Consider the following 144,179-nt stretch of genomic DNA (forward strand, 5'->3'; position numbering starts at 1 on the left):
AACTTGTTCGTTCATTTCATGAAGCATACTTACCAGGTTTTTCACGTACATTTCCTGTTGGGAATAAATGTCAATATCAGTGTCTTGGTCTAATGGGGGTAATTCTATGTTTGCGGGGACTCCCATCAAAATTTCAAAAGGTGAAAGTTTCGTTCTGGCGTGGGGTGCCGTTCTAATCTGGAATAGCACAGAAGGGAGGTGATCAAGCCATCCCTTCATTGTGCCCCCTGTGGCCTTTTTCAATTTATCCTTTATATTTCTATTCATTCTTTCCACTACCCCTGCGCTTTGAGGGTGATAGGGGATGTGTAGTTTCCATTGCAGCCCTAACAATTTAGCCACAGCCTGGGTAACTGAGGAGCTGAATGCAGGTCCCCTATCTGACCAAATAGATGTTGGTATGCCAAACCTACAAATCCAGTTATTCAGCAAGCATTTTGCTGCTATATTGGCTGTCTCACCTGCACAGGGAGTGGCTTCAACCCAGCCTGAAAATTTATCTACGACAACGCACAGGAATTTTAGGCTCCCCTTTTGTTTTGGCATGTGTGTGAAGTCTACTTGTAAATCTGTAAGGGGACCTATTGGTGGGGGTAGATGACCATGTAGGCCATGCCGTTTGCCCTGCACATTGTTTTGAGCACAGATAAGGCAACTTGTGGTCAGGAGTTTAACTTGTTTGTTCAAGGCGTTTGTGCAGAAAGATTTGGTGTACATAGTGGCTAAAGGGACGGCACCTATGTGTCCTGGACCATGAAGGTAGGAGAGAATTAGAATACTGCTTGCCTTAGGTATTCCCAATATCTTCCCCTCTTTTGACCACAGACCCTCTGGGTCTTTGGTCAAGCCAGCCTTCACCCAATACAAGACATCTTCCTCAGTGGCTAATGATTGCATTTGTGCCACTACAGATTTAAAGTTAGGACAGGTGAAATGATCCTTAAAGTACATGGACGTGGGGGTGGGCTCCTGGGTGGAGGACTGGGCTGCCTTTTTCGCTTCTCGGTCAGCTAAAGCATTTCCCTTGGAAAGTTTGCTATTATCTGAAGAATGTGCTTTTACTTTAATTATTGCCACCTCTTTTGGGAGCAAAATAGCCCGAAGAAGTGCCTCAATCTGGGTAGCATTGGAAATAGGTTTATTATCCGCTGTTTTAAAACCTCTTTTAGCCCATATTACTCCGAAGTCATGCACCACCCCAAATGCATATCTACTGTCTGTGTAAATGTTCACCTTCTTATCTGTAAATAAAATGCAGGCCCTGGTGAGGGCTTCTAGTTCAGCCACCTGAGATGAAGAGGGGGGCAGTGGTTTGGCTTCTAATACCTTGTTTGGCAACTGGACTATTGCATATCCTGTTTGGAAGGTGGAATCAGAGGGACGGGAGCAACTACCGTCCACAAAAACATCGTCTGCATTGGTAATCGGTACGTCGGTGAGGTCTGGTCTTGGTGATGTGATAGACTCCACTCGTGTTATACAGTCATGAAACTGGTCTGGGTCTTGTGGTAGGCGTAACATGGAGTGCAAGAGACGGACGGCAGGGTTGTTGGCGGGAACATATTTGAGAGACAGATTGTCTGTGTTCATGAGGGAAATCTCATATCCACTGAGTCTTTGTGAGGTCATGTGTTGGGTGTTCATGTTCTGTATGAGGTGGGTGACAGAATGTGTGGTGTAAAGCGTCATCGGGTGTCCCAAGACCATCTTGTTGGCATCTTGTACGGCCATAGCACAGGCGGCTAAATTCTGAAGGCATGATGGCATGCCTTGAACCTGAAGGGGGAGTTTTTTAGATAGGTAGGAGACAGGGCGGTAGCCTGTTCCATGCTGTTGTGTCAAAACCGCGGCAAAAGAGGTCCCCGAGACTACACAGTATAGTTGAAAAGCTTTACCATAGTCTACCAACCCCAGGGCGGGTGCACATGACAAACTGTTCAATAGGGCCTGGAAGGCCTTAAGCCGTTCCTCTGTCCAATCAACCTGCCTAGGGGCTGTTGAGGCGGTGGCCTCTCTTAGTATGCCATCATAATGAGAACAGTCAGGGATCCACTGGCGGCAATATACCACAGCGCCCAAGAATGAGAGCAGGGCTGCCTTGTCTTTTGGGGGGCTCAGAGCTTGTAGGGCTGCAGCGCGTTTGGGGGAGACCATCCTTGTCCCCCTTTTTAGTATGCACCCCAAGTATTCCACTTGTGGCATACACCACTGTATCTTCTTTCTGGATGCTAAATTCCCGATGTGGGCTAGATGGTTCAACAGAGATGTGGAATCGACCGCACAATCTTCAGCAGTGCGACTGCACAAGAGCAAATCGTCCACATACTGTATTAGCACCGACCCTCGCTCAGGCGTCCAAGATTTGACAGTCTCATTGAGTACCATAGAGAAGGCAGCAGGACTATCAACATACTCCTGAGGTAGGCGTGTCCAGGTTAACTGACCCGTCAACTGACCCGTCAACTGACCCTCCGTCCAGGAGAAGGCAAACATAGGCTGGGCCTCTTCCGCAATGGGAATGCTAAAGAAGGCATTTGCTAAATCAATCACTGTGTAGCATAGAGAATGTGCCGGTATACATGAGAAGATAAAAGTGATGTCTGAGACTAGGGGTGGAAGTGGAATCACTTGTTTGTTAACTGCCCTTAGGTCTTGTACAAGTCTCCACTCCCCACTGGCCTTTTTTACGGGGTAAATGGGCGTGTTCCAGGGACTGATGATTGGTTTCAGGATACCTTTTGATATGTAATCATTAATTTGAGGGGAGATGCCTTTGACTTTCTCTGGGGGTAGGGGATACTGTTTTTGATATTGTATCCCTGCATCTGATCGCATTTGGGGTGCATATGGTGTGCAATTAATAAAGCCCACACTACCTTTGTTTTCTGCCCAAATTGTGTGATGGTCAAGGGAGGAAGGTATCATTAGAAAGAAACTCCTGTGTGCATGTCTTTTTGGGCTGTGTAAGTCACAAAGAGGGGAACTCGCAGTGAGGGAGCCGTCTTTGTCAAACTTAATGGTAATGTTCAACTGGGATAGTAAATCTCTGCCCATTAGGGACACTGGACAGGAAGTCAGGACAGCGAAACTCTGCATACATAGCTCTAGTCCATCCGGGGTAGAGACTGGTAAAGGCGGGGTGACGGAATGAGTGACCGATGTCCCATTTATTCCAATAGAGTGTCCCTCAGTACACAGTGGTGTGTCATACCTCTCATCATTTAATGAGCTAAAAGTGGCACCTGAATCAAGCAGGAAACACACTATGTGGTTGTCTACGCGTAATATAACTTGTGGTAGACTCTTCCATGATAGGTTGTGGCACACCAGACTGAGGGAAGGAACATACTCTAGGCATCCCTATTGGGGGTGTGTTTGTCGGGTAGACGGCCACTGCATGGGGATTCGAGGGGGAGGTCTATTAGAGGTTGGGGTGTAGGGTGGCTGTGCAAGCGCATGGTTTTGAGATGGTGTTTGGGGAGGTGGCGGATATTGGGGGTACCTTGTAGTGTGAGGGGGGGGCGATTAGCAGCATTGTACCCCCTTCCCCTGCCCCTTGGATAGCTCGCCCTCTGTCTATATGGGCACTGTGATTTCTAATGTCCCTGTTCCCCACAATTAAAACATCCTTGGTCAGGTGGGTAGGGCTGCATGGTCATGAGGTGCGGTGGTGAGGATGAGGTTTCAGGTGTGACTAGGGTTTGTGTTTGTGTCAAGGAGGGGAAAATTCCCCCTTTTTGTTCAAAGACTCCTGAAGTCTCTCTGGACCTAGCATCCTTCATGAATTCATCTGGTGCTTGCTCTGCCCATTTGGGGTTTGTGAATTTGAGCAAGTGCGTCACTTTGGGATCGCCTCCCGACATGATGGTAGTAGTAAATAATTGTGGTGTGGCCCCATCTACAGCTTTCCATAGGGAGTATACTCTGGTACAGTAATCATAGAATTTCTCTTTAGGTCCCTGCTTGGCTAGGATCAGTTCTTGGAGTGCAGATGATCCTTTGTATAATTTGGACCAATGACTTCCCATGCCTTTCCAAAAGGATATCCAATCCTTATCGGTCTGGATATGGGTTGTCCATAGGTTGTCTACAGGGGCTACTTCTGGGCTGTCTGGGTCTACAATGCTAAGAATACTTTTTATGTCATCTTTGTCAAGCCCTGTGCCTGCACTATATTTTGCCAGAAAGGTACCTGCATCTCGTGGATACTTCTTGGGATTGGGACATAGTTCTTTTATTTTGGAAAGTGTACCCAAAGGTAATGGTATATGCACCTCGGTGTTCCCCATGGTCATCAAAGGTGCTTTGAGTGAAGCCCCTACTGCTTCTCTCTCAGTTTCCTCTTCTATGGATAATGTCCCTGTTTTACTAATTGGACCTGACTCCTCAGTTTTGGGAATAGGTGTCTCTTTTGTATGGCTTCTTGTAGTGGTGGGGGGCAGCGCTATAATCCTATCCTGCGCTTCTTTCAACATTTCCTCCTTCTTCCCTAATTGCCTTCTTAACTTTTCTAGTTCCTTTTGTAAGTCCTCCATCCTATGTTCCTCTCTCTCTTTTCCCTCCTGAAATTCCTTCTCCCTTTCTTCCAAGTTTTTCTGATACATTTCTAACTCTATTTTCCTATCCACTTGTACCTTTTCTGCCTCATTGAGGACTATTTCTTTTTGTTTTAGGTCTTCCATAAGTGTTTCTAACTCAGTTCTCCTCTTCCCTATTCTCTCTTCTTCCTCCGTTTTCCTCTCTTCAAACTCTTTTATTTTTGCCTCTAATTCCTGCATTTCGGGACTACCCACTTCTTCTTGTCCTGTAACTTCTTCCTGTCTCCCCTCTTCCTCTCTGCCCCTACTTATTTGTTCCCATTGGGCCACTTGTTGTGGTGTTGCTATGGTGTGTGCTATGGCGGCTAGGACTACAGGATCCAGTGAAGGATATAATTGAAGGTATGGACCTGGCGTCCCATCCTCGTTTTTTACCATAACATAAGGTGGGGGTGGACATTGAGGCGGGGGAGGGGGAGGTGAAGGGGGTGCAGGGGCTTCAGCCATAGCACTGGGTCCTATATTTGGAGTAAGCTTTGTAGTTTTATTAATATGCTTCTTTTTATATTTGTGTAGACATTTATCCCATGCATGGTAACAATCCTTTATATATTGAATATTTTCCCACTTCCCTGGAGGGTACGAATTTTTGTGGATTTGGCATATTTTACTTACTTCCTGCCAGTCTTCCTCAGTACAAGGACCATATGGCCCTGGGTCATGTATCCCCAATTGCTGACACCTTTCTCGGACTTGTGTCCAAAATGGTTCTACCTGGGGGCCAGGGATCATATTACTGACAAATTCATAGGGTGATGGGGTGGCCATGGCTTGGGTTGCTGCAGAATTCCCCATCTAGTAGTCTGGGCAGTGTGTGTCTAGTGGCAGGACACAGGTGATAACACCCGGTTTGTCCAACAATCCTGTCTCTGGTCTGGGAGTAGGATCCCTGATCTTTTTTGGGGCAGATGGACTTATATAAAACTATGAAGATTTACCCTTAATATACGATGAAGGGTAAATCTTTCCTGGTGGCGGGATATACCCCTCTTACACCAAGTCTGCAAGAGAAGCCTGTAGGTCTAGTGGTCAAAAGAATCTACCTTTCATAAATGCTAAGGAAAAAATAAAAAATAAACCTAGCGTGCAGTGTGAACAGGCGGGTGCTACCTCACTACAATCTGGTTCTTAATACTCTGTATTCATTTAACAACATTTGGGTTTATTCAAACAGATATCCACTCTATATAATTATATCTTATACAACGTTAATACTCTATATACTTACGCTTGCACCTAAAGAGAAACAGACATATTTTTATGGTTTAAGATTTCAGCTTTAAAATTTTTCATGTACATTATCAAGTAATCACATCATGATGCATTTCATTATTTATAGTGCACTTTAAAAGTTCTCAAGTGGGCGTCCGCTCGACCAATCCCTTTGTCACGGGCGTATTCTTTTACTTCCCGTGTTAATAAAACTATCACCAATAGTTTATAGTCAGACCAACCTAGTCGGACTTTTTCCTAAACCTATAAATTCCTTGCGAGCCCTTTTAACCTTCCGAGGGACCAGCCTAGTCCGCCGCGAAGGCACAGTTACCTCTTTTAAATTAAACTAAGTTCGTGGCGGCCATCTGGACAGAGTAAGCATTCACACCATTCACCATTTAGGTAAAAAGGAGTAAAATGACTTACCTGTTACAAGATGCCACACCCCACTTTCTGGTACCAAAACTGTTAGGTGCTCGTCTTCTTAATAATACCCCTGGTAGCCTAGGCTAGGATGGAAGAGCGGAGGTCCTGATCACCGGTGGACAGACACCACACATACACGATTGTACGTGAATAATGACTGTGGGTTTATTGGAGCACACACAGTAGTTTTATGCAGTTTGAGCTAAAGCACAACCCTGTGGTTGAGCCAATCAGGGACTGCCACATAAAATATGCAAGATAGTATATTTTACTACGTCATCATGGTTCTTTGCACAAACAATATTTCTGCCTAGCAGCAAAAGCTAAATATATATATATATACAGTTTAGAATGTTTCTTAGGTGTGATGCAAGATAGGCCTGTGGTCTAACGCCATGAAGTTACTTCTGCTCTTAGAAAGGGAAGTAGCTTAACCGCATCCATCTGTTCTGAACAGATAACTAACCTTGTGATAATTCTAAATACCTTGTACAAGCAAAAACACATATGACCTTAAGCAATAGGTTTCTATGTCATGCTAACAGTAATTTTTCATTACCCAAAATGGATGTCTCTAACAAGATGGTTCCCTCATTACCTTATAGTCACACTGGTAGGTACATGGCAAATGAGTTTGGCACCGGGCTGGGCAGAGCATTTTGGGGAAATGAGAGACTAGTTCCCCATTAGGTCTGGTTTACTTTTGAATGATAGCACATTTCAGTGGGTGGATCCATAGCTGCTATTCAGTCCAATAGCTGCTTTTGAATCCATTCACTGGCTTACACATCAATTAAAAGTAAAGCAGACCTGAAAAGGAACTGGTTACCCATCAGGTTCCCCGTCAGACTCTAAATACCCAGCAACAGATCATTTCCCAGATATAACTTAAAAAAACCAATCACCTGGCTGTCATGGTTATGCAATAGAGTTTGTCTGCTTACCTGTTCCAGCCGACCCTCACCTGACTGCTTTTGTAATCCATCCTCTGGCATGACTCCACCCTAGCTCCTATCAGAGAACTCTATATTAACCTGTGCACTGCAGGCCAACCCTGATGATCAACCATTGTGTATTCTTTTGTGTGTTTAGCTTCCTGTTACCTGCCGCGTGCTCTTCTGTTGTTCTGTTACCGACTTTGGCGTGTCCTTGACTAGCCCTGTTTGCCTGTGATCCTGACCTATTGGCGTGTCCCTGACTATTCCTGTCTGCTTGTGGCCCCAACCTTTGCTTTATCCCTCACTATCCCTATCCTCCTGTTGCCTACTGTGGGTGCGAGCTGGGGGACCCTGGGGGTCACGACCTGGAGCCAGTCCATCCTCACCACTAGAGGCTCTGGTGAACACCTGCTGGCTCTTAGACTCCACGCCCCAGGGAATCTTACGCTCTAACCTCGGTGGGATCTGTCTCCATCCGCAGCAGTCAGCCTTAAGCCTCATACACACGGTCGGACTTTGTACAAACTTTTCCGTGGACTTTTGTACAAAGGGCGTGGTCCACAAGTTTGTATTGCATACACACGGTCGGACTTTTTGACAACAAACACGAACGTAATGACGTCACAACGTACTGACGCCGCTTCAAAAGAGGACGTTCAATGACTCCAGCGCCACCTTTGGTGAACTTCTGTATTGTAGTCTGATCTTTTGCATTGGTTCTGAGCATGCGTGTTTGTACCTTGTACAAAAGTCCGATGCTTTTGCATACACACGGTCGGACTTTGCTCCATCGGACTTTTGTTGCCAGAAAGTTTGTCCGTTCGCACAGCCAACAAAAGTCCGATGAAAACAGAAAAAGTTTGTCCGATGGAGCGTTCACACAGTCGGATGTTGCTCCAAAAGAGCTAATTTGCATGTTTGTTGTCAAAAAGTCCGACCGTGTGTATGGGCCTTTAGGGTCCACAACCTTGCAGTGCACTCCTGATCCCTACAGTGTGCATCTGTCACCTCGCCTCAAGGTGACCTGACAGTGGCACTGAGTTCTAAAATATGGGTTTGGTGTTTATCCAATAATTGTTTGCCTTAGGGTCCGTTCACACAGGGGTAACTCCGATCCGACTTCAGGTCGCCCCTAGTCGCCTCAGGTCGGACAACATTTAAAAAGCAATGTAAGTGAATGAGAGCTGTCTTAATGCACACTACTGAAGTCGCTCCGACTTCAGAAAAGGTTCCTGTACTACTTCTATCCGACTTGTAGGCGACGGGTACCCATTGATTTCAATGGAGATCGCCTCCAAGTTGGATCTCCGTCTATACAGAGGCGACTCTGACAGAATTATCAGCTCTCAAGAGGGCACTCCACGCCAAATTTTTATTCATAATAAGGGGTTCCCCCTCCGAGAGCATACCAGGCCCTTAGGTCTGGTATGAATATTAAGGGGAACCCCCTACGCCGAAAAAAAAACGGCGTGGGGGTCCCCCCCAGATCCATACCAAACCCTTATCCGAGTACACTACCCGGCCGACCAGGAAAGGGGGTGGGGACGAGCGGGCGGCCCCCCCCTCCTGAGCCGTACCAGGCTGCGTGCCCTCAACATGGGGGGGTGCCACGCGGCCCCCCCACCCCAAAGCACCTTGTCCCCATGTTGATGAGGACAAGGGCCTCTTCCCGACAACCCTGGCCATTGGTTGTCGGGGTCTGCGGGCGGGGGGCTTATCGGAATCCGCGAGCCCCCTTTAACCACTTGCTTACTGGGCACTTAAACACCATTCTGCCCAGACCAATTTTCAGCTTTCGGTGCTCTCACACTTTGAATGACAATTACTCAGTCATGCAACACTGTACCCAAATGAATTTTGTGTCCTTTTTTTCCCACAAATAGAGCTTTCTTTTGGTGGTATTTGATCACCTCTGGGGTTTTTATTTTTTGCGCTATAAATGAAAAAAGACCGAAAATTTTGAAAAAAAACGCATATTTCTGTGTTTCTGTGACAGAATTATGCAAATTATTAATTTTTCTTCATAAATTTTGGCCACAATTTATACTGCTACATATCTTTGGTAAAAATAACCCAAATTAGTGGATATTATTTGGTCTTTGTGAAAGTTAGAGAGTCTACAAGGTGTGGTGCGAATCGCACAAAATTGATCACATCTGATGTACTGGTGGCCTATCTCGCTTCTTGTGACCCGAACAAGTCAGGAAAGTACAAATGCCCCCCAAATGACCCCTTTTTGGAAAGTAGACATTCCAAGGTATTTAGTAAGAGGCATAGTGAGCTTTTTGATGTTGTAATTTTTTTCCCACAATTCTTTGCAAAATTAAGATTTTTCATTTTTTTTTTTCTCCACAAAATTGTCATTGTAATAGGTTATTTCTCTCACGTGGCATGTGTATACCACAAATGACACCCCCCAAAAAATTCTGCTACTCCTCCTGAGTATTACAATACCACATGTGTGTGACTTTTTCACAGCCTGGCCACATAGAGAGGCCCAACATGCAGGTAGCGCCATCATGTGTTCTAGGAACATAAATTACACATCTAACTTGTTGACTATTTATTACACTTTTGAAGCACCAGGACAATGACACGTGACACTGATGACAGATGGCACTGATACGTGGCAATGATGACACTTATACGTGGCACTGATGACAGACGGCACTAATATGTGGCACTGATGACAGATGGCACTAATATATGGCACTGATGACACGTGGCACTTATACGTGGCACTGATGACACGTGGCACTTATACATGGCACTGAAGACACGTGGCACTAATACGTGGCCCTGATGACAGATGGCACTAATACGTGGCACTAATACGTGCCACCGATGACAGATGCCACTAATACATGGCACCGATGACTAGTGACACTGATGACAGATGGCACTGATAAGTGGCATTGATGACACGTGACACTGACAACAGATGGCACGTGACACTGATGACAAATGGCACTGATACGTGGCACTGATGACAGATGGCACTATGTGGCACTGATGACACATGGCACTGATGACACGTGGCACTGACGACAGGTGGCACTGACGACAGGTGGCACTGGGGGCAGGTAGCACTGGGGTGGATGGCACTGGGGGCAGGTAGCACTGGGATGGATGGCACTGGGGGCAGGTAGCACTGGGGTGGATGGCACTGGGGGCAGGTAGCACTGGGGTGGATGGCACTGGGGGCAGGTAGCACTGGGGTGGATGGCACTGGGGTGGATGGCACTGGGGTGGATGGCACTGGGGCGGATGGCACTGGGGCAGATGGCACTGGGGCAGATGGCACTGCTGGGGCGGATGGCACTGCTGGGGGAGGATGGCACTGCTGAGGGAGGATGGCACTTTTTATTTTATTTTTTTACTTTTTTTTTTTTTTCCTTACTACAGGCAGAACGGCTGCCGCTGCAGCTGTTCATCTCTCCCCTCTCACACTGTCTGTGCGAGGAGGGAGAGCGGCGCTGAGAGATGATCTCATATGATCTCATATGATCTCATAGATCATCTCCCATTGGACACGCCAATCACGCTGTAAACGGCCGCTGTGATTGGCCGTTTACAGCGATCTGTGTTTGCCTGTCCCCGGGGGACACGGCGAACACAGAACTTCCGCGATGCGCGCCCGCGGCAGCGCGCATTGCGGAAGTAAACATCAGGCCGTCCAGGGACGACCACCCGGACGAACGAGCCTGCTCTACGGCCGTCATTCGGCTATAGGGCGGGCGCGAGGTGGTTAATAAGGGGGCCCCCGGATCCCGGCCCCCCACCCTATGTGAATGAGTATGGGGTACAATGTACCCCTACCCATTCACCTGTGAAATAAAGTACAAAAAAAACACAACACAGGGTTAAAATATTTTATTGCACAGCTCCGGGGGTCTTCCGTCTTCGGGGGTCTTCTCGCCGGACTCCTCCGCTATCTTCTTGTAGCTCTTCTTGTAGCCGCCGGCCTCTTCTTCCAACTTCGGGGGTCTTGTCCCCCTCTTCGGTTCTTCTGCCAGGCCACCGCGCCTTCTTATAGCTCTTTTACAGGCGGTGGCCCGGTCTTCTGTCCCCGCCGCCGCTGCCGCCGCCTTCCGTTCTTCTTCTTCTTCTTCTTCTCCAGGAGATGTTGACACGACGCTCTCTCCGGCCACAATGCCAGGGACGCGCTCCGCTGCCACTTATATAGGGACAAGGGGCGGTGTCACATGGCTTTATGTCACATGGGTTGGTGTCACATGGTGACCCCGCCCCCTTTCGATGTCATAGTCCCCATGTGACATCAACCCATGTGACCAACCCATGTGACATAAAGCCATGTGACACCGCCCCTTGTCCCTATATAAGTGGCAGCGGAGCGCGTCCCTGGCATTGTGGCCGGAGAGAGCGTCGTGTCAACATCTCCTGGAGAAGAAGAAGAAGAAGAACGGAAGGCGGCGACAGAAGACTGGGCCACCGCCTGTAAAAGAGCTATAAGAAGGCGCGGTGGCCTGGCAGAAGAAAAGAACCGAAGAGGGGGACAAGACCCCCCGAAGTCGGAAGAAGAGGCCGGCGGCGAGGAAGAAAGCCGGACTCCTCCGCTAGCAAAAGAGCTACAAGAAGATAGCGGAGGAGTCCGGCGAGAAGACCCCCGAAGACGGAAGACCCCCGGAGCTGTGCAATAAAATATTTTAACCCTGTGTTGTGTTTTTTTTGTACTTTATTTCACAGGTGAATGGGTAGGGGTACATTGTACCCCATACTCATTCACATAGGGTGGGGGGCCGGGATCCGGGGGCCCCCTTATTAAAGGGGGCTCGCGGATTCCGATAAGCCCCCCGCCCGCAGACCCCGACAACCAACGGCCAGGGTTGTCGGGAAGAGGCCCTTGTCCTCATCAACATGGGGACAAGGTGCTTTGGGGTGGGGGGGCCGCGCGGCCCCCCCTTCCCCAAGGCACCCTCCCATGTTGAGGGCACGCAGCCTGGTACGGCTCAGGAAGGGGGGGCCGCCCGCTCGTCCCCACCCCCTTTCCTGGCCGGCCGGGTAGCGTGCTCGGATAAGGGTCTGGTATGGATCTGGGGGGGACCCCCACGCCGTTTTTTTTTCGGCGTAGGGGGTTTCCCTTAATATTCATACCAGACCTAAGGGCCTGGTATGCTCTCGGAGGGGGAACCCACGCCAAATTTTTATTCATAAATTTGGAGTGGAGTGCCCTCTTGAGAGCTCATTCTCTGATTGGCCTCTGCAAAAGTCGCCTGGCCTGGGGCGACTTAAAGTCGTGTTGTAAGTCGCCCCAAGTCGTGTTCAGGTCGTGTCCAAGTTGCGTCCAAGTTGCCTCCAAAAGTTGTGTTGAAAGTCGTGTTGCCCCTGTGTGAACGGACCCTTAGTGGTAGTCCACAGCTGCTGTAGGTATAATCACCTAGTGAGATGGATCAAACAAACCATAACTGATGTACAAAACCAAAAAGCTCTCGGGACCCATGAGAACCAATCCATTATGGGTCAAAGAAAGGTTTTGTAAAATAAAAATCAGTCACTCCTATACAACACCATATAAAAGATAAACAGTGCTATTAAGTATACATCAAAATAGCATAGAATAAAAAATAAAAAGGAACCAAAATACCAACAAATACAAAAAGCATGGGGCATGGCCTGACGTACATGGCAGCGGACGTGTCTGAGGCTGGCTCCTGAGACCCACGGAGCAATCCGCCGCCATCCGCACCTCCGCTGCATATTTTTCACCCGAGACCCACACCATCGGGTCCGGGACTTTGTCCTGCTTCCCCCCAGGTGGCTATTGTGGGGATTCTTGGTCGGCAACCTCCTGCGGATCCTCGGTGAGAATCGGCACCGGCCGCCCATCATCTTGCCTCCCGGCCAGCGCTACATCGAGCCGCTCGGGCAGGTAAGAGGCTGCCATCCACCCCCCTCTGCCACACATCCATTGCCAGGAGACACTCCGGGGGTGGTTCTGGGCCCGTACATCGCTCGGAGAAGAGGCGGCAGGCTCCGGCCCAGTGCGGCCTTGTAAGGCCTGAGGATCCCCGGCCTCTTACAGTGAACTTTGCCCTGCTACGTAGCCGTCCTGGGGGACGTGGCATAAAGATGGACATGTGAGGACACACTGTTTGGAGCTCTGCAGGAGCTAGCCAGAGAACCGGCCGCAGACTCGCCAGACACAGTGAAAAATACATGCCAGGAGCGCGCAGACACCAGCGGGGCTCGGGGACACCGTCAGGACACGGCATTACCTATTACTTTCTTCGCCAGCACGGGGACCTGGCACTGGTACCCTAGTGTGCCCAATCGAAGGGCTACAAGTTTGAGTAGCAATCACCGCTGATTCTCCTTCCTCCTTTCCCCCCCTCCTCTCCGGTCCCTCTCTCTCTTGCCCCTTCCTCCCCCACTCTTTTTCTTCCCCTCTCCCGGTGATCCCTTTCTCCTCTCTTCCCCCCTTTTTTCTTTTCTTCTCCTCCCTCTCCCCCTGTAGTTTCCGCCCACTCTCTTCCAGTGCTTCTGTGGGTTGATCCCGTGTCGTGGGGGGAGGCCTGTGGGTCGGGGATCTGTGAGCTCCCTTGCCGTTGGTCTCCAGTGCGGTGAGATGGGTCTCCTTAAGGTCACCTCTCTTAATGTGCGGGGCCTCAACACCCCGGAGAAGCGGTCACAGCTGTTGACGAATCTGCGTAAAGGTGGGACGCAGGTGGCATTTTTACAAGAGACGCATTTTTGCGTGGGTTGCACACTCCGACTTACCAATAAGGCCTTCCCCCGGGCTTACCACAGTGTTTCTCCAATCTCCAAATCAAAGGGGGTGAGTATTTTAGTGGCTAAATCTGTTCCATGGTCGTTCGAGGCGCAGCGGAGGGACGCACAGGGCCGTTTTATCTTTCTCAAGGGGACGGTTTTTTGGTAGGCAGGTCACCTTTGCCAACGTGTACTTCCCGAACACTGATCATGTGCAGTTCTTGCAGAGTCTTATCCCTGAGTTGCTGGAGTTTGCAGAAGGGCTGCTGGTCTTTAGCGGGGACCTTAACTTTGCCATGGACCCTGCTCTCGATGTCTCTAGGGGGGGCCTCCCACTTGTCCTACGCACGCTTCAGGTGGCTGAAAATGGATCTCCAGGCGCTGCGCCTGGTTGATCCATGGCGGTTGCTCCACACGCAAACCAGAGACTATACTTTTTTCTCGCAGGTGCATCATACGTACATCGATGTTATCTCGTTTTCTGATTATGCGCCGGTCCACCTAACCCTTCAGTTGGGAGCGATGTCGCGTCCCCCGCCGTCATGGAAACTCAATGAGGCCTTGCTCCAGTCAGAGGATACTCGCTTGGAGATCCAGACTGCATTGCGAGAGTACTTCTCTATTAATGGGGCCTCGGTGGCTAACCCCCTTACTGTATGGGAGGCACATAAGGTGGTGATTAGGGGCGTGCTGATGAAGGTAGGGGCCCGTCGTAAGCGGGAGAGGATGCAGCGCACGGAAGAACTCCTGGAGGCTGGAGACTCAGCACAAGGCACACTTGGCACGGGCTGTTCTTCAGGACCTTCTGAAGGCCCGTGAAGTACTGCGCTCTCTTCTCTTTCAGAAGACTAAACAAAAGCTGGCTTGGGCCCGGCGGACTATGTTAGAGTACTCAAACAAACCTGGGTCCTTGCTGGGCCCGCGCGCCCAGACCTACATTCCCCATATTAAGTTGGTGTCTGGTCAGAAACTGAGCACGTCAGAGGACATAGCGGCCAAGTTCCAGGCCTATTATGAAGGCCTCTACAACCTTGGCCACTCGGTCGTATTTAGCTGCTTCGGGTATGCCCTCCCTCCCTGGGGAGGTGCGGGATGAGTTGGAGGGACCCATTTCGGTCGAGGAGCTGGGGGCGGCACTGGCGGCGTCGAAGCCTAGGAAGGCTCCAGGCCCCGATGGCTTCACGCCGACATACTATAAGACCTTCTTTGGGATACTGGGGAAGCCCCTGGTTACTGCCCTCAACTCCCTCACTGAAGGCTATTCCTTTCCGGTGGACTCCCTCAGGGCTCATATCTCCCTCATCCCGAAGGAAGGGAAGGATTCACTGTGCTGTGGAAACTACCAACCGATCGCACTGTTAAATACGGACCTGAAGCCCTTTGCCAGAATTTTAGCGAACAGGTTGCTCCCACACATCCCTAGCCTTATTCACAGGGACCAGGCTAAGTTTGTCCCAGGGCGTGAACCCCGGGATAACACCATTAGAGTCCTCAACTTGATCCACGCGGCCAGAACCTCTAAGCGAGCCCTTCTCTTGCTGTCAACTGACGCGGAGAAGGCTTTTGACCGCGTGGACTGGTCGTTTATCTGAGCGACCCTGGAACATATCGGACTGCGCCACTCCATGCTCCACTGGGTTTTGTCCCTCTATTCAAGCCCCACTGCGGCGGTTAAGGTCAACGAAAACAAGGTCTCCCTACTTCTCTATTAAGAATGGTACCCGACAGGGTTGTCCCCTGTCCCCACTGATTTTTATTTTGTCTCTTGAACCCCTTCTGTGCCATATTCGGTCAAATACGGACATTGCTGGATATGCTAAGGCGTCAGGCACTCACAAGGTGGCCGCATTTGCGGACGACTTGATTTTCTTTTTAATGGAACCTCTTACGTCACTGCCTACCCTGCTATCCTCTCTGGCGGAGTATGGTTCCCTCTCTTTATTCCAAATCAATTTAACTAAATCCTCCATCACCGTGGGGGGAGAGGTGGTTCGGCGTCTACGGGGGGCATACCCGCTGAATTGGGCTACGAATCATATTCACTACCTCGGTGTAGATGTTACCCCCGACCCGGCGACCCTCTACTCAGCCAATTTTGTGCCTTTGGTGGATCGCATGAGGGCAGATCTCCTGCACTGGCATTCACTAACGCTGACGTGGTTTGGCCGGTGCAGTGCTCTTAAGATGACTCTGTTGCCGAAAATTCTGTATCTGTTACAGGCGTTGCCCATTTACCTCCCTCCCACCTTTTTCCCTGTTCCGTGCTTTTATCTGGTCACACCGGAAACCACGTCTTAGATTACAACTTCTGCACCTGCCTAAGCACAGGGGTGGAGTTGGTCTTCCAGACGTGAAAGCATATTACAGGGCAGTTCACCTGACCAGGTTGGTGGACTGGCACTGTCATGCGGGGGCGAAGCATTGGGTGACCATGGAGGGAGAGGACTCCGGGGACACGATCGAGAGCAGGCCATGCTATCAACACCCCTACCAAGGGCTATACTAGATCACCCCACATTGGGTGGTACCCTGCGGGTGGCAAGGGAGGTCTTTCGGAGCTCGTCTGTGTCCCCCCGGTGCCCTCCCCTATGGTGCCGGTCCTGGGCAACCCAGATTTTTACCGGGCTTCCAGAGTCCCTGCTTCCAACGTCTGCAGACGGGCGACAGGCGGCGGTTATGTGACTTTATTGGCCCGGATGGTCGACTTACTCCAGAGGCGGGGACACGGGCAGTGGACCCGCCCCTGGACTTCTGGAGCGGCCTGCAATTGCGGAATTTCTTGCGTAACTGCGGAAGCCGAGCATCTCCCGCCCCCTCATGGAGTTGGAGCGGATCTGCCATGGGGGGAACCGGTGCGGCACTGCCTCTCGCTTCTTTACTCTGCACTGATCCATCCAGCTGAGGGGTAAGTCCCCCCATTCATGGCTAAGTGGGAGGCGGAGCTCTGCACTCACTTTACTCCAGATCAACAGCTGAAAATTCTCCATTTTGCGCAGAAATCCTCTATGGCCACACGAGTCCAGGAGACGTGCTACAAAATCACAACCAGGTGGTATAGGGTCCCATCCGTTCTTCACCGCATCTTCCCTCAGGTGCCTGATTGTTGCTGGCGTTGTGGGGAGGCGGAGGGAACCATGTTGCATGTCTTTTGGGCCTGTCCCAAGCTGGTCCCCTTCTGGCGTGAGGTGACCGACATGATCGGTCATCTGACGGGTGTCTTCCTGGAGGGGAACCCTGCGGCCTGCCTGCTGCACCTGTCGGAGCAATCCATTAAAAAGTATAGGAATTCTTTGCCTATTCAATTGCTGAATGCGGCGAAGGCCTGCATCCCTTTGTGCTGGAGATCGGAGAACCCACCGGCTAAGTCTCTATGGTTCTCTAAAGTGAACGAATTAAGAGATATGGCAGACCTCACAGCGACGCTTCATAACAGGGAGGAGGCCTTTCGCGAGACCTGGAGACCATGGCAACATTTCACCTACACTGAGGCTTACCTCCGGGAGGTGACTATGGACGCCCGTTGAGAGAGGGTCTCTTTGCTTTGGCTCTTGGACCCGCCCCCCCTACGGCCGGGTGACGCCCACGGTCACTATTCTGCTCTTTTTTTTTTTTTGTGTCAGGTTCTTTTGCTTCAGCCTGCCTGGGGTCTCCTTTTGCTTCCTATACTTGTTCTGTCTCTCTGTTCTGGTCCCTCTCCCTTTCTTAGGCGAGGGAGTGTTATGCCATATACACACGATCGGACTATCCGGCGGACCAGAGTGTGTGGGCTCCGGCGGACTTTTTCTTCCCAAAAGTCCGGCGGCTTTGAAAGAAGACTTGACTCAAAATTGTCCACCAGACTCGGCTTTCCGGCGGACAATCCGCTCGTCTGTGTGCTAGTCCGCCAGACTTTCCAAATGAATGGACTTGCCCACACACGGACTAAAGTCCGTTCATTTTGAATGTGACTTCAGGTACGACGGGACTAGAGAAGGAAGTCAATGTCGCCTCCATCGTCAAGATTGGCACCTTAGCCCCGTAGTCTGGTATGGCTTTTAAGGGGAAGCCCCTATGCCGAAAAAACTGTGTGAGGGTCACCCCACAGTCCATACCAGACACTTATCTGAGCATGCAGCCAGGCTGGTCAGGAAAGGGGGTGGGGACGAGCGAGTGCCCCCCTCCTGAGCCGTACCAGGCCGCATGCCCTCAACATGAAAGAGTGGGTGCTTTGGGGAAGGGGGCGCCCCCTTCAAGGTGCTTTGGGATGGAGGGGCCCCGCGAAGGGGGCGCCACCCTTCGCGGGGCCCCTCCATCCCAAAGCACCTTGACCCCATGTAGATGAGGACAAGGGCCTCATCAAGAGGGCAACCCTGGCTGTTGGTTGTCGGGGTCTGCGGGCAGGGGGCTTATCGGAATCCGGGAGCCCCCTTTAATAAAGGGGGCCCCAAGATCCCAGCCCCCCACCCTATGTGAATGAATATGGGGTACCTTCTTCTTCTTTTGACAGGACACTCTCCCGGGGGATGCTGGGACTGTGACATCACCCGTGACCCCGCCCCTTATGCCTATATAAGTCGCCGCGCAACGTGTCCCGGTATTACAGAGAGAGGAGAGGAGAGAGCGTCATGTCAACATTGGAAGAAGAAGACGGTGGCAGTGACGACAAACGAGAAGACAGGGCCAACGCTAGTAAAAGAGCTGGAAGAACATAGCGGAGAAGCCCGGCAGAAGAACCGGAGAGTGGGAGAAGAGGCCGGAAAGTCGGAAGAAGACCCCCGAAGTCGGAAGAAGACCCCCAGACGGCAACGATGACGAAGGAGAAAGCCGGGCTCCTCTGCTAGCAAAAGAGCGGCAAAAGAGCAGAAGATAGCGGAGGAGCCCGGCGAGAAGGCCCCCTGAGCTGCCTAATCTACTTTAAAAACCTGTGTTGTGTGTTTTTTATTGACACTTTTTTCCCCCAGGTGAATGGGTAGGGGTACGATGTAAAATTAAAAAATGGGCTATGGCGCTAAACCCAATTTGTGTGCAACTTGTGCTTATAGGTGTATGCGCATCAGATATGCCAGTGTTATCAAACTTACACGTAAAGTGCTAATGTTGTGGTAACCCACGCCTATGAAAATACTAACAACTGGAACAAGTGCAAAAAATACATATATCAAAGTAAATGTAAAAATAAAAAAATTATAATAGAAATATGAAAATCCAAATAAAAATAATTCACAGTGCAATTAAACCTATCTCGGCAATCATGCAAAGTTCATGCAGCAAGGTAGTGGTAAAGTCCTTAAAAAAGTCCTTTGAAGAAATTTTTCCCAAAAACACTTTCTGAAATTGCTAAAAATCGCATGCTGCAGTACTTTGAAGGATGATATTAAAGTGAGGTAACTTAGTGCAAACTGATCAATCTAGAGAGGAACCATTCATCCCCGGTGCGCCACTCAGTAGTGTGGAAATGTGATTGCTCTTACCAGATCCGATGATACGATGTACCCCATACTCATTCACATAGGGTGGGGGGCCGGGATCTGGGGCCCCCTTATTAAAAGGGGCTCCTGGATTCCGATAAGCCCCCGACCCGCAGACCCTGACAACCAATGGCCAGGGTTGTCGGGAAGAGGCCACTGTCCTCATCAACATTGGGACAAGGTGCTTTGTGGTGGAGGACCCGCGAGGCGCCCCCTTCCCCAAAGCACCCACCCCCGTAGTCCCTGTGTGGGCAAGTCTGTTCATTTGGAAAGTCTGGCGGAACTCCACCAAAAGTCCGGCAGATTGTCCGCCGGAAAAGTCCGTTCATTTGTGGGCAAGTCCGCTTGTTCGGAAAGTCCGGCAGATTGTCCACCGGACTAAGTCTGCCGGATAGTTTGATCGTGTGTATGGGGCATTAGATGTACTAGCAGATTTAAATACTCTAACAAACTGAAGCCAAACTCCAACTCACACATTTTAAACCGTTACAGCAAACAGCCTTTTTCTTTTCGGATAAAGGTTTTACATGAATAAATAAAAGCTGATCATTTTAATCACCCCTGCCAGTGTTAAATGGTCCCTTTCATCCATGTAAATGGATACATCCTGATGGAGAGCTTGTGCTTTTGAAAAACAACAGACTTACTGGCAGGATTACCAGATGAAAATAAAGGAAAGGTAGCCTTAAAAAGAAAATGATGGCAGACATCACATTTAAGAATTTGTAAGCTGCAATATTATAAATGTTTTATTTTTGGTTTGATATAATTTTAAAGTGTAACTAAACCCAATTAATTGGATGTGGTGGCTGCATTTTTCTTTATTTCAATCTTTTACTCCTTTAACCACTTCCCACCCGGCCAATGCACATATACGGCCGGGTGGGAGCCGTCTACTTCTGATAGGACGTTCAGGATCGCGCACCCGGACACGGAGCATCTCAGATCGGCAGGAGGGCTCTGTGATCGGCCCTCCTGATCACATGACGGCCGTGTCCAATCACGGCCGTCATGTGATGTAAACAAACAGCCGGTTGCTAGGCAATCGGCTCCTCCTCTCCTCACACAGAAGTCATCGCTGAGGAGAGGAGAGCAGATCGCTGCAGCCGGCTGATGATCAGTGAGTATGAGCTGCTTTTTACTCACTGATCACCAGTCTAGTGTAAACACACAACACACCACACAGTGTAAACACAGTCCCCACATATGTCCCCAAAACACACATGTCCCTAATAATAAAAACATGTCCCCCACATATGTCCCACTAAAATCACATGTCCCAATGATTATCTGCACACATATGTACGTGATCACCTGCACACATATGTACATGATCATTTGCGTACATATGTCCATGATCACACAAACCAATTATTATACACTTAACAGAATTTTTTTTACCAAAAACATGTAGCAGAATACATTTTGGCTTAAATTTATGACTAAATTTGATTTTATTGGATTTCTTTTAAAATAGAAAAAAGAAAATATTGTTTTTTTTCCAAATTTCCACTTTTTTGCGCTTATATCGCAAAAAAAAAAAAACGGAGTCGTGAATAAATACCACCAAAATAAAGCTCTATTTGTGCGAACATAATGATAAAAATTTCATTTGGGTACAGTGTAGCATGACCGCGCAATTGTCACTGAAAGCGCTAGAGCGATGAAAGCTGAAAATTGGGCTGGGAAGGAAGGGGGCGAAAGTGCCCTGTATTGAAGTGGTTAACCACTTGCTTACTGGGCACTTAAACACCCTTCCTGCTCAGACCAATTTTCAGCTTTCGGTGCTCTCACACTTTGAATGACAATTACTCAGCCATGCAACACTGTACCCAAATAAATTTTTTGTCCTTTTTTTCCCACAAATAGAGCTTTCTTTTGGTGGTATTTGATCACCTCTGGGGTTTTTATTTTTTGCGCTATAAATGATAAAAGACTGAAAATGTTGAAAAAAAACGCATATTTCTTTGTTTCTGTGACAAAATTATGTAAATTATACATTTTTCGTCATAAATTTCTGCCACTATTTATACTGCTACATGTCTTTGGTAAAAATAACCCAAATTAGTGGATATTATTTGGTCTTTGAGAAAGTTAGAGAGTCTACAAGCTGTGGTGCGAATCGCACAAAATTGATCACATCTGATGTACTGGTGGACTATCTCACTTCTTGTGACCCGAACAAGTCAGGAAAGTACAAATACCCCCCAAATGACCCCTTTTTGGAAAGTAGACATTCCAAGGTATTTAGTAAGAGGCATGGTGAGCTTTTTGATGTTGTCATTTTTTCCCACAATTCTTTGCAAAATTAAGATTTTTTTTTTTTCCACAAAATTGTCATTGTAATAGGTTATTTCTTTCACGTGGCATGTGTATACCACAAATGACACCCCCCAAAAAATTCTGCTACTCCTCCTGAGTATTACAATACCACATGTGAGGGACTTTTTCACCGCCTGGCCACATAGAGAGGCCCAACATGCAGGGAGCGCCGTCACATGCTCTAGGAGCAGAAATTACACATCTAACTTGTTGACTACCTATTATGCCGCTTACAACACGATCAAACAAGCGGGTGGAAAAGTCCGGCAAACTCAAGTCCGCCAAACAATCCCCCCGTGTGTAGCCTCCGGCATACTTTTTTGACCCGAAAGTACGGCGGACTTAGAATGTAGTTTTGCACTCCAATCTTCCCGCCGGACTCGCATTTCGGCGGACAATCCGGCCGTACTTTTGAAATGAACGGACTTTTCCTGCCCGGAGAAAAGTCTGCTCATTTCGAGCGGGTCTGCAGGTAGGCGGGGCCAGCGAAGGAGACGACGCTGGCCCCGCCACCTGGTATGGACTTAAAGGGGAACCCCAACGCCGAAAAAAAATCGGCGTGGGGGTCCCCCCAAAGTCCACAACAGACCCTTGTCCGAGCACGCTACCCGGCCGGCCAGGAAAGGAGGGGCGAGCGAGTGCCCCCCCCTCCTGAGCCGTACCAGGCCGTGTGCCCTCAACATGGGGGGTGCCTTGGGGAAGGGGGGCCACGCGGCCCCCCCACCCCAAAGCACCTTGTCCCCATGTTGATGAGGACAAGGGCCTCTTCCCGACAACCCTGGCCGTTGGTTGTCGGGGTCTGCGGGCGGGGGGGCTTATCGGAATCCAGGAGCCTCCTTCAATAAGGGGGCCCCCGGATACCGGCCCCCCACCCTATGTGAATGAGTATGGGGTACAATGTACCCCTACCCATTCACCTGTGAAAAAAAGTACAAAAAAAACACAACACACAAGATAAAATAATTTATTGCACAGCTCCGTGGGTCTTCCGTCTTCGGGGGTCTTCTCGTAGCTCTTTTACTAGTGGAGGAGCCCGGCATTCTTCTTCGTCGCCGCGGCCTCTTCTTCCGACTTCGGGGGTCTTGTCCCCCTCTTCGGTTCTTCTGCCGGGCCACCGCGCCTTCTTATAGCTCTTTTACAGGCGGTGGCCCGGTCTTCTGTCGCCGCCTTCCGTTCTTCTTCTTCTTCTTCTCCTGGAGATGTTGACTCGACGTTCTCTCCGGCCGCAATGCAAGGGACGCGCTGCGACTTATATAGGGACAAGGGGTGGTGTCACATGGGTTGGTCACATGGGTTGATGTCACATGGCGACAGTCCCAGCATCCTCCGGGACTGTGACATCGTAAGGGGGTGGGGTCACCATGTGACATCAACCCATGTGACACCGCCCCTTGTCCCTATATAAGTCGCAGCGCGTCCCTGGCATTGCAGCCGAGGAGAAGGGAGAAAGGAGAAGAAGAAGAAGGGAAGTTGGCGGCAGCGGCGACAGAAGACCGGGCCACCGCCTGTAAAAGAGCTATAAGAAGGCGTGGTGGCCCGGCAGAAGAACCGAAGAGGGGGACAAGACCCCCGAAGTCGGAAGAAGAGGCCGCGGCGACGAAGAAGAATGCCGGGCTCCTCCGCTAGTAAAAGAGCTACAAGAAGATAGCGGAGGAGCCCGGCGAGAAGACCCCCGAAGATGGAAGACCCCCGGAGCTGTGCAATAAATTATTTTATCTTGTGTGTTGTGTTTTTTTTGTACTTTATTTTACAGGTGAATGGGTAGGGGTACATTGTACCCCATACTCATTCACATAGGGTGGGGGGCCGGTTTCCGGGGGCCTCCTTATTAAAGGGGGCTCCCGGATTCCGATAAGCCCCTCGCCCGCAGACCCCGACAACCAACGGCCAGGGTTGTCGGGAAGAGGCCCTTGTCCTCATCAATATGGGGACAAGATTTTTTTGGGGGGAAAAAGGCCAAAGGAATTCATACATGGAACATCATAACCATGGTTCGCCTTAAAGTCACCCAATAGAATGATATGATATGGGGACAAGGTGCTTTGGGGTGGGGGGGCCGCGTGGCAACCCCCTTCCCCAAGGCACCCCTCATGTTGAGGGCACGCGGCCTGGTACGGCTCAGGAGGGGGGGGGCGCTCGCTCGCCCCTCCTTTCCTGGACAGCCGGGTAGCGTGCTCGGACAAGGGTCTGTTGTGGACTTTGGGGGACCCCCACGCCGATTTTTTTCAGCGATGGGGTTCCCCTTTAAGTCCATACCAGGTGGTGGGGCCAGCGACGTCTCCTTCGCGGGCCCCGCCTACCTAGAGACGCGCTCGAAATGAGCGGACTTTCCTCCGCGTGCGTGGGCGAGTCCGTTCAGTAGGGGGGATAGTACGGCGGACTTAGTCGCCGTATTAGTCCGCTGAAAAAGTGCCATGTGTGGGCAAGTAGCCCGTTCGGAAAGTCCGAGGGACAGTCTGGGGGGAAGTCCGCCAGACTAAGTACGTTGGATAGACGGCTCTAAGTACGTCGGACAAACGGCTAAGTGTGTACGCGGCTTTACACTTTTGAAGGCCCTGGAGCACCAGGACAATGACACGGGGCACTGATGACAGATGGCACTGATACATGGCACTGATGACACTTATACGTGGCCCTGATGACAGATGGCACTAATATGTAGCACTGATGACAGATGGCACTAATACGTGGTACTGATGACAGATGGCACTAATACGTGGCACCGATGACAGATGGCACTAATACGTGGCACCAATGACAGATGGCACTAATACGTGGCACCGATGACAGATGGCACTAATACGTGGCACCGATGACGCATGACACTGATGAGAGATATCACTGATAAGTGGCATTGATGACACGTGACACTGACAGGTGGCACTGATGACAAATGTCACTGATACGTGGCACTGATGACAGATGGCACTAATATGTGGCACTGATGACAGATGGCACTGATGACAAATGGCACTGGGGACAAATGGCACTGGGGACAGATAGCACTAACAGGTGGCAGGTGGCTCTGGGGAGGATGGCACTGGGCAGGATGGCACATTTTTTCCTTTTTTTAAACTTACGGGTGCTGCAGCCGTTGATCTCTCCCTTCTCACGCGCTGTCTGTGTGAGGAGGGAGAGCGGCGCTGAGAGATGATCTCATATCTTTACATATGAGATCATCTCACATTGGACACGCCGATCGCGCTGTAAATGGCCGCTGTGATTGGCTGTTTACAGCGATCTGACTGGCTGTGTCCGAGGGACACGGCCAGCACAGAACTTCCCCGATGCGCGCTCGCGGGAGCGCGCATTGCGGAAGTAAACAGGAGGCCGTTCAGGAACGGCCTCCCGGCAGTTAGCGTCCGCTCTGCAGCCGTATTTCGGCTATAGGGCGGGCGCGAATCGGTTAACACAGCTCCTTGGTGACTATGAACACTCCTCCACTGTATCTGTGAAGGAGCAACTTAGCCACTCTTGGACAGCAGCATTAGCAATCAATGGAGTTGCTAGTGTTAGATGCATTAGTAGATATGGATGGACTTTACATAAGCGAGCAACAAATGAAAGCTACATTTTTGCTGGACAGCTTGGTTTGTTAAAGGAAACTGGAAGACAACATATCTAGAGCTAATTTACACTAGTATTGCTCACACGGCTCTGATACAAACCGAAGCCCGTGTGAAACAGGCCTTAGACTACGTTCACCCTTGCAAAACACTCACACTAACGCAAACCATCAGCCCTATAGCATAATTTCTTGTCAAAGGCACTGTAAATGCTACAGGCTCATTAGCATAGACTTAAATAGAAGGAGTTGACAAGCTCCAACTTCTCCTAGACTCGGTAGGCAGCTTAATTTTTGCTGTACAGCAACGCAAAGTCATGTGAATGCTGCATTTTTTTCAAGTGTGAACAGCTCTGTCCATCCTCCATATCATCCATTGTAGCCTGCTTTGCTAGGAGTTTGCGGAGCAGCAAAAACGTGCCCTAGCTGCATGTTTCTAATGCCAGTGTGAACAGGGCCTTACAGTATAAGAAAAATCCAGCATGGGATCCAAGGACGGCTCACTGTTACCGCAGTATAGAGGACTGGCTCTCCTCATTGAAAACTCTATCCTTTGACCAGGAGGAGTTCATATACTGCTGTTTTCTAAAGATTCTTACTCTAAGTCTTTATCTGGCAGTGAGGTCTCTCCACTTCACCAAAAATGTATTTGCCTTCTCACTCCTGTACACTCATTTGGACAGCGCAGAACAAAAAACGTGCACAAAAAGGAAAACTCTAGCATTGGTTGCAATCAGCAACACTGGAACCACAAGCCCTGGCTGTCATCTGCAAACTAGGACACACTGATGCTGACTGTGCTCAGTATGTTAGTTTTCCTCTTACACAACGGTTATGTGTGTGCCAGGATTGGGAGAGCTAGCTGCTCATTGCAACCAGTGTTTATACTTATACTGTGATCACAAAGTACAAAGCCCTCTCATCAGTTCTGTACTTAACGCCTGTGATCTCATTCACAAATGGGGCATGGTTTACATTTTGTTATTGGCCAAAGTGATCACGTGGTACAGAGCCAATTTCATTGTCTGTGTACCTTCGTTCTGTGATCCGCCCTGCCCTGATTACTGTCTACTTATTTCTTATTTTGACAGCCCTTGTGTTCTGTGACTCTGATTATGTTGTTCTAAGGATTCTATCTTTACAACCTCTTCCCAGTCCTAATCTTAAATCTTTAGCAGAAAAGTATTAGCGAGCCAAAGAAACATAGAAAAGTGACAGTAGAAAACAAGTCCAAAGTGATCAATTGAGTCTGTCTGCTTTTTTTTTTTTTATACATTTTTTTTGTTTTTAACTTTCCTGTCTAGGTATAGATCTGTGTTTGTCCCAAGCATGTTTGAAACCACTTACTGTTGACTGACTCACTACACTTTTAGTAAAATAATACTTTTTAAGATTAGTTTTGAACTTTCCTCCAGTTAGTTGAAGGTAATGTCCCAGTGCTCTTCATTTTGGTTTCATATTGAAAATACCACCCTTATTCACCCCCTTGCTGTATTTAAAGGTTTCAATCATGTCTTCCTTTTCCCTTGCTTCTCCAGACTGTACAAATTGAGTTCCTAAAGTCGCTCTTGATCTGTTTTATCCCTCAGACCACAAAGAGGCCAAGCAAGGTCACAGTACAACAGCGTCTGATTGAAAAACATCAGTTTTTGAGTAACAGTGGTCTAAAAGGAACAAGGAATCCACTGTTGAAGAATAAACATAAAAAAGCCTATGCTAAAATGCATACTGACAAGCCACAAATGCTTTTGGGAGAATGTCCTTTGAACAGATTAGACACTACTGGAGCTTTTTTTTTCTAAAACCATATCAGCTCTTTGTTTACAGATGAAAAAATTAAGCAAAGAACACAGTACCTACTGTGAAACATGGAGGAGGCTTAATTGTTTTTGGGGCTGGTCTGCTGCATCTGGCACATGGAGTCCTAAATCTGTGCAGAGCACAATGAAATCTTAGGCCTGTCAAGGAATTCTGGAGGGAAACATTTCACAGTGTAAGAAAGCATTGTCTAAGAATAAAATATTGTACTATTCTGAATTGTCCATCTATGATCCTGAACCTCTATGGAAAGAGCTAAAACACAGTCTGTAAAATGCACCCGTTGAACCCGAGAGAGCTTGAGGTGTTTGCTCAATAAGTGTAGTCCAAGCAACTTTTGCAGAAGTCTCACTGAAAGCTACAGAAATCACTTGTTGGTGGGGGTTGCCTCTAATGGTTTTTCAACAAGATATTAGGTTCCATCTGCCAGCTAGAGTCCTTAGCAGCTCGAATCCCAGAGCCATTTTTTTATGCAAAAATGAACCATCAGTTCACATATGTTTTTCTGTCCGATCCGTTTTTTAATGGAAGAAAAATAGGGCTGTTCCAAAAAACATATGTTGACAGAAGGGGATGTAAATGGATGATCATCCATTTTGGATGCATCAACAGATGGATGACAAATGGTCCGCATGTGTGAAAGAGCCCTAAGGGTTCCATCATTTTTGTCCATGCCAATTCATTTATTCTGATGTTTTAAATATTATGCAAAAGCAAAGTCTGATTTATATTAACCATTTGGTGCCAGCGCCTGCCAGCCCTTTAAGTGGTTTTAGATGCCAGGAGGCGGGGTGGCATTTATGGTCACGTGACCGATATGATTGGCGGTCACTGCAATCACACGATTGGAAAAAGCTCCCGATCTAAACCAGCTTTCCGTTAGGCGCTGGTAACTGTGCCAGGAGCATGCAGGGTGCATGCTCTTGGCACAACTGATTTTGCACACAAATATGTGACCGGTTGCCGCCAAGGCTCGTCGGCTGAGGGGCCACATATTTGCGTGCTGTTGGCGCCAAGAGGTTAAATATAGAACAAAGAAGGATGCCTATTACTATTTACTGTCGGTTTCAACTTTTTTCAGAGAAAATGGTTGATTATTTTATTATGGAAGGGTACCAAGAAATTTTTCTATGGTTGTATGCACAATATATGAAAAATACTGCATGAACTTCTAGCTTAGTTTTGCTAACTTGGTTTTCAAGCTTTTAAAAGGTCACACATATGGGCAGGGTATGAAACATACAGTATATACACAGTAATTGAAAAACACTGCATGGACCTTCAGTTTTGCTACAACAGCTTATCAAAGTTAAGTTGGGGTGCAGCAACATAATTTATGTACATATCAGAGACAGAAACATAGATTTGTCAGTGCTTGCACTGAATTCAGGAGTGTTCATACTGGATACATCTAATTAGTGAACTCCTGCTCTCCCTTCCTGGCCACTGTGCCCATCACACTGACAGACACATAGCTGAAGAGTTTGTACTGGGGTAGGCAGAGCCCGATGGGGAAATGAGAGATCAGTTACCCATCAGGTCCGCTTTACTTCTGATTGACAGCATACAGCAGCAGGCACAATCATCGTGCTATTCAGTCCAATAGCAGCTTTAGAATACGCCCACTGCTATGCATTGTCAATCAAATGTAAAGTGAACTTGATGGGGAACTAGTCACTCTGCTCCCCATCAGGTTCTGCCCACCCAGTCATTTTCCAGAAATGGGCATTGCAATATTTGGGTAATGACATGACCACTATTTCTTTGTTTACATTCAGCTAAAAGCGGACAGATGAATGTGTGTGGAAGCGGTCACAGAGTACGTGATGGCAAAGAGCCTTCCCCTGCTAAAGATTGCGTGTCGAATATTCCAATGGGCACAAAGGAATGTTAAGTCTTGAACAGCAACTCACCTTCCAGATACAGAGAATGTCTTCGCAGATCGCCACCGATTTTTGGGCCACAAGGAGTGCAGACTCAATACCAGCTATCTGCACAGAATCTTCGAAATATGGGGAACTCTATCCATAGACCTGATGGCTTCAGGAGTAAACTCTCAGCTCCCACTTTACTTCTTCCAGTCCTAGGACCCACAACCCCTAGCCCAGGGTGCCCTGATCAAACTTTGGAACTTTCATCTAGTATATGCGTTCTCCTTCTACTTCACCTACTACTCAAAGTTCTCATCCAGAGAGAGCGAGAGAAGGTGTCAGCCACAGTGATTTTTCAATTTTGGCCCAGGAGGCCCTGGTTCACGCTAGCCTGGAAAACAAAGCTGGAGAAACCTGTGTGGCTGTTTGTCAAGACCTTCTGCACCAAAATGGGGTTTATCACCCAAACCCCCACTGGTTGAAGCTAGCGGCATGGAGATTAAAAGGAAGTCTCTGAGCGGTCTAGAACTGCCCGAAAGTGTGGTAGGAACACTATTAAGCCTAGACTCACACTGACCACAGGAATGAAATTGTGCAAATTCAGCTAAACTCGATTTCATTCCCGCATGTCAGTCCTGATTTCGGGGACGATTTCAGAGACATCTGTGTGGGATTCCGCACCGATGTCAATAGAAATTGCATCCCAAAATCATCAAAATTAGTACAGAAAAGTAATTTTTGGGAATCGGTGCACCGATTTGGTCACTGCCATTGTTTCCGATTTGGCATGCGATTTGACATGTCAAATCGCATCAATGTGAACTAGGACTTAAAGCCAAAAAGGTTCAATGAACTCTGCATACCATTGAACTTATAAAGCACTCTGTGGATGGCAGCAGAGAGGAAATGGAATCCACTAGCTCCATCAGCCTTCCTTCAAAACAGCCTGGAAAAAGGCTTAGCCTATAATTCCTTAAGGGTGTGTGTTTCAGCCATCTTGGCAATGTGTAATCATAGATGGGCCTTTAATACTTTGGTCATCCAATGCCTAAAGAGGCCAGCGAAGAGTCATCCTACGGTAAAATCGTACTTTCCCAAATGGGAATTCATCCTGGTACTGAGAGCTCTACTCTTACCACCATTTGAGTCGTTCTCATCTTGCGCTCAGTTTCACTTGACTTTACAGTGAAGGAGCCTTGGAACTATTCTGTCCAGCAGAAGCAAGCAGTAAGACCAGTGATACATGTTTTTTCCAAAAGGATATACCTCCTTTCATTTAAATTGGTAAACAATTCTTCCAGCCTTCCCAGAAGATGGTATAGAAGATGATTGAAAGAAGTTGGACCTAGTTAAGTCACTCTCAATGGATATGGAGCAAACTAGTGTGTTTCGTAAAGCAAGTAAGTTATTAATTTTGCCCAACAGTTCAAAGAAGGGGTGTGCCATTCCACCCAGAATTATATCAGCTTGGATTATTAAAACAATTCAAATTGCTTACAGATTACAGGGGCTTCCTCCACCAGAAGAGTTGAAGGCAGATTCTACTAGGGGCATGGCAGCATATGCAAAGGTCTCGGCAGAGGTCGTATGCAGGGCAGAGAGTTGGAGCTTGTCTATGTTTATTCATCACTACATTAATGGATATTACCCTTTCACCTTCTCAGGCGTTTGGGTCTACAGTTATTACAGCTGCTGTGGCTCAATAAATTTAGTTTGGCAGCAATTATGTTGTTGGCGCATTGATTTTTTTTTTCTATTCCCTCCCCTTTTTTATAGAATTGCTTGCTACATGCCGTGGAGGGGGGTCGAAGCTGACCCATGGTAGGCTGACAAGAGGAGGATCCAAATTACGGTAAGTATAGGTAACATTTTTCCTTAATCACCCTACCACACACTGACATACCTGTTTTGCATGCAGATTGCATTTGTTATTGCACCAACATCCACTTTTAGCCTACAGGAGGTGGATGCAGAGTTTTGACATGAGTGAAGGAACTGGTGCACAGATCCAAATACGGCACCTAGATCTAGGGTTGAAATGCCTGTGTCCACACCAGGCAAATATGGGTTCCCAGGTATGATAGATCTTTCAGGAAGTAGCTTTTTTCTGCTTTTAGCACAGTAAGGATGACAGACTCAGAGACCCTTCGGTCCTTTAAGATCTGGGTTTGAACAACCATGCTGTTAGGCTGGTGACTGAGCAGGGTGGAACAGGGGGCTCTGAGACAAATTCAGACTTGTTTGGAAGAGGCCAAGGATTGTCTACTAGAAATTTGTAGTCTGTGTACCAGGTTCTCCTGAAACAATTTGGTGCAATAAGAATCACCAGTTTTTTTATTTGCTCTATTTTACAGAGTAGTCAAGGCAGAATTCATACTGGTGGAAAGACATTACATAGAACAGGTTCTAGGGACTTACATTATCCAACCCTAGTTCTAGTGGATCCTGGGTCCCGGTTATGAACAGAAATGACATCTTCTTGTACTAGGAGGCCAGGATGTCCACAATGGAAGTCCCCCATTTTTCAAATAGGAGATGGAAGATGTTGAGATGAAGGCCCCATTCCCCTAGGTCAATGGGGTGACGTTACGTAATCTGCTTTTCAATTATCCACTCCTGGATATGAATACCAGTAGGGGCTGGACACTGTTGCTCCACCCATGGGATGATCAGATTTCTATCTAATACAATGGTAGTAAAACACCGCTTGTACCTACAGGTAAGCTTTATTATATGTTTACCTGTAGGTACAATGAATATCTCCTAAACATATACCGTAAGAGATACTCACTGACCCTGCAGCCAGTGACCGCACAAGCGCATGCGCTCTAAATAAACAGCAGTCATGCTGTTCCTTCAGAGCTCTAAGCTGAAGCTGTCACCCCATTCAAACAGATAGAGCCTGTGAACCCAGAAGGAAGAGGAAGTGAAGATGGAAGCCTTGGAAGCGGGAAAGGACTTGCCTAGAAAAAAAGCCCTCCAGTGTTGCACTGGAGAGCCTAATTTCTAGGCAAGTCTTTCATAACGTGCTAGTATGGTTCACATACTAGCACATTATGACATTGCTTTGCAGGGAGACTTTTTTTAGCCAGTCTTTACTCCCACTTTAAGGCTGCCTTACTCCTGGTACACCATTGGAGGTGGATATAGGCCAAAATCATTGCACTGTCTGATTGTATTCGGGTCGGGCGACACTCAGGAGAGGGGGTCCAATGATTCAGGGCTAGTTTTATCGCTCTCAGCTCAGAATGGTGATAGCTTTTTTATTTTTTTGCTTTTTTCTTGTGGGTTTTCAGGGTTAACCCAACCATCATTAAGTGCTCATTCTATTTCTTCATGAATGCAGAATGGCCTTTTAGATTTTCCAGGTCTCTTAGGCCGCGTACACACGAGCAGACTTTTCGACATCCAAAGTCTGACGGACTGAGTCCGTCAGACTATCCGATCGTGTGTGGGCTGCAACGGACTTTAGCTTCGCTAAAGTCTGACGGACTTTAGAAATGAAGCATGCTTCAAATTTTCCCGACGGAACTCCGCCGGACCCGGTCCCCTTCGAAAAATCCGCTCGTGTGTATGCTACTCCGACGGACTAAAACCGACGCTAGGGCAGCTATTGGCTACTGGCTATGAACTTCCTTATTCGAATCCAGTCGTACGTCATCACGTTCGACTCCGTCGGAGTTTGGTGTGATGGTGTGTGTCCAAGTCCGGTCGAAAAGTCCGCCAGAACTCCGTCGGAACTCCAGCGGAACTCCTTTGGAGGTCTGTCGGAATTAAGTCCTCTCGTGTGTACGGGGCATTAGAGGACATGGTGAGATAGAGGAGAATCAAGTGCGACTGGAGAGTCACACTAACATAGTGACCACTTTTTTTTTAGGGAAAAAAAAAAAAATGAATTTAATGGTTGTGACTAGAGGTCGACCGATATATCAGCCGGCCGATATTTGCAGTTTTTTAATTAATCGGCATCGGCCAATTTTGCTGATAAAAGGGCCGATTATAACTACAGCACGACTTGCAATGACTTCTGTGCCTGAGTCTTCAGCGACCTGGCTTTTCTCCTCTCTGGGGAGTCTGCCAAGAAAAGAGTAAAGAGATACAATGTTTACACTTCTGAATGAACTAAACTCTGTGTGGAGGAGTTCTTAGTTTAACCATTTAAAGACTAAATCTTTTCTGACACTTGTTGCTTACCAGTAAAAGTCCTGTATTTTCTGCCAGAAAAATCACTTGGAACCCCCAAAAATTATATATATTTTTTTTAGCAGAGACCCTAGGGAATAAAATTGCGGTTGTTGCAATATTTTATGTCACACGGCCTTTGCGCAGAGGTCTTTCAAACGCAATTTAAAAAAAATACACTAATGATTTAAAAAAAAAAAAAAACTAAAAAACAGTAAAGTTAGCCCATTTTTTTTTTGTCCAAAAGTTTTGATAAAAAAAAAAAAAACTATCAAATAAAAGCAGGTAATCTAAATTATATATACACAAGTAAACTGATTGGAGGTTTGTTTTGTCTAATAAATGTAAGAAATTTTCTGTATCACTTATTAAGACTGCTTTCACACTGGAGCGGGCAGGCGTTGACTGTAAAACGCTGCTAGTTTTAGCGGCGCTTTACTGTCATTTTAGCAGTGCTATTCGGCTGCTAGTGGGGTGCATATAACCCAGCTAGCGCCCCAGGAAGAGGTTAAATGCGCCCGTGAAGCGCCGCTGCCAAATCGCATTGCATGCGCTTTGGCAGTGGTGCCCATGAATATCAATGGGCAGGAGTGGTGGAGGAGCGGTATACACCACTCCAAAGGTGCTGCTTGCAGGACTTATTTTTTTATTTTATTTTTTAACAGCGCATCGCCTCAGTGTGAAAGCACTTGGGCTTTCACACAGAGTGCAGGGGAGCCGTTTTGCAGGCACTTTACAGGCGCTATTTTTAGCCCAAAAGCACTTGAAAAACACCACCCGTGGGAAAGGTGTCTGTTAGATTTTATGAGATGAAGGAGAAAAAAATAAATAAATACAATCGGCCTAACATATAGGCCCCAAAAAATAAATAAATCAGCATCATATATCGGTCATCGGCCGCTGCAATTTCTAAATATCGGCATCGGCCAGAGAAAAACCCATATCGGTCGACCTCTAGTTGTGACCTTAACAGGTTGTGAGGGAAAATGGGATACTGCAGAGAATTTCTCCTCACCTGGAAGCATTTCCCATGATTTCTTGTTTTTACAGCCAGGAAGTAAATCTGATGAACAGGAAATGGTTAAAACACCTGCACTATTATAAAAATCTATTTTGGACAACACGCACGAAGGCTAAAAAGATCAAAAGCAAAAAAGTTTTCACATCTGTCAAATTACAGCAATCGGCATTTAACTAATTCAAAACATGAATGCACTTAAATGTTGACAGGCCTATGCACAATAAGAAATATTTAAACTTGAGTTTGTAATTAGTAAAAAAATAAAAAAAAATAAAAAATAAATAAAAAGGTGCTGTTGTGATAGGGGGGATGGGGGGAGAATTTACAGAAACTCACTCATACCTCTTTTCAAAAATAACAGGGGTATAAAAGTTCCTAGATGGGATTGAGTAACACACGGTAAGGGTTATGTAGAACTAAAGCTGGGAAACGCTGCACTAGGTTTATGGACAACTGTACCCTAGGTAAAGTTGAACTTTGAGTAAATCCCACACTTCCAAGTGCAGCCTGCCTGGTAAACACTTTTCTCCATGTCCCTCTAATCTTCATGTTGCAGTCCTTTCCATACAGCCAATGCACAGAATATGTCCATGCTGGATCCTCTTCCCGGTACACCACATCATTCCTATTGATAAGACATATATGGAGCTGCGCCAACAAACAACAATAAAATAAAAACATGAATATAAGTCCACATTAATTCATCATCAATTGGCAGTAGTTAATCTTCAATAACACCTCAGTGACTCCACACAGAAAGTGAAAACAAACAGTCACCCCTCCCGCACTGCTCCTCTAAGGCAACTCAGGTCAAGAGTTACCATAGAGGAGCAGTGCAGGAGGGGCAACGGTTTTTCTTTTCTTTGAGTTTGGCACCACACTATCCACATATGGTATATTCCTACGGAACATCAGAGTGTGTTTTTCTGGTTTGGTTCAGTCCTGCACGATCTAAAGCATTCTCAGTGCAAGCTAAAGGCCGCGGCTGGGTCATAGCCGAATGCTGTATACACTTTGCCATCTGGTAAGCGGATTTATATTCTGGTGGTTGGGCACTTTTTGCTTTCTGTGTGGAGTCACCGAGGTGTTATTGAAGATTAACTACTGCCGATTGATGATGAATTAATGTAGACTTATATTCATGTTTTTATTTTATTAATTGTTGTTCATTGGCACAGCTCCATATATGTCTTTCTAGTTATTGTGTGTGTGTGTGTATCCCACATTTGAGCTGCAGCCTATAGATTTATTACTTATATAATTTATTTGATTATTTACATTTTAGGTCTAGTGCAGTTTTCTTTATTCTATAATTCCTATAGATAAGCCTTAATCTGTTGGACAGCTGAAGGCTACCACAAGTAATGCCCATTCATAGAAATAAATATGGCCCTAGTGCACTAGGAAGGGGTCATTTTTCCTACAATACTTGTACAGTGGCAGGTAGGACAATACAGTGAAATTCATGGGACCGGGGAGGAACACATTTTATTAGGCAGGCTGCAATCAGAGGTAGATAGTTTACAAAGTTTCTGTTCACAACGATGCAATGTTGGATTTGCAGCGATTCCTGTGCGTTTCCCGCACCGCATCACAAACGCACTCCATTCATGCGAACTGCTGTGTGTGACAATATTAAGCTAATACTCCAAAGACAGGTCATAAAATGCAGTACGATTGGCTGAATACCCATGAGATCTGATTTAATTAAAGCAAAAAAAAAAAAGGGTGCATGCCCTTTTTTGTGTGGGTGCAACGCGATTTGAGCCATACATAATGAACGGGCTCAAATCACACTGCAAAGAATCACATTTGATTAGAACAGAAATGCGGTGCGATCCGGGTTCGAAATAACATGCATCTTTCCCACACCGCATCAGTGAGAACCAGCACTAAAAGTACAGATGTCCTTTACAGACTGAAAAGTCGCAGTGACCAATCATTAACTTTACACCCAAGTTGGCATCTTGCTGGCTTTCAGACCCCTTTTCACACTGCACTGGAAGCGTTTTTCAGGCGCTTTAGCGCTAAAAATAGCACCTGTAAAATGCCTCATCTGCAAACCCAGTGTGAAAGCAGCTTCTTTGAGGTGCTTTGGGAGTGGCGTATACACCGCTCCTAAAGCCCCCTAACCATTGAAATCAATCGGCAGCACCACCAAAGCGTCTGCAAAGTACTTCGGCGGGGGCACTTAACTCTTTGTTCGGCTGATAGAGGCGGTTAAAAGCACCCTGCTATCGGTCGAAAAGCACCTTTGAAGTGCCCCCACGCTCTTAGCATGAAAGGGCTCCAAGGTTGCATTCACATGAACAGAGGATTCTTGCAACAAGAATTAGCAAGATGTATAGAAACAACATAACTGTCTAGATGTAAACTGCATGTGGATGTTAGAGACAGAGGCCATCAATCACATGCAGACAGCCACTGCCAGCCTGCAATTCATTTGTACAAGCATCCAGGCCGCAGCTGTTTGCTTATACATGCGATTTCAGCCGCAGGAATTTGCTGTAGGACCTAATAGCCCATGTGATTGTACCTTTAAAGAAAGAACTAGCACTAAAGGATGGTAAAAGGAGAAAAAAAAGCATTCCTTCACCAGCACTTATGGTAAAGGAGAAAAATAAATAAAAAATTTACACTCCTGTTAACAACAACAAAAAATAATATATACATCTCATTCAGAAAAATGTGTACTTTCAACACAAACAGTTAACAAAAGCTGAAATCTACAGTTTTCAATTTAATGTCAGTGGTGGCAAAGAACACATGACGTGTGCTTTTAATGCATAATAATCACAGTGGATAGCAGCTAAGAACATGAAAAAAAAAAAAAAAACATTGCGATTATGATTTTTGATAAAAGATGGTGATTTCAGACATCAGATGTTTTAAAATTTTTACTAATTAAAAAAAGAAAAGAATAATGCATTACACTAATTTTCCAAACTATATTTGTGTGGCAGCAAAATATTCGGGTAGCGATGAAAGTTTGTAAACTGTATTTAAATCTTTTTTTGTTCCCAAAGTGCAAAATTGCAAGATTCCCACAAGTTCAGTAGTGCTTTTCCTGTAAATAATCCTTCATTTTGTTTGGCAAAGGGAGTTTCTGAATCAGGTCTATTCGGGTGTACTGACGTATGACGAAACGGCACAGGTACTGCAATGACCGCACCTGCATAAACCGCGATACTGGATTTGTCAATCTAACTGGATAAGTGGCTGATCCCGGTACTCGGGATCTGGAGTAGCAAAATGCTCCATTTTCAGAGTCTCTGATGGAATGTTCTATTAGATCCACTATAGAGGTATGTCCTTCCACATCTGGTTGTTCGTAAAAGCTAAATCTACCATTCGAATGTTCAATTCTAGTGTGAAGTGTTTTGCTATGAGAACGAAAACTTAGGCTTAAAAGGTAACGATCATCAGAACTGTCTCGAACCAAAAAAGAGCCATCTTGAACATTGGCCAGTTTCTCCTCTGCCTCCCAACGTGTTATAGGCCCCCAGTACCAACCTTGTCTGGCAAGTTTTTTAAGCTCCTCAGTTAGACTAGTGACTATCATAGGACCACTATTTTGTACAGAGTCATAAACGCGACTCACACCCGGAGCAGTACTGGGATCAAAATTCAAATGGCACCTCATGTTTTCAGCCATGTGTGCATCTGTGCTATTAAGTCCTGCAAAGTTCCTTTGGACTTGACTATTTTGTACTGGAGGTAGTAATGGTGAAAGTGGAGGGACATCATTGTGACTTCCCCTGGAGTTCTGAAACAGTACTCCATTAGTACTATGCAACAGACCATTAATAGACTGGTCAACAAAGATGTCCGAAGCCACCACTACATCCGGGGCCACCTGACTTTCCTCTTCGTGAAAGCTATTACTTCCAACATGGGAAGGTACTGCAGAAACTTCCATCGGGGATGAATTGTCCAAACAGAAAGTGCGTGACCCTTCCAAAGGATACATTCCCTCATCTAAAGGCACAGTATACTGAATATAGTCCTGAGGCATAAGTCCTATAACTACAGGCACATGTTCATTAATATGTAGATGGAGATCTCCGTTATGGGATTCTGTATTTTTTAACACATTGCTTTGTTCCTGAAAGACATTATCTGCTTGCAACTCATGAAAGTCTTTTCGAACACCATTAAGTGCTGGGCTTGGAGTGGTGGAATGGACCAATGCCTTCACCTTGACTTCCATTTTTATGCAGGTCTCTTCAGAATTTGTCGGTCGTAAAGGCCATGGCGTTGGACTGTAATGGTGGGTTCTAAGTGAAGTTGATCTTAATGATCTCTGAGATCTTACATCTTTGAAAGTTATAGGTGCAGATGAAGAAGAAAATGTGTCGTCTTCTGCTGAATTCACAGATGTGCTTCCCTTTCCTTTTTGTTTCTGCTTTGCTGAAAGACGTCTTTTTAGTGTTCCCATCAAGCTCTCACTTTTTGGCCTATTTTTGCCACCTTTGTCTTCCTCGTTTATTTCACATCCAGTCAAGTCTTTGCCATAACAACTGCCAAACAGAGAGTCATCTTTCACAAAGTTATTGGTCAATGAAGGCTGCTGTACCATTACAAAATCATTATCCTCTTTGCTTTTATTCAAGTTAAAAGACTTGCGAAATGTTTTCAGACTTATTTTCTTCATTATGGCAAGCGATCAAGTCTTGTTGCGTTTGGACTCTTCCAATGCATTCGCCCTAGCACATTGCCATTAATCACTGCTTCTCCTCTTTGTATAAATGGCGTCATTTAGCTTCTGTAAGCAGCACCTGTAAAACACAAAAAGATATGCAAGAGTCAGATTGGAATGGCTCAAAACATGGCACGGCTTTTCATGTCAACATACCAAGTTTTAACAATACAAAAAAACAGGCGTAGACAAAGCTCTTAAAAAAAAAAAAAAAAAAGTAGAAGTCAGAGGCAAGAAACACAACATGGTTCATCCAGTCAGATGTATTGTCCTGCTTTGTCAACAATCTAAATTTCATACTATGCTTTGATAAGTTAAATTTAAACATTTTTATCGATCCTTCAGTTCACCTCAATGTCATTAAAATGCCACATTATTGTGACTCTGCAAACGCTCCAACATCATGATGTAGTATCCGTATGCCAAAATGTTACAATCCATTTCTCACTGTAGAAACCTCCTGCGCTCCAGTTGCCAATCGCTTACCTGACTTCTACTTCTAACCTATTTGTTTGTTAGTTAGATGGAGGCAGGAAGAGTGAAGCACTAAGTAAAAACATGAAGCATCTAAAACGGGACGCACCGTGTCCGGTGGAACACGACTAATGGTGTTATCACACATAGGAGGATGTTTACCTGTATAAATGCCATTAATTCTTTTTTTTTTTTTTTTTACATGTACATGGCTATATCTCTTTATTTCAATAATCAATTGCAGTGAGCACTATGGAGTACTTTGTTTCTTTATGAGCTAGACCATCACAAGTGGAAGGGAAAGAACTAGTAGGAAAGTGTCAGCAGTGTCATTTCACCTGGTGGTTGTACAGGAGCCAATTATGACCTCTTATTAGCATTGAAATCCATTATAATAATAGGTCAGAGCTTAGGATGTTTGAGGGTTGTAGTTAACAGTAGAAGCACCTCACTGCTGGACAATCAGCAGATTTAAAAAGCTGCCCAACAAGCAGAGTTTAGAAAAGAACATCATTTTAGGAAGTGGCCCCCAGTGAACGAGGAGCACAGACTCTAGGTGCTGTATACTGTAGATCCCAGAACCCAATCTAGTGCCTCCTTACAGTGGCTTCAGTGGTGAAGTAGCTGCAGCTCTTAGGATCTAGCCATCCACATTCACGGTTCCCTAGAGCCAGCAGCACTGAGACATGCCTTTACAACTTTCTGCTTGCGAGTGCAACTTACACTTGTTTTCATTTATGATTTTAAATACATTTTAATAAATCACTATGTGTCTGCTTGGCGCTCACTTCCTCCTTTTCGTTTGGTTTAAGCAACTGCTCCTGTGGGAACCCAGCCTGAAATCACTATGACAAGCCTGGGTTCGCACAGGAGTGGTGGGGAAAAAAAAATAAAAAAATCACATGCAATTCAGACAGGAATCAGCGCATTCCTGTTGAAATTGCATGCAGTTCTTTGTGGTGCGATTGCGCCCACACAAAATGAATGGCGCAAATCTCAATGCAAGGTATCAGAACTCTGTATCGGTAAAAAATAAAAGGGTATCGGTGCAGGCCTAGTTTTTTTTGTTTTTTCTTCTCATCTTTAGTTCAAAGGCTCAGTTCACACATGCAATTTGCAGTGCAACTTTGATCTGACATCAATGCGATTATTCACAAAAAAAAAATCCTATGAGACTTTAATAGGCTCAGTGTTTTTTTTTTTTTTAAACCCTGACCTCTCCTCCCAGGCCATCCTTGCTGCCTAAACACTCTCCTCCCAAGTACATTCCATTCACACCTGAGCGTAGCAGAAATGTGTGGTTCCACTCGCATTTATTTAAGCATAAAGGCGCATCAGCAGCCCAATCACTTAAATAGGCTGCCCTACTTGCAACAAACACTCCAAAATAGCTCAAGGATGTTTTCAGTCACTGAACGTCATGTAATTATTTCAGCGTGCATTTTGGCGTATAAAAATTGCTTATTAGCTAATGACGATGTGACTTGTTTGTTAACATAAAAGTCTATGGGACTGAAAACACAAAGCACCATTTAAAACACCATTGAAAACAAAGCGATTTCCCTGGTCACACAATTCTGTGCGACTCAAGTTACATCAGAGGTCACACTAGTGACGTGTGTCCTGGTGCATTTTTAATGCCACATTCCAGTGCACTTCCAGATTATGTACTCTCAAGGTTTTAGTAAATCAACCCCAATGGGTCCCAAGTTGGGGGCAGAGTCAAAGGAATTATTCCAACAAGACCTAGCTTTTTATGGAGCTCTTTAGCAAAGGATTTAGCAGCAGAATAAGGCCCCTTTCACTGAGTTTTTCAGGCCAGCTCCTCTGTTATAAGATGTACTACACAGTGTATGTGTTTTTGTTTCAAAACTGAAGCTAAATACCTTATTTCACAGCGCCGATGTGCAGTCATGTGACCTCCCGGCTGATGTCAGAGGGAAATCTCAGCCCCTTCCACTGTGGTCCTCAGGGAAGATCAGGGAAGGAGAGCGATTGGGCCATCACGTGACTGTACAGCGGTGATGTGCAATAAGTGTGATAGTATGGTACCCCACCAGCAGAAGGATGCAGGGTTCTCAACCAGGCATGTTGAGGGGCTCCAGGGGAGTTGTTTGTTTGGGAGGAAACTGGCTTTTCAGTTTCCTCATGGTTTACAAAAATCCAGTTGGGGACCTGGAGCCCGGAGATTCCATAGTGTTATGGGTGGGACGGAATCTCCAATCCTGGGACCGGGTTTTGGGACTCATCAGCACACTAGACTGATCAGGTGTGTGTTGGTCTATTTCTAGACACCTGACCATGGTTCTGGGCTCCACCCTCCCGAGGAGTCCAGGCAAGCAAGGGAGAAGCATGCATGTCTGCATGGTATAGTCAGAGGGCCCAAAGCTGTGGGCTGAGCCAGGTGGCTTGGTATTTTTCTGTTATTACGTTGTTGCTGTGGAAAGCTGAAACCCCTGTGTGGGAAACCCTCCTGTTATTGGACTTGTTTTCTTTTACTTTTAATAAAAGTGGGCCAACAAGCCCTTAAATGGCATGACTGGCATGGACTCCGCTCACTGGTGTGCTCTACACAGAGGCTAAATAACCCCCAAATATCACATAAGGTATTTAGCTGCAGAATATATATAAAAAAAAAAAAAAAGGCTCTGTCAGATGTTTTTTCATCTTAATGTATATAATGCATTAAGGTGAAAAAACATTTACCTTTACAACCCCTTTAAATTACCTCTACAAGTTTGAAGTGCCAAGGTCCTCCGAAATAAATAATTTTGTTTTGGTGTCGTATCTCCCCTCTGCAAAGTTTGAATGTCAGCAGTGCAAGGCACAAGGTACTCCCAACTATACTGAAACACTTTAAATGCCAATATGTATAAAAGTAATAGTTAACCGAAAGGGAATTTCAGGTTTTTAAAGCGGACCGTCCGTCATTTTTTTTAACTTTACATCTATTAAATCTTCTGCCGTTAACTTTGGAAAGTAAAACTATTTTTTTCTACCAGCAAATACCTTATACAGCCCACTTCCTGTTCCTTGTCTGGTAAAATGCCTAGGCTTATGACATCACGCACAGATCGCTCTCGTGAGAGTTTTCCAGAAAGGGGGAGGGGGGGGGTTGAGTCATAAGAGGGCCAATGAAAGCTGCAGGGCTGGAGGTGTGCCTGTGTGTAAATCCAGGAAGTGAACAGGCAGCAGTCCACAGTTAAAAATGGTTGCAGCCAGACTCAGTGGAGGGAGATTTCTGCAGCATATTTGGCAAGTACAGAATCACAGTATATATAAAATATGCAAAGTGGTTGGAGGGAAGCTTCAAAGATGTTTTTATTACAAAATATGCATGCAGACTGCAGTTCCTCTTTAACCACTTGCCGACCGCCGCACGACGATATACGTCGGCAGAATGGCACGGGCAGGCATATGGGCGTATATACAAGTCCCTGCCTGCCCGCGGGTGGGGGGCCCGATCGGGCCCCCCCCCCCGGTGCCTGCGGCGGTTGGCATTCCTTCGAGAGCGATCCGGGATGAGGGGGCGGCCATTCATTCATGGCCACCCCCTCGCGATCGCTCTCGACGAATGGAAATCCTTCGTGACATCACTTCCTCTCCTGTAATGTAAACACAGGAGAGGAAGTGATGTATCCTCTCCGCCGTGTCGGTATTTTTCGTTCCGGCACCGAGGAGAGAGGTTCGGTGAGTTGCACCAACACACCACACATACAGTAGAACATGCCAGGCACACTCACACCCCCCCTTTACCCCCCGATCACCCCCCCAATTACCCCTGCCCCCCCAGTCACAGTGACACCAATTGCTTTTTTTTTTTTTTTTTTTGCATTGGTGTCATTTGTGACTGTAATAACTGTTAGGGCAGTTAGGGTTAGCCCCCTTTAGTTCTAAGGTACCCCCCTAACCCCCCCAATAAAGGTTTAACCCCGTGATCACCCCCCGTCGCCAGTGTCACTAAGGCTGGGTTCACATTGCAGCGGTTTGAGAACGAATGTGATTCGCACCGCACTGCAGTGCAAATCACATCCGATCTCTGTGCGATTCGAGTTCAGCCATACAGATAGTATGGCTGAATTCGTGTCGCACCCGCCGCACACTCGCACGGGACCCTTTTTTGGTCCGCAGCAGAATCGGATCGCATGGGTGTTCACACCATGCGATCCGAGTTTGCAGATCGCACTGCGATATGCGAACTGATCTGGGGGTGTCATTAACATTTCACTGACACTCCCAGCAGTTTGCATAGGGCAGTGTGAACTGCCGCCGGGAGGCATGCGATGCGGGAACCCGCCGCGGATTCGTGGCGTTCCCGCATCGCTCCAGTGTGAACCCAGCCTAATAAGCGATCGTTTTTCTGATCGCTGTATTAGTGTCACAGGTGACGCTAGTTAGGCAGGTAGGTATTTAGGTTCGCCGCAACTTTTTATAGCACCAGGGACCCCCATATACTACCGCATAAAGCCCCGATTGCCCCCTAGTTAACCCTTTCACCAGTGATCACCATATAACTGTTACAGGTGACGCTGGTTGGTTAGTTATTTTTTTATAGTTTCAGGGCACCCGCCATTTATTACCTAGTCTCACTAGTGTACCCCTAAATTTAGGGGTGTCTACTTTCCAAAATGGGGTCATTTGGGGGGGGTTTGTGCCATCTTGGCATTTTATGGCCTTCAAAACTGTAACGCCCTTAGAAAGCCTGAAGGCGGTGCTTGGTTTTCGGGGCCCCGTACGCGGCTAGGCTCCCAAAAAGTCCCACATATGTGGTATCCCCGTACTCAGGAGAAGCAGCAGAATTTATTTTGGGGTGTCATTTCACATATGCCCATGGCATGCATGAGCAATATATCATTTAGTGACAACTTTGTGAAAAAAAAAAAAAAAAAAAGTTTGTAATTTTCCCGCAACTTGTGGCAAAATATAAAATATTCCATGGACTCAACATGCCTCTCAGCAAATAGCTTGGGGTGTCTACTTTCTAAAATGGGGTCATTTGTGGGGGTTTTGTGCCATCTTGGCATTTTATGGCCTTCAAAACTGTAATAGGTAGTGAGGAGTGAAGTCAAATATTTACGCCCTTAGAAAACCTGAAGGCGGTTCTTGGCTTTCGGGGCCCCGTACGCGGCTAGGCTCCCAAAAAATCCCACACATGTGGTATCTCCGTACTCAGGAGAAGCAGCAGAATTTATTTTGGGGTGTCATTTCACATATGCCCATGGCATGTGTGAGCAATATATCATTTAGTGACAACTTTGTGTAAAAAAAAAAAAAAAAAAATATTTTTTTGTCATTATTCAATCGCTTGAGGCAAAAAAATAAAATATTCGATGGGCTCAACATGCCACTTATCAATTTCCTTAGGGGGTCTACTTTCCAAAATGGGGTCATTTGGGGGGGTTTTGTACTGCCCTGCCATTTTAGCACCTCAAGAAATGAGATAGGCAGTCGTAAACTAAAAGCTGCGTAAATTCCAGAAAACGTACCTTAGTTTGTAGATGTGACAACTTTTGCGCAAACCAATAAATATACAGTTATTGACTTTTTTTTTACCAAAGACATGTGGCTGAATACATTTTGGCCTAAATGTATGACTAAAATTGAATTTATTGGATTTTTCTAATAACAAAAAGTAGAAAATATCATTTTTTTTCAAAATTTGCGGTCTTTTTCCATTTATATCGCAAAAAATAAAAATCGCAGAGGCAATCAAATACCATCAAAAGAAAGCTCTATTTGTGGGAAGAAAAGGACGCAAATTTTGTTTGGGTACAACATTGCATGACCGCGCAATTACCAGTTAAAGCAGCGCAGTGCCAAATTGTAAAAAGACCTCTGGTCATTTACCAGCAAAATGGTCCGGTCTGAAAGTGGTTAAGGAGTATAAACACTAAAGCAAATATTTACTATATTGCAGCTTACCAATTGTTAGATGCGGTGGCTTCATTAATTTTGTTTTTTTCTTATATACCTAGGCTGTCTTTAATTTTCACCTGGCGATTTAGCTATTTTGGCTTATTTTTATGTAGAACAAGCAGCCTAATGAAGTAGTTACAAAGATTAGCTTTTATGTAAAGTAAATCCTTTAACACAAAAAGGAAAAAAATAAAAAATTCTTGTAACTTCTTAAGTGTTAGCTGGAGTTCAGCTTTAATTTGTTAGTATATCTAAATCTGACACTCCCCTTCCCCCAGACTGACAATGCTGCTGTCCAAGGGTGTCTGTGTTGCTCCTTCATCCACAATGGGGGCCTTCTAATACAGAAAGTGTGTTAGATCACCAGGTGAAAACAGAGGGAAAATGCACACAAATAACAGAGCCATTACACTGAATGATTGATAAACTGCAATACACTGTATAATATTTTTGGTTTTGGGTTTAATGCCACTTTAAAAAGTGTGTGCAGTTCAGTGCAGTCGAGTTTTGGAAAATGGGTCGGGGACTTTTCCCCCCCACAGGTACAACAGTCCATTCAAATGAACAGGCTGCTGTGTCGTGCAAACACAGGACCTTCACAAGTGTGAGTCAGTTTTGCATTGAAAATGAAACAATGCTATGGTCTTCTATAATCAAAGTGGGAATGCCCTGTGCCAAGAAACAACAGCCTCGGGCTGCAAGCAATGAAAATGAACGTAATGCCATCAGAGATTTACAGAACTGCATCATAACTGCCAGTCTCTCTTATGGTCAGCTGCTAAGCAAAGATGTGCTGTAGCATTTTGCCAAAACTGAAGGTGAAGGAACGTAAAGCAGATAGTAAGTTTATATGCCAATGCTAGGTTTGTGAATACAGCAGGTACGGATAGTCTGAGTGTTAACAGCAATGTGGTTTTCATGTAATATTATAAACAACTCACAGTAGTGATAAGACTGACTGCATGAAGAGCTTTGTGCAGCTCATGAAAAAAATTCCAAAAGATCGATATCCAGCAATTACTGTTTAACTAAATAAAGAGCATATTTACCGGCTTCTAAACAGTTGCTGCAGCCTACAAACTTCTTCCATGTGGCACTTGAATACCAACGTGTCTACAGGCATTAGAGTATGCTTGCCCAATACAGAGGTTTACAGGCAGAAAGGGAAACAATTGTGTGCCTGCAGGCCTCCCCAAAGTTCTTGTAAAATCATCAATGCACAACCATCGAATTCCTCCAGGCACTTTTATTTGTCCACCTCTACCTCAGGATATGCGGACATGAATCCATGTATGAGGGAAGCATTGCTAAAACTTGTATAATGTCACATATCAAAAGGTATTATCCTATGGCAGTACATGTCAAACTTGGGCAATTCAACCACTTCAGCCCCGGAGGGATTTACCCCCTTCCTGACTAGAGCACTTTTGCAATACTGCATTGCCCCGCTTTAACTAACAACTGTGCGGTCGTGCGACGTTGCACCCAAACAAAATTAAAGAGGGATTCCACAAAAAAAAAAAAAAAATATTAAAAGCCAGCAGCTATAAATACTACAGATGCTGACTTTTAATAAATGGACACTCACCTGTCCCGGGTTCCAGCGATGCCGGCAGCCGAGGCCGATCGATCGCTCGACTCTCGGCTGCTGCCGCCACCATTCTAGGTGAGGGAATCAGGAAGTGAAGCGAATCGGCTTCACTTCCCGGTTCCCTACTGCGCATACGCGAGTCGCGTCGTGCAATAGGAAATCTCCGCGCTGTCACTGGGACCCGTGTGTCCCAGCAGACAGCGCGGCAGGGCAGGAAATGGCGTAGACTCCCACGGGAGTCTATGCCCGGAAGTGGGTGTAAATACCTGTCTTTGACAGGTATCTCCACCCCCCTCCCCCCTGAAAGGTGTCAATTGTGACACCGGAGGGGGGGAGGGATCCGATCAGCGGAGGTTCCACTTTAGGGTGGAATCCCGCTTTAACATCCTTTTTTCCCCACGAATAGAGCTTTCTTTTGGTGGTATTTGACCACCTCTGCGTTTTGTTATTTTTTGCGCTATAAAACAAACAAAAAAAGCAATATTTTTTACCTTTTGCTATAACCCCAAAATATATATATATATATATATATATATATATATATATATATATATATATATATATATATATTATTATTAGTAGTAATGTTGGTGATCTGCAATTTTTATTGTGATTGCGATTTTTTTTTTAATGGAGCTAGTTCTCCATGAAAAATGGCATCCAAACACTGATGAAGTGATGAAGATAATAGGTGGCTACCCAGTTACAGTTGGTTTATTGCATAAGGGCTCAAGCATACGGCCGAAAGGGGGGGGGGGGGGGTCACAAATATTGTACGTATGTGTGCGTGTAGACACAGTTATACATATACTTGCATCCTGTATTTTTTTTTCTATGAAGGGCTACAAGCAGCAGCTGTGGCTTCTGGTTCACTTTGGGTCCAGTGCATGAGCTCTACAAGCTGAACGCAAACTCCTTCCCAAGCCTCCCTGTTGGCAAATGAGCCTCCCCAACATCTTGGTCTCCATTCACACCCGAGCAATTTGCAGTGACAACTGCTGCAGCTCATGGGTTTTTTCTTATATATTTTTTTCACTTTTTTTTCCCCATAGAGCATTTTGGAGCGGCACCATTCATTTGAATGGGCCTCCCCCACACCAAAAAAGTTTCAAAAGAAGCTCATGTAGCAAATCTTGGCACAGAGCCAGGAGCGTTTGTGGTGGTATATCTTTGCCACGATTGTAGTGCCTTTGGTCGCTCAACAGTCATGGCAAAATGGCAGCGCATTTGGGGTGCCATTGAGAAATCGCATTGCTAACGCATTCCACACGTGATCCAGATCGCTCAGGTGTGAATGGAGCCTAAGGCTTTTAATTGCACGCCAATTGCATTGCGATTTATTACTCACAGGGGGAAAAAAAAGTGAAAAAAATAAGTCTCACCTTTAGTTATACTTTAAACTTATTTTTTGACATTATTCAGTCCATGGGACAAAAGTAAATGTCCCATCTTCCCAGGTGCCCTGTAACACTAGCTGCGACATGTCCATTTCATCTCCTATTGCCACTTCTTACTTCAAGCAAGTGCTGAGAGCTGGAGACAGACTCTTCCTATTATAATCCGTAGTCTCCTTGCTAGCCATGCATGACATTGCAGCTAGTGATACAGGGCACAGATGAAGGTGGGACAAAGTATTACATGTAATGTGTCTCATGAGGAAGTAAATAATGCAAAAAATTTTAATAATTCTTCTTTACATCAGCTTTTGTGAACAAAAGGGTCATCCAGCCACGTCAGACAAAATAATGGTTACAGCAATTGAAAATATCATTTGCAAATGTATCTGTGGGTCCTCTTGGAGTGGTCAAACAGTTTAACCACTTCAATACAGGGCACTTTCGCCCCCTTCCTTCCCAGCCCAATTTTCAGCTTTCATCGCTCTCGCACTTTCAGTGACAATTGCGCGGTCATGCTACACTGTACCCAAATGAAATTTTTAGCATTTTGTTCGCACAAATAGAGCTTTATTTTGGTGGTATTTATTCACGACTCTATTTTTTTTCTATTTTTTTATTTTTTGCGATATAAGAGCAAAAAGAATGGAAATTTGGGAAAAAAAAAAAATATTTTCTTCTTTCTATTTTCAAAGAAATCCAATAAAATCTAATTTTGTCGTAAATTTAAGCCAAAATTTATTCTGCTACATGTTTTTGGTTATAAAAATTCCATTAAGTGTATAATAATTGGTTTGTGTGATCACGGACATATGTAAGCAAATGATCATGTACAGATGATCACATAAATATGTGTGCAGATAATCATTGGAACATGTGATTTTAGTGGGACATATGTGGGGGACATGTGTTTTTTTATTTGGGGACATGTGTGTTTTAAACTAGACTGGTGATCAGCGAGTAAAAAGCTGTAAAAACAGCTCATACTCACTGATCATCAGCCGCGATCTGCTCTCTTCTCCTCATCGACGACTTCCGTGTGAGGAGAGGAGAGCCGATTGCCTAGCAACCGGGTGTTTGTTTAGATCACACGACAGCTGTGATTGGACACGGCCATCATGTGATCTGGAGGGCCAATCAATCACAGAGCCCTCTTGCCGATCCGAGATGCGCCGTGTCTGGGTGACACGAGTGCATCGGGATCTTGCCGCTGCACGGGCACGCGATCCCCCTCCTTCTGAAGGACGTTCCTGAACGTCCAGTCAGAAGGAGGAGGCTCCCACCCAGCCGTTTATATACACTGGCCTGGTGGGAAGTAGTTAAAGTACAAACTATATGTAGCGGCGGCTCCTGAAGAGTACGCGCTATGCGTTTTTTCTAAAATTAAAGTTGCCTAAACTGCAGTTTAGTTTTGTCTAAATTTGACTTCTGTATTAGTCTGACTGGACTGTGAGATGGTCAGCCTGGCCACAGGGGGCACTGTCTCTAGTGGCAGATGTGGAAATATGGTCTGGTCAGGCACTTAAATTACTCTTTCGGAGCCAGGTCAGTGGGAGTGGCCCTCTCGCTGTGCCCTCTGGGAGAGGGTATTTAAGATGCGGACATCCCGTGGTTCGGGGTTCCGGGCCAGTAGGAAGTGTTGATTACATGGTCCTGGTCCTCCTGACCAGCCCCCGGGAAGGCTATGGTCTGGGGTGCGGATCCACCAGACTTTAGTGTCTTGGAGCTGGCTAGCCCCAAGGCAAGGAAACGAAAGGAGGATTCTGAGGTGGTTGGGTGCCATCTCCGGTTCGGGAGAGACCCAGTGTACTTCAAGCATTCCAGGGGAGGACTCTTTAGAAGAACACCACGTATGGGTTGGTTTTCTTAACAAGAGCCTGGAAGGGCTGAAGTAACCGAGAGAATCCGGTCTTGTGGAGATCGCCAAGCAGGCTGAGCAATCCAGGTATCCTATAAGTGTTCTAAAGCTTAGTTTCCCTACGTGTTCTGCAACAACGTCTGTCGCAAAGACTTTGTTCCTGAGTAAGCACCTTGTTGACTGCTAGGCCTTGCGAGAGAGGGACTGTCCAACCTGAGTGTTCATCCAGCTGCGAATGGCTATTCTCTGGATGCAATCAAAGTGAGCAAGTTCTTTAACATTTTGGACTTTGACATAAGAGTACCTGAACCTCTTTTCCAACCCTCTGATCCCATGGTCAGTCTCAAGTTACTGGGCCATTTACCACGGAACATTCCCTAGACGTGCAACAAAGGAGAAAAGAAGGTAACGGTAAGCCCAAAAATAACCAGCAGCTCCTTCGGGGGTCAGTGCCACATACCGTATATACTCGAGTATAAGCCGAGATTTTCAGCCTCTTTTTTGAGGCTGAAAGTGCCCCCCTCGGCTTATACTCGAGTCATCGCCGTCTGACTGCTCGATCAGCATATCGAGCAGACAGACGGCGGACATACTACAATTCGAAAGCCGCGCCTCCGCCTCCGCCTGTGATAGGCGGAACACCGAATTTCCCAGCAGCCTGTGTTCCGCCTATCACGGACATCGTCTCATCCTCGTCCGTAGTACGAGGATGAGACGATGTCCGTGATAGGCGGAACACAGGCTGCTGGGAAATTCAGTGTTCCGCCTATCACAGGCGAAGGCGGAGGCGCGGCTTTTGAATTTTAGAATGGCCGCCGAGGCGCCGACGAAGAGCGGCGATCCTGGCAAGGCACGGGACGGAGGCAAGGCAAGGCACGGGACGGGACGGAGGCAAGGCACGACACGGAACGGAGGCAAGGAGGCAAGGCACGGCACGGGACGGAGGCAAGGAGGCAAGGCACGGAGGCTCGGGACACAGGCTCGGGACACAGGTAGGCTGGACACACACACACACACACACACACACACACACACAGGGATGGATGGATGGATGGAGACACACACACACACACAGGGATGGATGGAGACACACACACACAGGGATGGATGGATGGATGGATGGAGACACACACACACAGGGATGGATGGATGGATGGAGACACACACACACAGGGATGGATGGATGGATGGAGACACACACACACAGGGATGGATGGATGGATGGAGACACACACACACAGGGATGGATGGATGGATGGAGACACACACACACACAGGGATGGATGGATGGATGGACACACACACACACAGGGATGGATGGATGGATGGACACACACACACACACAGGGATGGATGGATGGATGGACACACACAGGGATGGACGGACACACAGGGATGGACGGACACACAGGGACGGACACACACACAGGGACGGACAGGCATGTCTCACCCTCTGCTTATACACGAGTCAATAAGTTTGCCAGTTTTTTTGGGGGTAAATTGGGGGCCTCGGCTTATATTCGGGTCGGCCTATACTCGAGTATATACGGTATGTATTAAAGAAAAAAAATATATATATTCCTCCCGAGTTTTGATCCTGGTTTGAACTATTTCAGAAACATAACTAGGCCTGGAACCAAGGCATCTGGCAGCAAGTGCCGGTTCACACTGGGGCAACCTGTCAGGCAACAATCACCTGACAAGTCGCATTCCATGCAATGGAACCATTCTAATGGGAGTATCTCAAGCTGCTCAGACATAGAGAAAGGTTCCTGTACTACTTGGGGGAAGACGTTGGAGTGGTTTGCATTGACTTCTATTAAAAGAAGTAGTTTGCGAGCCACGCTGAGATCATGATGTGCAGGATGGCTTCAGAGTCAAGCGACTTTGAAGTGGCCCCAGTGTGAACCGGCACTAAGTGTCTGGTATCCAAGGCACACCATATCCCAGCTCAATGAAGCAAGTTGAAAATCCTCAGTAGCAGGTCACAGCTAGCACCAATTATGGACAATAAGATGTATGCACCTATAAATATATATATATATATATATATATATATATATATATTGGTTAACAGCCAGTGAAATAGTCATTGACAGTGGTTGGTATGTTCTCAAGCAAAAAAAAAAAACAAACCCATACAACAACATTTGCCATCTATGGCATCTCCATGCCACAACATTATGCAGGAAGGATCAGTTCAAAAATGAGCCTCATGATCCACACTACTGAGTATCCATTAACAGCACAAATAATTAGTAAGAATTAGGAGCCACTACTTTTCATTAAGAATTCATAGATGTCCCAGTCCCTCCTTCATTTATACTGAAGCGGACACATGGCTGGAGTTACACTTTAGCCATCACAGCCATAGCAGCTTCAGAAACAGACAACATTGAAAAAATAGATTACATTTCAAAATTCAAATAGTTTTCTTATCAGAAATTATAAAGGTTTTCTATATCGGAGTTCATAAGTTGTAGCTTATTGTCAATATCATATTTTTCAACCGATTTAAATAGGATTTAACTAAGCACATAGAACCATACAAAACGTCACAACTTGGGGAAAAAAAATCCTTTTAAAATACAGAAAAAGATAAATTTTTAGTAACATAATCACGCAATTTGCTAAGTTTTTACAGGTACATTCAGAAACCGGTATCCAAAGTATCACAATCTTAACTGTAAGCATTTAAATTAGCAAGCCAATATATTTTTGTTCTCTTCAGTGTACTGTGATTACAAGAGGGAAAAATGGATGAATCACTGTGTTAACAACAGTTGCTAGGAAGAGTTTTCACAACTCAAGCATGGTATGCAATTAACATAGGTTTATTCTTAGACAGCAAGAAAATTTATTGTCTGTGAACAAAGTATAAACTGAACCATGGAGGTAAAAAATGCCCCCTGCAGAACGAAAACTATTTTTATTTGCTTCATAAATAAAAAAAAAAAAGCAAAGCACGAATAAAAACAATATAATATTGTGAATTATATATATATATATAATTTTATTATTATAATTTTTTAAACCCCGATACCTTTAATAAGAAGTTATGCAAATAAAGTTATAAAAGATATTTTCACAATGCTTTAGGCAAGGGCTCACAATTTCAAGTCCTGAGTTATTAGCCAGACCTTAAAGTGGTTGTAAACTCTTGTGTAACTTCCACCTATAGGTAAGCCTAGAATAAAGCTTACATATAGGTAGTGGAAATATCTCCTAAAATGTGCACCGTTTAGGAGATATTTCACTTGTAGTGCGCCAATGTCATCATCGGCATGTGCTATGAAGAAACGGCACGCGTGGGAGTGACGTCACGCTTTGGCCAGTCACAGAGCTGGGGTCCGCGGCCCTAGAAGGAAGAGGGGCGAAGATAGACGCGGCCTGCACAGGGGACAGCGAGGGCTTAGTTTGCAGGCAAGTGTCATACAATGGGCTAGTATACAATTCATACTAGCCCATTATGCTTTTAATTTGCAGGGAGAAAAAGAGAAGGGTATACTTCCACTTTTAAGAGTTCCTTGCCGCCAGTTGCCCCACCCAACCCCTACCCTTCCCCTAAACATGCGCTTGTAAATTCTCATGAAATTACACCGTTAGATTTTTTATGCAGCATTAAAGCGGGAGTCCACCGGGACTCCGCGTTTTTTTTTTTTTTTTTTAAAAGCCAGCAGCTACAAATACTGCAGCTGCTGACTTTTAAATAGTGACACTTACCTGTCCAGCGCGCCCGCGATGTCGGCACCCGAAGCCGATCGCTCGCTCGGCTGCCGGGTCCCGCCGCCATCTTGGGTATGGGAATCAGGAAATGGAGCCTTTCGGCTTCATTTCCCGGTTCCCTACTGCGCATGCGCGAGCCGCGCGGCGCAATCCGGACGGTCCCCGCTGCCTCTGGGAGCTGTGTGTTTCCCAGCAGGCAGCGGGGCACTTGCTGAAGGGGGCGGGGCATTGCGGAACGGGGGCGTAACCTACGCTCGTTCCGCAGACAGCTAGCCCGGAAGTGGGTGCAGTTACCTGGATTATCCAGGTAACTGCACCCCCCTCCCCCCTGAAAGGTGCCGATTGTGGCGCCGGAGGGGGGGAGGGATCAGATGAGCGGAGGTCCATTTTAGGGTGGACCTCCGCTTTAAAGTGGCTGTAAAGCCAGTATGTTATTCTCATACACAATAGCCTCTGTTCGATAACCCGTGCCCCCACTGTATAGGCTTTATAAAAAATATGCAGATTTCTACCTGTAGACCAAACCACAGGTATGAAGTCTAAACCACGTGAAACCTGGGTATAATTTTAAAATGGGGCCCTGAGGGACACTAGCTACTTATCAAAGTGCTATTTTAAATAGGTGTCCTGACACAGTGGATCATGTGGGCCCCTCTACCACCAGTGCTGAAATTGCTGACCGTCTGACAGTACGGGATCAGCACCAAGCCCAGGAGTTTTAACAAATCAGTTCCTGAGCTTCCGTTGCTTCTACTCCATAGGTCTGATAACAATGTGTGGTAGTGATTCAATTAACCACTTTCAGACCGGACCATTTTGCTGGTCAATGACCAGAGGTCTTTTTACAATTTGGCACTGCGCTGCTTTAACTGGCAATTGCGCGGTCATGCAATGTTGTACCCAAACAAAATTTGCGTCCTTTTCTTCCCACAAATAGAGCTTTCTTTTGATGGTATTTGATTGCCTCTGCGATTTTTATTTTTTGCGATATAAACGTAAAAAGACCGCAAATTTTGAAAAAAAATGATATTTTCTACTTTTTGTTATTAGAAAAATCCAATAAACTCAATTTTAGTCATACATTTAGGCCAAAATGTATTCAGCCACATGTCTGGTAAAAAAAAAGTCAATAACTGTATATTTATTGGTTTGCGCAAAAGTTGTCACATCTACAAACTAAGGTACGTTTTCTGGAATTTACGCAGCTTTTAGTTTACGACTGCCTATCTCATTTCTTGAGGTGCTAAAATGGCAGGGCAGTACAAAACCCCACCAAATGACCCCATTTTGGAAAGTTAAATTGATAAGTGGCATGTTGAGCCCATTGAATATTTTATTTTTTTGCCTCAAGCGATTGAATAATGACAAAAAAATAAAAAAAAATTTTTTTTTTTTTTTACACAGTTGTCACTAAATGATATATTGCTCACACATGCTATGGGCATATGTGAAATGACACCCCAAAATAAATTCTGCTGCTTCTCCTGAGTACGGGGATACCACATATGTGGGACTTTTTGGGAGCCTAGCCGCGTACGGGGCCCCGAAAACCAAGCACCGCCTTCAGGCTTTCTAAGGGCGTTACAGTTTTGAAGGCCATAAAATGCCAAGATGGCACAAACCCCCCCCCCCAAATGACCCCATTTTGGAAAGTAGACACCCCTAAATTTAGGGGTACACTAGTGAGACTAGGTAATAAATGGCGGGTGCCCTGAAACTATAAAAAAATAAATAACCAACCAGCGTCACCTGTAACAGTTATATGGTGATCACTGGTGAAAGGGTTAACTAGGGGGCAATCAGGGGGCTTTATGCGGTAGTATATGGGGGTCCCTGGCGCTATAAAAAGCTGCGGCGAACCTAAATACCTACCTGCCTAATTAGCGTCACCTGTGACACTAATACAGCGATCAGAAAAATGATCGCTTATTAGGCTGGGTTCACACTGGAGTGATGCGGGAACGCCACGAATCCGCGGCGGGTTCCCGCATCGCATGCCTCCCGGCGGCAGTTCACACTGCCCTATGCGAACTGCTGGGAGTGTCAGTGAAATGTTAATGACACCCCCAGATCAGTTCGCATATCGCAGTGCGATCTGCAAACTCGGATCGCATGGTGTGAACACCCATGCGATCCGATTCTGCTGCGGACCAAAAAAAGGGTCCCGTGCGAATTTTCGGCGGGTGCGGCGCGAATTCAGCTATACTATCTGTATGGCTGAACTCGAATCGCACTGAGATCGGATGTGATTTGCACTGCAGTGCGGTGCGAATCACATTCGTTCTCATAAACCGCTGCAATGTGAACCCAGCCTTAGTGACACTGGCGACGGGGGGTGATCACGGGGTTAAACCTTTATTGGGGGGGTTAGGGGGGTACATTAGAACTAAAGGGGGCTAACCCTAACAGTTATTACAGTCACAAATGACACCAATGCAAAAAAAAAATGACATTGGTGTCACTGTGACTGGTGGGCAGGGGTAATTGGGGGGGTGATCGGGGGGGTGTGAGTGTGCCTGGCATGTTCTACTGTGTAGTGTCGTGTTGGTGCAACTCACCGATCCTCTCTCCTCGGTGTCGGAACGAAAAATACAGACACGGAGGAGAGATTACATCACTTCCTCTCCTGTGTTTACATTACAGGAGAGGAAGTGATGTCACTGAGCATTTTCATTCGTCGGGAGCGATCGCGAGGGGGTGGCCATGAATGAATGGCCGCCCCCTCATCCCGGATCGCTCCCGAACGAATACCGACCGCCGCAGGCACCGGGGGGGGGGGGGGGGGCCCCGATCGGACCCCCCACCCGCGGGAAGGCAGGGACGTACAGGTACGCCCATATGCCTGCCCGTGCCATTCTGTCGACGTACATCGTCGTGCGGCGGTCGGCAAGTGGTTAAACAACTGAAATCTATCCATACACAAGCAATTAGATCCATATATATTTGGACACAGGCACAATTTTAGATTTTTCAGATATTTACCAAAACATTCGAGATATAGTATACAATGGATATGGGCTGAAAGTGCACACTCTCAGGTTTAATTGAAGGGTATGTACATCCAAGATCGGGAGGAAGAGTTTATAAATTACAGCTCTTAAGAATAGCTACCCCCCCCTTTTCAAGGGACCAAAAGTAATTGGACAATTAAATCAAAAGCCGTTTCGTGGCCACGTGTGGGCTACTCCATTTTTTTTCTTCATCAATTAAGCAGATAAAAGGTCTGGAGTTGATTCTAAGTGTGGTATTTGCATCTGAAATCTTTTGCTGTGAACCTACATCATGCGTTCAAAAAGGAGCTGTCCATGCAAGTGAAACAGGCCATTGCAAGGCTTCAAAAATTAATCCAGAGAGATGGCACCAACATTGGGAGTGGTCAAATCAATTTCAGTTTGGTGCATTCTGGAGAAAAGAACACACTTGTGAGCTCAGCAACAAACAGGACTGGGCAGCCACGGAAGGTCATAGTGGTTAATGATCGCAGGATCCTCTATGGCAAAAGAAAAACCCATTCACATCATCCAGATAAGTGAAGGACACTCTCCAGGAGGCGAGTATCATTTTCAAAGTCTACAATCAAGAGAAGACTTCACAAGAGTAAAATACAGAGGGAAAAGCATTCTTTGGACGGTTGAAACGAAGATTATTGATCTGTATTAGAATGACATGAAGAAAAAAAAAAAAAAAGTGTGCAGAAGGCTTGGAATAGCTCATGATCCAAATGTCATTTGTAAAACATGGTGGAGGCAGAGTGATGGCATGGGCATGCAAGGCTTCCAGTGGCACTGGGTCATTGGTGTTTATTAAATGTTGTGAAAGAAGCAGCTGGAGGAATTCTACAGCGTTTAGAGATATACTGTCAGTCGAGATTCAGCAAAGCTGGTTGGACGGCGCTTCACAGTACAGATGGACAATGATCCAAAACACAGCAATCCAGGAGCTTTTGAAGGAAAAGTGGAATATTCTGCAATGGCCAAGTCAATCATCTGATCTCAACCCAATTGATCACGCATTTCACTTGCTGAAGGCAAAAACTAAAAAAAGGCAGAAAGACCCACAAAGAACAAACTGAAGACAGCTGCAGTTAGAGTCTGGCAAAGCATCAGAAAGGAGGAAACCCAGTCTTTGGTCATGACCATGCGTTCCAGACATCAGGCAGTCATTGCCAGTAAAGCATTCAACAAAAAATTTTAAATGAACATTTGATTATTTTTATTTGTCCAATTATATTTGAGCCCCTGAAGGGGGGAGGGGGGGCTGTGTGTAAAAATGGTTGCAGTTCCTAAAATTTGTACTTGATATTTATGTTCAAACCCTCAGTCATGGATGAGTGGGTTTGGGGTGGAGGAACTTGATTGGCTTGCATAGAGTCTCAACCTCAACCCGATAGAACATTAGGATGAAATTGGAGCAGAGACTGCAAGCCAGGCCTCGTCCAACATCAGTGCCTGACCTCACAAATCCCCATAGACCAGGGGTTGACAAATTTGCTTGGAATCTAGGAGCCAGCTAAAAAAGTTAGGAGCCAGGTCCGTGACGGCGATCTGGACCTGTCCCTGGCCTGACATGGAGACGAGTGAGGGGAAGATAGCCCCCAGCCCCCCACATATGAGATCACCTCACATTGGACACACCGCTCGAGTGCTAAATGGCCGCTGTGATTGGCCATTTAGCATGATCTGTGATTGGCTGTATCCAAGGGACACGGCCAACACAGAACTTCCCCAATGCGTGCCCATGGTGGCGTGCAGAGGGGAAGTAAACAGGAGGATGTCCAGGGACGCCCTCCCGGCAATTGTTGTCCGCGCTGTAGTCATCTTTCGTCTATAGCGTGGGTACGAAGTGGTTAACAAAAGAATGTGACTTCTTTTACTTCTGCCATATTCCCGCTAAGGGTTCGATCAGGTCAGCCTGAAAAACTGACAGGTGAACCTGATCAGACAGCCCTTGTGAAAGGGGCCAAGCAGGTAGGATTACAAATAATTTTTTTTCCCTTAATTAAAATTATTTTTTTTTACATTTAAAAAAATAAAAGCTATTATGGAAAAAAAATAAAATAAAAAATATATATATAAAGAAATGGGCGGGCAGTGAAAAACAGGCAGGGCTTTGAAGCTCCATTAGGATTAGCATTATTGGATGGGTTGCAATTTCAACATCCACCACAAGATGGCGACAGACTACAGAAAGACTTTAGAAGGCTGCAAAGCCGCGGCCTCAATTACTGGCCGGCGCGGCCCGATGCAATCGCACGTCGGAGTTCGGGGTCCACACGGAGACAGGATACCCCAGCTGTGTTGCCCCAGGTGACAGGATGCAAATTCTAGTCGCAAATGCGACCTGGCGCCCGAGGTTTGTCGAGCCCTGCCATAGACACACTCCTAAACCTTGTGGACAGCCTTTCCAGAAGAGTTGAAGCTGTTATAGCTTTATACACTGCAGGAGGGGGTGGCGTGAAATGGGGTGGGCCCAACTCAATATTGAACCCTATGGACCAAAGACTGGGATGACATTAAAGTTCATGGGCGTGCAAAGGCAGGCATCCCAGTACTTTTGTAGTACTTAGGGAGTGCAAATTTATTATATATATCTATCACCACCCTCCAATTGAAACCTCACATCAGACTCCCACACAAGCGCAGAAGTTCAGTTATCCTGGCACACTACAAAGACAGTGGCAGAATGTATCCATGTACATTCTAAGGATGACTGAGCAGGCATGCAAGTTTATTTTATTGTAGAAGCGACATTGCAGATCTCTTCTACAACTGCAATAAAAAAAAAATTAAAAAAATACAGGTGTCCTCCCTGGAAGATTTCCCTTTGGACACAACTCTAGAATTTTGGTTTTCCTCTCACTTGTTTCTCAGGGACAAAGGTCAAACATATCAAGTGATGAATCTCCCCAATGGAGAGAAACGTACCAATAAACACTTGGTCACTGCTGGAGCTTATTCCCATTCAGTGCAAATGGAATACCACCAAACACGTTATACGCATTTTACACATTACCAGTTTAGACTTACAGAGGAGGTCTTGGGTTACAATTGTTGCTCTAACGCATGCAGCGATGCCTCACATGTGTGATTTGAACGGAACTTAAATTCGCGGGCGCTTTAAATTTAATTTTTTTATTGTTGGTTTTACTTTCATCTTTACACTCTTTAATTATTATTTCTTGATTACTTTTTTTTCCCTATTACAAGGAATGTAAACATCCCTTGTAATAGGAATAGTGCGAGACAGGTCCTCTTTCTGGAGAGATGTGGGGTCTATAAGACATCTCTCCTACAGGCTGGAAAGACCGAGATAAAAAATAAAAATAAAAGACTTTCCAGCCGCATCCCCGGCATGGCTTACTTCCGCCAGCCTGTGCTTCCGAGGATGATAGAGATGACTGGGGGACCATCTGGTTAACAGAAATCCCTATGCTCAAGTTCTGGCGGTGACCGATTCATTCTCCATTTTGCCAATCACATGGGCGAGCCCGTAGAAGCACCGGGGGCATGCATTGCTTCCTTTGTGTGAAATCCCTAGTGTTCCTAGCAGTTCCTCTGCTTTCCTGTTAAAAACTGTGGTCAGTTCTCTAGCTATGCTAGGAACTCAGTTCCTCCAATGATCAGACTTGTCCCGACACCTCCCCTGCACAACCTTTCACTGGGAAGCTCAGTGTACTGCTACTTCTCCTCCCCCCGCCCCCAGCTCTTATGCAGCTGAGAATAGCTGATGCTGTGTAGAGTGCATATGTAGCATTGAGAGAGGATTGCGATTCCATGCTGAATACAGAACCAAAGTAGAAAGATTAAAAAGCCTCCCTCTCCCCCTCATCCTAAGTTGTTTTCTATTCCTGACCATCCAGGAGTACACTTCATCATGTTTGTTTCCCCTGGCTCTCATAATTGTGGTTGTCGTGCCGCCCCCCCCCCCCAGATGACTAAGTCCAGGGGTGTGTGTGTTCCTGGTCAGGTTGCTTACCTGCTGGCTTTTTCTTAACCACTTCAATACTGGGCACTTAAACACCTTCCTGCCCAGACCAATTTTGAGCTTTCAGCGCTGTCGCACTTTGAATGACAATTGCGCGGTCATGCTACACTACCCAAATGAAATTTTTATCATTTTTTTCCCCACAAATAGAGCTTTCTTTTGGTGGTATTTGATCACCTCTGCGGTTTTTATTTTTTGCGCTACAAATAAAAAAATACCGAAAATTTTGAAAAAAAAAATGTTTTTTTTTGTTTTAGTTTCAAAACTTTGTAAATAAGTACGTTTTCTCCTTCACTGATGGGCACTGATGGGGCTACACTGATGGGCACCAATGTGGCACTGATGGGGCTACACTGATGGGCACCAATGTGGCACTGATGGGGCTACACTGATGGGCACCAATGTGGCACTGATGGGCGGCACTGATAGGCGGCACAGGTGGGCACTCAGGCGGCACAGGTGGGCACTCAGGCGGCACAGGTGGGCACTCAGGCGCGGCATCGGTGTTATAGTAATGGATGCCAATCAGTGCCAAACAATAATGCATGCCAATCAGTGATGCCCATTGTGGGCACTGATTGGCATCCATTATGGGCACTGATTGGCACCCATTGTGCTGACTGGCATCCCTGGTGGTCTAGGGAGGATTATGGCCTTTATTACCTTTTCCCTGGTGGTCTAGTGGCGTCCCTGGTGGTCCAGTGTGGGCATCCTCGGGGGGGCTGTGCTGATAATCGATCAGCACAGACCCCCCCTGTCAGAGGAGCAGCCGATCGGCTCTCCTCTACTCGCGTCTGACAGACGCGAGTGAGGGAAAGCCGATCACCGGCTCTTTCCATTTACACTGTGATCAGCCGTGATTGGACATGGCTGATCACATGGTAAAGAGTCTCCATCGGAGACTCTTTACCGAGATCGTAGTTGCCGGGTGTCAGACTGAAACCCCGCAACAACGATCGCCGAGATGCGCGCCCCCGGGGGCGCGCAGCGGCTCATAATCCTGATCACGTCATATGACGTCCGGTCAGGATTATGAAACCACTTTGCCACCGTCAATTCCCTATAGGGCGGGCGGCAAGTGGTTAAAGTGGCCCTTTGGTAATTTTTTAAACTTTGCCTCTATTAAATCCCTTGTTGTTTTAACTTTGGATAGTAAAACTTTTTTTTCCTGCCAGTAAATACCTTATACAGCCCACTTCTGGTTTCTTGTCTGGCAAAAAGCCTAGGCTGGCATCATGCATATATCTCTCTCTCTCTCTCTCTCTCTCTCTCGGGAGGGGGACAAGTCATAAGAGAGCCAATGAGAGCTGCAGGGCTGGAGGTGCGTTTCTGTGAAAATCCAGGAAGTGAATCGTTAAAATGGTTGCAGCTAGACTCCATGGAAAGAGATTTCTGCAGCATATTTGGCAAGTACAGAATCACAGTATATATAAAATATTATGCTAAGTGGTTGGAGGGAAGCTTCAGAATGGCAAAGATGTTTTTATTACAAATGATGTGAGCAGACTGCAGTTCCTCTTTAAGCAGTTAAACTGACCTTATTTACAAACCAAAGCTCATCCCTTTGATCTAAAAGAACCAAAAATTATACAGTTTAATTTTAATTTTTGAGCATGTGGTGATAAAACTTTGTTGGCTGTCTTTTTTTTTTTTGGCTCCGACTTGTTACATAGAATCGTGGAAATGCCATATTAAGATGGTAAGGGGTGATGGAGATTGCTAATTTTTTGGCCAATTAATCGTGCAGCTTTACAGCACACTAATCTTTCCAATGAATGGCTGTGCAGGGAGGGTGTCGGGACAAGTCTGATCCTGGAAGGAGAGCACACAGGTCCCAGCACAGCTAGAGAACTGACCACAATATTTTCTTCTGCTAAGTGTGGTCAGTTTTTAATAGGAAAGAGGAGGGGGACTGGTGGTTAACACTAGTGATGGACGAACTTCCGACGGGACGTTTCGCGAACGCGAAACGCGAACGGACACAAACGTTCGCGAAAACGACCGTTCGCCGCGGGCTCCATTGACTTCAATGGGAGGCGAATTTCGCAAACCTTTAGGTCGAATTTGCGGCCACGGGGTAATTATTAGGGGGTAGCACGTAGTCCCACCACCTGGACAATAGCATAATACATGTATGAGGTGAATTTGGGATCGATAACTACAAGCATTTTTTTTTTATTTGGGAAATTGTTCTGACAATTCAGGACTATGGAGCTAATGAAGGCAATGGAGGAGAGGGAAGGTCAGGGACCAGGGTAGGCAAACAAGAGGGTGCAGGAGATACAGAGCACTGACAGCAGCACCGTAATACAGAGCACTGACATCAGCACCGTGACATACAGCGCTGACAGCAGCTCCGTGACATACAGCGCTGACAGCAGCTCCGTGACATACAGCGCTGACAGCAGCTCCGTGACATACAGCGCTGACAGCAGCTCCGTGACATACAGCGCTGACAGCAGCTCCGTGACATACAGCGCTGACAGCAGCACCGTGACATACAGCGCTGACAGCAGCTCCGTGACATACAGCGCTGACAGCAGCTCCGTGACATACAGCGCTGACAGCAGCTCCGTGACATACAGCACTGACAGCAGCTCCGTGACATACAGCGCTGACAGCAGCTCCGTGACATACAGCGCTGACAGCAGCACCGTGACATACAGCGCTGACAGCAGCTCCGTGACATACAGCGCTGACAGCAGCTCCGTGACATACAGCGCTGACAGCAGCTCCGTGACATACAGCGCTGACAGCAGCTCCGTGACATACAGCGCTGACAGCAGCACCGTAAGCAGCCCCAGGAGGAAGTCAGCACAGCACAGGGATGGTGTGATCCCCTCATAATAAGAACCCCCAGGAGGAAGTCAGCACAGCACAGGGATGGTGGGAGCCCCTCATAATAAGAACACCCAGGAGGAAGTCAGCACAGCACAGGGATGGTGGGAACCCCTCATAATAAGCAGCCCCAGTAGAAATATGACACCGCTCAACCTCTTCAAAGAGGAGGGTAGGGGCATATAGTACGGTGTGCTTTTTTGGGTCAGGGAAGTGAGCCAAATGAATTAAGAAGGTCTGTGTGCTTGATTCCAAAAATTGTTTATAGACATATACATGGTCTACTGATCACATGTGTTGAATTCCTCCGAGATCCATGCCTCATTCATTTTTAGAAATGTGAGGTAGTTAACACTGTGGTGAGCTAGGCGAGTACGCTTATCGGTCACAATCCCCCCTGCTGCGCTGAACGTCCTTTCGGACAGGACACTGGATGAGGGGCAAGCCAACAGTTCGATTGCAAATTGGGCAAGCTCTGGCCAGAGGTCAAGCCTGCCCACCCAGTAGTCTAGGGGTTCATCACTCCTCAGAGCGTCCACATCGGCCGTTAACCCAATGTAGTCGGACACCTGACGGTCTAGGCGTTCCCTGATGCTGGATCCGGATGACACCTGTCGATGGGTCGGCTGAAAGAATGACCTCATATCCGAAGTCACCAACACATCTTCAAACCGGCCTCTTCTTGCAGGCGCTGTTGGATTGGTACCCGCAAATCCTTCTCTGGGAGTGGGAATTGCTCCTCTGCCAGCGCACGCAAAAGCAGAATGCAGCATTTCTCGAAGCAAGGCCTGGAAGTGCTGCATTCTGACAGCCCTCTGCGACGGCGGTAACATTTCCGCCATTTTGTGTTTGTACCGGGGGTCTAAGTACGTTGCCACCCAGTACTGGTCCTTGACCCTCATGCTTTTTATACGGGGGTCCCTATTAAAACACTGGAGCATGAAGGCCCCCATTTGCACTAAAGTGGAAGCGGTGTGGTGGCCTGGCTCCTGCTCATCATCCAGGATAATGTCGTCCTCTTCATTCTCCTCTCCCCATCCTCGCACAACAGGGATCCCAGAAAGGTTTAAAGCATGCTCTTCTTGCTCCTGCTCATCCGCCCCGGCACCATCCTCCTCTGACTCCTCATCAGACTCCTGTTGTTGACTTGTCTCAGATAGAGTAGCCCCCCCTGGGAATTCATCCAGCATTGCGACTTCCTCATCTTCCCGCTCCTGCTCCTCCACAGCCTGATCAATGACACGACGCAATGCACGCTCCAGAAAGAAGGCATAAGGTACCATGTCACTGATGGCGCCATGGCTGCGACTGACCAGTTTGGTGATCTCCTCAAATGGCCGCAGAAGTCTGCATGTGTCGCGCATGAGCAGCCACTGGCGCGGTGAAAAAAAACCCAGCTCCCCAGAACCGTTTCTTTCGCAGAGTTCATACAGGTAGACGTTAACTGCACGTTTCTGCTGGAGCAGCCTATCAAGCATATAGAAGGTTGAGTTCCATCGCGTCGGGCAATCGCAAATAAGACGTCTGACCGGCAGATGGTGTCGCCGCTGAATGTCAGCAAGGCGAGCCATGGCCGTGTAAGATCTTCTGAAATGGGCCGAGATTTTCCTTGCCTGCCGCAAGATGTCCTGGACCCCAGGGTATTTGACAAGGAATCGCTGCACGACCAAGTTTAAGACGTGTGCCATGCACGGCACGTGCGTGATTTTGCCCTGTTTCAATGCGCTAAGCAGATTGGCACCGTTGTCACACACCACTTTACCAACTGTCAAATTGAGCGGTGTTAGCCACTCATCTGCCTGTGAACGCAAAGCTGAAAGGAGTGCCGGGCCAGTGTGGCTCTTTGCTTCCAGGCACAACAGACGCAGCACGGCATGGCAACGTCTCACCTGGCATGTGGAATAGGTTCTGGGGAGCTTGGGCGGTGCAGTGGAAGAGACGCTAGCAGCGGAAAAGGAGGAGGCAGCTGAGGAGGAGAGGGAGGAGGATGGAGTAGGAGGAGGAGAAGAAGAGTCAGGCCTGCATGCAATCCGTGGCGGTAAAACCAAATCTACACGGGTGCCACGGGTTACATGCTTGACGGCCGTCAGAAGGTTCACCCAGTGGGCAGTAAAACTGATATACCTTCCCTGCCCGTGTTTGCTAGACCACGTGTCTGTGGTCAGATGTATCTTGGCACCGACACTGTGTGCCAGAGATACATTCACTTGCCGCTGAACATGGCCATATAGCTCTGGGATGCCCTTCTCTGAGAAATACTTCCTTCCTGGGACCTTCCATTGTGGTGTTCCAATGGCCACAAATTTGCGAAAGGCCTCCGAGTCCACCAGTTTATATGGCAGTAGTTGGCGGGCTATGAGTTCTGACAAGCCAGCCGCCAACCGTTGGGCAAGAGGGTTATCCGGCGTCATCATTTTTTTACGCTCAAACATTAGGCCCACGGAAGCCTGCCTTTTTGCAGAAAAATGTGAGCTTGGCGTGATGGAAGGTGGAGTGGAGGACAATTGTGAGGAGAGAGGAGAAGGAGAAGTAGAAGACGAGGCTGGACGGTGAGAGCCTGCAGTGTGGCTTTGTGTGTTCCGTTGCTCCCACTGGGCTCGGTGATGGCTGCTCATGTGCCTTCTTAAGGCGGTCGTCCCTAGGTGAGTATTGGGCTTACCGCGACTAACGCGTTGACTGCAAAGATTGCAGATGGCAACGCTATTGTCAGCAGCGGACACGTTAAAAAAAGCCCACACTGCGGAGCCATGTGCCGGTGTCCTGGGAGCGCCAGATGTGACCGTACATGGTCGATGACTCGCTCCTGATACATTTGCAGTCTGCTTTGTCCCTGCTGTGCAATGTAAGTCATTGCTGCTTCTCCTCCCTATCTGCTGGTCCATATCTCCCTCTGAACTCCCCTCCTCTTCCTCTCTTGTGGGCACCCACGTGACATCACTAGACACGTCATCATCAACGTCACCTTCCCCACCGCTATAAGTAGAGTAGGCAGCAACACCGGGGACCAACCTCCTCCTTGGGCTGATCTGGGTACTGGCGTCAGACTGCTGAGTAGCGCTTGTTGCTACCTCCTCTTCCTGATCCAATACCAAGAGTGGCTGCGCATCAGAAATGTCCTCTTGATATGGATCGGAAAATAATTCCAGTGACTCAAGCGGAAGGTATGTGGTGGTGGTGGTGGTGGTCGTGTTGTTGGTGGTAGTGTCTTTGGGGGTGCACATAGCAGAGAGTGAAGAAGAGGGTGCAGATCGAGAGGATGAGGAGGGTGCAGAAGAGTAAGGCTGAGCGAGCCACTCAACCAAGTCTGGTGCATCCTTTAAAGTAATTGAACGCACCTTCTGCAACTTCCCACTTTGGCTCAAGCCTGTTGCTCCTGCCCTACCCCTACCACCCCTGCGGAAGGGCCTGCCTCTTCCTCTGCATGTCATTTTTTAAATGACCCTGTGACAAAACTCTTAGTCCCTATACCGCTGAAGGACTGCTGCAGTATAGGTGAGCGGTCAGCAGTGGTGCACGTCAACCCTATCTATTGTGGACCGATAGCGGTCCTTACAGAACAGCAGACTGTACCGCACTCAAGCCTATGTACCGTAGCACCCTATACCAAGTTACCAGTCCTTATAAGAACTTTTGTGGACCAAGCAGGTTGTGTATTAGTGTTTAGCAGACTGTACGTCAGTCCCTATACCGCTGAAGGACTGCTGCAGTATAGGGCAGCGGTCAGCAGTGGTGCACGTCAACCCTATCTATTGTGGACCGATAGCGGTCCTTACAGAACAGCAGACTGTACCGCACTCAAGCCTATGTACCGTAGCACCCTATACCAAGTTACCAGTCCTTATAAGAACTTTTGTGGACCAAGCAGGTTGTGTATTAGTGTTTAGCAGACTGTACGTCAGTCCCTATACCGCTGAAGGACTGCTGCAGTATAGGGCAGCGGTCAGCAGTGGTGCACGTCAACCCTATCTATTGTGGACCGATAGCGGTCCTTACAGAACAGCAGACTGTACCGCACTCAAGCCTATGTACCGTAGCACCCTATACCAAGTTACCAGTCCTTATAAGAACTTTTGTGGAACAAGCAGGTTGTGTGTTAGTGATTAGCAGACTGTACGTCAGTCCCTATACCGCTGAAGGACTGCTGCAGTATAGGTGAGCGGTCAGCAGTGGTGCACGTCAACCCTATCTATTGTGGACCGATAGCGGTCCTTACAGAACAGCAGACTGTACCGCACTCAAGCCTATGTACCGTAGCACCCTATACCAAGTTACCAGTCCTTATAAGAACTTTTGTGGACCAAGCAGGTTGTGTATTAGTGTTTAGCAGACTGTACGTCAGTCCCTATACCGCTGAAGGACTGCTGCAGTATAGGGCAGCGGTCAGCAGTGGTGCACGTCAACCCTATCTATTGTGGACCGATAGCGGTCCTTACAGAACAGCAGACTGTACCGCACTCAAGCCTATGTACCGTAGCACCCTATACCAAGTTACCAGTCCTTATAAAAACTTTTGTGGACCAAGCAGGTTGTGTGTTAGTGTTTAGCAGACTGTGCGTCAGTCCCTATACCGCTGAAGGACTGCTGCAGTATAGGGCAGCGGTCAGCAGTAGTGCACGGCAACCCTATGTATTGTGGACCGATAGCGGTCCTTACAGAACAGCAGACTGTAACGCACTCAGGCCTATGTACCGTAGCACCCTATACCAAGTTACCAGTCCTTATAAGAACTTTTGTGGACCAAGCAGGTTGTGTGTTAGTGTTTAGCAGACTGTACGTCAGTCCCTATACCAATGAAGGACTGCTGCAGTATAGGGCAGCGGTCAGCAGTAGTGCACGGCAACCCTATGTATTGTGGACCGATAGCGGTCCTTACAGAACAGCAGACTGTACTGCACTCAGGCCTATGTACCGTAGCACCCTATACCAAGTTACCAGTCCTTATAAGAACTTTTGTGGACCAAGCAGGTTGTGTGTTAGTGATTAGCAGACTGTACGTCAGTCCCTATACCAATGAAGGACTGCTGCAGTATAGGGCAGCGGTCAGCAGTAGTGCACGGCAACCCTATGTATTGTGGACCGATAGCGGTCCTTACAGAACAGCAGACTGTACTGCACTCAGGCCTATGTACCGTAGCACCCTATACCAAGTTACCAGTCCTTATAAGAACTTTTGTGGACCAAGCAGGTTGTGTATTAGTGTTTAGCAGACTGTGCGTCAGTCCCTATACCGCTGAAGGACTGCTGCAGTATAGGGCAGCGGTCAGCAGTAGTGCACGGCAACCCTATGTATTGTGGACCGATAGCGGTCCTTACAGAACAGCAGACTGTACCGCACCCAAGCCTATGTACCGTAGCACCCTATACCAAGTTACCAGTCCTTATAAGAACTTTTGTGGACCAAGCAGGTTGTGTATTAGTGTTTAGCAGACTGTGCGTCAGTCCCTATACCGCTGAAGGACTGCTGCAGTATAGGGCAGCGGTCAGCAGTAGTGCACGGCAACCCTATGTATTGTGGACCGATAGCGGTCCTTACAGAACAGCAGACTGTACCGCACCCAAGCCTATGTACCGTAGCACCCTAGACAGACCAAGTTACCAGTCCTGATAAAGAGCTTTGTGGAACAAGTGAGTTGTGAATGATTAGCAGACTGCAGCAGAAGGGCAGCAGTCAAGTATAATATTCTTTCTATATTTGGAAGAAAGAATATTATACGTGTACAAGCCTATTACCGTACCACTGATACCAGTCCTGAAAAGAACCTTTGTGGAACTAATAGTAACAGCAAGTCTTTAAAATTATCCTCACTGCCTGACACACTGCTTCCTGCCTGTCCCTATACAAATTGGCAAAAAAGAGTAGGCTGGAACGATTAGCTGGAACAGCTCTTTTGTGGACCTGATAGTAACAGCTAATGATGATGATGATGATGATGATGAAGAAAGACTAATCTGGCTGAGCTGTCCCTAAAATAGCAGCATACAGCGCTCTGTCCCTTTATCTAAACTGACAAAAGAAACTCAGGCTGCTGACCTAACACCTATACCAGTCCTGAAAAGAACTTTTGTGTACCAAATAGCTAGCGTTTTCTCTGTCCCTACTCCACACAGGATCCTTTCCCTACAGTGACAGAAGAAAGAATGTAAAATGGCCACCGGATCGGGTGTATTTATAGGTTAGGGGGAATGTCCAAGTGTCCATGAGCTGTCATGTCTCAATTGGTTGTCCTGTAACACATGATAAACGTGTCACGAAAGGTTAAAGTTCTTGTATACATTAAACACGTAAGTCCGCCGGGGCGAACGACGGAAAAAGGCGTTCGAACCCGCGGACGGCGAAAGTCGGAAATTCGCCGCGAAACGACCGCCGGGCGAACCGTTCGGCCATCACTAGTTAACACCAGGGATGTCACACAAAGCAAGCAATACAAAGAGAACAGGGTACTTTTCTTCATACAAGTATATGGTACAGAAGACACATATCAGGAATATGAAATGTTGGGGTAACATTCTTTAAATGCCTGAAAGAAGGTAATTTCAGCTTTGCCACAAAATTGTCCTTGTTTTTGGGACTACACGTCTCCCTGTAACATTTTTCTTTTGCTCAGGCAGAGTTGTGGGCAGGCTTATTGCATCAATAAAGCCTTTCGCTCACTGGACTTTGCCCAACTCTTCCAAACACCTTTCTCCTGGCAAAAGCTGCATTTTTGCAAAACTATTTAGGGGAATTTAAGTGCGTCGAGCACCTAGGCGTCTATTTAATTAGCCAGGATATTATTAAGTGCATTTACAAGCAACAGCCATTATTTATGCCAAAACACAGCTACTGATCGTGCTGGCAATGGGTTTATATTCTGCTGCTAAACGCAGATGTGTGCATGGCCACATAGGCAAAAAACAAAACCAAACAAACACTCAACACATCTCTAAAAGTGGCATTGAAAAACACATGCATAAGGTCCAATAATCACAACCACAGCAGTCATTACACAGAGATGCTGTAACAGAACCCCTTCGCACTTCCATCACTACACTGCTCCCTCCAGTCTGGACCTTCAGATATCAGATATTACAGCCACATATTGCAACCAAGAACCAGGCGAGACCAGCTCAGTTACAAAACTGGAACACTTTATTTGGAACTCGGACACATACTTTCATAATGGTCCATCATTAGACAATGATCTGCTCTCTCCCTGGGCCATAGTCAGTGGGGTAAGAAGCTTGCTCCTAGTCCTCTCCAGAAGCCCCAATCTTGGTCAGGTCTGTCACAGATGCCGACATCACAACACAGCAAATTACATACAGTGCATCTGGAAAGTATTCATAGCCCTTTACTTTTTCCACATTTTGTTATGTTACAGCCTTCTTCCAAAATTTATTAAATGAAATTATCTTCCTCAAAATTCTACAAACAATACCCCAGGATGAGAAATGTAAAAGAAGTTTGTTTGAAATCGTTGCAAATGTATTAAATAATAAACACCACATGTACATATGTATTCACAGCCTTTGATCAATACGTTTTTGAAGCACCTTTGGCACCAATTACAGCATCAAGTTTTTGTTTTTTTAAAGTATAATGCTTCAAGCTTGGCACAACTATTTTGGGCAGTTCATCCTATTCTTTGCAGGACTTCTCAAGCTCCATCAGGTTGGATGTGGATGATCGGTGCACAGCCATTTTCAGATCTCTTCAGAGATGATCAATTAGGTTCAAGTCTGGGCCACTCAAGAAAAAATAAATAAATAATAATCAGAGTTGTCCCGTAGCCACTCCTTTGTTATCTTGGCTGTGTGTTTAGGGTCTTTGTCCTAATCGAAGATGAACCTTTGCCCCAGTCTAAGGTCCAGAGCACTTTAGAGCAGGTTTTCATCAAGCATGTCTCTGTACTTTGCTGCATTCATCTTTCCCTCGATCTTGACTAGTCTCCTAGTTGCTGCTGCTGAGAAACACCCCACAACATGATTCTGCCACCACCATGCTTCATTGTAGGCATGGTATTTACCAGGTGATGAGCGGTGGCCGATTTCCTCCAGACAAGACACTTGCCATTCAGGGCCAAAAAGTATAATCTTTGCTTCATCCGACCAGAACTCCAGGCGGGCTGTTATGTGCCTTTTACTGAGGAGTGGCTTCTGTCTGGCCACTATACCATATAGGCCGGGTTGGTGGAGTGCTACAGAGATGGTTGCTCTTCTGAAGGTTCTCCTCTCTCCACAGATAAATGTTGTAGCTCTGTCAGTGACCATCGAGTCCTTGTTCTCCTCCCTGGCGTAAAGCCTTTCTCCCCTGATCGCTCAGTTTGGCCGGGCAGCCAGCTCCAGGAAGAGTCCTGGTAGTACCAAACGTCCTCCATTTGCAGAAAAAAAAAAAAAATGTCCAATCAACTGATTTTACCACAGGTGGACTCCAATCAAGTTGTAGAAACATCAAGGATGATTAGTGGACACAGGATGCACCAGAGCTAAATTTTGAGTGTCATGGCAAAGGCTGTGAATACTTAGGTACGTGATTTTTTATTTTTTGTTGATTTTTAATAAATTAGCAAAAAAATCAAAACAAAACTTCTTTCACGTTGTCATTAATGGGCTATGGTTTGTAGAATTTTGAGGAAAATAATGATGTTAATCTATTTCTGAATAAGGCTATAACATAAAATGTGGAAAAAAAAAAAAAAGTGAAACGCTGAGAATACTTTCCAGATGCACTGCAGGTATGGTGAGGGGGACTGATCTCAGTGCAAATAATGAAAGGAGATGCTGCAAGCTTTAGGCTACTTAAATACTGGGGCGGGCAGGCGCCAGCGGTAAAGCGACGCTTTACCGTTGTTTTAGCAGCGCTATTCGGCCGCTAACGAGGCGCTTTTAAACACGGTTAGCAAGCGAAAAGGGGTTAAAACCACATGCAAGGTGCCACTGCAGCAGTGCTGCCACAGTACATAGAACATGGAAATGCAATAGTTTTAGGCTCCATTCACCCCTAGGTGACTTCTTAATGGCACCCAACATGATTTTGCCAAGATAAATCGCAATGCACTCGCAGCAACATCACAAAGTGTGACACTGTCACCCAAAAGAAGTTCCTGCTCCTTTTTGAGCAGCATACCATGCATGTTGCCATTTATCACGTGGCAAAAATTGCATTGCGATTGGGGTGCCATTAAAGAGTAATGGCCTTGCAAACATGTCTGGCTGTGATTTGATTCCACCTGCGATTCAAATCGCCTAGGTGTGAATGGAGCCTAAGTAAATATAGACTGCTAAATACCTTTTCTCATCAGCAGTTAGAGCAATCTTGTGACTTCTATAGGTGGCGGCATGACTCCTGACCCTCTGTCTAGACAGTGCTGATGGAAGAGTGCATGTGACCAGCACAGGGGAAAAAATAAAAATAAATAAAAATTCTCTAGCAATACACACCAAAGTGAGCATGTGCAGCTTCTGCTCTCTCAGGAGATGGTTTAGGGACAGTGGAGGACAGGATCAAACAGCCTTTTTTTACTAGGGTGGGCTATATAAAATTTATATACCGTACATATATAATTATTATTTTTTTTAAAGGGGTTGTAAACCCTAATGTTTTTTGAGTGAAGCTGCTTGAGATTATATATAATCTCAAGCAGCTTCACTCAAACATTATGGTTTACAACCCCTTTAAAAATTGACTTGATTTAAATCAAATCCAACCTGCCTTTTCCACAATGCAGATAATTAGTAGCATTATATATGCTTTACTGCATATACAGACTGCTTTTAGTAAAACTTTAACCATTTGTCTACCAGATCAATTCTGACAATTCTCTCACATATGTAAAAAAAAAATTGTGGGTTTTTTTTGCTAGAAAATTACTTAGAGCCCCCAAACACATATATAGTACTTCATATTCCCATCGCACATGTTCCTGGGTGCGCTCTCAGATTTTGGTGCTGCAGCAACAACCAGCTGGATACTGGTTCAAGTCACTGAAGATATTTGCCAGCACACCATGGAACGAAACATCACATGCCACATGTCATCACATGCCTGACGAAGGGGCCTTGTGCAGCTCTGAAATGCATATATATACACGCACACAATTATTTATTTTTTTTGCGGAGGCCCTAGAGAATAAAATAGTGGTCGGTATCACACAGTATTTGCGCAGCGATTTCTCAGAATAAAAGAAATACACACTTAAATGAATAAACAACAAATAAAATAAAAAATAAAAACACAACACACCACCCATTCTATGAACTTTTTTTTGTAAAATATGAAAGATGATGTTGCGCACACTTGTGGAATAGCACCAAATTACGGTACTTAAAAAATTTCCATCTGCGGCGCTTTAACAAATGTCTTCAGGTTACCAGTTTAGAGTTACAGAGGAGGTCTAGTGCTAAAATGATTGCTCTAGCATTCAGGGAGATACCTCACATGAGTAGTTTGAACATAGTTTACACATATAGGCGTGACCTACGTATGCGTTCACCAGTACACACAACCGCTTTAAAACATTTTGGTTTTATCATTCATTTTACTACATCTTTTTATTTTTACACTCTCCATTTAAAAACAATTTTTGGATCACTTTTATTCTTGTCACAAGGAATGTAAACATCCCTTGTGATAGAAATTAGCAGTGATAGGTCCTCTTTATGGAGAGATTCGGGGTTGGACGATCCTATATCTCCACTCTACAAGGCAAGGCCCCTTTCACATGGGCGTATCCCTCCAAACGGAGTCTGCCTGCTCAGTGAGGGATCTCTCCTCTGATCGGCGCTGAGCAGGAGGATAACAGGCCCTGTCTGCTCTGCTATGCAGAGTGGACAAGGACACAGCCCGCTCTCCTCTGTGGGGCGGTCGGATGGAAACCAACTGCATGTCCGATTCCATCTGACTGTCATCTGCTCTGACACGTTGGATAGATGGTAAATGTACCCTAGAGCTGCACGATTGAGCGTCAAGAATCAAAACTGCAATCTTTTTCTAACAAGTGCAGAGAGTTCTCATAGCTGGGGAAAAAAAAAATCCAGGCAGTCTGCCCAGTTTTATCACAACACATGGAATAAGTAGAAATCTTTTTGTTCTTTCAAAGGATCCATATAAAGGAAGAATGTTTAACCATTTAAAGACCAACGTTTTTCTGACATTTGCCACTTACAAGCAAAATCTTTATTTTCTGCTAGAAAATTACTTGGAACACCCAAACATTGATTTGGATCAATCAATTCGCGACTCGACTACGCAAACTCACTCTACATAGGACTTCCCAAATACCAGATTGTACGCCTACAAGTCGTCCAAAACACGGCAGCAAGACTAGTCACTGGAAAAAAAACCCTGGGAATCCATCTCCCTGGCCCTAAGGACTAGAGGTCGACCGATATATTGGCCGATATTTGGCGGGTTTTAATTAATCGGCCGATTGTGCTGTTAAAAAAGGCCGATGATATCTTCAGCGCAACTTGCAAAATGACTTCAGTAATAGAAGTCAATGCAAGTTGCCTGAAGACATCAGTGAAGACTTGTTTCCTCTCTGGGCAGTCTGCCAAGAAAAGAGTAAAGAGATACAACATTTAAAGTGGTTGTAAACCCTTACAAACCACTTTGACCTACAGGTAAGCCTAGATTAAGGCTTACCTGTAGGTCCAAGCAATATCTCCTAAACCTATATGGTTTAGGAGATACTTGCCCGAAAACGGGCACCGCTGTCTACGGCGCATGCGCCGTAGACAGCGGCGCGCAGGCCGAAGAATGAAGCTGCCGCGCGTGTCGACTCCCGTGCGCATGCGCGGGAGTGACGTCATCGACGGCTTCGCCGAATGACAGCGGCGGAGCTGCGAGACGCCACCAGCAAGATGGATGCGGCGGACTACAGGGGACAGCGGCGACTTCGCTGGCTCCTGTGTCAGGTAAGTGACACATAATGGGCTACTATGCGATGCATAGTAGTCCATTATGCTTTACCTTTGCAGGGAATGAAAGAGGAAGTAAACCCATCAGGGTTTACTTCCTCTTTAAACTTCTGAATGAATTCAACTCAGTGTGTAGAGTTCTCAGTTTAACCATTTAAAGACTAAATTTTTTCTGACACTTGATGCTTACAAATAAAAATCCTGTATTTTCTGCTAGAAAATCACTTAGAACCCCCAAAACTTATATATTTTTTTTAGCAGAGACCCTAGGGAATAAAATAGGGGTTGTTGCAATATGTTATGTCACACAGTATTTGCCCAGAGGTCTTTCAAACGCATTTTTTTTTGGAAAAAATACACACGATAAAAAAAAAAAAAAAAAAACACCACACACACACACCCCGTGAAGTTAGCCCATTTTTTTTTCATCCAAAAGTTTTGATTACCTGTTTTTGTGTATTTAATATATAAATATAATTTTTTTTATCTAAATTATACATACAAGTGAACTGATTGGATGTTTGTTTTGTTTAATAAATGTTTAAATGTAAGAAATTTTCTGTATCACTTAATACTTAAGGCTGCTTTCACACTGGAGCGGGCAGGTGTTGGCGGTAAAACGCTGCTAGTTTTAGCGCCGCTTTACCATCATTTTAGGTGCGTTATTCGGCTACTATGGGGCACTTATAATCCAGCTAGCAGCCGAGGAAGGGGTTAAATGTGCCCGTGAAGCACCGCTGCCACATCGCATTGCAGGCGCTTCGGCAGCGGTGCCCATTTATTTCAATGGGAAGGAGTGGTGGAGGAGAGGTATACACCGCTCCAAAGATGTTGCTTGTAGGACTTTTTATTTTTTACGTCCTGCCAGCGCATTGCCTCAGTGTGAAAGCACTCAGGCTTCCACACAGACTGCAGCGGAGCTGTTTTGCAGGCACTTTACAGGTGCTATTTTTAGCCCAAAAGCGCCTGAAAAACGCCCCAGTGTGAAAGGTGTCCGTTAGCTTTTATGAGATGAAAGGGGGGGAGAGAAATCGGCATCATATATCGGCCATCTGCGATTTCTAAATATCGGCATCGGCCAGAGAAAAACCCATGTTGGTCAACCTCTACTAAGGACTCTTCATTGGCTAACCATTAAGGATCGGATCACTTTCAAGACCCTCTGCCTCACCCACAAATGCGCACAGGGAAAAGCGCCTCAATACCTATGTGAGAAAATAAAACACTACACATCAAATTGCAGCCTCCGATCAACTAGCCAAAACCTCCTCCTCATCCCTAAATCCCGCTACAAATCCAAGGGAGAGGGAAGACTCACAGTCCAAGTACCTCGGCTATGGAACGCTCTACCCACCAAAATCCGCATTGGAAGAAAACCATCGGGCCTTCAGAAAAAAACTCAAGACCCAAGCAGGTAAAAGTTGCAGCACTATACAAATCATTCAGTCAGTGGATTCTTGCCAAATCGACCATTTTGGGCCCGTGTGTACCCAGCTTTACTATATACCTGCTCCCACTCACCCTAACTACCCTGTACAAAAGAAAGCTGCCTATACTTACCTATACTGAAGCTGCTCCAGTCACATGAATGGTTACCTGCACCAGCTTCAGTGTAGAGGAGGGACAGCTGGCAACAGAGATAAATTCATTCACTTGCCTGACGAAGAAGCCCTGCGTGGCTCCGAAAATATTGCCGTATGTTTACTATGTGACCACGAAAATAAAGCTTCGGACCCCTTTGGGGGAATCCATGGTGTGATTATGACATTTCTTCACTCCAACAATGCATGCCCCATAGTAAGCCTATGGGTGAAGCCCTCATAGGTTTGTTAGAGAACCTTAGTGTACAAACAGCATCATGAAGGTCAAGGAACACACCAGACAGGCCAGGGATAAAGTTGTGGATAAGTTTAAAGCAGGGTTAGGTTATTTAGAAAAAAAAAAAAAAAAAAAAAAGACGAACATCTTGCAGAGCACTGTTCAATCCATCATCTGAAAATGGAGAGTATGGCACAACTGTAAACTTACCAAGACATGGCCATCCACCTAAACTGACAGGCCGGGCAAGGAGAGCATTAATCAGAGAAGTAGCCAAGAGGCCCATGGTTAGTCTGGAGGAGCTGCAGAGAGCCACAGCTCAGGTGGGGGAATGTGTCCACAGGACAACTATTAGTCATACACTCCACAAATCTAGCATTTATGGAAGAGTGTAAAGAAGAAAGCCACTGTTGAAAGAAAGCCATAAGAAGTCTCGTTTTCAGTTTGTGAGAAGCCATGTGAGGGACACAGCAAGCATGTGGAAGAAGGTGCTCTGGTCAAGGTGAGACCAAAATTTAACGTTTTGATTTTAGGCCAAAAAGTTATGTGTGGTGGAAAACTAACACTGCACATAACCCTGAACACACCATCCCCACCGTGCAACATGGTGATGGCAGCATCATGTTGTGGGGATGCTTTTCTTCAGCAGGGACAGAAAGCTGGTCAGAGTTGATGGGAAGATGGATGGAGCAAAATACAGGGCAATCTTAAGCCTCATACACACTATCAGTTTTTCTGCTGAGTTTTTCCTTCAGGTTTACCAAAACCATGTAGTAGAAGGGCCTGCCTGATTGCATACACATTGAAACTCCTAAGGTTTGACCTCATATTATATGGTTTTGGTAAATCTGAAGGAAAAACTCAGCAGAAAAACTGATAGTGTGTATGGGGCTTTAAGGTCTACAAAAGATCTGAGACAGGGGCAGAGGTTCACCTCACAGCAGGACAATGACCCTAAACATACAGCCAGATCTACAACAGATTGGTTTAGAATTAGATAAAAGCATATTCACCTGTTAGAATGGACCAGTCAAAGTCCAGACTTAAATCCATTTGAGAATCTGTGGCAAGACTTGAAAATTGCTGTTCACAGATGCTCTCCATCCAATCTGCAAGAGCTTGAGCCATTTTACAAAGAAGAATGGGCAAAGTCTCTAGATGTGAAAAGCTGGTAGAGACATCCCCAAAAAGACTTGCAGCTCTAACTGCAGTGAAAGGTGGTTCTAAAATGTATTGACTAAGGGGGGCTGAATACAAATGCATGCCACACTTTTCACATTTATTTGTAACAAAAAAAAAAAAAAAAGAAAGTGAAAACCATATTATTGTTTTCCTTCCAATTAACAATTATGTGCCACTTTGTGTTGGTCTATCACATAAAATCCCCCCCCCCCCCCAAAAAAAAAGAAAGAAAAATTTACTACATGTAACATGACAAAATATCTGAAAAATTTCAAGGGATATGAGTGCTTTTTAAAAGGCAGTATATGTGAGCAGAAATTTCTCTTTTCACAGGGTAGTTAGAATAGGCTTAGAATGGGGGTGGGAGCAGGTTTAGGTATACTTAGGATTTGTGTGGACTTCCACTTTAAAAGAGAAGCACGTTTTGTTTTCTTTCTCCATAACTATACTAGCCTAGATGGAGGCAGCATCAGTCCAATGTTGCATTTGTCACCCGCAGCCTCAGCACTGAGAACCGATCGATCAAACACCATCGATAGCTCAGTTCTCACAACTCCCTGAGCAGAGAGCTACTGACTCTCAATTAGACGTGCTGAGCTGTAGAGGGGTGGAGGAGCTGAGACAGGCATCAGTCCCGGCACCTGGCAGATCCAGACTTTGTCATCTGGACGTGGTGCCTGGACTAATTCCTGTGACTAAGGAAGAGCTCAGGAATGTTCACATACAGCATGTGCACAGCCCGCCAAGAAGTCGATACTGCACAGCGCTAATCACAAACAGCGAGACATTTCCTGATCTCTTCAGCTGCGCATCGGGATATGTCTTACTGCTTGCAAATAGCGATCCGCAGTTCCGACTTCCTGGCAGGCTCTGCACGTGCGGTTTGCGAACATGCCTGAGCTCAGCCTTACCCGTGACGTCAGCAGAGAGCAGACTTCCGCCCGCTCTCTGCTGAAAACAGGTCACAGGAGTGCAAAACGAGTTGCACTCCTGTGACCCAGAGGAGAAGCCCAGACAAATTAGCTCAGGCTCGACTTCTTTAAAGTGGTTCTAAAGCCTGGATGTTGTGATTGCATTCTATGTATAAAAAGGTAAACAAAAAAACCTTCTGTACTGCAGGAGGCCCCCAGGCCCCTCTTATTCTTATCTGAGTCTTATCCAGCGACGTACACGAGAGCAGCGGCTCTTGTCGCTGTCTCCCTCCTCATTGGGGAGATTGATAGCATTGGCTCCCACTAAGGATGAGCTCCGGCATGTTCGCACAGCCCACGTGCAGAGCCCACCAGGAAGTCGGCACTGCGCTAATCACAAGCGGTGATACATTTCCCAATCTCTGCAGCCGCACATGGGGACAATGTCTCACTGCCTGTGATTAGCGCAGTAAAGACTTCCTGGCGAGCTCTGCACGTGGGCTGTGTGAACATGCCAGAGCTCATCCTTGTGACAGGATTTGATGGACAGCAATGAGAGCTATGGATGAGCTCCGGCGTGTTCACACAGCCCACGTGCAGAGCCCGCCAAGAAGTCGGCACTGCGCTAATCACAAGTGGTGAGACATTGTCCCCATGTGCGGCTGCAGAGATTGGGAAATGTATCACCGCTTGTGATTAGCGCAGTGTGCTGTGGTAGAAGCTCCATAACACCCAGGAAACACCAGCAACAAGTGTGATAGTCAGCTCTGTGTACACCAAGGCTGCTAATAAAGCAATAGAAGCCATAAAGCCTGTATAGAAGAGAAGTGAGGAGCAGTCAGTACACAGCTCCCTCCCTCTCCACTATACAAGGATGGAGGTGGTGTGTATGTGAGGGGTGGGGGGTTTGTTTACATGAAAACAAAAGACACCGTTCTCCACAATGGTCTTCCCAGAATAGGGCTACCCCATCCAACACCCCCTTAGTACTCTCCCCCCAGCCACTCGGGCCTTCTCCTCACCACAAAGCCTTCCAAGCGGGCCTCTCCCAGCACCCTCCCTGCGGCGTCTCCTCCCCCGGCCTAGCCGACAACCTCACCCAAACTTCCCGAAGAGCTGCTGCCCGTCCCCTCACCTCATGACGGTCTCCGCGGCTGCTCGTGCCACTCCGTGCCCGGCCTTCTCCAGCCCCTCACAAAGACCCAATCCTCTGCTCCGTGCGGCCCCACAGAGCCGGCCATGAGAGGAGGAGCAGGACTGGCGCCGCGACACTACAACTCCCAGCGACCCCCGCGGCAAGGCACGGGAGACATTCAATCTGTGCAACTTTATTGTTAGCTGCACACAGCTCAGGAGGACAGAGGGCTGTGTGGAGGCTCCCTGCTGTGTGAGTAGAGGAGAAAGAATGAGAACCTATCATTGTGAGAGCTCGTTCGTACCTCAGGCTTTGTTAGCTCAAATTAGAACTGAAGGCAAAACTTTGTATTCGTTTTGGATAACGAAAAGAGGAATTAGAATACCTCTCAGGCTTTTATTGCTTTCTATGTACTGACATATAATCACACACATAGTAGGTGAGGTCGAAAAAAGATACAACCTATGTAACTATGTTCTATTTACTCTCCTAGTTCTTCTCCCCATTTAGAGCTGAAGTAGATCTATAGGCAAAACTTTTTTTTTCTTCATTTTAGATATTGTAAGGGAGGGTTATAACCCCAGATTTTTTTTTCCCCCATCATGCATGACCCATTGGGGAGATATTCCCTCACTTCCTGTCCCATAGCCAAAACAGGAAGTGAGATGAAAGCCCTGCATATTAAAGAGTAAGTTCACCTTTACAAAAAAAAAAAAAAAAAAAAAGGTACACACGATGCGATTATCTGTTGAATGATCGTCTGCTTTTTTTTTTTTGGCATGCTAATCTCAGATCGATTCTGATAAGTTTACTAAAGTCACAATTTGCATACGACAGAATAAAAATTCGGAAGTGATGGAATGTGTTGTAATGCATTTGAATTGCATTTTCGAACGACAGCTGTACTGATCAACCACTTCCGCACCGCTGCACGCCGATGTACGTCCCTACTTTGAGGACGGATATCGCTGTTATGGCAGCAGCTAGCTGCCATAACTCTGGTATGCCCGTGTTCGGCTGGCAGTCCATTACAAGATAAAAGTGGTCTCTGCGGCAGATTCGCCACAAGATCACTTTTATCAGCGGAGGTAGAGGGCCACCCCCCTCCCGCCGCGATCCGGAGCCATCAGCAGTGGCGGAGGGGTTCGGATCCTTCCTGTGGCTGGGCATGGAGACGAGTGAGGGGAAGGTGGCCCCACCCATCTCTATGACACTGCAGGGCGAAAGTGACATTTTGGCTCTTAAAGGGCCATTTTATTATTTTATTTAATTAAATTTTTTTTTTTTTTTTTTATTGCATTTTAGTCTAAATATGAGATCTGAGGACTTTTTGACCCCGGATCTCATATTTAAGAGGTCCTGTCAGGCTTTTTTTCTATTACAAGGGATGTTTACATTCCTTGTAATAGGAATAAAAGTAACACAATTTTTATTTTTTTAAACAGTGTAAAAAAAAAAAAAAAATGTAATCGCGTTCCGTCACGACAAGCTCGCATGCAGAAGCGAACACATACGTGATCAGCGCCCGCATATGAAAATTGTATTTAAACCACACACATTTGAGGCATCGCCGTGATCGTTAAAGTGGGAGCAATAATTGTAGCCCTATACCTCCTCTGTAACTCAAAACATGCAACCTTGTAAACAAAAAAGAGGCCCGGTCTTAAAATGGTTAAACGAAAATCGTACGATCTGGCATCATACACATTTTTTTCCGTGAATGTCCGATCAAATAATAAAATCGGATGAATGGTCGTGATTGGCTCTCGAAAGCTCTGTACCAACGATCAGTTTATTGTACAATCGTTCCAAAATCTGTATTTTTTCATATGATTTTCTGTGTGTATCGGGCATTATGCTCAACTGGGGTTCCGCACAAGCAGATGAATGGTGGAGCGCATCCCGCATTGCTGACAGGCTGCAGAGCACAGACCACTGACGACTGTCCTGCACAGATCACAGCCGCCCCTCCCCTCCACCCTAGGTGCCTGCATGTGAATGTGTGACATCACTCAGGAGGGACAAGAGAGCAGAGCAGGTGGGAATCAGGCATTCCATCAGCTTCCCTGAGCTACTCCGCATAAGGAAAATTATTAAAGATGCCAGTATTGTGCCAACCAGTTTCCTCCTGGCCCCCCTGAACTCTACTGTTCCCACCTGTGCTGTTCCCTCCTGGTCCCCTGTACTGTGCTGTTCCCTCCTGGTCCCCTGTACTGTGCTGTTCCCTCCTGGTCCCCTGTACTGTTCCCACCTGGCCCCCCTGGTCCCCTGTACTGTGCTGTTCCCACCTGGCCCCCCTGTACTGTGCTGTGCTGTGCTGTTCCCACCTGGCCCCCCCGTACTGTGCTGTTCCCACCTGGCCCCCCCGTACTGTGCTGTTCCCACCTGGCCCCCCCGTACTGTGCTGTTCCCACCTGACTCCCCTGTGCTGTTCCCTCCTGACTCCCCTGTGCTGTTCCCTCCCGACTCCCCTGTGCTGTTCCCTCCCGACTCCCCTGTGCTGTTCCCTCCCGACTCCCCTGTGCTGTTCCCTCCCGACTCCCCTGTGCTGTTCCCTCCCGACTCCCCTGTGCTGTTCCCTCCCGACTCCCCTGTGCTGTTCCCTCCCGACTCCCCTGTGCTGTTCCCTCCCGACTCCCCTGTGCTGTTCCCTCCCGACTCCCCTGTGCTGTTCCCTCCCGACTCCCCTGTGCTGTTCCCTCCCGACTCCCCTGTGCTGTTCCCTCCCGACTCCCCTGTGCTGTTCCCTCCCGACTCCCCTGTGCTGTTCCCTCCCGACTCCCCTGTGCTGTTCCCTCCCGACTCCCCTGTGCTGTTCCCTCCCGACTCCCCTGTGCTGTTCCCTCCCGACTCCCCTGTGCTGTTCCCTCCCGACTCCCCTGTGCTGTTCCCTCCCGACTCCCCTGTGCTGTTCCCTCCCGACTCCCCTGTGCTGTTCCCTCCCGACTCCCCTGTGCTGTTCCCTCCCGACTCCCCTGTGCTGTTCCCTCCCGACTCCCCTGTGCTGTTCCCTCCTGCACCACTTGTACTTTTCCCTTCTGCCCCCCCCATGCTGTGCTCTCCTGGCCCCCTATACTGTGCTGTTCCCTCCTGCCCCCCCGTACTGTGCTCTTTTGCCTCCCCTGTGCTCTGTCCTGCTGACCCTCTGTAAACCTCTCAAGTTTGACCCAGAATTGAGCATCTGTGCAAAAGAGCAAGCACAAATTTTACATTAAGGAGGCGAGTTTTAATATTTATTCTATTGTTTAATGCTATTTCTAAGAATAATTGTTATATCTACAGCTCGCTAATCACATCACTGTTCCATGACCTGTAGATATGAACATTATTTCAGGGGTTCCCCCCCCCTCCGAGACCTCAGACTTTTACCAGGGGTTCCTCAAAAGGTAAAAAGGTTGAGAGGCACTGATCTAGAGTTATTAAACTACAGCAACTCTTTAATCTCCCACAAATCCACATATATCAATCCATTCAAATACCACATTGTCTCTTAAAAATCTCCTACGGGGGCGTGGCCGACCGAGCGCTGTGATGGACGCCTGAGCCTGCAGCTCCGCTCGTCCACCAGAGAGATTCGCCTCGTACGGAGCACACCGGTATTAATTTCGACCAATCCAGCAGCGATCGAGTGCCTGAACACCGAAGGGATGTCACGGTGGAGGAAAACCACGCCGCAACCCCAGAAATTGAAAGATTTCTTTGTGACCAGGCCGCGAGACCTACCACAAGATGGCGGCGGCGCGAACTCACGGCGCCTTCCGCACCAGGCCGCAAGGCGCAGCACGGACCAGGCTGGACAGGCAGCATCCAATACACAGTCCGGAGGGCACAGTAGCTCAACCTCAGGCTCATCTAGCCCTTCAACACGGAGTCCGGTTAAATCTAAACCGCGGATGAGCTCTCCAGCCTCAGGCCTTGAAATGGAGGTAAGCGGTCAGCAGAACACCCACACACCACAGGCCGCACATCTACCGGACCCCATAGCGGAGTTCCCCACGGAGGATAGGCCGGTGTCAGATACAGTGCTGAAGGAAATGTTACTTTCGCTCAGATCAGCTTTACACACTGACATGGTACAAGCGATTAACCAGTGTCGCTCTGAAGTACAAGCTGTGGGATACAGGGTGGACAGAATAGAACAACAACTAGAAGAGCATGCAGCCTCTTACAATGTTATGGTGGAAGCACATGGGGCCCACGGGGAAGAAATCGCATGGCTCAGGGACAAAGTCGCAGACCTTGAGGACAGATCCAGACGGAACAACTTAAAACTGAGTGGTGTCCCTGAGTCGATCTCCCCATCACAACTTCTACAATATGCCCAAACACTTTTTTCAACCCTGGTACCTGACCTGTCTGTACAGGATTTGATAATAGACAGAATTCACAGGATTCCTAAACCCTCATATCTCCCTGAAGGGACCCCGAGGGACATACTAATGAGGATTCACTTCTTCCACATTAAGGAACGCATTCTCCAAGCTGCACGCGGTGCTTACACTCTGCCAGCACAATATGCTGACATGTTATTGCTGCCTGATTTATCCAGACATACCTTGGAAAGAAGGCGTAATCTGGCTACTGTAACTAAGGCCTTGAGGAATCATAAAATTCTCCACAAGTGGAAATACCCTGCTTCATTGGTTGTGACACATAACGGTGTTTCAAAAACCATCACGACGCTAAATGAAGGTATAGCTGTGCTAAGGGAATGGGGGGATCTTGCCTGAACCACACATGCAGATATCTCCTACCCAAGACCCCAGACCTATTCCTGCAGAATGTCAAGTGGTGTCCCACAAACGCCATGGCAAGAAAAATACCGGTGGAAGCTCATAATCTCTTCTCTAAAGTCATTCATTCTCTCCGGCGAATTGGAGCCTATCGAGTCTCCTTTCACCCCCGATTACAAGTTAGCAGCTACGTCTGCACGTGGATCAGTTTTGAGATCCCCTTTTTATGAATATTGTACGTTATTTTTTTATTATGTTTTGTTTTTGCTTCTTGTTTATCGCACACAGTAACCAACCTTACCGTCACATATTTGACATTGAAACCTTGACGACTCTCGAGTTCCACGTGCGGATTTGTCTCCGATGGACTACATGTGGTATAGTGAGTAATAACAGAATGCTTCTCATGTACACCCACCTACTCTGTATCCATGACTATTAAATGCTTGTCACTGAATGCTAGGGGGTCTAAATCACCCTGCCAAAAGATTCTCCTTATGGAAGGAAGCAAATAAGCATAAAGCCGACATACTTTGTGTGCAGGAAACCCACTTCCAAAAACATAAAACCCCTACATGCACCCACAGGGACTATCCACCTGTTTTTTTGGCATGTAACCCGACCAGCAAAAGAGGCGGCGTCTTATTAGCATTAAAGAACACCATTGCCTTTCAACTGAAGGAGTCCTTCATAGACGATGGGGGGAGATACCTCATAATCACCGGAGACGTCAACTCCAAACCATATACCATTGTGACTCTTTACGCACCCAATTCACGTCAGTCTCGCTTTATACGGAAAGTGTTTAAAAAAAGTTTACTCCATGCTCTACGGCCAAGTCATTATTGGTGGAGACTTTAATCTAATTGCTGACTCCAACCTGGACACTACGTCTACTGTCCTGAACAGGCCTAATGTCTTGCAACCTCTTCTACATACTCATGAACTGTTCGACACCTGGAGGTGTTTACACGCGACTGAAAAAGACTACACCTTCTCTACGAGACATTGCTCGTATTCACGCATAGACTTATTTTTAACAGACAAGTGGTTGCTTCAACGTGTTTCGGACGCTCAAATACATGATATAACCTGGTCTGACCATGCATCCATAACAATGTCTATTAACGAACAGGGTGTCCCCCCCTCTTCCCCCATCTGGCGCTGCAATGTTAGAATTATTCAGGATCCCACACTTCTCCCGGTGATCTCTCAGCATCTCAGAAGTTTTTCAGGTAAACAATTCCCCTGACACAGACCCTTTTACACTCTGGAATGCTCATAAAGCATTCATGAGGGGTATCCTAATCCAATTAGGAGCCAGGGAAAAAAGAAAACATACGCAACTTCTACAAAACACATTAGATACACTTCATAAAATGGAAGCTCAAAACAAAAGTATCCCCATCGCCATCGCCATCCTTAGCTGCAGAAGTCTCTAAAGTTAGGGAAACCCTCAGGGACCTGCTCACACACCAATATGATAAGCATTTACGAAGATTGCAACTTCACTCATATGCCAATGCCAATAGAGCAGGGAAATACTTGGCTAACAGAATTAAACAAGCACGCTTGAAAACTAGAATAGCTTATATCCTACACCCTACCAAACAATACAAAATTACTAACCCACAAGAAATAGCGAATCAATTTGCTGAATACTATGAGTCCTTGTACAACTTACACAAAGATGATACAGTCTCCCAACCCAAGATGTCAGATATTCAAAATTTCCTTGAGCAGGTTCGACTCCCCTCAATAACAGAAGACCAAATCTCCTTGCTTAATGCTCCATTTTCGGTTCAGGAAATCTCCCAAATTATAATGTCCACTCCTAATGGCAAATCACCAGGCCCGGACGGGTTTGGTAATGAATACTACAAAGTATTTAAAGAGACTGTAACCCCTTACCTGTTAGAAACATTCAAGAAAGATCGTATTTTCCCTCTGAGATGCTGAGAGCTCATATCGTGACCCTTCCCAAACCTGGTAAAGACCCTAACACACCAGCCAATTTTAGACCTATATCGTTACTTAATTCAGACATTAAAATCTCTGCTAAGTTGTTAGCCAAACGTCTGATGCACATACTCCCACATATTGTTAAGCGTGACCAGATGGGCTTTGTGAGGGGGAGGCAGACCTGACGCTACTCGTCGTATTATTGTTCATCATGCTGTTAAATCCAGAACGCCTTCTCTGCTTCTTTCTATAGATGCAGAGAAGGCGTTCGACCGGGTCCACTGGAGATATATGGAGGCGGTTCTGACTAGGTTTGGCTTCCGGGGCCCAATCGTAACTGCAATAATGGCTCTATATTCATGTCCGTCAGCACAGGTATACTCCTCGGGCATACTGTCCAAACCATTCACTATCTCTAATGGCACACGCCAAGGTTGCCCCCTATCCCCTACAATCTTTAATCTTATGATGGAACCTTTAGCAGAAACCATCCGGGCACACTCTCATATCAAAGGGTTTATGTTGGGACATCATAAACATGTCATCAATCTATTCGCCGACGATGTTATACTCATGCTGATGGACCCAAGCACTTTTCTTCATGCTCATGATGTTTTAACTACCTTTGGAAACATATCTTACTACAAGGTGAACTTTAACAAATCACTAATCCTGGATCTGGGGATCCCTCGTTCGATAAAACTTAATCTCCAAACCACTCTACCATACGCTTGGAGTAAAGGTAACATTAAATACCTAGGTTTCAATATATCTAATAACACCTCCACCTTAGCTGCAGCAAACTTCGGCCCTTTTATAAACAAAATGACCCAACAACTCAAGGAAATAGCCAAAAAAGAATTGTCCTGGTTGGGCAGATTAGCGGCCTTTAAGATGGCCATCTTACCACAAATACTTTACCTCTTTCGCTCATTACCTATCCCAATTCCATTTCGTTTCATTCGTGAAATGTCCACGATTGTATGGAAATTTACTTGGGGAGGTAAGAGAGCCAGATGTTCACGCCTTAACCTTCATCCACATAAGAGAGTAGGGGGAATGGGCTACCCGGATTTGTTAGACTACTTTTGGGCTACTAAACTCGACCAACTAAGCCATTGGTTTCACCAGGCAGACCACCCGCTATGGGTAGACCTAGAAAAAGCACTGCTACAAACGACTGACATCTGGTTATTTCTCCTGAGTGATTTGTGGGAACCATGGTCCTTGGGTAACATGTTGCCTTCGGCACAGGTATCTCTACAGGCATGGAGGCTTCTCCTCCGACTAAACTGCAACGACTCACAAACCATTCCTTATGACTTTCCCATAGAAATATTGGAGGTGAAACTCCCCCTGCTTTCGACAGCTCAGTTGAGGGCGGGGGGAGCCATATCCTTGTCAAATTTGTTTACGGACGGACAACCGAAATCTGCTGACCACATTATGACTGACTTTAACCCTTTCCCGCCGAGCGTACGCAGATATGCGTACTCGGCTTCCGGGGGTTATACCGGGATGATGCCCGCACCTGCAGGCATCATCCCGGTACCGTTTTTTGCAGCAGGCGATTGGCTATCCAGGTATAACAACCGATGCGGCTAAAAGCCGCTCGGCTGTTATGCCGGAGGAGCGGGAGGGGACGTCCCCCCCCCGCCGCCTCTCGCCGCTGCTACCGGTGCTCCCGCTCGATCGGGAGCACCGATTCCGTGTCCGATGGCTCCGGCTGCTGCGGAGGACCTGGAACGAAGCCGTAATCGGCTTCGTTCCAGTCTCCTCATCGTAAACACGGAAGCGTCGTCATGACGTCACTTCCCGTTTACTCGGCTGCCAATGGCGCTGGTTTTAAAAAAATATCCGGTATTCAGAATCGCCGTTTTCGGCGATCTGAATGCATTGAAGTGTAAAGGAGGGGTGGGGGGTCTTTTAGACCCCCGATCCCTCCATAAAGAGGACCTGTCACCACCTATTACTGTCACAAGGGATGTTTACATCCCTTGTGACAGCAATAAAAGTGATCAATTTTTTTTTTTTTTAAAACAATTTAGTTATTTTAAAATAAATAAAAAATTTTTTTTAAAGCGCCCGCCGTCCCAGCGAAGCAAAGAAAACGCATACGGAAGTCGCGCCCGCGTATGTAAACGGTGTTCAAATCACACATGTGAGGTATCGCCGCGATCGTCAGAGCGAGAGCAATAATTCTAGCACTAGACCTCCTCTGTAACGCTAACCTGGTAAACGTAAATTTTTTTTAAAGCGTCGCCTATTGAGATTTTTAGGTACCGTACTTTGTCGTCAATCTACAAGTGCGCGCAATTATAAAGTGTGACATGTTTGGTATCTATTTACTCGGCGTAACATTATCTTTCACATTACGCAAAAAAATTAGGCTAATTTTACAGTTTTTTTTTTTTTTTTATTCATGAAAGTGTCCCTTTTCCCAAAAAGTTGCGTTTAAAACACCGCTGCGCAAATACCGTGTGACATAAAATATTGCAACAATCGCCGTTTTATTCTCTAGAGTCTCTGCTAAAAAATATATATATATAATGTTTGGGGGTTCCAAGTAATTTTCTAGCAAAAAATATGGATTTTAACTTGTAAACACCAAATTCCAAAAATAGGCTTAGTCATGAAAGGGTTAAGCTTCCAAACACATTATGGTTTTCATGTCTTCGTATCTCCCACTACTTGAGGACCCACCCGATCCCTAAGTTAATATTGCCCCCTAAAGCATGGCACTTCTATTCTATTGCCCAACATTCTATTAAAGGCATAACTATTCTATAATCTCATCAATGATAAAAACTCCTTTTGCAAAACACCAAACCTTAAACGCTGGGAAAGGTCTCTGTCCACCACCTTCTCCAATGAACAGTGGTCTCAAGCATTCCGATCTATTCGTCAAGCTTCCCACTGTGTTTCGCACTGGGAAATGACTCTTAAAATTCTCAACAGATGACACTATACACCATTTAGAATAGCCAGTTTTTCTCCGGGGTTGTCACCATTGTGTTGGAGAAACTGTGGCAAAACAGGCAACCTGCTCCATATGCTGTGAGACTGCCCGAGCCTAACCAGTTTGTGGAATAATGTTTTCCGCCTTATCTCAACCCTCACAGGTATATTGACGTCACCCAACCCTGCCCTGGCTTTACTGCAAATAGGTATAAATGACTTCCCCCCCAGACGATAGACCAGTTGTTACACATATCTTGCTGGCTACTAGAAACCTCATCCTACGAAACTGGAAAGATACCTCAGCCATTAATGTTTCCGATGTGCACACCTTGGTTAATAGATGTCACACGTTTGAACGCCTCCTAGCCATCAATAACTTGCGATGCCACAAGTTTGACAAAACATGGGAAACATGGTGTAAAAGCTTTAAACCTAACTCGTAGAGTAACACCTTGATTACGTTAACAGCATCAGGCTGGAGTCAATGTCTAGTACTGATAAAAGTATAACTGTTACTGAATCTGATGTGCAAATCATACTGTGTGTAGAGATTTTCTGTTTCCGTTTACTTTGGTTTTTTTTGTTTTTGTTTTTGCTATTTTTGGAACGACTCCCATGTATCTTGATTCATTGTATGAGATATATGTTGAATATCAATAAAAACCTATTGATCAAAAAAAAAAAAAAAAAAAAAAAAAAAAAAAATCTCCTACGATCACCAGATCCACATCCAAGCCCCAGAGTGGATTTCCTAACATCCCCTACCCTATCCCAAAAAGGAATCACAATGTTTTATAATATTCTCCAACAGAAATTAACTTTCACTTAATCTCTCCCTACATGCAATAGGAAGCTCATTTAAGCCAGTCCTTCAGGACAAACCACTGGAATAAAGCATGCAAAGCCACCCAGAAGGCTACCCGCTGCTCTACACTATGGGAACTAACTACAAAAATATCACTGAGATGGTACCAGACCCCAAACATGTTTGTTATTAAGTCACTTTAATGTCATCCCAAAGAAAAAAAGGAAACATTTAGGGACTTTTAGGAGACCTAGACCTGGTAAGGTCACGTATGTCCATCCCTATGGGACTTTAAATGGAATCATGACCCGGTAAGGTCAAGCATTTCCATCCCTTATATTGAGAAAGGAGGAGCAAGGAAGTTGGGACTAGTGATGGCCGAACGGTTCGCCCGGCGGTCGTTTCGCGGCGAATTTCCGACATTCGCGGTCCGCACGTTCGAACGCCTTTTTCCGTCGTTCGCCGCGGCGGACTTACGTGTTTAATGTATACAAGAACTTTAACCTTTGGTGACACGTTTATCATGTGATACAGGACAGCCAATTGAGACATGACAGCACATGGACACTTGTACATTCCCCCTAACCTATAAATACACCCGATCCGGTGGCCATTTTACATTCTTTCTTCTGTTAAGATAGGGACAGGTTCCTGTGTGGAGTAGGGAGAGATAAACCACTAGCTATTTGGTACACAAAAGTTCTTTTCAGGACTGGTATAGGTGTTAGGTGTTGATAGGTTTGCTGTGCTGCTGATTCTTGCAGCAGCCTGAGTGTCTTTTGTTAGTTTAGAGAAAGGGAAAGGACGGTGTATGCTACAGGGACAGCCAGATTAGTCTTTCATCATCATCATCATCATCATCATCATTAGCTGTTACTATCAAGGTCCACAAAAGAGCTGTTCCAGTAACCACTAATCGTTCTCTTTTTTTGCCAATTTGTATAGGGACAGGAAGGAAGCAGTGTTGTCAGGCAGTGAGGGTAATTTTAAAGACTTGCTGTTATTATTAGTTCCACAAAGGTTCTTTTCAGGACTGGTATCAGTGGTACAGTAATAGGCTTGTACATGTATAATATTCTTTCTTCCAAATATAGAAAGGATATTATACTTGACTGCTGCCCTTCTGCTGCAGTCTGCTAAACATTCACAACTCACTTGTTCCACAAAAGTTCTTATAAGGACTGGTAACTTGGTATAGGGTGCTACGGTACATAGGCTTGAGTGCGGTACAGTCTGCTGTTCTGTAAGGACCGCTATCGGTCCACAATAGATAGGGTTGACGTGCACCACTGCTGACCGCTGCCCTATACTGCAGCAGTCCTTCAGCGGTATAGGGACTGACGTACAGTCTGCTAATCACTAACACACAACCTGCTTGTTCCACAAAAGTTCTTATAAGGACTGGTAACTTGGTATAGGGTGCTACGGTACATAGGCTTGAGTGCGGTACAGTCTGCTGTTCTGTAAGGACCGCTATCGGTCCACAATAGATAGGGTTGACGTGCACCACTGCTGACCGCTGCCCTATACTGCAGCAGTCCTTCAGCGGTATAGGGACTGACGTACAGTCTGCTAAACACTAATACACAACCTGCTTGGTCCACAAAAGTTCTTATAAGGACTGGTAACTTGGTATAGGGTGCTACGGTACATAGGCTTGAGTGCGGTACAGTCTGCTGTTCTGTAAGGACCGCTATCGGTCCACAATAGATAGGGTTGACGTGCACCACTGCTGACCGCTGCCCTATACTGCAGCAGTCCTTCAGCGGTATAGGGACTGACGTACAGTCTGCTAAACACTAATACACAACCTGCTTGGTCCACAAAAGTTCTTATAAGGACTGGTAACTTGGTATAGGGTGCTACGGTACATAGGCTTGAGTGCGGTACAGTCTGCTGTTCTGTAAGGACCGCTATCGGTCCACAATAGATAGGGTTGACGTGCACCACTGCTGACCGCTCACCTATACTGCAGCAGTCCTTCAGCGGTATAGGGACTGACGTACAGTCTGCTAATCACTAACACACAACCTGCTTGTTCCACAAAAGTTCTTATAAGGACTGGTAACTTGGTATAGGGTGCTACGGTACATAGGCTTGAGTGCGGTACAGTCTGCTGTTCTGTAAGGACCGCTATCGGTCCACAATAGATAGGGTTGACGTGCACCACTGCTGACCGCTGCCCTATACTGCAGCAGTCCTTCAGCGGTATAGGGACTGACGTACAGTCTGCTAAACACTAACACACAACCTGCTTGGTCCACAAAAGTTCTTATAAGGACTGGTAACTTGGTATAGGGTGCTACGGTACATAGGCTTGAGTGCGGTACAGTCTGCTGTTCTGTAAGGACCGCTATCGGTCCACAATAGATAGGGTTGACGTGCACCACTGCTGACCGCTGCCCTATACTGCAGCAGTCCTTCAGCGGTATAGGGACTGACGTACAGTCTGCTAAACACTAATACACAACCTGCTTGGTCCACAAAAGTTCTTATAAGGACTGGTAACTTGGTATAGGGTGCTACGGTACATAGGCTTGAGTGCGGTACAGTCTGCTGTTCTGTAAGGACCGCTATCGGTCCACAATAGATAGGGTTGACGTGCACCACTGCTGACCGCTCACCTATACTGCAGCAGTCCTTCAGCGGTATAGGGACTGACGTACAGTCTGCTAATCACTAACACACAACCTGCTTGTTCCACAAAAGTTCTTATAAGGACTGGTAACTTGGTATAGGGTGCTACGGTACATAGGCTTGAGTGCGGTACAGTCTGCTGTTCTGTAAGGACCGCTATCGGTCCACAATAGATAGGGTTGACGTGCACCACTGCTGACCGCTGCCCTATACTGCAGCAGTCCTTCAGCGGTATAGGGACTGACGTACAGTCTGCTAAACACTAACACACAACCTGCTTGGTCCACAAAAGTTCTTATAAGGACTGGTAACTTGGTATAGGGTGCTACGGTACATAGGCTTGAGTGCGGTACAGTCTGCTGTTCTGTAAGGACCGCTATCGGTCCACAATAGATAGGGTTGACGTGCACCACTGCTGACCGCTCACCTATACTGCAGCAGTCCTTCAGCGGTATAGGGACTGACGTACAGTCTGCTAATCACTAACACACAACCTGCTTGTTCCACAAAAGTTCTTATAAGGACTGGTAACTTGGTATAGGGTGCTACGGTACATAGGCTTGAGTGCGGTACAGTCTGCTGTTCTGTAAGGACCGCTATCGGTCCACAATAGATAGGGTTGACGTGCACCACTGCTGACCGCTGCCCTATACTGCAGCAGTCCTTCAGCGGTATAGGGACTGACGTACAGTCTGCTAAACACTAATACACAACCTGCTTGGTCCACAAAAGTTCTTATAAGGACTGGTAACTTGGTATAGGGTGCTACGGTACATAGGCTTGAGTGCGGTACAGTCTGCTGTTCTGTAAGGACCGCTATCGGTCCACAATAGATAGGGTTGACGTGCACCACTGCTGACCGCTGCCCTATACTGCAGCAGTCCTTCAGCGGTATAGGGACTGACGTACAGTCTGCTAAACACTAATACACAACCTGCTTGGTCCACAAAAGTTCTTATAAGGACTGGTAACTTGGTATAGGGTGCTACGGTACATAGGCTTGAGTGCGGTACAGTCTGCTGTTCTGTAAGGACCGCTATCGGTCCACAATAGATAGGGTTGACGTGCACCACTGCTGACCGCTGCCCTATACTGCAGCAGTCCTTCAGCGGTATAGGGACTGACGTACAGTCTGCTAAACACTAATACACAACCTGCTTGGTCCACAAAAGTTCTTATAAGGACTGGTAACTTGGTATAGGGTGCTACGGTACATAGGCTTGAGTGCGGTACAGTCTGCTGTTCTGTAAGGACCGCTATCGGTCCACAATAGATAGGGTTGACGTGCACCACTGCTGACCGCTCACCTATACTGCAGCAGTCCTTCAGCGGTATAGGGACTGACGTACAGTCTGCTAATCACTAACACACAACCTGCTTGTTCCACAAAAGTTCTTATAAGGACTGGTAACTTGGTATAGGGTGCTACGGTACATAGGCTTGAGTGCGGTACAGTCTGCTGTTCTGTAAGGACCGCTATCGGTCCACAATAGATAGGGTTGACGTGCACCACTGCTGACCGCTGCCCTATACTGCAGCAGTCCTTCAGCGGTATAGGGACTGACGTACAGTCTGCTAAACACTAACACACAACCTGCTTGGTCCACAAAAGTTCTTATAAGGACTGGTAACTTGGTATAGGGTGCTACGGTACATAGGCTTGAGTGCGGTACAGTCTGCTGTTCTGTAAGGACCGCTATCGGTCCACAATAGATAGGGTTGACGTGCACCACTGCTGACCGCTCACCTATACTGCAGCAGTCCTTCAGCGGTATAGGGACTGACGTACAGTCTGCTAATCACTAACACACAACCTGCTTGTTCCACAAAAGTTCTTATAAGGACTGGTAACTTGGTATAGGGTGCTACGGTACATAGGCTTGAGTGCGGTACAGTCTGCTGTTCTGTAAGGACCGCTATCGGTCCACAATAGATAGGGTTGACGTGCACCACTGCTGACCGCTGCCCTATACTGCAGCAGTCCTTCAGCGGTATAGGGACTGACGTACAGTCTGCTAAACACTAATACACAACCTGCTTGGTCCACAAAAGTTCTTATAAGGACTGGTAACTTGGTATAGGGTGCTACGGTACATAGGCTTGAGTGCGGTACAGTCTGCTGTTCTGTAAGGACCGCTATCGGTCCACAATAGATAGGGTTGACGTGCACCACTGCTGACCGCTGCCCTATACTGCAGCAGTCCTTCAGCGGTATAGGGACTGACGTACAGTCTGCTAAACACTAATACACAACCTGCTTGGTCCACAAAAGTTCTTATAAGGACTGGTAACTTGGTATAGGGTGCTACGGTACATAGGCTTGAGTGCGGTACAGTCTGCTGTTCTGTAAGGACCGCTATCGGTCCACAATAGATAGGGTTGACGTGCACCACTGCTGACCGCTGCCCTATACTGCAGCAGTCCTTCAGCGGTATAGGGACTGACGTACAGTCTGCTAAACACTAATACACAACCTGCTTGGTCCACAAAAGTTCTTATAAGGACTGGTAACTTGGTATAGGGTGCTACGGTACATAGGCTTGAGTGCGGTACAGTCTGCTGTTCTGTAAGGACCGCTATCGGTCCACAATAGATAGGGTTGACGTGCACCACTGCTGACCGCTCACCTATACTGCAGCAGTCCTTCAGCGGTATAGGGACTGACGTACAGTCTGCTAATCACTAACACACAACCTGCTTGTTCCACAAAAGTTCTTATAAGGACTGGTAACTTGGTATAGGGTGCTACGGTACATAGGCTTGAGTGCGGTACAGTCTGCTGTTCTGTAAGGACCGCTATCGGTCCACAATAGATAGGGTTGACGTGCACCACTGCTGACCGCTGCCCTATACTGCAGCAGTCCTTCAGCGGTATAGGGACTGACGTACAGTCTGCTAAACACTAATACACAACCTGCTTGGTCCACAAAAGTTCTTATAAGGACTGGTAACTTGGTATAGGGTGCTACGGTACATAGGCTTGAGTGCGGTACAGTCTGCTGTTCTGTAAGGACCGCTATCGGTCCACAATAGATAGGGTTGACGTGCACCACTGCTGACCGCTGCCCTATACTGCAGCAGTCCTTCAGCGGTATAGGGACTGACGTACAGTCTGCTAAACACTAATACACAACCTGCTTGGTCCACAAAAGTTCTTATAAGGACTGGTAACTTGGTATAGGGTGCTACGGTACATAGGCTTGAGTGCGGTACAGTCTGCTGTTCTGTAAGGACCGCTATAGGTCCACAATAGATAGGGTTGACGTGCACCACTGCTGACCGCTCACCTATACTGCAGCAGTCCTTCAGCGGTATAGGGACTAAGAGTTTTGTCACAGGGTCATTTAAAAAATGACATGCAGAGGAAGAGGCAGGCCCTTCCGCAGGGGTGGTAGGGGTAGGGCAGGAGCAACAGGCTTGAGCCAAAGTGGGAAGTTGCAGAAGGTGCGTTCAATTACTTTAAAGGATGCACCAGACTTGGTTGAGTGGCTCGCTCAGCCTTACTCTTCTGCACCCTCCTCATCCTCTCGATCTGCACCCTCTTCTTCACTCTCTGCTATGTGCACCCCCAAAGACACTACCACCAACAACACGACCACCACCACCACCACCACATACCTTCCGCTTGAGTCACTGGAATTATTTTCCGATCCATATCAAGAGGACATTTCTGATGCGCAGCCACTCTTGGTATTGGATCAGGAAGAGGAGGTAGCAACAAGCGCTACTCAGCAGTCTGACGCCAGTACCCAGATCAGCCCAAGGAGGAGGTTGGTCCCCGGTGTTGCTGCCTACTCTACTTATAGCGGTGGGGAAGGTGACGTTGATGATGACGTGTCTAGTGATGTCACGTGGGTGCCCACAAGAGAGGAAGAGGAGGGGAGTTCAGAGGGAGATATGGACCAGCAGATAGGGAGGAGAAGCAGCAATGACTTACATTGCACAGCAGGGACAAAGCAGACTGCAAATGTATCAGGAGCGAGTCATCGACCATGTACGGTCACATCTGGCGCTCCCAGGACACCGGCACATGGCTCCGCAGTGTGGGCTTTTTTTAACGTGTCCGCTGCTGACAATAGCGTTGCCATCTGCAATCTTTGCAGTCAACGCGTTAGTCGCGGTAAGCCCAATACTCACCTAGGGACGACCGCCTTAAGAAGGCACATGAGCAGCCATCACCGAGCCCAGTGGGAGCAACGGAACACACAAAGCCACACTGCAGGCTCTCACCGTCCAGCCTCGTCTTCTACTTCTCCTTCTCCTCTCTCCTCACAATTGTCCTCCACTCCACCTTCCATCACGCCAAGCTCACATTTTTCTGCAAAAAGGCAGGCTTCCGTGGGCCTAATGTTTGAGCGTAAAAAAATGATGACGCCGGATAACCCTCTTGCCCAACGGTTGGCGGCTGGCTTGTCAGAACTCATAGCCCGCCAACTACTGCCATATAAACTGGTGGACTCGGAGGCCTTTCGCAAATTTGTGGCCATTGGAACACCACAATGGAAGGTCCCAGGAAGGAAGTATTTCTCAGAGAAGGGCATCCCAGAGCTATATGGCCATGTTCAGCGGCAAGTGAATGTATCTCTGGCACACAGTGTCGGTGCCAAGATACATCTGACCACAGACACGTGGTCTAGCAAACACGGGCAGGGAAGGTATATCAGTTTTACTGCCCACTGGGTGAACCTTCTGACGGCCGTCAAGCATGTAACCCGTGGCACCCGTGTAGATTTGGTTTTACCGCCACGGATTGCATGCAGGCCTGACTCTTCTTCTCCTCCTCCTACTCCATCCTCCTCCCTCTCCTCCTCAGCTGCCTCCTCCTTTTCCGCTGCTAGCGTCTCTTCCACTGCACCGCCCAAGCTCCCCAGAACCTATTCCACATGCCAGGTGAGACGTTGCCATGCCGTGCTGCGTCTGTTGTGCCTGGAAGCAAAGAGCCACACTGGCCCGGCACTCCTTTCAGCTTTGCGTTCACAGGCAGATGAGTGGCTAACACCGCTCAATTTGACAGTTGGTAAAGTGGTGTGTGACAACGGTGCCAATCTGCTTAGCGCATTGAAACAGGGCAAAATCACGCACGTGCCGTGCATGGCACACGTCTTAAACTTGGTCGTGCAGCGATTCCTTGTCAAATACCCTGGGGTCCAGGACATCTTGCGGCAGGCAAGGAAAATCTCGGCCCATTTCAGAAGATCTTACACGGCCATGGCTCGCCTTGCTGACATTCAGCGGCGACACCATCTGCCGGTCAGACGTCTTATTTGCGATTGCCCGACGCGATGGAACTCAACCTTCTATATGCTTGATAGGCTGCTCCAGCAGAAACGTGCAGTTAACGTCTACCTGTATGAACTCTGCGAAAGAAACGGTTCTGGGGAGCTGGGTTTTTTTTCACCGCGCCAGTGGCTGCTCATGCGCGACACATGCAGACTTCTGCGGCCATTTGAGGAGATCACCAAACTGGTCAGTCGCAGCCATGGCGCCATCAGTGACATGGTACCTTATGCCTTCTTTCTGGAGCGTGCATTGCGTCGTGTCATTGATCAGGCTGTGGAGGAGCAGGAGCGGGAAGATGAGGAAGTCGCAATGCTGGATGAATTCCCAGGGGGGGCTACTCTATCTGAGACAAGTCAACAACAGGAGTCTGATGAGGAGTCAGAGGAGGATGGTGCCGGGGCGGATGAGCAGGAGCAAGAAGAGCATGCTTTAAACCTTTCTGGGATCCCTGTTGTGCGAGGATGGGGAGAGGAGAATGAAGAGGACGACATTATCCTGGATGATGAGCAGGAGCCAGGCCACCACACCGCTTCCACTTTAGTGCAAATGGGGGCCTTCATGCTCCAGTGTTTTAATAGGGACCCCCGTATAAAAAGCATGAGGGTCAAGGACCAGTACTGGGTGGCAACGTACTTAGACCCCCGGTACAAACACAAAATGGCGGAAATGTTACCGCCGTCGCAGAGGGCTGTCAGAATGCAGCACTTCCAGGCCTTGCTTCGAGAAATGCTGCATTCTGCTTTTGCGTGCGCTGGCAGAGGAGCAATTCCCACTCCCAGAGAAGGATTTGCGGGTACCAATCCAACAGCGCCTGCAAGAAGAGGCCGGTTTGAAGATGTGTTGGTGACTTCGGATATGAGGTCATTCTTTCAGCCGACCCATCGACAGGTGTCATCCGGATCCAGCATCAGGGAACGCCTAGACCGTCAGGTGTCCGACTACATTGGGTTAACGGCCGATGTGGACGCTCTGAGGAGTGATGAACCCCTAGACTACTGGGTGGGCAGGCTTGACCTCTGGCCAGAGCTTGCCCAATTTGCAATCGAACTGTTGGCTTGCCCCTCATCCAGTGTCCTGTCCGAAAGGACGTTCAGCGCAGCAGGGGGGATTGTGACCGATAAGCGTACTCGCCTAGCTCACCACAGTGTTAACTACCTCACATTTCTAAAAATGAATGAGGCATGGATCTCGGAGGAATTCAACACATGTGATCAGTAGACCATGTATATGTCTATAAACAATTTTTGGAATCAAGCACACAGACCTTCTTAATTCATTTGGCTCACTTCCCTGACCCAAAAAAGCACACCGTACTATATGCCCCTACCCTCCTCTTTGAAGAGGTTGAGCGGTGTCATATTTCTACTGGGGCTGCTTATTATGAGGGGTTCCCACCATCCCTGTGCTGTGCTGACTTCCTCCTGGGTGTTCTTATTATGAGGGGCTCCCACCATCCCTGTGCTGTGCTGACTTCCTCCTGGGGGTTCTTATTATGAGGGGATCACACCATCCCTGTGCTGTGCTGACTTCCTCCTGGGGCTGCTTACGGTGCTGCTGTCAGCGCTGTATGTCACGGAGCTGCTGTCAGCGCTGTATGTCACGGAGCTGCTGTCAGCGCTGTATGTCACGGAGCTGCTGTCAGCGCTGTATGTCACGGAGCTGCTGTCAGCGCTGTATGTCACGGAGCTGCTGTCAGCGCTGTATGTCACGGAGCTGCTGTCAGCGCTGTATGTCACGGAGCTGCTGTCAGCGCTGTATGTCACGGAGCTGCTGTCAGCGCTGTATGTCACGGAGCTGCTGTCAGCGCTGTATGTCACGGTGCTGCTGTCAGCGCTGTATGTCACGGAGCTGCTGTCAGCGCTGTATGTCACGGAGCTGCTGTCAGTGCTGTATGTCACGGAGCTGCTGTCAGCGCTGTATGTCACGGAGCTGCTGTCAGCGCTGTATGTCACGGAGCTGCTGTCAGCGCTGTATGTCACGGTGCTGCTGTCAGCGCTGTATGTCACGGAGCTGCTGTCAGCGCTGTATGTCACGGAGCTGCTGTCAGCGCTGTATGTCACGGAGCTGCTGTCAGCGCTGTATGTCACGGAGCTGCTGTCAGCGCTGTATGTCACGGAGCTGCTGTCAGCGCTGTATGTCACGGAGCTGCTGTCAGCGCTGTATGTCACGGAGCTGCTGTCAGCGCTGTATGTCACGGTGCTGATGTCAGTGCTCTGTATTACGGTGCTGCTGTCAGTGCTCTGTATCTCCTGCACCCTCTTGTTTGCCTACCCTGGTCCCTGACCTTCCCTCTCCTCCATTGCCTTCATTAGCTCCATAGTCCTGAATTGTCAGAACAATTTCCCAAATAAAAAAAAAATGCTTGTAGTTATCGATCCCAAATTCACCTCATACATGTATTATGCTATTGTCCAGGTGGTGGGACTACGTGCTACCCCCTAATAATTACCCCGTGGCCGCAAATTCGACCTAAAGGTTTGCGAAATTCGCCTCCCATTGAAGTCAATGGAGCCCGCGGCGAACGGTCGTTTTCGCGAACGTTTGTGTCCGTTCGCGTTTCGCGTTCGCGAAACGTCCCGTCGGAAGTTCGTCCATCACTAGTTGGGACTTTATATGAAGCACAGTATAGCAATTGGATAATTACGGCTGAACAAGGGAATTTTATTCACATAAATAGCATATAAATATAATTATACTGTTAGTATCAGAATACAATGACAACAAATATCCATAGTAATACAATTGTCTCAGGGTATGACAACTGGTGTCAAATAATCTAAAGTTATACAAAATAGCAAAACAGTGAATATGTTATACAAAATTATCATGAATAAAATTCCATAGTTCCACCGAGGCAGGGTTGAATAAAATAGTAATTACACGATGATATTTACAAGACCTAAGGCCTCACTGAGCATATTGAGGGTAATAGTAGTATCATGACTTGAATATCTGGATGTATATAGATGAAAATACGGCATTGAATAGCTCTACGCATTTCGTGGCTGATACGCCATTCGTCAGGAGCATGCACGTGGTAGTCTAAAGTAAAAATGATAATGGGGACATAATCAATAATTGAAATAGTAATACAATGAGGTGGGATAAAACCCAAAAACACGAAAGTGTGTACTTACTAGTGGAGATCAGTCTGTTAATGGTGTGGTAACGGGGTGCCGAGGCATCGAATACCACCTCCAACCAGGAGCCCTGGCAGGTAGCCCACCAGAGGCGCACACGCCGGCATAGATCCGGGCGGATATGGAACTACAGGGCAAGTTTAAGTGAAGATGAAAGGAGATTAAACGAGACTAATAATCACTAAGATGACTAAAAGATAAGAAGGAAAATAAACACACATGTGTAAGTGAGAGGAGTGAAAATTGTGATGCTGGAAAACAATACCGGCAGCCAAGAAGGCTTAATGTCATCCCAGTCTTGGTCTATAGGGTTTCCCATTGCAGATTTAATCTTCTGGTGATAGCCCACAACTTTTTTTTAACCAGTTCTGGACCGCCCTATAGCAAATTTACTGCTACAGGGTGGCCTTTCTGTGCAGGATTACCTATATACACACACAATATTATCAAAAGTATTGGGATGCCTGCCTTTAAATGCACATGAACTTTAATGGCATCCCAGTCTTGGTCCTTAGAGTTCAATATTGAGTTGGCCCATCCTCTGCAGCTATAACAGCTTCAGCTCTTCTGGGAAGGCTGTCCATAAGGTTTAGGAGTGTGTCTATGGGAATGTTTGACCATTCTTCCAGAAGCACATTTGTGAGGTCAGGCACTGATGTGGACCTGATAGAACACCTTTGGGATGAATTAGAGCGGAGACTGCGAGACAAGCTTTCTCGTCCACATCAGTGCCTAGCCTCACAAATGCACATAAGGACAGTGGTTGTCACTGGAAAAGAACGTCACAGATAAGGATGAGCCGAAAACCCCCCTGTTGGGTTTGCACCAGAACATGCGAACAGGCAAAAAATTTGTTCGAACATGTGAACACAATTAAAGTCTATGGGACACGAACATGAATAATCAAAAGTGCTAATTTTAAAGGCTTATATGCATGGTATTGTCATAAAAAGTGGTTGGGGACCTGGGTCTTGCCTCAGGGGACATGTATCAATGCAAAAAAAGTTTTAAAAACGGCTGTTTTTTCGGGAGCAGGGATTTTAATAAAGTGAAACAATAAAAGTTTAATATTTCTTTAAATTTCGTACCTGGGGGGTGTCTATAGTATGCCTGTAAAGGGACATATGTTTCTCGTGTTTGAACAGTCTGACAGAAAAATTACATTTCTAAAAGGAAAAAAAGTAATTTAAAACTACTCACGGCTACAATGAATTGTCGGACCGCAATACACAAGAGTTCATTGATAAAAACGACATAGGGATTTTCCCACAGGGGAACCACAAACCAAAATAAAAAAAATAAAAATGGCGTGGGGTCCCCCAAAACATCCATACCAGACCCTTATCCAAGCACGCAACCTGGCAGGCCGCAGGAAAAAAAAAAAAAAAAAAAAAAAAAGAAGAGGGGGGGGGGGTGACAAAAGAGTTCCCCGCCTGAACCAACCAACAAGGGGACCCCCAGATCTCGGCCCCCTCCCTGTGTGAATTGGTAATGGGGTACATATGTATCCCTACCGTTTCACAAAAAATGTGACAAAAAGGTTAAAAAAAATAAATAAAATAAGACGGTTTTGGATAAATCAGTTATTAAATTATTCTTTCCGCTTCTTCTTTCATCTTCTTTCTTCTGGTCTTCCTTCGGTGTTCTTCTTGTTTCTCCAACTTGTTCTTCATCTTCTTCCTCCACTCTTCTAGTCCTGCATCTTGCTCTGGCTTCTTCTGACATCACGGGGAAAGCCATAGGGAAGTCCCCGTGCGTCAGAGGAGGGCGGTGTCACCGGGTGGCCCTGCCCTCCATTATTTAAGAAGTATCAGAAGAATTGAAGCGTCACACAGCTGAAGACTCACACTGAGGCGGATCGTGTGGAGGGAGGGGAAGAAGCCGGAGCAAGATGCGGGACTAGAAGAGCAGAGGAAGAAGTAGAAGAAGAAGATGGAGAAGAAGTTGGAGGAACAAGAACACTGAAGGAAGACCAGAAGAAAGAAGATGAAAGAAGACGTGGAAAGAAGAAGCGGAAAGAAGAAGAAATCAATAATGGACTTGTCAAAAAATGTCTCTTGTGTTTTTAAACTTTTTGTCACTTTTTTTTGTGAAATGGTAGGGGTACATTTGTACGCCATTACCAATTCATACAGGATGGGGCCAGGATCTGGGGGTCCCCTTGTTAAAGGGGGCTTCTAGAAAATCCAATAAGCCCCCCACCTGCAGACCCCCACAACCACCAGGCAAGGGTTGTGGGGATGAGGCCTTTCTCCCCATCAACATGGGGACAAGGTGCTTTGGGGCTACCCCAAAGCACCCTCCCAATGTTTAGGGCATGTGGCCTGGTACGGTTCAGAAGGGGGGGGGGGCACTCTCTCCCTCTCCCTTTTTTTCCTGCGGCCTGCAAGGTTGCGTGCTCGAATAAGGGTCTGGTATGGATTTTTGGGGGGACCAAAAATACCGGACCCGAAGGGTTTGAGGGGGACCCCCACGCCATTTTTTTTTTAAATTTTAAATTAATATCCTTAATCCTTAATATCCATACCAGACCTGAAGGGCCTAGTATAGAATTTAGGGGGACTCCTGCGCTTTTTTTTTTTTTGGTTCGTGGTTCCGCTGTGGGGAAATCCCCATGCCATTTACATCAATGAACTTTTATGTGTATTGCGGACCAACAATTCATTGTAGCCGTGAGTAGTTTTAAATTACTTTTTTTCCTTTAGAAACGTAATTTTGCTGTCAGACTGTTCTAAACATGGGAAACACGCGCCCCTTTACAGGCATACTATAGACACCCCCCAGGTAGAAAATTTAAAGGAATACTACACTTTTATTGTTTCACTTTAAGCATTATTAAAATCACTGCTCCCGGAAAAATGGCAGTTTTTAAAAACATTTTTTGCATTGATGCATGTCCCCTGGGGCAGGACCCAGGTCCCCGAACACTTTTCTTGACAATGCCATGCATATAAAGCCTTTAAAATTAGCACTTTTGATTTCTTTCATAGACTTTTAAAGGGTGTTCCGCAGCTTTCGAATTTGCCGCGAACACCCAAAATTGTTCGCTGTTCGGTGAATTGGCGAACAGCCAATGTTCGAGTCCAACACGAGTTTGACTCGAACATAAAGCTCATCCCTGGTCACAGACAGTAATAACCTGACATAGGTTTTAACCTTTCCTAGCTTCACTGAAAAAAATTATTTTATTGCCGTCTGTGTCCCCACTGTAAAAACTTCCCATCACTTCCTGTCCTGACAGGAAATAACAGAAAGCCTTCCCAGTGGGCACACAGACTGCCCCAATAACCTCACAGGTGTATACATTCCCATCTCCGTCCAAAGGATAAAATATAAGTAGAGGCATAATGAAAACAGAAGTAATTTTTTTACTTCCAAATGAGAGCAGTGCACATTATTGTTATTGTTTTTCATAAACGCCTGCCTTGCAATCACTAAAAAAAACTGTTTTATCCCAGAAAGGGGTTGGGTGTAAAATGAAGACATTTAGGCCTCATGCACACGAGACGCAGTTAAACGCGCGTTCAGATGCAGTTGGACAGTTTTTTCAACTGCTCCTGAACTCATTCAATGTTATCCTATGTGTCCATGCACACAGTCTCGTTTTTTTTCCGTTTTTATGCAGTTGCGTTTAATCTCGTTTTTCCAGAAGCAAAAAATGCGTTCAGAAGCAAAAATTTCCACGTTTCAGACGCAAAAGCGTTTGCGTTTATATGCGTTTTTAAAGGTGACCTTTTTTTTAAAATTAAAAATCTCAAAAATGATTGCAAATGATGAAAAACCATTAGAAAAATATTTTAAACAATTGCAATTGCAAGTGGACAATCCACAATGTGTGGCAAGTGACATGGCAGGTGGCAAGTGACGTGGCAAGTGGACAATCCACAACTTGTGGCAAGTGACATGGCAGGTGGCAAGTGATGTGGCAAGTGGACAATCCACAACTTGTGGCAAGTGACGTGGCAGGTGAAGTGGCAAGTGACGTGGAAAGTGGACAATCCACAACTTGTGGCAGGTGACGTGGCAAGTGACCTGGCAGGTGACGCGGCAAGTGACCTGGCAGGTGACGTGGCAAGTGGAAAATCAACAACTTGTGGCAGGTGACTGGCATGTGACGTGGCAAGTGGACAATCCATAACTTGTGGCAGGTGACGTGGCAAGTGACGTGGCAAGTGGACAATCCACTTGTGGCAGGGGACGTGGCAAGTGACATGGCAAGTGGACAATCCACTTGTGGCAGGGGATGTGGCAAGTGACGTGGCGAGTGGACAATCCACAACTTGTGGCAGGTGATGTGGCAAGTGGACAATTCACTTGTGGCAGGGGACGTGGCAAGGGACGTGGCAAGTGGACAATCCACAACTTGTGGCAGGTGATGTGGCAAGTGGACAATCCACTTGTGGCAGGGGACGTGGCAAGGGACGTGGCAAGTGGACAATCCACAACTTGTAGAACAATATGGTAACCGGGGTAATTGGCGCTACCTACAAATAAAACTCCTTATATGTATGTATATAAATATATGATCCCGAATATATCATGTATTCATCTTAAAGAATATATATATAATAAAAGGAGGTATAACCCCAAAAAACTGCTATTCTGCGATTTTTAATTTACAAGCTACTCAGATGTCCCAAAAAACAACAAAATTCCTACTGTAGATTAATTCCTGAGATTAACAGATTGTTTATTGGAACTAAGGAAAAGGAAAGAACCAAAAACCAAACAACAACAAACAAGAAAACAAAAGATTTGTATCTGTATCGCTAAAAAGCAATATTCCCTAAAATCGCATTATCGCCAAAATATGGTTAAGTAAGCAAATTCCCAGTAGGAGGCGTGTGTGAATGTGCTAGTGAAATTATAATCCCAACTATGCAAACTATAAGTGCAAAAACGCTAATATAGACATATATAAAGGAATTTGTTGCCTAAAATCGCATTATCGCCAAGATATGCAAAAAACCCAGTAGGAGGTGTATATAAATGTGCTTAATGAAATTAAAATCCACAACTTGTGGCAGGTGATGTGGCTGGTGACGTGGCAAGTGGACAATCCACAACTTGTGGCAGGTGGCATGGCAAGTGACGTGGCAGGTGACGTGGCAAGTGACGTGGCAAGTGACGTGGCAAGTGACGTGGCAAGTGACGTGGCAAGTGGACAATCCACATCTCGTGGCAAGTGACGTGGCAAGTGGACAATCCACAACTTGTGGCAGGTGATGTGGCAAGTGATGTGGCAGGTGATGTGGCAGGTGATGTGACAAGTGGACAATCCACATCTTGTGGCAAGTGACGTGGCAAGTGGACAATCCAAAACTTGTGGCAGGTGACGTGGCAAGTGACGTGGCAAGTGAAGTGGCAAGTGGACAATCCACATCTCGTGGCGAGTGATGTGGCAGGTGATGTGGCAAGTGACGTGGCAAGTGGACAATCCACAACTTGTGGCAGGTGACGTGGCAGGTGATGTGGCAAGTGATGTGGCAGGTGATGTGACAAGTGGACAATCCACATCTTGTGGCAAGTGACGTGGCAGCTGACGTGGCAAGTGACGTGGCAAGTGGACAATCCAAAACTTGTGGCAAGTGACGTGGCAGGTGACGTGGCAAGTGGACAATCCACAGCTTGTGCCAAGTGACATGGCAGGTGGCAAGTGATGTGGCAAGTGGACAATCCACAACTTGTGACAGGTGGCGTGGCAGGTGATGTGGCAAGTGGACAATCCCCAACTTGTGGCAAGTGACGTGGCAAGTGGACAATCCAAAACTTGTGGCAGGTGATGTGGCAAGTGACGTGGCAGGTGATGTGGCAAGTCACGTGGCAAGTGGACAATCCACAACTTGTGGCAGGTGACGTGGCAGTTGGACAATCCACAACTTGTGGCAGATGACATGGCAAGTGACGTGGCAGGTGATGTGGCAAGTCACGTGGCAAGTGGACAATCCACAACTTGTGGCAGGTGCCGTGGCAAGTGACACGCTAAATACAAGTACACTGCAGCTCTCACAGCTGCTGCTACTCACTCTGGTCTCACAAAATTGCTGAAATAGTTAATTTTTGAGCTGGGGAGGGTCTATGATGTTAGCTTAACTAAACGCTTCTAGACGCAAACGCGGTAAAACGCCGCTAAATCGCGGTAAAACGCGCGTTTCTAAACGCCGGTTTCAACATGTGTCCAGCAGCGTTTGCATCTGCGTCTCGTGTGCATGAAGCCTTAAAGTCTTCATTTTACACCACAACCCTTTGTTGTTTCTAAACATACCTGTATTACAAAAACACTTGTACATGTCGTTGACAGGAATAAAAAAAAATAACAGGTTTACCTTGGAAAGTATTACAGTGTGAAAAATATATATTACTAAACTCCAGCTTCTGCCTTTTTATTCTCAGTAAGTTCACAAAAACAAGACAGATTTCATAAGCCTAAAAGCGCTGGAGGACATGTGCTGAATGCTCACACATACCGTGTTTGGCCAGCGGTACCCGAGACAGCTCACATTAGAAGAGGTAGATCGCACTACCTACACACCATGGTGGCCTACTTCGTGCTGTTCTAGCAAAACTGGCACCGGAGGGGGGCTGCTGCTTTGCTCTGCATCCAGAGAGGGAGTCGAAATTAGAGAAAAAGTAAAAAATAGTGTAGCGCTTCTAAAGTGATAAATGTAATCAACATGTGTTAAAAGAATGATCATATAACAAAGATAATATAAATATTGTAAATGAACAAAATAAAGTCCATAGAGTGGGTGTAAGCTTCCGTGGAAGAGCTGGCACAAAGATGGTCAGACCGTATCAAAATAAGAGACAAATCCTATTAAAACGAATATGTCCATGTACATCAGCTTGTCTGGAAACATTAGGAGAAATAGATGGATACTTCTTACCAAATCTGTTGGACTCACACAGTCGTATGACAGTTGAGTCAATAAAGCTTGGGGTCACAATCTGGGACCGAGGAGTGGATCGAAGGAGGTCCATCAGCCTGGTGGGGAAACTCCAAAAGACCGTATGCCCAATGATGAATCTCACCGATGGAACTTCAGAATGGTTTGGAAATCCAACTCAGATATGGCCCACTGCACACCGATACTCCAAGTGCCCCAAGGTGAAGGGGAAGGTGTTTTAAGGGTTTAGACCAAAAAAGAAAAAAGAAAGAAAGAGCTCCACATGGTGCGGGTCAGGCGATAAAAAATGGTAATTTATTAAAAGTCAAAAAAGTAACTAATGACTTAGTGATCACAAAGCAATGAGATAAAAGTAAAAGTAAAAGCAATGTGGGGTGCCAACAGCTAGCCCACATTGCTTTTACTTTTACTTTTATCTCATTGCTTTGTGATCACTAAGTCATTAGTTACTTTTTTGACTTTTAATAAATTACAATTTTTTATCGCCTGACCCGCACCATGTGGAGCTCTTTCTTTCTTTTTTTCTTTTTTGGTCTAAACCCTTAAAACACCTTCCCCTTCACCTTGGGGCACTTGGAGTATCGGTGTGCAGTGGGCCATATCTGAGTTGGATTTCCAAACCATTCTGAAGTTCCATCGGTGAGATTCATCATTGGGCATACGGTCTTTTGGAGTTTCCCCACCAGGCTGACGGACCTCCTTCGATCCACTCCTCGGTCCCAGATTGTGACCCCAAGCTTTATTGACTCAACTGTCATACGACTGTGTGAGTCCAACAGATTTGGTAAGAAGTATCCATCTATTTCTCCTAATGTTTCCAGACAAGCTGATGTACATGGACATATTCGTTTAATAGGATTTGTCTCTTATTTTGATACGGTCTGACCATCTTTGTGCCAGCTCTTCCACGGAAGCTTACACCCACTCTATGGACTTTATTTTGTTCATTTACAATATTTATATGATCTTTGTTATATGATCATTCTTTTAACACATGTTGATTACATTTATCACTTTAGAAGCGCTACACTATTTTTTACTTTTTGTTTGTTGAACTTTGTTTGTTTAAGTGTTGGCTGCTGTGCTTTTTATGTACATTTGATTCTAGCGCAGTGTTTTCCCCCTATTCCTAGTCGAAATTAGAGGGCAGAGCTTAAGTGGACCGGGCTAGGAAAACTCCACGTGTGAGCATCGGCAAAAGCGTCATTGGTTTCTAGGACACTGGTCCTAGTGGTCAAATGACTTCAAAGCAGATCATGGGGGAAGAGGGGGACAGCAGGAGAGAAGATGGGGGACACAGAGGGGCTGGATATATGTTGTGCCTGGGTTTCCAGGGAACAGAAACCCAGGCACAAGTTGTGTAACCCATACTGTCTGGCGATGTCTTTTGGCACACTGACTTATGAAGGTCGGTGCTCCCTGTGACTATTCGTGTAGCCTTGTGCTGCCATCTGTTGGTGTGTTACAAAACTAGTCTCAAAACCTTTTGATATCACCTCATATGTGCAATCCAAAAGCTAAACAAAAAAATTATTCAGTTCATCTATATATCACATGACTAGTCCATGAAAAAAATAAAACAAATTTAAAACTTATAAAAAGTGAAGAGGTGTCTCCTTTAAAACATATATATCTGGATGGTTCTCTTCCACGTTTGCACTTTACAGTGAAAACCACCAAAACACCACACTCACTAGACGATGTGGCTGCTTAAATTATAGGCGGCATATAGACATTTTGATATTTTTCCCAAGAGGGATGGATCACATCAGCTTGTTCTTAGAAGCGGGCCCCTTTAAGGATAGTAACTCTCTGGTGCTGCTGGTATCACAAGACCACTTCCCAGGGCCAGAAGATATGTAGTGCAGCTGTGTAAAAAAAACAAAAAAAAAAAAACATGCCCACCACAGGAGGAAAAAATGCTCATATAGTGTAGTATTCAATATATACAATATGACTAGTGTGGCAGTGACTAGGGATACTTTAACTGCTGTGGTGGTGATTAGGGACAATATGACTGCTGTGGTAATAATCAGGGATTAGGGATAATGTAACTGGTGTGATGGGGATTATGGGACAATATGTCTAGTGTGGCAGTGATCAGTAACACCGTAACTGGTGTGGTGGTGATTAGGGACAATATGAATGAGGGACAAAATGAGGCCCACAGGCTGCAGGTGGACACTGAAACTTAAGGGTGTCCACCTGCAGCCTGTGGGCCTCATGTTGCCAAGAGGGCAATGAATGCAGCCCAACACAAAATTGGAAGCTTACTTAAAAATGTTGATTCTTGGGGGGGAATTTTTTGTAAAAATTAATTTACACTTAGCGAACACATGAAGCCGAAGAAAAATTTGACAGCGTCTCTTTACTGGACTTTTATACGTTTATCTTTCCAAACAAAAATATCCCACTCTTTATTCATGTCATCAGTTTTCGGGAGCACCTATTCTTGTGAGCAACTATTTCCAAGGATGAAGCACCAAAGAGCCAAATTAGACCCAAAATATCTGATGAGCACCTTGAGAATTAATTTTTGAATTGGTACTACCTCCTTTGAACCAGATATTGAGGTGTTTATCAAAAGCGTCAAATATCACACTAGACCTTCTGTTTCTTCCCTTCCTATTTCTCTGACTGTTTTTCCTTTCTCTCTTACCTAGGTTAGTCCTACATGGACTCAGTTCAGGTTATTGTATCTCACAGTTCATATTGAGGTGAAAGATACTACTGACCTATTCAGATAGTTGTGGTCAGACCTGAAACAGTTGATCGCAAATTGTTTGATTAGAGGATGGATGCCCGGCAAGGATCGTGTGCTTCTGGGGTGAATAAGATGCTAGATTTAGGCCTGGATGGGTGCCAGTCCCCCCTGACATAGCTTGTTTACCTTGGGGGTGTCGGAGCAGACGGGTGTAGACTCTAGACGAGCTTAAACCTCACACCGGAACCTCTCGCAGTCAGCCAACAGGCATATTCATCCCGGCTCTAGATTCAGGGATTTGACCATATTTGCACATATTCAGACTTGCCGTTTGTATTACCTGCACCTTAAACCTATGTTTGTACGCTGCTTGAGATATTATCTATGCATTTACATTTGTATTGATGTTGTTTCTAAAATGACAATAAAAACCTTTGAAAGCAAATATCGCACTATTTTATGTTGCCTTTTTTTTTTTACTTTTATAATAAAAAATATTAGAAAGAAATTACATTTTATTACTCAGATAGGCACATTATCTATATTAGTGATTGTTTAGTTGTGATCTGCCTGACTTTTTCTCCTCATCAACTATCCTTGTTATTAGTGTATTTTATGTGTGGCCCAAAACAATTCTTTTTCTTCCAATGTGGCCCAGGGAGGTCAAAGGATACCCCTACTGTAAACTGGTATTGTGGTAATCAGGGACATTATGACTGGAGTGATGGTGGTCATAAACATTCTGAGTGGTGATTAGCGACACGGTGAGTGGGTGGCAGTGATTAGGAACAATATGAGTGGTATTGTGGTGATCAGGGACACTAACTGGTGTGGCGATAATCAGGGACACTGTTACATACATAGTTGGTAAGGTTGAATAAAGACAACAGTCCATCCAGTTCAACCTGTGTAGGTGTGTATGTGTGTGCATGCAGAAAATAATTTCCCTTATTCCCTATATTGTTTTCGCCAAGATGCACATCCAAAAGTCTTTTAAAACTATCCATACTGCCTGCCAACACCACTTGTGGAAGAGAGTTCCACATCCTTACCGCCCTGACAGTGAAAAACTGGTATCTGGTGTGGCGGTGTTCAGGGGCACTGTAACTGGTGTGGCAGTGACCATGATTAGGTACATTAACTGGTAACAGCGAGTTAAAAAATAAAATTATATACGATTGTTTTTAGGTACTATAAACCCTAGCAGTACAGTAATTTCTTTTTTTAAGCAATTGCCATTGAAAATCACTCCTGTGTGAATCTCGTACAGTTCTGTGTGGTGCGATATCAGTCCATTCATTTTGAATTAGCTAAAATTGCACTGCAACAAAAGTGGTGCATACATTACTTTTGGAAAACTCACTGCAACCTACTTGCATGGTACTTCTGTTTCCCGCACTGCATTCTGGTGTGCACCAGCCTTTTAAAAACTGTAGTACTGTACCTGTACTCAGTGCTGGGTACTGTACTGTAGGGGGAGGTGGAACAGGTCAGGAGTCATTGCCTCCACATTCCACTGCTCTGCCCTTACTGTCCCGATTGAGCTCCAGCTGTGTCAATGTACTTGGTTGACAGAAGCTGCAATATTTGATAGCATTGGCCAGGTGACACTCAGGTCCCCTCTATGAAGCCATCAGAGATTAGACCCCCCCCCCCCCCCAATTAATCCTGTGCCCTCCACTGCAGTTAATTAAGCACCAGTCAGTCATTCTTGAGTAGTTGTATCTTTGGCTAAAGTGGCCAGGAAATGGCAGCTTGTGAACCCGGAAGTAATATCATACAGGTGTTGCCTCCAGGATCACAGGGGGATTGGGATATTCTCTGATCAAACATCCAGTGTGCATGGGGTCTTATGCCCTGTACACACGACCAGTTTTCCCTTGGGAATAAACTCTGAAGGTTTTTCAGACGGAGTTCCAATGGAATTCCACTGAAGCTGTCTTGCGTACACACGATCACAAGTCCAACCGTTAAGAACACATTGACGTACAGCATGTACGACGGGACTAGAAAAAGGAAGTTCAATAGCCACTCTGCCACCCTTTGGGCTCCTTCTGCTAATCACGTGTTAGTAGAAGTTTGGTTAGAGACGATTTGCACTTTTCAGATCGTTATACTGCTTTTCAGTTTGTGCTTGTGGGTTTGTATCTGTTCTTCAGTGTGTGTACTCAGTCCGTATCTGTTTTTCAGTGTGTTCTTGTTACTGATTTTAAGCTCGCTCTTCACAGGCCTTGCTATTCTTCAGTGCATGCTGTTAAGTTTGTTCTGACCAGCCGACCGCTTTGAAACCATGTTACGGGTACGTACTCGTCGCACAGTTCGTGCTGGGTCGGGGCTTAGTATTGGGGTTTATACTTTGACCCAAGCCCAGTCCACGAACAGGGTGGGGAGGAGTTCATGGACCAAGAATTGGTTACTCCAGTGGGACCAATTATCTCATATGCCTCTGCTGCGTGAGATCCAGGAGAATAATCCTGATGATTTCAGGAACTCTCTCAGGATGACGGACCCTGTTTTTCACCATCTGTTGGCTTTGCTCACCCCTTATATTACGAAGCAGGACACTCCGGAGCAGTGGCTAGTCGCCACCTTGCGGTACTTGGCGACTGGGAGAAGTCTACAGGCATCTCCCCCCTCAGGCTCTGGGGATCATTATTCCAGAGACCTGTTCTGCTATTATTCGGGTCCTGCAGAAGTGCTATATTAGGGTAAGTTTTCTCCTTTAACATCACAGTATATGTATTTAATGTTTGCTAATGTATTGTATTTATTTCATCGTTCCCGAATTACCATGATTGGAATATGCTGTGAATGTCCCCTTTGTCCGCATGCATGCTGTAAGCTTTTAAATGCTCCTTTTTTTTGGCCTTCATGCATATTTGCCTTCACTAACCTCCCCAGCATGCTATCCTGGGCCCATATACACCTATAGCCTAGTCTCTTAATGTATTTTGTCAGCTCCATGGTAGTCCTTTAACCTAAACACCCCCTAAAATGTCAAGTCAAATCCCCCCTCCCCTAAATTTTTTACAATGGGCCATCAGAGGGGGGAGGAATATGATATAAGTGGACCATAGATTTTTGTCTTGAAATACTCCTTTAAAAAAATCTCCGCCAAGAATGTTTTTGTTTAATCTGCTTGCAATGTTATGTGCAAAAATACTTAATATTTTTTTTCTATTTTGACTCCACAATTCCCATCAATGGCACAGGAATGGCAGACTGTGGCCTCCCATTTTGCTGACCGTGGAGGAGCTATAGATGGGAAGCATGTCCACATCGTGCCACCACCCCATTCGGGGTCTTACTATTATAACTATAAGGGGTTTAATAGTATAGTGTTAATGGCGGTGGTGTTGGCACACTATGAGTTCCTCTATGTGGACATGGGGAAAAATGGCCGGATGTCTCCAGACTGGTGGCCTGGAATTGCCACCTGATGCGTACAACATGGAAGGACTCCCCATCGCCTTTCTTGCTGATGAAGCGTCGGGCGAGCACCTGATGAGGCCATTCCCCCAAAGGACCCTCACCCCGGAGATGTAGGTTTTTAACTACTGGCTGGCAAGAGGTAGGTTTTTAACTACTGGCTGGCAAGAGCGAGAAGAGTTGTTGAGAATACCTTTGGGATAACGGCCAGCCAGTTATCTGTTTCTGACAGCAATCCATATCGTCTTATCCTGCTGCATAATGCAAATTTTTTTAAGGAATAAGGCCCAAAATTATATTGCCTCAGTTGGGCCTGAGGCCGGACTTCCTATTAATCCCCTGACGGGCCTGGATACTAACCATACTGGCTTGGCCCCCCAAAGCTTCCATGAAATTTGGCAGAAATATGTAAATTATTTTATGGGTAGGGGGGCCATTGCTATGCCAGACAATGTCTAAAACTTGTTGTGACAAGTGGTTTTTCCTTTAGTAAATAAGCCCCATTGTCACTGTAAACACAAAATTACTTAAACTGGCATTGACCATGGAAATAAGAAGCCACACATTCACACATGTGTGTTTTCAACATTTTGGGTAAAAAAATAAATAAAAAAAATATTGTTTTTGTATTTTTTTTTTTTATTTTTTTTATTACTTTTTTGTTCAAAATAGGCATGTTTAATAACATGCAAAACTCTGGAACTTACAAAGTTCAATGTAGAAAACCAGAAGGCAATATCAGACATTATAGTATGTCCTAAATGTCTGGATATTGCCCTCATCAGATGGGCTGATGTCACACCTGTAAAAGCCAAAATTTTGAAGATGCACACAATTTGGGAGTCAAAATGGGCCTTTCCCTCCTGATCCCATGCCTAATCTCAACATATGCTATATGCCATCATGGGGGGGGGATCTATGGACGTGTTTTGGGGGTGCAACCCTTTCCTCTAACCTGTTTGATTTCGGAGGAAGGGGTTGCACTCACAAAATGCGTACATTGAAATCCCCTGATGGCAGATAGCACATGTTGACACACTGTGTGCAGCTTCAAAATTTGGCTTTTACTAATTACAAAAAAAAGTTGGTTTAGACTAATAATGAAAAATGGTTGCATTTTAAAGAACTTTTAAATTCTCCCCAGCACGTGAATCATGTTCTTCATTTGTTGAAGAAAATGTAGTTTCCTTATGATGTCGATTTCACGATTCCATGTCATGATGTCCTGGATTAGGAGTTGTGTACTTGCAATTGTGAATTTTGGAACTTGCTCTTCAAAAACCAGCAAATCACCTAAAGATTTGGGGAAAAACCATGTATTATAAATATGCAGGCATACATATTACCTGAAGCTGAGGTGTCAGACACTGACCTGTTGTGGTGACAAGTTCGCCCACTTCCTCTTCCTCTCCTTCAGATCCTAAGGGTGCGATTTTTTTTTTTTGGGAGTTCCCCTTTTTGTCAGGTGGGGGGGGGGGGGGGGGGGGAGTTCCTGGTGTCCTCCAAGTCTTTGGTCCCCTATGAGAATGAAACAAAAAGGTAAACTTTAGCAAACAGATATTTAGGCATGACCAAATGTATTTAACCTGTATCTGCCCAAAACATCGTATTAAAAGAGCGAACAATGTTTCCTACGACCAACTACTGTGCCCACTAACCTAAAACTTGCCATTTTAAAATGTCCTACAGTAAAGAAAATCACATGGAGCAGCATGCAAGTAATAATAAAGAATCGGAACTCACAACTACTTACTTTTTCTAAACACTCTTGATCCTTCTGTACTGATCCAGCTCCCTCAATTAACGGTCTGCCCAGCGATTCCTTATTTGTGTTTGTTTGTTCGTCATACCACAAAAATTGTGTGCAGATTCTTCACAACTTTCGTCATAATTTTGGCCTGTCTCACATTCGGGTTTAGGTACGGACCGTACCTAAACCCGAATGTGAGACAGGCCAAAATTCCCATCATAGTCGGTTGTGCTCAAGATTTCCACCATCTCAAGATAGGACATATTTATAGCCTTAAATCGTCCCCTTCTGGGATTGGGACATTTCAGCCTCTGGGCTTTCCTCCTCCTCGTTACTCCAATCACATGCCTGCTGTGTCTGCACCATGATACTCCTACTGCGCGCTGAAGAGAAGGGGCAGGAAATACACTAGAAAGAACATCAGGGGTGGGCGACGCATACTCAGTGTATATAAAGTAACACGCGTGTGTCGTACATACGATCGGTGTGCTGAGGAAGGAGGACGAATGTTCGAACGAAGGTAAAAGCTTAACTTTGGTACATCAGTGGCCTATACAGCTTCAAGATTAAGGCCTATATTGGGATATTATGAGAGTTTAGGCTGACAGTGTTTTTGTCTTGTGTATTGCCTTACAGAAAATATGAATCACTTTAACCACTTGCCTACAGGGCACTTAAACACCCTTCCTGCCCAGACCAAATTTTCAGCTTTCGGTGCTCTCACACTTTGAATGACAATTACTCATGCAACACTGTACCCAAATGAATTTTTTGTCCTTTTTTTCCCCACAAATAGAGCTTTCTTTTGGTGGCATTTGATCACCTCTGGGGTTTTTATTTTTTGCGCTATAAATGAAAAAAGGACAGAAAATTTTGAAAAAAAAAAAAAAACGCATATTTCTTTGTTTCTGTAACAGAATTATGCAAATTATTAATTTTTCTTCATAAATTTTGGCCACAATTTATACTGCTACATATCTTTGGTAAAAATAACCCAAATTAGTGGATATTATTTGGTCTTTGTGAAAGTTAGAGAGTCTACAAGCTGTGGTGCGAATCGCACAAAATTGATCACATCTGATGTACTGGTGGCCTATCTAATTTCTTGTGACCCGAACAAGCCAGGAAAGTACAAATACCCCCCAAATGACCCCTTTTTGGAAAGTAGACATTCCAAGGTATTTAGTAAGAGGCATGGTGAGCTTTTTGATGTTGTCATTTTTTTCCCACAATTCTTTGCAAAATTAAGATTTTTCATTTTTTTATTTTTCTCCACAAAATTGTCATTGTAATAGGTTATTTCTCTCACATGGCATGTGTATACCACAAATGACACCCCCAAAAAAATTCTGCTACTCCTCCTGAGTATTACAATACCACGTGTGTGGGACTTTCACAGCCTGGCCACAACATGCAGGGAGCGCCATCATGTGTTCTAGGAACATAAAATTACACATCTAACTTGTTGACTACCTATTACACTTTTGAAGCACCAGGACAATGACACGTGACACTGATGACAGATGGCACCGATACGTGGCAATGATGACACGTGGCACTGAAGACACGTGGCACTAATACGTGCCACCGATGACAGATGGCACTAATATGTGCCACCGATGATGCGTGGCACTGGGGGCAGGATGGCACTTTTTTTTACACTGACGGCCGCTGCAGCCGTTCATCTCTCCCCTCTCACACTCTGTGTGAGGAGGGAGAGCAGCGCTGCGAGATGATCTCATATGTTTACATACGAGATCATCTCCCATTGGATACGCCGATCGCGCTGTAAACGGCCGCTGTGATTGGCCGTTTACAGCGATCTGTGTTTGCCTGTCCCCGGGGGACACGGCAAACACAGAACTTCCCCGATGCGCACCCGCGGCGGCGCGCATTGCGGAAGTAAACATTAGGACGTCCAGGGACGGCCACCCGGATGAAAGCGCCTGCTCTACGGCCATTATTCGGCTATAGGGCGGGCGCGAGGAGGTTAAGGACCCAGAATTTATGGCCAATTTTATTGACAAGTACAGGGAGATGAGGAATTTGTGGGAGGTTAAAACACAGCTTATATTATAACAACACTTAAGAAACTTCTGGAATTTGTGAAGACTTGGGTCCCCGATGCAACCATCATGTTCTTGGGAAAAAAAAAATTGGGATCTTGAGGAACATGTATAAAAAAGGAACATAATAAGAAGATCCAGAAATCACTCCGATCAGGAGCATCAGCAGCACAAGTGTATGTCCCCAGGCTGTGGTACTTCAACAAACTGCGGTTTCTGGATGACCAAACTGAAGGCAGGGAATCTTTCTACCCTTCCCTGCAGCCTTCCCTCCACCCTTCCCTCAACCCCAGCAGAGGCTGATGAGGAATAACCTGGGCCTTCCATCCTGGAATAAGTGGATGTGCCCAGCTGGAGCTAGGTATATTATTTTTAGGAATATTTATTGTCCTAATATTAATGATGACAACTAGATTTTATAATTGATAAATTATGGATTAAAAAATAAATAAAAAAAGCGATGTATACATATCTATAGACAGTAGTGGCCAAAAATGTTTGGGACAAGAATGAAAAATGCCGGGGTCAGAATGATAGTCTTTTCTATTTATCAACATTCAATTTGCAAGTCAGGAGCTGAAAATTGTGTGTGATTGATGAAGCAAAAACTAAAAGCAATGTCTTTTTTTTTTTTTTTTTTTTAAATATACACAGAATGATTTCAACCAGGAGGAGGTTCTGGAAAGTTGCAGCCAGGAGGTGGCTGGGCCCAGTAGGAGCCTGACCCATTCCCAAGTGCCTCCCTTCTGCCTTACAAACAAAAGGCCCAGGAAGGGGACGATGACAGAGGAGGCAGCACTGGGCCTCATTAGGGAAGCAAGTGATGTCCTCAGGATCCCCCCCCCCCCCCCCCCAAATGCTGAAGAGGCCTATGGCTGCTATCTAGCAACAAGATTGCTGAAATTGGAGGAGAGCCAATGCCTCCTCTGTGAGGGAATTATTTTTGATGCCCTTCAGAAGGGGTTGAGGGGTCAGCTGACTGAGAATAGCCTCATATATGAGCAAGCCCATCTTCCTCTTCCTTCTCCTCCTACTGCCACAAGTCCACCACCAGAGCAACAGCCTCCAAGGAAGCGTGGAGGGAAGGCTGCAGCGAAGATAAGAAAATGATGGCCTGGGTTCAGTCTGGGGTCTCAGAAGACGCAGGCTGGTGTAGTACCACAGCCTGGGGACACATGTCATCTGCCACTGGTCCTAATCTCTGGGATTCCTGGACCAGATTGTGCTCCAAATTATATGGAATCCTCAAACTACCAATTTTCTTTTCCACAGACTTGATGTGTGCCCTGGGGGCCAAAAGGCTTTGCAAATTCCAAAAGTTTCTCCACTGTTGCCTCCCTCTATAGTTTGTTACCCAAAATAAATGGACATTTAAATTAACAAAAGGGACACAAACCTCCACGAGGTTAATAAAAAATACAAGATAATAATGTTATCTTGACAGAAGAAAGAAGAAGAAAGATATAGATATATAGCATGTATGCCCATCATTAGAAGTGGGTGGATGAAGGAAGGTATTCTAATGGTGGGCATACCCACCGATCAATCTCTTTTCCTTCAGCCAAGCTGCACGAAAAAAAAAAAAAAAAAATTACAATATATGTCCAACAAGGACCAGCAACGTACTGGTATGTTGCTGGACTTTGAATGGTTATACAAGAATGATGCCTGTGGGTTTAGGTATCATCTTGGCATCTTTCTTTTCAGCCAGTGATCGGCTTTCATGTAAAAGCAATCCTAGCGACTAATTAGCCTATAGACCGCTTTTACAAGCGGTGCTCCCTTCATCCAGGATCATCAATAAAATGATAATCAACCTCCTGGCTTACACCTGCATTATTACAAACAAAAATACCAAGCCACCTGGCTCTCTTCAGCAGCAGACGCCCCACTGCTCAGGCTCCCACATGGAGCTCTCCTGACTACTATCAGCAACCTCAGACTCAGGTCTCTGGCTTTTACAGTGCAGACTACACTCTCTGGCTAGTTCAGTGCACACCTGCACTCTCTGGGTTCTGCCTTGCAATCCTGGACTCCTCAGGAGGTTGGAGCCCAGAACCATGGTCAGGTGTCTACAAATAGTCCAACACACACCTGACCAGTCAATGTACTGGTGAGTCCCAAAATCTGGACCCAGGACTTGGGGGTTTCATCCCACCCGGATCTCTACGAAATCCCCGGGCTCCAGATCCCAAAAACGGATTTTAGTAAATAATGAGGAAACTGAAAAGCCAGTTTCCTCCCAAATAAACAACTCCCCTGGAGCCCCTCAACCTGCCTGGTTGAGAACCCTGCATTCTTCTGCTGGTGGGGTACCACACTACCACATATCCCCTCCCCCCCCCCCCTTGTTTCGACCCAGAGGGCGGAACACACCAGTACAACATCCTCAATTTGGCATGACCATGCCAGCTACTACCCACATGAGCCAAACCTTGTCCCATCAGGTGACTTTCTCCATGTCCCCCTGCTACATTTACTCGGGCTCTACAAAGACACTGCTGCCTTTTTTACGTGCACGCTTCCAAAAGCGACGTCTTTCTATTTCCCTTGGGCCTACACTAGCCACCTTGACAGTAGGGAGTTTACTAATCTTGGTACCTTTTTTAACATGAGGCGGACAGCTGAGTTTTAGTGGTCGAATATCGGTAAAGTTATAAAGTGCTCCCTTAATTTCCACTTGACCACCCTTTTTCTGTTTAATTTAGAAGAAACCACATTTTTAAACACTGGTTCCGTGATAAGTGGGGGCTCTTTTATTGGGGTGACACTGGTCCCTCTCTGCACTCCAAGTACGGGCACCCTCTCACTGTCCAAACCCAGCGTCACTCGTTTCCTTATGTACACTGCATGCTTAATTTTGTCAGTTTCATCACTAACATCCTCATAAGACTGCAATCTCATCCTAGTCTCCTTCTGAAGGACATCCTGACTGTCTTGCCACTCTGGGGTTTTAAAATCATGCAATAACTTGCTGAGCTTTGGGCCACTTCCCTCCGACCATTTTTTAATCACGATCCTTCTCAGACCTTAGAAATTCCTCAAACCTCAGGAAATCTTCCCCAGAATTACCCTCCTGAACCTGTTGGGGGTCTAATTCTGCTGTATCTTTTACCTCTTCTGTGTCAATCATACCATTCCCTATCTCATTACATTTTTCATGGTTTGCTACAACCAGATCAACTTGACTAAGACCATCAAATCTTCCATTATTTTTGTTGTCACCCATGGTAACCAAACCACCAAAAATTGACAATGCACTGCACTTTTCATCACAGTCAGAAATATCAATGCATTTGTCATATTTCATTTCAATCATGTTCACCAGGGCAGTGTCTGAAGAGGAACTGCACCCAGCGGAGTGGTTGTCTACGGCAGCTTCACTATATACCAACTCCACTGGCATGAGATCCTCTGCCAACAATTGTCCTGACCATCATCGCATAAAAAAACATTTGGACCTGTGACTACAATCCAGGGGCGGACTGACCATTGGGCCACTCGGGCACTGCCCGAGGGCCCCATGCCACTAGGGGGCCCCATCAGGGTTGCCAGCCTCAGTAAAACCAGGGACAGTATGTAAAAACCAGTGTTTTTTTTTTACATCTGTCTCTGAAATGTCCCTTACCGACATCCTTTTGGTCTAAAAATCCTGAGATTATAGCTGCCCCACCTCTCCAGTACCTTCTCAGCCAATAGAAACAGGTCTGTGTATAGTGTGTGTGTGTGCGTGTGTGTGTGTGTGTGTGTGTGTGTGTCCCCATAATCTCCGATTGCCCGGGGGCCCCAGGAGTTGTCAGACCGCCCCTGCTACAATCATTTTATTTATCTCTGTGCCATCTGGCACTTCCACCAACCCTAGCTCATTTGGCATGGCATCAACCATTAACACATCATTAGGCCCTTTGTGGATCACAGACATGACCTCTTCTGTGCATTCGCACTTACTTAGCATTTCCATCTCGTGAGCAATGTCTGCACTAACAAGTGCACCCTTGCACATAAGTTGCTCTGCAGGTCCTTCATCTGGCACCGAAGAAGTCATGTCTGCTACACTCATACCAACAGAGGCCTTTTCCAACAGTCTGTTATCTCTGCGCTCCTAGAGGGACAGAGTGGCTCAGCAACAGAAACATTGCACATGTAATTTTTGTTCAAACTAGACTTTTGTAACACATTTTTAACCAGAGCAGGCTGCAATACCACACTCTCACCACCTTGCTCTGGCAGCGCTTCATTAAACGCATGAACACTTTCATATCTGTCATTGCCATACTGCATTAACCCATTTCCACCATCAGTATTTTCAAACATTTCAGTTTTAACATTCAACATCCTGTCATCACCATATTCAGATACCCTCTTATCCCTCAGAGCGGCACCATAGCTGTCCCAGGCAACCTCCGGCTCCAAAACGCAGAGCTCTCTGGGGGTTTCTAGGGACACCTCTGTGGCCTTTGTCACCATTGCTAGGGGAGATAGCACATCTTTAACCGCATTCATAGCAATGTTTTTACCTCTAGTGAGTTGCATTAGCAACTTGACCATATACTTTAGCCAACACAATATTAGCAGTTTTACCCATCACATTGTCATATTCAAGTTTACCACTTGCCTCCCCACTGGACAGGGCACTGCAGCGAGGCAAGTCCTTTTCCACACAGACAGTGGATCTCCCATTTGGGGGTCACCTCCACTCCAGTGTGCACAGCCACATAATCAATCTCTTCCATGCATTTACCAGTAACAGTCTTACCCATCACTGCAACAGGGATTGCCATATTCACTTGAGTACGTGGTCTTTCCTTGGTTGAACTTTCACTGGCCAACTCTCCCTGGTGGCCACGGGATAAAACTGCAGCAGCCACTTCTGACTCCTTAGCACCCCCTGCAGGCACAACAGGTACTTCCTCAATGTTGCCAGGGGTGACTGCAAACATTTTTAAACAGGAAACTGGGCTTGCAGAAAGACTTTTGCCCAGTAGCACTATCACTAGCCATGTTCCACAACCTGGAACAAGAAAAGATTCCATGCCCCAGTTGACCACATTCCAGGCATGGTGCATTTTTGCACATATCTTTAGTGGGTCGCTGTTCCACATCTCCAATGTAGCTCCTCCTTCCGGTTAACACTCAATCTCTCTTGCTAAGGGAGATAGCACTCTTCCAGCTGTAGTTTGCCGACTCTCCCAAACGTAGTGATTTTGCGCTCCCTGAAGCATTGTTGCTTTCAACTTGCCACGATACTCTGTTGGCAATACGTTTCTCACATGGTGGTCTGCAGCCTTGACATTACCACTGTTGCTATGGGCAACCACATACTTCAACTTCCGTTCAGCCTGTTGATCACTCCTGGCACTCAAATCAGGCTTCCCAAACATTGTTGCAGACCTTTGTCTGGCCATGTCACCTTGTATTGGAGACTGAGACCATGGGCACTTGGAGACAACATGACCCCACCCTCTGCACCGCATACAGCGCTCTTGCTTCAGAGCCTTAACAGGGCTTCCCCAATGTCATCCTCTTTCAAACTTAGGCTTCTGCACATTGATAGCTGGCCTGCTTGCACCAGCGTTGTCAGGGGCAACAACATGCACTTTCCCTTTAACTGGAGTTGGTGAAGAAATAAAAAAACAGTATGCAATACTCGCCGGCAGGCTCAAATCCTTGCTTCGTCTTCGCAGTCACTCCACAACACTTTTGCACAGTCAAGCAACAAAATGGAGTACTGTCACTTTAAAGCACGTTGCTTTTTTCTTCACGCAAGATTGTGCTGTCTCATGCACACAAACACAGTTCATATAAAACAGATGCACTCACTTTTTTAAGCGATCTCCAGTTCTGCCCGCATTTGAACACCACTTGTAATATTTGGGGGTTGTTTAGCTCAAATGTAGCACCCGCTAACGAGAACAGTCCACACAGATGATTCCTTTTCAGGGCTTTTTGGCCCACTTTCATTAAAAAAAAAAAAAAAAAAAAGTTCCAGAAACGCAAACAAAAGTGGTTTCCCTCGCAGGGGGTTTTCACCATTATCTTTCAATAAAAGGATATTCAGCCTCCTGGCTTATACCTGCAGCATTACAAACAAAAATACCGAGCCACCTGGCTCTCTTCAGCAGCAGATGCCCCACTGCTCAGGCTCCCACATGGAACTCTCCTGACTACTGTCAGCAACCTCAGACTCAGGTCTCTGGCTTTTACAGTGCAGACTACACTCTCTGGCTAATTCAGTGCACACCTGTACTCTCTGGGTTCTGCCTTGCAATCGTGGACTCCTCGGAAGGGTGGAGCCCAGAATCATGGTCAGGTGCCTACAAACCATTCAGTGTGCTGGTGAGTCCCAAAATCTGGACCCAGGACTTAGGATTTCATCTCACCCGGATGGCTACGAAATCCACGGGTTCCAGATCCAAAAACTGATTTTAGTAAATAAGGAGGAAACTGAAAAGCCAGTTTCCTCCCAAATAAACAACTCCCCTGGAGCCCCTCAACCTGCCTGGTTGAGAACCCTGCATCCTTCTGCTGGTGGGGTACCACACTACCACAATATAAATATATATATATATATGATTCTGCACAGCGTGGCTGCCTGTAAGAATAAGTCTGCTATGGGGAGGTCACAAGTGGTTAATCTCAATATTTTCCTGCATATTTGTTCTAGAAAAGATTGCAGGTTTCATATAAAAAGAAAATTCCAAGGCCTGATTTATTTTATATATATATATCTGCCAACTGTCCTTGATTTCTAGGATCAGTTCCAAGTGTTGGTGGTTTGGCCCTTCCTGACAATCAACCTATCAATTTTTATGAACGTTGCAAACGCAGCTTGCTATTTTTTTTTTTTTTTTTTACTTTGGACATTTTTTAAAAGGAGAAGAGCTATTTATATTTATGTTTATCTACATGACCTGACAAATGACATTTTTAAACATATCACATGCCTCTCTGGGTGAGATCAGGCTTTACATTCCATAGCTACAGCTCAGATGCTGGATCGCTCGGCTTGTCCCCAGCTGATTGCAACAGCAACAGGAACGCGTCATACTTAGATGCAAAAGAATCTTCTTCTTCATTAAAATAACCAGCAGGAACAAGCGCCAGTATTTTCTCAAAGAAAAAAACGCTGTGCCTATCGCAAAATGCGTCAGTACTTGTTCCTGCTGGCAGTTTTAGTAAACAAAGAATGCTATTTTGCATCTCCGTGTGCAATGTTCCTTTTGCTGGTATAATTGAACTTTATATTTTTGTTGAAACTGACAGTATATGCAAATCAATAGACAATATTGTTGCAATGCAGTTATGAATAAAGCCTGTAACTGCAGGCTTCACACAGGAGTTACTGCCAACATTTCTAAAACACAGAGTGAGGACTGGCTGCTAAATTCTGCACTCACACTGGGGTAGAGCAGGAGTGGACAGCATTGTACTTTGCTACAAAAAAAAATAAACTCTTGTGTTCAAAAGCGCATGAGGGGCAACTCTAGTCTGATGTATTGATAATATAATACAGTAAGGGCTTATGCACACAGGACTTAAAGAGCACAGCTTTTACAGGCATTTTTTTTTTTTTTTCTGTCTTTAACCACTTTAGCTCTGGAAGATTTTACCCCGTTCATGACAAGGCCATTTTTTATGCTATTCAGCACCGACAATTGCACGGTCATGCAACACTGTACCCAAATTCAATTTATATAATTTTTAAACACAAATAGAGCTTTCTTTTGGTGGTATTTGATCAGAATAGTTTTTTTTATTATTATATTATATATAAACAAGAAAATACCAAAAATATTAAATAAAAAACTATATTTTTTACTTTCTGCTATAAAACATATGCAATAAAAAAATAATCAAATTTATTCCTAAATGTTGGCCAAAATGTATTTTGCTACAAACTTTTGGTAAAAAAAAAAAAAAAAATCCAAATTAATGTGTATTGATTGGTTTGCATGAAAGTTATAGCATCTGCAAACGATGGGATATTACTGCAATTTTTGTTTTTTTATACTAGTAATAGCGGTGATCAGTGAATTATAGTGGGACTGTGATAGTGCAGCAGTCAATCTGACACTAACTGGGGCAATCAAGGGGTTAACTGTGTGCTTAACAATGTGTAATGTGTGTACTGTGGACTGTTTTTACTGAGCGACGTGCCGATTTTTACTCCCTGCTTAGCAGGGAGAGAAAAAACATCACGTCGCTGCTGACTGTAGAGAGCTCTGTGTTGTTTACCAACACAGAGCTCTCTTCTGTCATTTGCTCAGCCGATCAGCGGGTTCCAGCCATAAATCATAAAGCCACTGATCAGCTTGTGCTGTAGCGAATGACAGCACAGCCGGGATGGCAGACGCATGCCCCCTATCTGTAATTACTGGATCACGTAAATGTACTTGATCCAGCGCAGAGGGGCCGCTCTGCTGAAATAAATTTGCGGTAGGCGATCTGCAAATATATATATGCACCTTTTGTAAGCCTATGTGTCCATATGCACACATAGGCGCTGACGGGCATACTAGAAGAGAAGCATTTACAGGCAGAAAGAAAACATCAGAAGTGTGTTCAGAAGAGGAGCTGTTAAGCAGAAAAATACTTGACGAGCGGAAGTGAGTCTAAATGTGCCTAAGCGCTATACGCATTTAGCACTTGAGCATTTTCCAGTAGCCAGATTAAATTTATATTCTGGCCAATGGAATCAATTAACGCTCAAACGCTTGACGTGCTTAAATGAGTATGCAATACGTAGCTTTAGACATGCTTTTTAAGCAGCTGCCAGGAGTAAGTAAGGAGGAAATTGAATGCCCTGTATGCATGAGGCCTAAAGATGTATTCAGGCTCTGAACACAGAAATGTATTTATTGCAAATCCATGGTCACAAATGGCTTCAGTGTAGCTTTTAAGGTCTGTGTCAGCATGACATGAAGCCAAGCTCGATGAATGCACGAGTGTGTACTAAGAAATCTGTACAGTACACTCTCTTGTACCCAGGCCACTGCAGTTAGCAGGTCAGAAAACCTCAACAAACTTTTGTCTGTACAAACTTTTACATTTAGCTGAGCACTCATATGAATTAAAAAAATAAATAAAGAAGCTTTGTTTTGAAGTCTACATGTATTGGGCCATATAGTAATAGTTAGTGATGGCCGAACGGTTCGCCCGGCGGTCGTTTCGCAGCGAATTTCGGCTGTTCGTGGTCCGCCCGTTCGGCGGACTATTGGCGCCGTTCGCCCGGCGGACTATTGGCGCCGTTCGCCCGGCGGACTTCCGTGTTTACTATGTAAAAGAACTTTGACCTATGATGACACATCCATCATGGGGTACAGGACAGCCAATTGAGACATTACAGCATATGGACACTTGGACATTCCCCCTAACTTATAAATACACCCGATCCGGCGGCCATTTTACATTCTTTCTTCTGTCACTATAGGGAGAGGTTGCTGTGTGGAGCAGGGAGAGATTACAGTGACCCAAATCGCTAGCTATTTGGTACACAAAAGTTCTTTTCAGGACTGGTATAGGTGTTAGGTGTAGTTCTGGATAGGCAGTGCTGTGCTAGTGATTGTTGCAGCAGCCTGAGTGTCTTTTATCAGTTTAGAGAAAGGGACAGGATGGTGTGTGCTGCAGGGACAGCCAGTTTAGTCATTAGTTGTTACTATAAGGTCCACAAAAGTGCTATTTCAATTATTGTTCCAGTAGCCTCTGTTTTGTCAGTTTATATAGGGACAGGCAGAAAGCAGTGTGTGAGGCAGTGAGGGTCAGTTTAATCAGTAGCTGTTACTATTAGTTCCACAAAGATTCTGTTCAGGACTGGTATCAGTGGTATGGTAATAGGCTTGTACACGTATAATATTCTTTCTTCCAAATATAGAAAGAATATTATACTTGACTGCTGCCCTTCTGCTGCAGTCTGCTAATCATTCACAACCCACTTGTTCCACAAAGCTCCTTATAAGGACTGGTAACTTGGTCTGTCTAGGGTGCTACAGTACATAGGGTTGAGTGAGGTACAGTCTGCCATTCTATAAAGACTGGTATCGGTCCACAATACATAGGGTTGAGGTGCACTACTGCTGACCGCTGCCCTATACTGCAGCAGTCCTTCATCGGTATAGGGACTGACGTACAGTCTGCTAATCACTCACACACAACCTACTTGGTCCACAAAGGTCCTTATAAGGAGTGGTAAGGTATAGGGGGTATAGGGTACTACAGTACATAGGGTTGAGTGAGGTACAGTCTGCCATTCTATAAGGACTGGTATAGGTCCACAATACATAGGGTTGAGGTGCACTACTGCTGAACGCTGCCCTATACTGCAGCAGTCCTTCATCGGTATAGGGACTGACGTACAGTCTGATAATCACTCACACACAACCTACTTGGTCCACAAAGCTCCTTATAAGAACTGGTAAGGTATAGGGTACTACAGTACATAGGGTTGAGTAAGGTACAGTCTGCCATTCTATAAGGACTGGTATAGGTCCACAATACATAGGGTTGAGGTGCACTACTGCTGACCGCTGCCCTATACTGCAGCAGTCCTTCATCGGTATAGGGACTGACGTACAGTCTGCTAATCACTCACACACAACCTACTTGGTCCGCAAAGGCCCTTATAAGGACTGGTAAGGTATAGGGTACTGACTGTTGCTTTTCCGGGGGGAGGAGCCATGACGTAGGAGACAGGCGTCTGTCCGTCCGAGCGCCCGTCCGAGCCTCCCTGCCCTGTCTCCCGCCGGTACGCATCTCCCCATGATTACATTGCCTGAGGCCGTGTGCTCCCGAGACGCCGGGACGCCGCTCTGAAGCGGCCTGACTCTGTGCTCCGAGGACCAGGAACCACCCCCGCCAAACACAGCGCACCCCACGCCAGCGGAGGGGTTGCCCAAGAATACAGCAGCTCAGCAGTGGAGTTCTGCGTTCTTCAAGCCGCTGCTAAGGCGGGACGGGACCCGGACTGCATACCCCTGAAACGGAGGATCCACCGGAGCAAAGAAAAGGCTGATAGAAGGTGTTACACAGTCCACAGACGACAGAGCGGTAAGATAAGCAGCAGGAGGGGGAAGCATGGGGAGTCTCTGCTGAGTCTCTGCTGGATTGGTGAGAGGTGAGAGGCATGGTCACGGACGCTACACTAGGGAAGGGGAGATACCCCTAGGTAAATTGGAGCCTATCCTGCCCTACCTTCCTCTGCCTTAAAGTTTAATTTGATTTGACAGAACAATATAAGGAATGGCTGCTTGAGCTGGTTCTACATTTTTGCCGTTGAGGTGACTCGATTGCAGGAGCTATTTGCTACCAGGGGAGGGAAAAGGAAAAAACAGTGTTAACTAAAGGACGTTTTCCCAGAAACCCTCCCCCCCCTGGCTATAGGGGTCAGCTTCTTTTGTGGGCAGTCGCCAAAAACAGAGTCTGCAAGGGACATTTGTTATGTTGCCAACAATAGTTGCTGTAGGAGTTCAAATGCTGATGTAAGAGACCCTACCGCTGTCAAGCTGATTTACACTCTCCTGATTTTTTTTTTTTGGGAAACATACTGCATGGTTTAAAGAATGTATAGTAAGAATGTATCCTACAGTCAGCTAATCAATATTAGTAGCCCAATATAAAGAGGAGGAAGGAGCAGATCATAAGGAAGAAGGAAGAAGTGAAAAGAAAAGAAAAGGAACTTTCCTCTTTTTTTTTTTTTTTTTTTTTTTGCGGGTAACTTGATCTGAACAACTCTGTGACATTATGATAGAGGACTCATCGGTTATTCTATGACCCTCTGTTTTTTTTTTCTCTTCTCTTCTGTTTTTTTTTGTTTTGCTGGACATTTTGTTTTGTTTTGTTTTGTTGGGCATTTTGGTTGATAAAATTCAATTAGCACTGTCCACCCCCAAATGTAATAACATAATAATACTGTACTGTTGTTTCTGCGGTAGGGTTCTTTCTTTTTTTTTTTTTTTTTTTTTTTTTTTTTTTTTTTGGGGGGAGCTATTTAAAGTGGCTGTAAAGATTTAGGCCGATATCCTTTGATAGGAGGAAGGGAATTAAATTTTGATAGGGCTGCCAGGATGAGAGGGAAAGCAGGCAAGATAAATAAACAAGTAACCCCTGCCGCAAGCCCGGTCGGAATTCAAAAATATATGGCCGCAAACACTAGCATAAGAGCAGAAGAAGAGTCCGGTAGCCCCAGGATGGAAAAACTGCTCCGCCCGGGCCCTGGCAGACAGAGGGGAGAGGATAGCAGAGGGACAAAGAACCCGGTCGTTAAGGCAACTGAACTTAAAAAAAAACATAGCGTGAACCTACACAGTGGGGATAGCAGCCAGAATGAAGCTCAAGGAAGGGAGGGACAAGAACATCTAGAGGCAGGAGAAAGGAGTCTGGATGGACAAAGGGAATTTGACCAGTCCCCACAGATTAGAGAGATGCTCTCAGAGATGTTCATGAGAATGGAGACCTCTCTAAGGGCAGATATCGCAACTATAAGGGAGGACATAGGCTTGGTTTTGGGGAGAGTTGAGGAGGTGGAAAACAAAGTAGAGGCCCAGGAGCACAGAATAGATGGAATCTTAGAGCAGGTAACAGCCCTCCGTAGGGGAAATAGAACAATTAGATATAAACTAGAAGACCAGGAGAATAGAAGCAGAAGGAAGAACATACGAATAAAAGGTCTACCTGAGACAGTTAGCGCATCTGCCCTTGGAGAGATAGCCCAACAGATTCTCAATCCCTTATTAGATAGAGAAGCTACAACCCCACTGAAGCTAGATAGAATACACAGGATGACGCGACCTCTTGGAGTTAGATCAGAAGCCCCACGAGATGTCATAGCGAGATTTCACCACGTAGCGGAAAAAGTGCAGGTAATGAGAAAAGCTAGAACACAGCCAGGGGTGCTCTACGGAGACGTGGAATTGCAGATTTACTCCGACTTAGCGGGGGAGACGCTTGGAAGAAGGAGACGGTTGAAACCGCTAACGGAACTACTGAGAGCAGCCGACATCCCATATCAGTGGGGATTTCCGGCGTGCCTCATAGGGAAGAAAGACGGCCGATCTGCGGTTCTACGTTTCCCGGAGGACCTACAAGAATTCTGTGAACAGTTAGGGATACGTCCTGCTCCACAGATAGAATGGGACACTGAAGAGGTTCTAGGGGGTGAGAGGAGTGGGACCCAAAGGACTACTAGACAGGATAGGCCGAGCGATTGGAGTCGAAAGAATCCAATTACCTGAAGCCGAGATAAATTTGAATAGGGGACTAAGAGGAGGAGGGAGGAGGGGAGGAGAGAGGGGAGGCTTGGGGAAGTTTCGGACGGACATGGGGGCGAACCCCAGGGACACTATGGGGAGAGGAGACCACCGACACTGGCCTACCAGTCCCATAGGTTTAACATGAAAAGGGGAGTCCTACCCAGTCTTACGAGACGTTTTGTTATAGGACAAGGGGAGGGAGGGGGGAGGGAGGGGGGTTTTGGGTTTTTGGGGGTTTTTTATGGGCTCTCACTCGGTCCTTCTACAGGGGTAACAGGTATGGTCACCAACGGGTTCACTAGACGCTCCAAAAAGAGAGGGAGAATGCCCCTTGGAAGAGAGGTATGGGGATAGTTAACGTTATTACCTATAATGTAAGGGGCTTAAACACAAAAATGAAAAGACATAGAATAAACGATGAGTTGCAGCATATGGAGGCAAATATAGCATGTCTCCAGGAGACGCACTTAACATGCACCTCAGGGGTCAGACTGAATTCGATTGATTTCCCGGTATGGATTTATGGGGATTCCCCATCCTCGTACTCCAGAGGGGTTGCAATAGGCTTCAGTAAAACAATGAGGTTTAATTTAGAGGAGCGACTGGTGGACCCGGAGGGACGATACCTGTGTTTAAAAGGAATGTTGTTTAACCTTAAATGCACAATTGTAAACATTTATGCCCCAAACGAGAATGCGGACATATTCCTAAAGAAAATATTGAACAAATTAGAGGATTTTAAAGAGGGGAAATTAATTCTTGCTGGAGATTTTAACTGGAGTGTAAACCCCAAAGTTGATACTTCAGCAGGAGGCCCAAGGACATCGGTATATAAGCAGAGAATGTTTTTAAGGGCGTTGGCTGCATTCCAACTACAGGATACCTGGAGAGTACTTCACCCAAAGGATAGGGATTACTCTTGCTTCTCCTCGGTCCATGGTTCCTTCTCCCGAATAGACTATATCTTCCTGGAGCATTCATTTCTGAAAGCACTTAAGAAGGCGGAAATAAAAGTTAGAACCGTGTCAGATCATGCACCAGTTATGATTGGGTTGGAGATAGGAGAGGACCATGGACCGAGGCTGAATTGGAGACTGAATGAATCTCTGTTACAGGACAAGGACTCTGCAAGTAAGGTTGAGAGGGAGATAGAACAGTTCTTCAGATTAAATGATACACCGGGAATTTCAAGCCCTATACTATGGGAAACGCATAAAGTGGTAATAAGAGGGGTATTAATAGGGATTGGAGCAGGGAAAAAGAGAGAGAGAGAGAGGAGGAAAGCCCTACTGTATGAAGAAATTCAGAGACTGGAGCTGGGCAGCAGACCAAGGGGACTGCATGATACCCGGGATCTAGTAAAAAAAAAGAGAGAACTAGAAGACTCTCTAGAACAGGACAGGAGGGCCGCCTATCACATCCTAGGAATAGAGATGTATCAATGGGGAAACAAAGCCGGTAAATGGCTGGCCAAGAGGGTGAAGGATAAGAAAAGCAGAACCTTTATTCCAAAAGTAAGAAATGAGGCGGGGGACATACAAAATATGCCGGAGGATATAATGAACACGTTCTATACATATTACAAAACCCTATATAATATCCAACAGGAAACCTTAGAGAATGGAGGCCGGGATGCAATAAAGGACTATTTGAAAGGGATAGATATCCCCAAGGCTAAACAAATGGAAATGGAAGCACTAGAAGCCCCAATATCAAAGCTGGAAGTCGAATGGGCGATCAAAAATACAGCTAAGGGAGGGTGCCCCGGGCCAGATGGGTTCCCGATATCATACTACAAGGAATTTCAAAAACAGCTGACCCCAAAATTATGCGCGTATTTTAATGCAGTGGGGAGGGAGGGGAATTTTCGAGAAGAGACACTACTGGCGCATGTGGTCCTGATCCTGAAAGAGGCTAAGGATCCGTTGGCAGTGGAAAGCTACAGGCCAATTTCCTTGCTAAATTCAGATATTAAACTTTTTGCAAAAATTATCTCTGAACGATTAAGACCTCATGTCCCAGAGTGGATACAGCAGGATCAGGTAGGTTTTACTCAGGGGAGAGAAGGTCGGGATAACACACTAAAGACTATTATGCTAAGCCAGGAAACCATAAGACAGAAGATCGCCTCGATACTCATGTCTATAGATGCTGAAAAGGCATTTGACAGGGTTAGTTGGGGGTTCTTATTCGAAGTGTTGGAGCGATATGGATTGGGACAGAGGATGAGAGGGTGGATAGAAGCTTTGTATACTAAGCCTAAAGCTAAAATAAGAATAAACGGGACCCTGTCTTGCCCCCTTGAACTGTGCAACGGGACAAGACAGGGCTGCCCGCTCTCCCCAATTCTATTCATTCTGGCACTAGAACCCCTCCTGACTGCTATTAGGAAGAATCAAAACATCCAGGGAATACGGGTAGATGAGAGGGATTATCGGGTTGCTGCTTTTGCAGACGATCTTCTGCTCTATATCTCTAGCCCGGAGACCTCTATACCGGCGATTATGGAAGAACTAAAAAAATATGGGAAAGTCTCCAATTTTAAGGTTAACGCAACCAAATCCGAAATCCTAAACTTAAATATACCAGTAGAAGAACAGAGAACCCTACAAACTAAATACCCTTTTAGATGGAGTGGGAGGGAATTGGCCTACTTAGGAATAAAGCTTACAGCAGGGATGGGGGACTTGTATGAGGCTAATTATATCCCCCTACTGAACAAAATTAAACATCATTTAGATAGGTTCCAATACAAAGCTTTATCATGGATAGGGAGAATAAACACAGTTAAAATGTTTATTTTACCAATGTTTACTTACATATGTCAAATGGTCCCCATAATATTACCACAGGGATATCTTAATAAATTAAAAATGATGATTAAAAGATTCATATGGAAAAAAAAAGCGGCGAGGGTGGCCCTCAATACTTTGATAAGAAGTAAAGCCAGAGGAGGATTAGCAATGCCCGATTTCAAAAAGTACTACGAGGCCATAGCAATCTCACGAATCACAGACTGGACACATAATAAAAAGGGGAAGGATTGGGTGGAATTAGAAATTAAGCTAAGTAGAAGGGAATTAGGGGAGATAATATGGATACCCGCAAAATATAGAGAATTAGGGATTAGCACAAATTTATTGACAAAAGGGTCACTGCGAATATGGGACATAATAAATAAGAGACACAAGTGGGAACATAACTCACCATTTATGCCATTACTAGACACTAAATTTTTTTTACCAGGGCAAGAGGAATATGTATATTATAGTAGATGGGCTAAGAAAGATAAAATTAAATTACAAGAGGTTATGGAAGGGAATAGGGTATGCACATATGAGGAATTAATAGAAAAGTGGGGGCACAAGCCTTTAGATAAGTGGAGATATTCACAATTATATTATTTTATTCAGTCTTTAACACAACCACTACGAGGCTCGGAGCAACTTAGACCTCTGGAGAAGCTGATAGGGAACCCTCAATGCGTTGTAAAAAGGATCTCAAAAATATATGACATCTTAATAGAGGTAGAAGAGCAAAAATACCCCCCCTATATGGAGAAGTGGGAAAATGAACTGGGACCGCTGAATAATGATCTCCATAGAAATAGGATTATTAGACGAACGTACTCGGTGGCCAAAGACCTTCAAACTAGAGAGATGTCATATAAACTTTTAACAAGGTGGTATATAACTCCACAGCAAGGAAATAAAATTAGTAGCGAGACCCCCGCAACATGCTGGAGAGGCTGCTCAGCGGTGGGGACCTTTGCTCATATATGGTGGGAGTGCCCCAAGATACAGATATTCTGGGAGAAAATTATAAAAGCTATCTTGGAAATAACAGGGGAAGGGATTAGAAGAGACCCATGGGTTTGCTTATTTCACGACTCGGAAAAAGGAGAGAGAGAGTATGGGTACTCCCTGGTTCCTTGCCTATTGAACTCCGCTAAGGCACTGATCCCGCGTAGATGGAGGAAACCCGACCCCCCCTCGATGAAGGAGTGGGTAGAAAGGTTAGAAAGGACACGAAATATTGAAGAGACAATCTATAAACTGGATAACCTAGAAGGGAGATATCAATATAAATGGCTACCGTGGATACAATTCGGAAAAACTGAAGGTTATTTAAAGCTACTTGACTGTCAGTAAAGAAGAAGGGAAAAATCAGAAAGAGGGGAAAACAAGACAGAGTAGGAAAAAGGGAAAAGGCCCGGGGAAGGGACCGAGTGAGAGGGGTGGGGAGGGAGGGATAAGGGAGTTCATTCTTAAAGAAATGTTGTTGTATTTATCAATTTATTGAATAGTTTATGTTTGTATATTCTGAAAAATCTGAAAATAAAGAATAAATAAAAAAAAAGGTATAGGGTACTACAGTACATAGGGTTGAGTGAGGTACAGTCTGCAATTCTATAAGGACTGGTATCGGTCCACAATACATAGGGTTGAGGTGCACTACTGCTGACCGCTGCCCTATACTGCAGCAGTCCTTCATCGGTATAGGGACTGAGAGTTTTGTCACAGGGTCATTTAAAAAATGACAGGCAGAGGAAGAGGCAGGCCCTTCCGCAGGGGTGGTAGGGGTAGGGCAGGAGCAACAGGCTTGAGCCAAAGTGGGAAGTTGCAGAAGGTGCGTTCAATTACTTTAAAGGACGCACCAGACTTGGTTGAGTGGCTCGCTCAGCCTTACTCTTCTGCACCCTCCTCATCCTCTCGATCTGCACTCTCTGCTATGTGCACCCCCAAAGACACTACCACCAACAACACCACCACCACCACCACCACATACCTTCCGCTTGAGTCACAGGAATTATTTTCCGATCCATATCAAGACATTTCTGATGCGCAGCCACTCTTGGTATTGGATCAGGAAGAGGAGGCAGCAACAACCGCTACTCAGCAGTCTGATGACAGTACCCAGATCAGCCCAAGGAGGAGGTTGGTCCCCGGTGTTGCTGCCTACTCCGAGATCTCTACTTATAGCGGTGGGGAAGGTGACGTTGATGATGACGTGTCTAGTGATGTCACGTGGGTGCCCACAAGAGAGGAAGAGGAGGGGAGTTCAGAGGGAGATATGAAGGAGAAGCAGGAATAACTTACATTGCACAGGAGGGACAAAGCAGACCGCAAATATATCAGGAGCGAGTTATCGACCATGTACGGTCACATTTGGCGCTCCCAGGACACCGGCACATGGCTCCGCAGTGTGGGCTTTTTTTAACGTGTCCGCTGCTGACAATAGCGTTGCCATCTGCAATCTTTGCAGTCAACGCATTAGTCACAGTAAGCCCAAAACTCACCTAGGGACGACCGCCTTAAGAAGGCACATGAGCAGCCATCACCAACCCGAGTGGGAGCAACGGAACACACAAAGCCACACTGCAGGCTCTCACCGTCCAGCCTCGTCTTCTACTTTTCCTTCTCCTCTCTCCTCACAATTGTCCTCCACTCCACCTTCCATCACGCCAAGCTCACGTTTTTCTGCAAAAAGGCAGGCTTCCGTGGGCCTAAGCGTAAAAAAATGATGACGCCGGATAACCCTCTTGCCCAACGGTTGACGGCTGGCTTGTCAGAACTCATAGCCCGCCAACTACTGCCATATAAACTGGTGGACTCGGAGGCCTTTCGCAAATTTGTGGCCATTGCAACACCACAATGGAAGGTCCCAGGAAGGAAGTATTTCTCAGAGAAGGGCATCCCAGAGCTATATGGCCATGTTCAGCAGCAAGTGAATGTATCTCTGGCACACAGTGTCGGTGCCAAGATACATCTGACCACAGACACGTGGTCTAGCAAACATGGGCAGGGAAGGTATATCACTTTTACTGCCCACTGGGTGAACCTTCTGATGGCCGTCAAGCATGTAACCCGTGGCACCCATGTAGATTTGGTTTTACCGCCACGGATTGCATGCAGGGCTGACTCTTTTTCTCCTCCTCCTCCTACTCCATCCTCCTCCCTCTCCTCCTCAGCTGACTCCTCCTTTTCCGCTGCTAGCGTCTCTTCCGCTGCGCCGCCCAAGCTCCCCAGAACCTATTCGACATGCCAGGTGAGACGTTGCCATGCCGTGCTGCGTCTGTTGTGCCTGGAAGCCAAGAGCCACACTGGCCCGGCACTCCTTTCAGCTTTGCGTTCACAGGCAGATCAGTGGCTAACACCGCTCAATTTGACAGTTGGTAAAGTGGTGTGTGACAACGGTGCCAATCTGCTTAGCGCATTGAAACAGGGCAAAATCACGCACGTGCCATGCATGGCACACGTCTTAAACTTGGTCGTGCAGCGATTCCTTGTCAAATAACCTGGGGTCCAGGACATCTTGGGCAGGCAAGGAAAATCTCGGCCCATTTCAGAAGATCTTACACGGCCATGGCTCGCCTTGCTGACATTCAGTGGCGACACAATCTGCCGGTCAGACGTCTTATTTGCGATTGCCCGACGCGATGGAACTCAACCTTCTATATGCTTGATAGGCTGCTCCAGCAGAAACGTGCAGTTAACGTCTACCTGTATGAACTCTGCGGCAGAACAGGTTCTGGGGAGCTGTTTTTTTTTCACCGCACCAGTGGCTGCTCATGCGCGACGCATGCAGACTTCTGCGCCCATTTGAGGAGATCACCAAACTGGTCAGTCGCAGCCATGGCGCCATCAGTGACATGGTACCTTATGCCTTCTTTATGGAGCATGCATTGCGTCGTGTCATTGATCAAGCTGTGGAGGAGCAGGAAGATGAGGAAGTCGCAATCCTGGATGAATTGCCAGGGGGGGCTACTCTATCTGAGACAAGTCAACAACAGGAGTCTGAAGAGGAGTCAGAGGAGGATGGTGCCGGGGCGGATGAGGAGGAGCAAGAAGAGCATGCTTTAAACCTTTCTGGGATCCCTGTTGTGCGTGGATGGGGAGAGGAGAATGAAGAGAACGACATTATCGTTGATGATGAGCAGGAGCCAGGCCAACACACCGCTTCCACTTTAGTGCAAATGGGGGCCTTCATGCTCCAGTGTTTTAACAGGGACCCCCGTATAAAAAGCATAAGGGTCAAGGACCAGTACTGGGTGGCAACGTACTTAGACCCCCGGTACAAACACAAAATGGCAGAAATGTTACCGCCGTCACAGAGGACTGGCAGAATGCAGCACTTCCAGGCCTTGCTTCGAGAAATGCTGCATTCTGCTTTTGCGTGCGCTGGCAGAGGAGCAATTCCCACTCCCAGAGAAGGAGTTGCGGGTACCAATCCAACAGTGCCTGCAAGAAGAGGCCGGTTTGAAGATGTGTTGGTGACTTTGTATATGAGGTCATTCTTTCAGCCGACCCATCGACAGGTGTCATCCGGATCCAGCATCAGGGAACGCCTAGACCGCCAGGTGTCTGACTACATCGGGTTAACGGCCGATGTGGACGCTCTGAGGAGTGATGAACCCCTGGACTACTGGGTGGGCAGGCTTGACCTCTGGCCAGAGCTTGCCCAATTTGCAATCGAACTGTTGGCTTGCCCCTCTTCCAGTGTCCTGTCCGAAAGGACGTTCAGCGCAGCAGGGGGATCGTGACCGATAAGCGTACTCGCCTAGCTCACAACAGTGTTAACTACCTCACATTTCTAAAAATGAATGAGGCATGGATCTCGGAGGAATTCAACACATGTGACCAGTAGACCATGTATATGTCTATAAACAATTTTTTTAATCGAGCACAGAGACCTTCTTTCTTCATTTGGCTCACTTCCTTGTCCAAAAAAAGCACACCGTACTATATGCCCGTACCCTCCTCTTTGAAGAGGTTGAGTGGTGTCATATTTCTACTGGGGCTGCTTATTATGAGGGGCTCCCACCATCCCTGTGCTGTGCTGACATCCTCCTGGGGCTGTACCTCTGCTGTGCATATTATGAGGGGCTCCCACCATCCCTGTGCTGTGCTGACTTCCTCCTGGGACTGTACCTCTGCTGTGCATATTTTGAGGTGCTCCCACCATCCCTGTGCTATGCTCATTATGAGGGGCTCCCACCATCCCTGTGCTGTGCTGATTTACTCCTGGGGCTGCTTATTATGAGGGGCTCCCACCATCCCTGTGCTATGCTGACATTCTCCTGGGGCTGCTTATTATGAGGGGCTCCCACCATCCCTGTGCTATGCTGACATCCTCCTGGGGCTGCTTATTATGAGGGGCTCCCACCATCCCTGTGCTATGCTCATTATGAGGGGCTCCCACCATCCCTGTGCTATGCTGACTTCCTCCTGGGGCTGCTTACGGTGCAGGTGTCAGTGCTGTATATCACGGTGCTGATGTCAGTGCTCTCTGTCACGGTGCTGCTGTCAGTGCTGTATATCACGGTGCTGGTGTGAGTGCTTTATGTCACGCTGCTGATTTCAGTGCTCTCTATCACGGTGCTGCTGTCAGTGCTGTATATCACGGTGCTGGTGTGAGTGCTTTATGTCACGCTGCTGATGTCAGTGCTCTCTATCATGGTGCTGCTGTCAGTGCTGTATATCACAGTGCTGGTGTGAGTGCTTTATGTCACGCTGCTGATGTCAGTGCTCTCTATCACGGTGCTGTTGTCAGCTCACTCTATCACGGTGCAGGTGTTATTGCTGTATGTCACGCTGCTGATGTCAGTGCTCTCTATCATGGTGCTGCTCTCAGATGACCATATCACGTTGCAGGTGTCATTGCTGTATGTCATGCTGCTGGTGATCATCTCCTGCACCCTCTTCTTTGCCTACCCTGGTCCCTGACCTTCCCTCTCCTCCATTGCCTTCATGCGCTCCACAGTCCTGAATTGTCACAACAATTTCCCATATAAAAAAAGAATGCTTGTAGTTGTCGATCCCAGATTCACCTCATACATGTGTTATGTCATTGGCCATGTGGTGGGACTATGTTTGCACAGCTATTAATTATTTTGTGGCTGCAAATTTGACCTGTAGGTTTGCGAAGTTCGCCTCCCATTGAAGTCAATGGGGCCCGCCGCGAACGTTCCGGTTTGCAAACTATCGGCCGCGTTCGCGAAACGTCCCGTCGGAAGTTCGTCCATCACTAGTAATAGTATCTGGTAAAGCAGATAGTGTGTAAGCATTGACCATCAGTATTTGCAAAATAGGTGCGCTGCTAGTGTTGAAACTATAAGCTAAAATGTATCTCAGCTGCTGACACTTCCCACACCTCCCCACAGTGTGAATGACTGACTGAAACCTGAATGTATTATACACCTGTGTGTATACATATGTATAAAGTGTCGCACTATTAATCGAAAACTCCTTGCGATTTTCTAATTGTGGTGATCTTTAAAATATATAATATATATATGTGCAAAAGCCATAAACATACAAACATATACACCTCCTAAACAGATCCCAATGTGAAAGCCAGAGTGCTTTCACACTGAGGGGCTGCACAGGCAGGGCGTCAAAAAAAGTCCTCCAAGCAGCTTCTTTGCAGCACTTTTGGAGCGGTGAATACACCACTCCTAAAGTGCCCCTTCCCATTGAAATCAATGGGAAGCGCCTGCAAAATGCCTGAAAAGCGCTTTTGGCAGGGGTGCTTTGTGGGTGCTTTTAACCCTTTATTTGGCCACTAGCAGGGGTTAAAAGCGCCCCACTAGCGCTCAAAAAACGCTGGTAAAGTGCCGCTAGTTAAGCTGCACTTTATGAGCGTTTTTTGGGCGCTGGCAGTGTAAAAGGGCTCTTAAAGCACTTGGGCTTTCACATTGGGATTGCAGATGAAGCTTCTTTCAAGCGCTTTACAAGCGCTTTTTTTAACACTAAAGCACCTGAAAAATGCCCCAGTGTCAAAGGGGTCTAAGGGCTTTGGATTGAAGCCTGAACTGTTAACAGTGGCTGATCTGGATCTCTCCTTATCCCCAGCTGCTGCATATGCTTCTCACTGTGTCTCTCTTTCCACCATAGACTCCACAGCTGTCTCTTAATTATATACACCAAGCCTCCTCGGGTTCACATATAAAAAGCAATGAGGCATACCATAGTGTAATACTGCTTTAAAACTTTAATCCTTAATGTTATACATTCAACTCATATTTCCAAGAATAAAAACACTCATGAAATACATGTAGCAGTTAGGAGGGATAGGAAAAAACCTATACCCCGGATCTGCAGCCCTGGTGTTTTCAGTGTGCTGACTCTCCTATTCCTCCTCTCCGCAGCCGCTATATAAACCAAGGGGGAAGTCAGCCAGCTAGAAATCCCAGAAGAAGTCACTAGGTGTGTGACGAAACCGGTAGGAATCTGACTGTGTCTGACAAGGAGTTTGGTAGTAAGGAGAGAAGGAATAGGAGAGTCCGCACACTGCATACACCGGGGCTGCAGATCCGGGGTATAGGTTTTTTCCTATCCCCCCTCACCGCTACATGTACTACATGAGTGTTTTTATTTGTGGAAATGTGAGTTGAATGTATAACATGTTTTAAAGGATTAAAGTTTTAAAGCAGTATAACCCCGGAGGGCTTTCACACTGGCGGGAAAAAAGTCCTGCTAGCCGCATCTTTGGAGCGGTGAAGGAGTGGTGAAATCAATGGGGCAGCGCGGCTATACCGCCGGCAAAGCGCCGCTACAGCGGCGCTTTGCGGGCGGTTTTAACCCTTTTTCGGCCACTAGCGGGGGGTTGAAAAACTGCCACTAAAACAACGGTAAAGCGCCGTTAAAAATAGCGGTGCTTTACCGCCGACGCCCGCACCACCCCAGTGTGAAAGGGGCCTTACACTATGGTATGCCTCATTGCTTTTTATATGTGAACCTGAGGAGGCTTGGTGGATATAATTAAGAGACAGTTGTGGAATCTATGGTGGAAAGAGAGACACAGTGAGAAGGATCCATGTGCAGCAGCCGGGGATAAGGAGAGATCCAGATCAGCCACTGTTAACATTTCAGTCTTCAATCCAAAGCCCTTAAGGTGAGGGTACATCTGATGGGGGAGAAGAGCACTGATGCATGAAGGCACCTGTCACTTTATCTGTTCAAACAGACTTTTTTGTTGAATATATGAACTTTATAGAGATTTTATATATATATATATATATATATATATATATATATATATATATATATATACACACACACATAGGTGTGTGCACGAGCATTGTTTAGGAGGTGTATATGTTTGTATGTTTATGGATTTTGCACATATATATTATATATTTTAAAGATCTTCACAATTAGATCGCAAGGAGTTTGCGATTAATAGCGCAACACTTTTTACATATGTGTACACACACAGGTGTGTAATACATTCAAACATCAGTATTAGCAGCCAGCAGCTTTATTACTGATAAGATTTATGCAGACTTGATTTGATTTGTAACATATAAAGAAGAATATATAAAGAAAAAAGGTGGGCCCACCGACCTTGTGCATTACCAAAGATAACAATTATTAAGAAGCTGTAACAGCAGTAGTCATACTCACAAACACGTGATAAAAAGGCCTGCAACCTGGACCAGATGTTGATGGCATCGCAAACGGCTTACTCGCTATGAGAGAGAACCCTCTTCCTCAGAGCCAAAATGGTGAACTAAGGCCATTGACATTCCCCATTTTAGACAAAGGGTTGGCTGCACCACCCACCTATAGACTAAGCCCCCAAGCGCAGGAGATTGTTTTTATGCTGTTTTGATTTGATTTGTGCTCAGCATAGTCCCAAAACAAAGACGAGGTAATATGCCTTGTTACCTAGGGTGTTAGTTCACATCACTGTGTTGTTGATATAGGCCGAATAAATGTTCTGCATGCAATATTTTGCCAGTGCAGCGTGTGTTGCAGCCAAAACCACCACATCCCAGCACCATTGTGTGAACATAACTTAAAGAAATGCTGCTTGTGACATTTCAATAACTTAAAAAAAAAAAGTGAATAGTGCAGTGCTACAGGATCAGCATTTCGGCACTGTGTCCTCCTAGTGCACACCAGAGACAGTTTGATCAATGCAGCTGCTGGTTTGAAGCCCTTAAAGTGGTTGTAAACCCTTACAAACCACTTTGACCTACAGGTAAGCCTAGATTAAG

General features: G+C 46.1%; 1 protein-coding gene across 1 annotated transcript; it reads right to left on the reverse strand.

The window, feature by feature from the left end:
* Window positions 1-37,014: 37,014 nt before the first annotated feature.
* SOCS6 (suppressor of cytokine signaling 6) lies at window positions 37,015-80,718 on the reverse strand. The gene is made up of 2 exons (XM_077492378.1): window positions 80,557-80,718; window positions 37,015-38,910 (listed from the first exon to the last, which is right to left on the reverse strand). Exon 2 carries the CDS (start codon window positions 38,784-38,786, stop codon window positions 37,185-37,187), a length of 1,602 nt encoding a protein of 533 aa, XP_077348504.1. The 5' UTR covers window positions 38,787-38,910; window positions 80,557-80,718; the 3' UTR covers window positions 37,015-37,184.
* Between the last annotated feature and the right edge of the window lie 63,461 nt (window positions 80,719-144,179).

Source organism: Lithobates pipiens, unplaced genomic scaffold (genome assembly GCF_037356315.1).
Source record: "Lithobates pipiens isolate NorthernLeopardFrog02 unplaced genomic scaffold, aLitPip1_a1.2 Scaffold_19, whole genome shotgun sequence".
Taxonomy (NCBI): Eukaryota; Metazoa; Chordata; class Amphibia; order Anura; family Ranidae; genus Lithobates; species Lithobates pipiens.

Excerpts from the sequence above, each read along its gene's own strand:
- SOCS6 (XM_077492378.1), bottom strand. The coding sequence starts at position 38,786 with ATGAAGAAAATAAGTCTGAAAACATTTCGCAAGTCTTTTAACTTGAAT.